Source organism: Nerophis ophidion, linkage group LG19 (assembly GCF_033978795.1).
Source record: "Nerophis ophidion isolate RoL-2023_Sa linkage group LG19, RoL_Noph_v1.0, whole genome shotgun sequence".
NCBI classification, from domain to species: Eukaryota; Metazoa; Chordata; class Actinopteri; order Syngnathiformes; family Syngnathidae; genus Nerophis; species Nerophis ophidion.
Genome location: NC_084629.1, coordinates 43,267,657 through 43,411,835, shown reverse-complemented (window position 1 = coordinate 43,411,835; position 144,179 = coordinate 43,267,657). Strand labels below are relative to the sequence as shown.

Genomic DNA, 144,179 nt, shown 5'->3' with positions numbered 1-144,179 from the left:
TGATTTTCTTACACATTTTTATTTAAAAAAAAAAGTGTTTTTCAACGTATTAAATTTTAGACGATTTCTTAGTTATTATTTCATGGCGGAAATCTTTCTTTTTGCCTGAGGCTGCTCAATGATCTCCGACGACGATAAATGACCAACGACAGAAGTGCGGCTATTCTGTTGGCAGCAGCATCTCGCTGACAGATGCACTTCTTTATAAACACAGTTTGGCGCGCAGGCGTCAGTTCGAAACAGTTCACGTATCGGTCACGTGACCCAAACAAAAACCTTTATGTAGTGAGACCTACATAGAGGTTTTTGTTTCATGTCTCTACAACATTCCTAACGGAAGTTTCAAGCAGTTTTGTCTGTTTTCTTCCTAGGAGCAGTTTGTCCGTGTTTTATTCCCAGGGCTAGAGCGCAATTTTGAGTTTGGGGATTAGGTTTTTTGATTAGATCGCAATTTTCGCCAGTCCTGGTGTGTGTGTCCAGTTTGGTGAGTTTTGAAGCATGTTAAGGGGGTCCAATTACAGCTCAAAGAGGCAAAGGTGAGTGTTTTTACAAAACTTTTGTTTTGAAGGGGGAATTGCAAAATTCCTGTTGATTTTTGCTGAAGGATGTCAGTGTATGAAATCTAGGTCTAAGTGAGACCCACATAGAGGTTTTTGTTTCATGTCTCTACGACATTCCTACTAGAAGTTACAGGCAGTTTTTTCTGTGTTTTCTTCCTAGGGGGCGCTAGAGCGCAGTTTTGGGGTTAGGTATCTTGATTAAATCGCAATTTTCGCCAGTCCTGACGTGTGTGTCAAATTGGTGAGTTTTGAAGCATGTTAAGAGGGTCCAATTACAGCTCAAAGAGGCAAAGGTGAGTGTTTTTACAAAACTTTTGTTTTGAAGGGGGAATTGCAAAATTCCTGTTGATTTTTGCTGAAGGATGTCAGTGTATGAAATCTAGGTCTAAGTGAGACCCACATAGAGGTTTTTGTTTCATGTCTCTACGACATTCCTACTAGAAGTTACAGGCAGTTTTTTCTGTGTTTTCTTCCTAGGGGGCGCTAGAGCGCAGTTTTGGGGTTAGGTATCTTGATTAAATCGCAATTTTCGCCAGTCCTGACGTGTGTGTCAAATTGGTGAGTTTTGAAGCATGTTAAGGGGGTCAAATCACAGCTCAAAGCTGCGGAATAATAATAAAGAATAAAACGCTAGAAATTCAATAGGGTCCTCTGTTCCAAAGGGACATTCGGTCCCTAATAACCAATTTGATTGTGCTGCATTTTCTATCATAAATGTGAAGTGGAAATGATGCTCTTTTTGGGAAAAGTAGTAATGATGTCAAAGAGGTCATTTCTAGTTCTTTCCTTTAATTCTACACTCATTTTAACCTCCTCTCTTTCTCCCAATGTTCCCTCCTGTTAGGGCTTCTGGCTGCAGAGGGAGTGCAGGTTGAGTCTTTCAGTGCCCCTGTGGACCCCTGTGGAGATATGTGGTTCTGTGTGGGCGTGTCCTCCCTGCTGCCGGACCTCCAGGCCTTGAAGTCTTTGGTTCAGGAAGCAGCTCAGCTCCGTGCTTGATGGCTTTACAATCTTGGATTCCTGTGTCTTACTGGTCCATCTTTGCCTTAGCAAGTACAACTAAGAGTTATTTTCAACCTACATTCCATTGTTAGGAAGATTTTTCATGGTTTGTCACTAAAACGGATGAAAAAGGTGTCCTTTTCCACAAACGTTTCTGCTGTTTTCTCAAAATATGCACAATGTCTCAAGACAGGTATGCAAATAAGGTTGAAGGCACCTTGCAAAATGTTTACTAAAATATGTTTTACAATCTGATCATACGTGCAATGATTGTGCTTGCAATTTGCAAACACACTGACAGCTGTTTTGATTGGTTGATACTTTTATTAGTAGATTGCACAGTACAGTACATATTCTGTACAATTGACCACTAAATGGTAACACCCCAATAAGTTTTTCAACTTGTTTAAGTCGGGGTCCACGTTAATCAATTCATGGTAAAATAACATTGTTAATAACATTTTGCATTCATCTTTTCTTTACTGTAACTCCATGAAGGAGACAAAATATTAGAAACTATTCTGGATGTGATGCAAACTGCAAAATACAATTGAAAGAAATAAGTAATTGTGCATCTATAATGTGCAAAAAAAGAGGCCCTGGGTACACTTTGGACACCTCACTTTATATACTATTTATTATTTATTATTTATTACAGTACAGGCCAACAGTTTGGACACACCTTCTCCTCATTCAATGCGTTCTCTTTATTTTCATGACTATTTACATTGTAGATTGTCACATCAAAACTAGGAATGAACACATGTGGAGTTATGTACTTAACAAGAAAAGGTGAAATAACTGAAAACATGTTTTATATTCTAGTTTCTTCAAAATAGCCACCCTTTGCTCTGATTACTGCTTTGCACACTCTTGGCATTCTCTCCTAGAGCTTCAAGCACACCTGTGAAGTGAAAACCATTTCAGGTGACTACCTCTTGAAGCCTTGCGTTTGACACATTAAGTATTTTATACATAAGTAGTAAAACCTTAAAGTTGCACCTGCCAGTGCAGGTGAGCCAGTATCAAACTTTCTTCTTCTGGTCAAAAGTCCTGCAGTATGACTTGGACAGCGTCTTCTCCCCGTCATCTTTGTTGTAGCGGTGTAGCGTGCAAGGACGGGAGTGGAAGAAGTGTCCAAAGATGGCACTAACTGTTTAAATGACATTCAGACTTTACTTCAATCAATAACGGAGCAGCATCTCCTCATCCGGAAACAACAACAAGGCCAGAAATGTGTCCTGTGACCAGATCTCTAATAACTAAAGTCACTACACCGGTATGTTTTAGTGCTTTCATGGTGAGTTTACTGACAGATATAAGTAAGAACTTTACACTACTTTATATTAGAAATGGCAACAGTGGAGGATGAATGTCACATAACAAGAAGATAGAGAAAAAGAAGAAGCCTATCGACTACGGCGTCAACACAGACTGCAAAGGCGAGGGGTGCTCATTTACAGGACTTATGCAGATCCCAAATACAGATCAGAAGGTAAGAAAAGTTCCTATTGCTTAATATTGGGAAACAAAACGGCAGATAATATATCTGCTAATGGGTGACATCTTGCGGTCCTTACACACACCTTAATAATATTTGCATCTCTGACTACGGTAGCTATAATTGGCTGACAATCCATCAGGGGGCGTGGCTTCAAAGTCGTACTAAAACATTTTGACGGATCTTTGAGTGCTGTGTGTAATGTCCTTCATTTTCAATGGAACATTTAAAGTTTTGACGTTGTTTACTGGCATCTTCTTATGTGTGACTGCCATCTACTGGTCACACTTATCATTTTAGCACTTACCACATAAAATTGCTTCAAGGTCGGTAAGCACAACCAGAATTAGGCGCACCGGGTCATAAGGTGCACTGTCGATTTTTGAGCAAATGAAAGGATTTATTTTTTTTGTCCTGTCCAGCTTCTCAGGCAAATCATATAGTTGATGTAGATGCCCGTATCGGCTGTTCAGATTTACTTTACAAAAGAGAAGTGTAGGATACTTCTCTTGTTGTCTTATTCGAATGTGACTTTATTAAATGTATTTATGTTATCATTTGGTGCAGCCGGGCCGGAGCAGGAGGGGATAGGAAGAGGAAAAAAAGGAAGACAGAGGGGGAAATTGTGGTGATAAGAGGGGGATTAGACAGAGAGACACATACAACAACAGCAAACACAACAATGACAACAACAACAATAGAACAACACCAGCACATACAATATGTACAAATATGATGGTAAAAGTGATAGCAAATAAGCAGTTAGTGAAATAAATAATATAGAAATGACAAAGAGCATTTTTACACCAAAACTGGAGTAATACAAATACCAAAAGAAAAAGCGCTATTGATCATGAACAAAACCAATAGTTTACCTCTATTGTCAACAATACTGTTGTTCAAATGCAACAATACGTATACGTCATGATAGCTAGAGAGATTTAAAAAAAAAAAGGAATAGTGAAAGATGGAGGGGAAGAGAGAGAGGCAACCTATATTAATCTTGTAGATTGTTATAGTAACAATGGGTTAAACTCTGTCAATATGCCTTGTGTTACCCAGTTTACCCTAGGGCAACAACGTTGATATATGTTTGATGAAACATGATTATGTGCATGAGTGTATGTATGTATATATGTACTTGTATATGAACAGAATGTGTGTATGTTTGTACAGTGAATGTATATGTACAGTATGTGTATATGTATGTTTGTACAGTGAATGTATATGTACAGTATGTGTATATGTATGTTTGTACAGTGAATGTCTATATACATGAATGTATGTGTATATGTATGTTTGTACAGTGAATGTATATGTACATGTATGTGTATATGTATGTTTGTACTGTGAATGTATATGTACAGTATGTGTATAAGTATGTTTGTACAGTGAATGTATATGTACATGTATGTATATATGTATGTTTGTACAGTGAATGTCTATATACATGAATGTATGTGTATATGTATGTTTGTACAGTGAATGTATATGTACATGTATGTGTATATGTATGTTTGTACTGTGAATGTATATGTACAGTATGTGTATAAGTATGTTTGTACAGTGAATGTATATGTACAGTATGTGTATATGTATGTTTGTACTGTGAATGTATATGTATGTGTATATGTATGTTTGTACAGTGAATCTATATGTACAGTATGTGTATATGTATGTTTGTACTGTGAATGTACATGTATGTGTATATGTATGTTTGTACAGTGAATGTATATGTACATGTATGTGTATATGTATGTTTGTACTGTGAATGTATATGGATGTGTATATGTATGTTTGTACAGTGAATCTATATGTACAGTATGTGTATATGTATGTTTGTACTGTGAATGTATATGTATGTGTATATGTATGTTTGTACAGTGAATGTATATGTACAGTATGTGTATATGTATGTTTGTACAGTGAATGTATATGTACAGTATGTGTATATGTATGTTTGTACAGTGAATGTCTATATACATGAATGTATGTGTATATGTATGTTTGTACAGTGAATGTATATGTACATGTATGTGTATATGTATGTTTGTACAGTGAATGTCTATATACATGAATGTATGTGTATATGTATGTTTGTACAGTGAAAGTATATGTACAGTATGTGTATATGTATGTTTGTACAGTGAATGGATATGTACAGTATGTGTATATGTATGTTTGTACAGTGAAAGTATATGTACAGTATGTGTATATGTATGTTTGTACAGTGAATGTATATGTACAGTATGTGTATATGTATGTTTGTACAGTGAATGTATATGTACAGTATGTGTATATGTATGTTTGTACAGTGAATGTCTATATACATGAATGTATGTGTATATGTATGTTTGTACAGTAAATGTATATATACAGTATATGTATGTTTGTTTGTACAGTAAATGTATATGTACAGTATGTGTATATGTATGTTTGTACAGTGAATGTATATGTACAGTATGTGTATATGTATGTTTGTACAGTGAAGGTATATGTACATGTATGTGTATATGTATGTTTGTACAGTGAATGTATATGTACATGTATGTGTATATGTATGTTTGTACAGTGAATGTATATGTACATGTATGTGTATATGTATGTTTGTACAGTGAATGTATTTGTACAGTATGTGTATATGTATGTTTGTACAGTGAAAGTATATGTACATGTATGTGTATATGTGTACCGTGAATGTGTGTGTAGATGGACGGACTTTGAGTACGGTATGTAGGTATGTACTGTATTTGTGTATGTATGTGGGAGCGTAGGTGCCTATGTATGTTTGTATGAATAGTGGTGTGTTTGTGTGTTTGTATGTAGAATATATTTGACTCCCAGTGAGCGTGGGAGCCAGAATACGTCCCCAGCGGCCCAGAGAGCCCAACCCATTGAAAGGATTTTATGTGCGCCTTATGGTCCAGAAAATGTGCCGTCCCTACAGTCTTGTGCACGGCCCATCTTCATCTCAGTTGGGATTAACAGTCAAGGCGTGGTCAGAGTGGAGTCAGGTTGAAAACGCCATAGCAACGACAGGAATGAGGGGGAAACACGGGTACGGGGGCACGGTGGAGGGTGGGCTATCTTTTCAGAGAGGCGTGCATGTGTGGTTTGTATTCCCCGAGAGTGAGAGCGATGTCTCACAACATGGTCACGGGGTGGTAGAGAGTTATTTTTAGGACCACAGCGCGGTTGCGGGGGGGGGGGATTCCTCTGCATGGATTAGCCGAGGACGTGCGGGTGGGGGATGGACACTGTTGCATGCCACTCCATCACCAAAATAGGCATCCTGTGTGTGAGGTCCCGTGTGGGCCGAATGGAGGCTGGCGTGCATTTCATTTTCATGGAGAAGAGCGAGCAGCAGTGACGGAGTGCGGAGGTCAGTCTGTGTGATTGTGCAGCAACCTTGTGGAAATAATAGATGAGAAGCAGCTGCTGGACGCTCCGTTGTCCTGCTGCACACATCATGAACGAGGTCTACACTTACCACTTCCGCCACGCAGCCCATCCCACTGAGCTGCTGGACGCCCTGAGGCATTCCTACCTCCACGGCCTGTTTGCCGACGTGGTCTTGCGGTGCGGCGACTCCGGCCAGGTCTTCCACTGCCACAAGGCTCTGCTCGCCGCCTGCAGCTCCTACTTCCAGGTCATGTTCACGGCCGACATGAGGGAGAGGTCCGACAGGGTCATCACGCTGAGCGGCGTGGACTGCGGCGAGCTGGCGGCTCTGGTGGACTACGTGTACACGGCTCAGGTGAGCATCACCGCCAAGAACGTGCAAAGTCTGCTGGAGGCTGCCGACCTGCTGCAGTTCCTGGCGGTCAAGCAGGCGTGCGAGAGCTTCCTGGTTCGCTTCCTGGATGTGGACAACTGCTTGGGTATGCACGCCTTTGCCCAGCTCCACCTGTGTCCCCAGCTGGAGCGTGAGGCCAGGAGGTTGATGCTGAGCAGGTTCCCAGAGCTCATCCATCAGGAGGAGTTCCTTGAGCTGGAGCCCAAAAGAATCCGAACCGTGGTGGCTACTCAGAAGCTGGCTGCGCTGAAGGATGAAGTGTTGATAGCCGCCGTGGCCAAGTGGGTGACGCACGACTTGGAGAAGCGTCTTCAGCATGCCCTGGACCTGCTCCAGTCCATCCATCTGGGCCTGGATGAGGCCGAGTTCAAGGCCGGCTTAAAGGTGCAAAGGCAGTGCTTGGTGGGGAGCGATGAAGGCTTCAAATCCATGGTCATGAAGGCTTCACGACCAAAGGAGCTATGCACCAGTGGGAGAAACCCATCAAGGCTGTACATCATTGGAGGATACTACTGGCACCCTCTCTGCGAAGTTCACATCTGGGACCCCGCAAGGGACTCGTGGCTGCGGGGTAAAGACATGCCGGATCATGCGAGAGAGAGCTACAGCGTGTCCTTGCTGGGGGCGGACGTCTTCGTGACAGGAGGCTACAGGACCAACACGGTAGAAGCCCTGGACACGGTTTTCATTTACAACTGTGACTGCGATGAGTGGAGAGAAGGCTGCCCCATGATCACAGCTCGCTACTACCACTGCTCTGTGGCTCTGCACGGCTGCATTTACGCCTTGGGAGGCTACAGGGCGGGAGCTTCCGAGCAGGAGACGGAATGGTATGATCCACTCAAGGAGAAATGGTTCCCCGCTGCAAGAATGATCCAAGGTATGCAAAGGAGAGCTTCGGTTTTTGTTGTGGATGTGATCCTCGATATGTGGATTATGGCGGCAGGAAGTTTGCAGCGTGCAGCTGTCGCTTGCATGTGTCCCTCAAGCTCAATGCAGGCTTCATTGTTTGGCAACAACAGCTGATTTTCAAGAGGGGAACTGGAGTGTGACCAAAGACCTTTTGCATCCTGCCGCCTGTCAAGTAAAGATGGGTTTGGTGTTTTGCTTGTTGACTCCTTCCCGCAACAAGTTCCAGATTTCCTTGGTGGGGGAATTTCCTCAAAGTAGTAACACTTTATTTCATAATTTACATGAAGGTTGTGTGGTTAAATACAAACCCTGTTTCCATATGAGTTGGGAAATTGTGTTAGATGTAAATATAAACAGAATACAATGATTTGCAAATCCTTTTCAAGCCATATTCAGTTGAATATGCTACAAAGACAACATATTTGATGTTCAAACTCATAAACTTTATTCTTTTTTTCAAATAACTCACTTAGAATTTCATGGCTGCAACACGTGCCAAAGTAGTTGGGAAAGGGCATGTTCACCATTGTGTTATATCACCTTTTCTTTTAAAAACACTCAATAAACGTTTGGGAACTGAGGAAACTAATTGTTGAAGCTTTGAAAGTGGAATTCTTTCCCATTCTTGTTTTATGTAGAGCTTCAGTCCTTCAACAGTCCGGGGTCTCCGCTGTCCTATTTTACGCTTCACCAAACATTTTCCATGGGAGACATGTCTGGACTGCAGGCGGGCCAGGAAAGTACCCGCAGTCTATTTTTACAAAGCCACGCTGTTGTAACATGTGCTGAATGTGGCTTAGCATTGTCTTGCAAAAATAAGCAGGGGTGTCCATGAAAAAGACGGCGCTTAAATGGCAGCATATGTTGTTCCAAAAGCTGTATGTACCTTTCAGCATTAATGGTGCCTTCACAGATGTGTAAGTTACCCATGCCTTGGGCACTAATGCACCCCCATACCATCACACATGCTGGCTTTTACACTTTGCGTGGATAACAGTCTGGATGGTTCATTTCCCCTTTGGTCCGGATGACACGATGTTGAATATTTCCAAAAACAATTTGAAATGTGGACTCGTCAGACCACAGAACACTTTTCCACTTTGCATCAGTCCATCTTAGATGATCTCGGGCCCAGAGAAGCCGGCGGTGTTTCTGGATGTTGTTGCTAAATGGCTTTGGCTTTGCATAGTAGAGCTTTAACTTGCACTTACAGATGTAGCGACCAACTGTATTTAGTGACAGTGGTTTTCTGAAGTCTTCCTGAGCCCATGTGGTGATATCCTTTAGAGATTGATGTCGGTTTTTGATACAGTGCCGTCTAGAGGGATGGAAGGTCACGGTCATTCAATGTTGGTTTCCGGCCATGCCGCTTACGTGGAGTGATTTCTGCAGATTTTCGGAACCTTTTGATGATATTATGGAGCGTAGATGTTGAAATCCCTAAATTTCTTGCAATTGCACTTTGAGAAAGGTTGTTCTTAAACTGTTTGACTATTTGCTCACGCAGTTGTGGACAAAGGGGTGTACCTCGCCCCATCCTTTCTTGTGATTTTTTGGGAAGCTGTTTTTATAGCCAATCATGGCACCCACCTGTTCCCAATTAGCCTGCACACCTGTGGGATGTTCCAAATAAGTGTTTGATGAGCATTCCTCAACTTTATCAGTATTTATGGCCACCTTTCCCAACTTCTTTGTCACGTGTCGCTGGCATCAAATTCTAAAGTTAATGATTATTTGCAAAAAAAAAAAAATGTTTATGAGTTTGAACATCAAATATGTTGTCTTTGTAGCATATTCAACTGAATATGGCTTGAAAAGGATTTGCGAATCATTGTATTCTGTTTATATTTACATCTAACACAATTTCCCAACTCATATGGAAACGGGGTTTGTAGTATAGGTTAATAAGAATGGATTATATATGTATTATGTATTATATATGTATGGGACGGCGTGGCGCAGTGGGGAGAGTGGCCGTGCGCAACCCGAGCGTCCCTGGTTCAATTCCCACCTAGTACCAACCTCGTCACGTCCGTTGTGTCCTGAGCAAGACACTTCACCCTTGCTCCTGATGGGTGCTGGTTGGCGCCTTGCATGGCAGCTCCCTCCATCAGTGTGTGAATGTGTGTGTGAATGGGTAAATGTGGAAGTAGTGTCAAAGTGCTTTGAGTACCTTGAAGGTAGAAAAGCGCTATACAAGTACAACCCATTTATTTATCATTTATTATTGAATAAAACAAACAGAATTGATTGTGATCCTGTGCAGGGTCCCCAAACTTTATGACTCAGAAGGCCACTTTGGGATAAAAGAATTTGGCCGGGGGCATACATATATATATATATATATATATATATGTATATGTATATATATATATATATATATATACACACATACATATATATATATATTTATATATACACACATACATATATATATATATTTATATATAGTAGAGGTTTTTGTGGTTTATCCGTTAGACTGGTGCTCAATACAGGGTGCAAAAGTCTTGTAGGGATGATACAGCCTCTGTGTTTTTTCCTTACCTAATGTATACAGTATACATATATATGCATACTGTATATATGAATGTATGCATATTATAAATATATATAAATATATATATATATATGTAGAGTATATATTATATGTGTATACTGTAATGCTGGCTGAGGCTGAACCAATCAGTGGTCACGGTACTGAACAGCGTGATCTAGCGGCCCATGGGACTAAAATATTATTATTTTAATTTATTTAGCCATGTTTTTGTTTGGAAATGTTTAATCAGGACCAATTTGGATGTGGTGGAGCCGTTTAACTTAACTTTAACATTTGAAGCTTGACATGGCGAGAGGACGACGCCACACTTTTCTTACCTTTTGTAGGTGACCACTTGCTCTCTTTTCTTCCTTTTAAAGGTGTAGGAAATGCCAGCGCTTGTGTGGTAGGAGATAAGATCTATGTAACTGGAGGCCACTATGGCTTTAGAGGGAGCTGCACGTATGAGAAAATCCAAGTCTACATGCCAGATGTCAATGACTGGAGCATCATGGCCGTCAGCCCTCATCCAGGTAACACTTTTAGACAGCAGTACACATGCACCACCTGTTTGCTAATCTACTCTCCTCTTTTTTTTTACAGAATATGGACTTTGTTCTGTGTCTCTGGGTAAGAAACTATTCTTGGTGGGTGGGCAGACGAGGATTGGCGACTGCTTCGACACAGAGAAGGAGGAGTGGAGCTCCATGTCGGTGATGAAGGAGAGGAGGATGGAGTGCGGGGCTGCCATCATCAATTCTTGCATCTATGTGACGGGAGGATATTCCTACTCTAAAGGGACCTACCTGCAGAGCATGGAGAGATACGACCCACAGATGGACACTTGGGAAATCGTCGGGGATCTTCCGGGACCTTCTAGATCCCACGGATGTGTCTGTGTTTACACTTTGTAATGTCCTCATCAATTCTTGTCACTTCCATTACTTACAGTCTCCCTTCTGATGTTTGAGCCTTCATATTGCACCACACATTTGCAATGTCTGGACTACAGGCAGGCCAGTCTAGTACCCGCACTCTTTTACTATGAAGCCACGCTGTTGTAACACCTGGCTTGGCATTGTCTTGCTGAAATAAGCAGGGGCGTCCATGAAAACAACAGATGTCGCTCCAAAAGCTGTATGTACCTTTCAGCATTAATGGTGCCTTCACAGATGTGTAAGTTACCCATGCCTTGGGCACTTATACACCCCCATACCATCACACATGCTGACTACAACACTTTCACCCTACAACAATCACTAATACACCCCCATACCATCACACATGCTGACTACAACACTTTCACCCTACAACAATCACTAATACACCCCCATACCATCACACATGCTGACTACCACACTTTCACCCTACAACAATCACTAATACACCCCCATACCATCACACTGTCTTGGTTTAACTCTTATCTTACTGACAGGTCTCCCATAACAATGTGACCTCGGACTATGTTAAGGTAACGTGTGGAGTTCCCCAGGGTTCGGTCCTTGGCCCTGTACTCTTCAGCATCTACATGCTGCCGCTAGGTGACATCATACGCAAATACGGTGTTAGCTTTCACTGTTATGCTGATGACACCCAACTCTACATGCCCCTAAAGCTGACCAACACGCCGGATTGTAGTCAGCTGGAGGCGTGTCTTAATGAAATTAAACAATGGATGTCTGCTAACTTTTTGCAACTCAACACCAAAAAAACGGAAATGATGATTATCGGTCCTGCTAGACACCGACCTCTATTTAATAATACAACTTTAACATTTGACAAGCAAACAATTAAACAAGGCGACACGGTAAAGAATCTGGGTATTATCTTCCACCCAACTCTCTCCTTTGAGTCACACATTAAAAGCGTTACTAAAACGGCCTTCTTTCATCTCCGTAATATCGCTAAAATTCGCTCCATTTTGTCCACTAAAGTCGCTGAGATCATTATCCATGCGTTTGTTACGTCTCGCCTCGACTACTGTAACGTATTATTTTCGGGTCTCCCCATGTCTAGCATTAAAAGATTACAGTTGGTACAAAATGCGGCTGCTAGACTTTTGACAAGAACAAGAAAGTTTGATCACATTACGCCTATACTGTATATACCTTTATATACATATATACATACATATATACCTATACTGTATATACCTTTATATACATATATACATACATATATACCTATACTGTATATACCTTTATATACATATATACATACATATATACCTATACTGTATATACCTTTATATACATATACATACATATATACCTATACTGTATATACCTTTATATACATATATACATACATATATACCTGTACTGGCTCACCTGCACTGGCTTCCTGTGCACTTAAGATGTGACTTTAAGGTTTTACTACTTACGTATAAAATACTACACGGTCTAGCTCCATCTTATCTTGCCGATTGTATTGTACCATATGTCCCGGCAAGAAATCTGCGTTCAAAAGACTCCGGCTTATTAGTGATTCCCAAAGCCCAAAAAAAGTCTGCGGGCTATAGAGCGTTTTCATTTCGGGCTCCAGTACTCTGGAATGCCCTCCCGGTAACAGTTCGAGATGCTACCTCAGTAGAAGCATTTAAGTCTCATCTTAAAACTCATTTGTATACTCCAGCCTTTAAATAGACTCCCTTTTTAGACCAGTTGATCTGCCGTTTCTTTTCTTTTTCTCCTATGTCCCACTCTCCGTTGTGGAGGGGGTCCGGTCCGATCCGGCGGCCATGTACTGCTTGCCTGTGTATCGGCTGGGGACATCTCTGCGCTGCTGATCCGCCTCCACTTGGGATGGTTTCCTGCTGGCTCCGCTGTGAACGGGACTCTCGCTGCTGTGTTGGATCCGCTTTGGACTGGACTCTCGCGACTGTGTTGGATCCGCTTTGGATTGAACTTTCACAGTATCATGTTAGACCCGCTCGACATCCATTGCTTTCCTCCTCTGCAAGGTTCTCATAGTCATCATTGTCACCGACGTCCCACTGGGTGTGAGTTTTCCTACCGAGGATGTCGTGGTGGTTTGTGCAGCCCTTTGAGACACTAGTGATTTAGGGCTATATAAGTAAACATTGATTGATTGATTGACATGCTGACTACAACACTTTGCGCCTCCAACAATGCTTCTTTTCCTTATTGATCCGGAGGATACGACGTCCACAGTTTCTAGAAACAATTTGAAATGTGGACTCCTCAATAATCCAACAAATGACACATGCTTGTTAGGAGCTAAGTACCAGACTAGGTTTAGGACCTGAGAACCCTCTGTTGTCTCAAAGTAGACAAACAATTACCTCTAAGCTGGGCTCGCGGGGCTGAAATTGAATCCCACCTGTCAGTGGCAGACATTTTTGCAATAGATTCATGAAGAGCTGAGCTCTCTTCATTTAGAAGATCTTTGACTGTTTTGTATTCAATCCAAAGTGTTCCTGTCACACAGAGAATCTTTGACTGACAATGTTGTCTTTAGTATACACGGGAAGAGCTCTCCTGTCATGTAGACAAATAGCCAAAAGCAGTGAAAATGTCAGGTTGTGTAAATGCTAAATAAAAAGAGAATACAACAAATCCTTTTCAACTTATATTCAATTGAATAGACAGCAAAGACAAGATATTTCATCTTCACACTGACAGACTTTGTATTTTTTTGCAAATAATCATGAACTTAGAATTTAATGGCAGCAACACATTGCAAAAAGGGGGAGAGGGGCATTTTTACCAGTGTGTTACATGGCCTTTCCTTTTAACAACACTGCGTGTGTGTGTGTGTGTGTGTGTGTGTGATGGTTACATAATAACGTAATATAAATAAAGGGGGCGGCGGATATATAAATATGTAAATTGTTGAATGATAAGGCGCTTAATATGATATTTTTACTCCAAACGTATTCTTCGCCACGTCATGCTCTGTTAGAGATGAAACTATAAATACCCATGAATCTGCGGGGCTCTCCCTTAGAGATAGGGTGAGAAGCTCTGTCATCCGGGAGGAACTCAAAGTAAAGCCGCTGCTCCTCCACATGGAGAGGAGCCAGATGAGGTGGTTCGGGCATCTGGTCAGGATGCCACCTGTACGCCTCCCTAGGGAGGTGTTTAGGGCACGTCCAACCGGTAGGAGGCCACGGGGAAGACCCAGGACACGTTGGGAAGACTATGTCTCCCGGCTGGCCTGGGAACGCCTCGGGATCCCCCGGGAAGAGCTGGACCAAGTGGTTGGAGAGAGGGAAGTCTGGGCTTCCCTGCTTAGGCTGCTGCCCCCGCAACACGACCTCGGATAAGTGGAAGAAGATGGATGGATGGATAGATGCCCATGAATTGATTAACGTGGACCCCGACTTAAACAAGTTGAAAAACTTATTGGGGTGTTACCATTTAGTGGTCAATTGTAGGGAATATGTACTGTACTGTGCAATCTACTAATAAAAGTATCAATCAATCAATCAAATATAGGCTCATACAAGTTCAGTAAATAATTAAAATTTGGAAGACAGCATCATTTTTTACTCTGCTTTTTGCTTGTTCAAGGTAGAGAATGTTTTAACGTAGAGTTGTAATTCTTTTTAAAGGCACAAAAAACATATGGTGTATGAGTTGTGGGTTCATTGTTTATTTATAAATTTCAACAATTACAAACAGTAAGTCAAACAACAATATAAAACATTATAAAACATTATGAAAACAGTACAAAACAGCGCCAGGGGGTTGTAAGTTCAAAATAATAAAAATAGAATACAAATATATATATATATATATATATATATATATATATAACAAAATGCAAAGCCGTAGGCGTATTCAGATTCATCAAACAACTTAAATTGTGGGTTCATTGTATCATCTCCCACGCTGCTGTGTGTGACGTCACGTGTGATGACGCCATCAAACACGGTGACAGCAATGGGGCGGCAGCGACATCTAGCGGCTTTTTGAAGTAACTACACGTGGTTAAAATTGCTGCCAACTTGATGTGTTTTGACCCTTCTGGCTCCCCGTAGTCCGCCCTCCCACATGGTCAGTCCGGCGTCGCAGTCAAGTCTTTCTCTTTCAACACTTCAAGTTGTTGCTGCTGTAAGTAAAGTCTAAGCCTTTGACTTCAAACTATGTAAACATGTCTTTTAATGATGCTCTGCTGGAATGATTTATGGACTAATAAAAGCACGTTGTGTCTGTTTAGGGAGCATGCTGTCCTCGCGCTAATGTCACCCACTTAACAAATAATACTGCGACTAAAAGTAATACATCTGCTTAAATACTTGCACAAATGGACGTCATGTTGTTAATAAAGATATAATGAGTCAACTTAAGGGCAGCTAATTGTGTTTGCGTGTGCAACTGCGACATGTTAGCATGCTAGCTAACATGTTAACACGCCAAAGACTACTCAGTCCGGTTAAACGACCTTCTTATAGATGGACTTAACATGTTTTATTTGACGCCTGTGCTTTTTTAATGTTAACACGCATTCGTATCTTTTCATGCTTTTGTTTCTTCATAATAGAACTATTTGATTCCTGTACAGGAGGTTTGCACATGACGTCACTTCCGTTTTTATCCGCTGCTTAACTCACGTGGTGGTCAAGCAGCGAGAGTCTAGCATTAGAAGCATAGACATGACAAGTGGGCGCAGCATTGGATGCTGTGATGCGAGAAATTGGGCCGCCATCTTGAAGTGGTGATGAGCAGCCTAAACAAGTGGTTCTCAAATGGGGGCACTTGAAGGTATGCCAAGGGGTACGTGAGATTTTTTAAAAATAGCAACAATTCAAAAATACTCTGTAAATATATTTATTGAATAATACTTCAACAAACTATGAATGTAAGTTCATAAACTGTGAAAAGAAATGCAACAATGCGATATTCATTTTTGTGGACATGTTCCATAAACATTGATGTTAAAGATTTATTTTTTTGTAAAGAAATGTTGAGAGTGAAGTTGATGAATCCAGATGGATCTCTATTACAATCCCCAAAGAGGGCACTTTAAGTTGATTACTTCTATGTGTAGAAATCTTTATTTATAATTGAATCACTTGTTTATTTTTCAACAAGTTTTTAGTCATTTTTAAATCTTTTTTTCCGAATAGTTCAAGAATATTTTATTATACAATTTGATGAATCAGAAACTGACGACATAGTGCTGTATTATACTTTGTATCTCTTTTTTTCAACTAAAAATGTTTTGCTCTGATTAGGGGGTACTTGAATTAAAAAAATGTTTACAGGGGGTACATCACTGAAAAAAGGTTGAGAACCACTGCCCTAAACTGACAGTTGACGCGAAGAAAACAAAGTTGTGTTCAGCGTTTTCCTGTTGAGGATAGGAATCGGTGGATTACTTTTCACAAACAAGATTTAACATTAACGTACGATTGGTTTTATTTCGTTAAAAGAATATCACCACAGAAAAGGAGCAAAGATCTTCAATAGTACTGAAATCGTAGCCGTTAGCAAACAAGAGTATTACCATAATAAACTTGTCAATGAAATCAATCACATATAAAAATGTCACACTCAAATAGTCAGATGGACAGTGGCTATACATTATTATACAAGTCTAAACTTAGTCTAGCTTCAAGTAACAATATTCAAATCCTAACATTGTTGCGTAAGACAGAATTTGTTTTTTTTCTGAATCCAGTCAAACAGATAGGTGGTTTTAGCTGATATAAAGACTTTCAGGTGTTTATATGTGTTTATGTTTAAGTATTTGGCAGACGATTTTATCTTAAGCGACATGCATAAAAAATACGTATAAAACAATCAGTGTAAACATGATCATTTAAGGGAAGAATGTAATATAAAATATCAATACAAAGTGTCAAGACAGAATAAACTGCTGCTGCAGCAAAAGAGATACAGTCTATAAGATATATAGATATCTAATGTATTCATACATTATGTAGGATATATGCATGTATGTATAACCTAATCATATTGTTTCTTCAATTTAGAAATAGCTGACCATTTTTTCCCCCCCTTCTTTGGGATTATATTCCCAGTTTTGATCTCGGATGTCTGGTCACTTGTAGCATATAAGAATATTCTATTACTGTTAAGCAAACTATGAATAATAACACGTGTCCTTTATCATAGCTACACGTATGACAAAAAAACGGGTGAAAATGAGTGTTATTCAGTGAGGTAAGATGAATTAAATGCGCTGACAGTTCATTGCTCCCGACAAATGAATTGCACTTAGTGGAGTGGATCACCACTCCAAGATGGCGGCCCGCGTCTCGTCAGCGCCAGTAGGCAGTAGCTCTTCATGCTGTGTCTACTTATAAGATGTCTATGATTAAAACAAGTGACTGTAAAGTTTGAGCAGAAAATGCTGTGTTGCTGTTCTGTTCTTGGGTGTTACAGTCGTTTAAATAGTGAGATAGGAAATAGCTTTCAGAGTCCCGAAAAAAGTGGCTTGCAAAAGTAACAAAGTCAGGAAAAATGAAAGTCCGTCGAAAGACATTGCTCTTTAAAAATATCGCTTTCATCCTCTAGTGGAATACAATCAGACCGCTTGTGTCTGCAGTGATCACTTTGTAAAATGTTTGAACTTTTTTTTTGAGAAACTTTCTGTGATGCAATCAACTTAAATTAATAGTGTTTGACAGCAGAACTAAACACAAAAAAATGACAATATATCACATTAGTTTTTTGTTATCACTCTGGCGGTATTCTTGTCTTGCTTTGTATATTGTACAGTGTTTTGTATATTGTACAGGATTGCTTATTTTTATTTGATAGAAGACTGTTTATTTTTAATTCTTAGTTTAATCTTTATTACCTCTTGTGTAATTTATTTTTATCCCATATTTGGTCTCATTATCACACTTTAAATTGTAGTCCTTAACCTTGTTATATGAGAATATAATGACAATAAAGTCCATTCTTTTCTATTGTATTCTATTCTATTGTAGTTGCTATATCAATCAATCAATCAATCGATCAATGTTTACTTATATAGCCCTAAATCACTAGTGTCTCAAAGGGCTGCACATGCCTAAATATAACTACAAAGACCTAGTTGTGCACAACTAACGTCATGTTATTGTAACCGGTGTTCTTTTCCGCCGCGTTGTGTGTAGCATTTAATAAACTACCGACACCAGGGGTTGCTGCTCAGCTGCACTTTACTCCTGGCAATGCATCTGACCATACAGGGAATACAAATGTAGTCAATATTTTTCTGCCAATTGTCGAGCCCCTCTCATGTTATCGTGGAAAAAGGGAAGTTACGTACGATAACACAGTGAAATAAAAACAGACCTGACGATACAGGAAATGCAAATGTAGTCAATATTTTTCTGCCAATTGTCGAGCCCCAACACAAATACAATAATACAGAACAACAAATAGTGAACTTCAGTTCTTAATGAGACAATAAATACACTTTTCAGTTGTGGCGTGAACGCCTACCTCTCACGTTGATGTCATGGACAAAAGGGAAGTAGAAAGGCGTGTCCAACACATATAAAGAGGCATATGTTACAACAATTATTGCAGTAGGAGGAACACGATGAGACAATGGTTCTACACATTGACAAAACATCAAACAACCTTAAGGTGTTTTCATGTAACTTACACATTTTGTGTAATTATAACAATAATGCAACATTATGTAAAACATTATATTTACTTGACATAGTTGACCTTGTTACATTAAGTCCTAGTTATAAATATTGTGATTGTTCCAATTCAACTTATTTTGTTGTGCATTTTTATAAGAGAAACTAAAAGTTTTGTTGTGCAGGAAAGTGCTTTATTCAACACGGCTGACCACATTATAGCGTCTTTGGTGATATTCGTTAGCATCAAGAAAATATCCTTAATACTATTAATAAACTTGATGAATGAAACTCTCATATGCTCAACAGTTTATACTGAATCTTAATATTGCTTGCAATCATTGCTGAACAACAGGGATAATTATAGCTAAAACATGAGACAGAATATGAACTTCACATCACAATCTCAGGACGTTCAATCGATCACAACTTGACTGTTTGGTTGGTCTTGGAAGACGTTTTGCCGCTCATCCGAGTAAGTTTCATCAGTCTGTGCTCATAGACTTAGATTGGTCAGAGCTAGGGCTGGGCGATATTGGCTTTTATTAATATAGCGATATTTTTATGCCATATTGCGATATACGATATTTTGCCTTAGCCTTGAATGAACACTTGATGCATATAATCACAGCAGTATGATGATTCTATGTGTCTACATCAAAACATTCTTCTTCATACTGCGTTAATATATGCTACTTTTAAACTTTCATGCAGAGAGGGAAATCACAACTGAAAGTGTATTTATGAAACAGTTATTAAGCAGTAGCACAAACCATGTCATTTCAAAACAGAAAGTGCAAGATTGTCAGAGACATTTTAAAACAAGCTGAGTGCACTTTTGTGCATGATGTCACTAAGATGACATATCAAAACAACACTAAATTAAAGTGCACTTTTTGTACAGAACACCACTACAATAGTTTAAAACAAATAAAGTGCACTATTGTGCATGATGTCACACAAGACATTTCAATAAGTGTCAAATAAAAATGAGCTGCATAATAGGAAATCAAATACTTCACTATGTGGTAGGTTCCTGTGGACGTTATCTCCTTAATGTTGTTGACTATTTTTTCATACAGTGTTGATGTGGAAATGGTTGCTTTGGCATTTTGTTGGTGTGGCACCAAACGGAGATGTTGACATGCGGAGTTTCAAGCACTCATCTTTCTCTAGCGGGCGACTTTTCAAATGATGCTACAAAATAACGGTAATGCTACTTTTTGTAGCAACGCTTTTGCCCCACATTTGAAAAATTACGGTTGTCTGTTCAACATCTTGCTGCTTGAAGCCAAACCACCGCCAGACGATGGACCCCCTGCGGTTTTTCTTGGGAATGAATTCTTCTTCCTTCATTTTTTACCAGATTCGCACCATCTTTCTCTCGTACTACCACTCGCACCACACCGCTCGCATCACAGCTAATGTTACCCATGCTGCTACCTCCATGCTCCGCGAGGGCGTATACGTTTGTGACGTATGTAAGAAGGTGCGCTTATTTAAGTCTCTGTGAGAAAGAGAGACAAGAAAGAGTGAGAAGAGCCTGTAGTGTAATGCCAGCAGCTAAAAGTAACTTGGTGAGAACGTATACTCCAATATCACCATATAGTCATTTTCTATGTAGCACATAGACAAGCCCGCGATATAACCAGTATATCGATATAACACCCAGCCCTAGCCAAAACCCAAACTATGTATACTTCAAAAAACCAGGAAGGTGTGCCTGGGCATGGAGGGTTTTGCCCTATCGTAGTGAGAAAAACTGTTGTAATGCAAACGACCAATCCTAACTGGCTTTGACGGTTTGTTTTTCTGCAAATGAGCAGTTGTGATCGATTGAACAGACAGAGATGACAGTGACCTGGTTGAATGACAACCTTCATAGACATGCTTCACACCATTCAAATAACTGCAGACATTAGTTGGAGATGAGACTAATATTTGTAGCAGGAAATCAACTGCAAACAAACGTCCCGATCACAGCAGCACGGCACTCATTATGTCAATCAAATACGTTACTCACCGATGCACGCATATGTCCAACTTTGTCTTTTACGGATTAATGCTTAATTTGTAGACCACCAGATGCAAAGACATAATGTGCTTCAAATCTTTAGTTTTTCAAATACTGTGTGTGTCAAATGAAGTGAGGTAGCAGTAACCTGTTGGTAATGATAAATTGTTCAAATAGTTGTAAAAGTATTTTTCTTAAGAGTGTGAAAATCCAACCCATCCAATTTTAAATATTTTTTCAGGATCACTTTTATATTTGCCTCTAAACCTTACAAAATAAGCCTGAATGTGCACAGATTCAGGTTAATATAGAGTAGCCTAATGGGGCTTAGACTGAAACCTGCATGTGCCTCTAGGTCACGTGAGTACATGGTTATCCAAATGTCTCAGCATACCGCCCTTGAGAAATTAATACACTTGCTCATATGTTTTGTAAGCCTTGCCCTCCAATTATGACATTTATGTTTACTGTGTTTTTGTCCACAGAACAGTCATGTCTGAAAGTCAAGAGATGTCCCCTGTTGAGATGAAAGTGGCACGTCAAGTGGAGGTTTGTATTCAACTGGCATCAAGTTGTGTTCTTATTAAAGTGCCAGTAGAGTGAAAAACAAGTTGCCTCTATATTGGAGCTATTATCATATATATATATCTAATTTGACACCAAAAGACTTCCAAAGTTTGCAACTAAATAGATATGATCAAAATAGTATAAATCTCACAAAGATTCTCAAGCCCCTTGGAGTGATAATGAGGAAGCCAGTCGCGTGATCACATGACATTGGGCTAGGAACCACAGAACCCTTCCCCATCAACAACAATGCTAATCAAGCAGACTTTGTGAGAGCCAATAAGAATTACTTTAGGAAAAATGATCATCCAGGACCTTGTATTTTTGGGCTCAAACACAAAGAGGATGAGCACTAAGTTGTGGGTGCAGTTTCATTGTGACACTATAGCATCCACAGCATTGCTAGTTGCTAAACATACAAACTTACCATAAAATTAAAATAAAACACTTTTTGTGATATTTCCACTCTAGCTGGGATGCCGACTGACGCTCACATCATTCCGTTTAGATGAAGAATCGATCACAATCCTCACGAAGGGTTAAAAAATGAGTTTCTGCAGGAAGCAGTGCTTGGTTTGTATTTGGCCATCTTGGTGGACAGAAAAGTGGACCGGCCTGTCAGTCCATGGCCACATTTTTTCTACTACCGAGTGAGAGATGCATGAATTATAATCTAGAATGGATTGCATCTGAGATAAGCTCCAGCAACCGCCGCCGCCACCACGAAAGGGACAAGCGGTAGGAAATGGATGGATGGATGGAATTGACTTTTAGTAAGTTTGAGAAGCAGCTGTCAGCTTAGTGTGTCAACAATAGCATTAGCTCGCTGCTATCAATGTGCCGTATAGTTTCTTTGTATAAAGAATATCACTCAGATTTGCTTCATTTCCAGGTCATGACATGTAAAGTCCGAGTATTGTCAGCGCTTTCTGGATGTTTGTACAAGAAGTGCAATGGAGGGCCCTCCATCTGTTGACTCAATTGTTAGCTATTTATTTACGATCGCGAATGCATAAAAAGCCAAGCATGTGTTCTTGTCTTATATAAGCACATCTCTTTCCAATGTATGCGTATTTCCAGTATGACTGATCTGATAACATTGTCCAAGTGCAGAAGCGTCATGACTGGGATGTCAATATCCGAAAATAGCCGGAGCGGAATATTGAAAATGGCTAACTGAATAAGTGGCATTTTGGGATGTTTAGATGGTATTTTCACATCATTTGCGGATTGTAAATACAATTGGATTTTATGGAATTGATACAATGAAAGACAAATAAGCAAGTCAACTTATTTTTTTCACTCTAAATATTCTGTCATCAATAACAACGTTCTTCTTACCGCTGTATTGTTTTCTCTAGTACTACTTTGGGGATCACAATCTTCTACGAGATCGCTTCCTCAAAGAACAGCTGCAGCTGGATGATGGTTGGGTCACTTTAGAGACCATGCTCAAATTCAACAGGTTTGTTGCTCACTTAAGGACCATTTTGAGGCAAATGATATAAAGAACAAACTAGAAGTTCTGATTCATGACAAAAACCAAATCCAATAGTAATTTCAGTTAAATAAAGGCTAATTTAATTGCAGCTCTGACCTTATGATATAATAATGTATAATAATAATAGTATTGATAGTCCTGGCTTCTTATTGATTGATTGAAACATTTATTAGTAGATTGCACAGTACAGTACATATTCCCTACAATTGACCACTAAAGGGTAACACCCCAATAAGTTTTTCAACTTGTTTAAGTCGGGGTCCACGTTAAATAAAATAAATAAATAAATGGGTTGTACTTGTATAGCGCTTTTCTACCTTCAAGGTACTCAAAGCGCTTTGACACTACTTCCACATTTACCCATTCACACACACATTCACCAGGGACCCTCGGGTTGCACACGGCCACTGCGCCACGCGTTCATCAATTCATGGTAAAAATATATACTATCAGCATAATACAGTCTCACAGATTAATCATCATGTGAGTCCCACGGGGTGTGAGTTTTCTTTGCCCTTATGTGGGCTCCACCCAGGATGTCGTTGTGGTTTGTGTTGTGGTTTGTGCAGCCCTTTGAGACACTAGTGATTTAGGGCTATATAAATAATCATAGATTGATTGATTGATAGTATATACATTGAATTATTTACAATCCGGGGGGTGAGATGAGGAGCTTTGGTTGATATCAGTACTTCAGTCATCAACAATTGCATCAACAGAGAAATGGACATTGAAACAGTGTAGGTGTGACTTAGTAGGATATGTACAGCCAGCAGAGAACATAGTGAGTTCACATAGCATAAGAACAAGTATATACATTAGAAGTACATTTGAGTTGTTTATAATCCGGGGAGATGGGATGTGAATGGAGGAGGGTATTAGTAAAGGATTGAAGTTGCCTGGAGGTGTTGTTTTAGAGCGCTTTTGAAGGAATATAGAGATGCACTTACTTTTACACCTGTTGGGAGTGCATTCCACATTGATGTGGCATAGAAAGAGAATGAGTTAAGACCTTTGTTAGATCGGAATCTGGGTTTAACGTGGTTTGTGGAGCTCCCCCTGGTGTTGTGGTTATGGCGGTCATTTACGTTAAGGAAGTAGTTCGACATGTACTTCGGTATCAAGGAGGTGTAGCGGATTTTATAGACCAGGCTCAGTGCAAGTTGTTTTACTCTGTCCTGCACCCTGAGCCAGCCCACTTTGGAGAAGTGGGTTGGAGTGAGGTGTGATCTGGGGTGGAGGTCTAGAAGTAACCGGACAATTAGTGGACTAATCAGATAATGAGGCGTACATATTTAATGGGTTTAATTTTTCCATCGACTTCTAAATGCATCTTAAGTTATTTTAGGCATGTGCTTACCAACTAGGATGATGACTTTTTACCATGAATTGATTAACGTGGACTCCGACTTAAACAAGTTAAAAAACTTATTGGGGTGTTACCATTTAGTGGCCAATTGTAGGGAATATGTACTGTACTGTGCAATCTACTAATAAAAGTTTCAATCAATCAAAGAAAAACAATTATTATTCATAAATATTTATTGATATTGTCAGTGTGCTGCTCATTCAGCTGTTATAATAAGTCAAATGACTACTAAAATGTTGTCCATTTAAAAGGAATGGAAAGGCAAAGTGATCAAAGAAAACTATTAACCTTGTTTATATATAAAAAAAAGTTCAAATAGCAGCAATAAAAACAAAAAAAACAACACAAAACCTAACTTCCTCAAAAAGAAAAGCATTCAGTGATGTTTAAAAAGCTGCAAACTGGTATATTGACTAATAAATGGGTTGTACTAGTATAGCGCTTTTCTACCTTCAAGGTACTCAAAGCGCTTTGACACTACTTCCACATTCACCCATTCACACACACATTCACACACTGATGGAGGGAGCTGCCATGCAAGGCGCTAACCCGCACCCATCAGGAGCAAGGGTGAAGTGTCTTGCTCAGGACACAACGGACGTGACGAGGTTGGTACTAGGTGGGATTGAACCAGCGTCCCTCGGGTTGCGCACGGCCACTCTCCCACTGCGCCACGCCGTCCCTAATGAGGAACTCCTGACAGTTTTAGCACTAATAGACTCTTAATGTGTACAATGACATATTTGATTAATTCCTCAAATGTTGGCTATTTAATAGATTGTATGTTTAATCTTATGATACCTCTGCATTGGTGTATCTCTGGGGGGTTTGTGCTTGTTACAGTGTCTTTATTTACGGCATTGCAAATGGATGCTGCTTTAAACTGTCATTGAACTGATGTAGACTAAGTTCAACTGGCTGATTTTGGCTAAAATGATAGTTATTTTTCACACGACTAGCAAGGTAAACGTACTTAGTGTTCGCATCCTTCCTACCTAATGTCCGACGTCACGTCTCCGCTTTAAATAATAATGGATTAGATTTATATCGCGCTTTTCTATTACTAAATACTCAAAGCGCTCACAGAGAAGTGGGAAGCCATCATTCATTCACACGATGGTGGTGGTAAGCTACATCAGCAGCCCTGGGGTAGACTGACGGAAGCGTGGCTGCCAGTTTGCACCTACGGCCCCTCCGACCACCACCTGTCATTCATTCATCATTCATTCGCCAGTGTGAGCGGCACCAGGGGCAAGGGTGAAGTGTCCTGCCCAAGGACACAACGGCAGCGACTTTGATGTCCATAGGTGGGGAGCGAACCTGCAACCCTCAGGTTTCTGGCACGGCCGCTCCTCACACTTGACATGTTATCACTGGCAATGTTTGTGAGTCACCCACTTCCGGTAAGAAAATCTGGAGTGATGACATCACAACCATTGGCTCGGCTGCATTTGGGCGGAAGGCGGGGTACACCCTGGACAAGTCACCACCTCATCAGAGGGCCAACACAGACAGACAAGATTGTGGACAAATGTTGTTGTCAACAATGTGGACTCGTTGCTGCAGCCCTTTCTTGGATGCATCGGGTCATAGCTTGTAAATGGTGAGGTCTACAGCGCTCGACTTTAACCGCAGCATTTGCCGTAATGCCCGAAAAATTGACCAACATTTGTGGCAAGAACATGCTGTGACCGGCCTTGACTTTTTACTAGTTAATGGACGAGGGATGTAACAGTATGATTATTTGCGATAATTACTGACAGTTAGTAATACCGTCAAATTTTTTTAATTACCGAAAAACGGTCATTAGTTGATAGGTGTGAGACTCATACTGTATTTATCATTTTATATCGTTTTACCCTATTTTATTTTTTTATCTTCGAAGGGTTAAGGGTCTGTTGACTGTAACATTGCAATTAAAGGCTGTCCTTTTTGAGGTTTGGCGGTAAATAAAAGGAAGCAACAGCAGTATTGCATTCCTGAGTCATGTTGTAATTTCATTCCTTTCTTCAGTGTAAAAAGAATATTTGTAGCACAGTTTAAACATGCTGGTGAATATAAAGTGAAGTACATGCATACAAATGTGATACTACAAGAAGAGAGGTTCATTAGATTGTGGGTCAGTTGGTAGAGCGGTCGTGCCAGCGACTTGAGGGTTCCAGGTTCAATCCCCGCTTATGCCATCCTAGTCACTGCCGTTGTGCCCTTGATCAAGACACTTTACCCAGCAGCTCCCAGTTTAAAAGTTGCTTGAAGATGTAGATAATGGGTTTCACTAACTAAAGCTCTTTGAGTCTCTAGAGAAAAGTGCTATACAAACACATATCATTCACTTCACTTTAGACTGGCCTATGCAACTCGGCTAAATGGGACATTAAAAAGTAGTAATGGGCCATCTATAATTGATCATGGTTTTATACCCAAATGGACTCATCAAATTCTTCAATATCCCTTCCCAGGCTAAAATCTATTACCTCGGATGCCGATGTCATCATTTCCGCGCTCAAGAAATCTACCACTGGCCTCTTGGAAATCAGCGAGGACAAGACCAAAATAAGGAGGTCCCAAGAAAAACCTTTACCTGAGCTGACCGATGAGTACAAAGATACTGTCAAACACAAATCAGTGTACATTGTAAGTTCATCAATTGTTGACTTGTCTGTTTTTTGGGAAAGTAATTTCCCTCCAACTTATGCTGGAAATAGATACTTTGTTTGTGTTGCTCCCACATTCCATAACATGAATTGTCAACAGGTGGAAATGTTGGCTTTATATACTCAGGGTTTCTACTGAATGTAGCGTGCCGCCACAACATTCTTATTACCGCCACACCTTGCAAATAAGTCAAATATAAAAACGAATTAAAGTGATGTATCGTATTTTTCGGAGTATAAGTCGCACCTGCCGAAAATGCATAATAAAGAAGGAAAAAAACATATAAGTCGCACTGGAGTATGATTCGCATTTTTGGGGGAAATTTATTTGATAAAACCCAACACCAAGAATATACATTTGAAAGGCAATTTAAACTAAATAAAGAATAGTGAAGAACAGACTGAATAAGTGTAGGTTATATGAGGCATAAATAAGCAAATGCTATGTTAACCTAACATATTATGGTAAGAGTCATTCAAATAACTAGAACATATAGAACATGCTATACCTTTACCAAACTATCTCTCACTCCTAATCCATAAATCCCATGAAATCTTATACGTCTAGTCTCTTACGTGAGCTAAATAATATTTGATATTTTACGGTAATGTGTTAATTTCACACACAAGTCGCTCCTGAGTATAAGTTCCACCCCCGGCCAAACTATGAAAAAAAATGCGACTTATAGTCCGAAATATACGGTAATAAATTGTAGCACCCAGAAAAAAAATCACACAACAATCCGACGCTATATATAACCTTTAATTACCAACCTCATGGACAATACTTCCAACAGGATTTACCTCCCATGAAAACAATTTTGTCTTATTGAGTCTTGGCTTCCCCCGACACATTGATTGATTGATTGATTGATACTTTTATTAGTAGATTGCACAGTACAGTACATATTCCGTACAATTGACCACTAAATGGTAACACCCGAATAAGTTTTTCAACTTGTTTAAGTCGGGGTCCACGTTAATCAATTCATGGTAACACACACTTCCTCATTCTCTGCCAATCACCTTTAAGGCATGGACGGTGTGTTTGAGACTATGGGAAAAACTGACATCCACACATACAATCCACACACACAGTAACATTAGCTGGTTATTACAGTATGACTTGATATATCTATGCATTTATATAAATCCTATTTGCGCACTGTTGACAAGTGATGTACTGAAAACTTGTCCACTGAAAAAAGACTGATCACCAAAAATGGCGCTACTGAAAGTGGATGTAATGAAAACGCACGCCGCTGTTTGGAGCGTTGTCAGCATGTCTGTGATGTGGACATGTTTTTATTTATATTGGAGATGTACCCGTGTGGACAGTCATCGTCAAAATGTACAAATATTAAGAGGACAGTGGCGGCTTTTAAAAAGAAAAAAGTCCAACTGGAGCAACCGTGCTAATTAGCAAGTGTGACATCATGCTCGCTTCAGCTTCTTTGGACAGGGACATGGAGAGCGGGTTCTCTAAACACGAGTACATTCTAAGACACCACCAGAAGAAGATGCTAGATTTTTTGCTAGTTTTTCATTTTAAAAATATGTCATTAAAAGTCTGTAAACACTTGAAAAAATCTCAACAAAGTACCTTGTACAAAAAGCAGCAACAATTGAAATTTAAACTACAAGCAGCGATGGACGGGACCGCTTTGGCTGCTTCCCCCGCGACCCAAGCCCAGATAAGCGGTAGAAGATGGATGGATGGATTATTACACAGAGAAAAAGTTGTATAAACATGTGTTATACATCAGTCTCATAGTAATAACAGTTGTAAAGTGGCTTGGGCATTTTATAAGGACGCCTTGGTGCCGCCATTTTGAGACTCTAATGCATGGTGAATGTAACGCAGTTGTTGTTTTGAAGTGGGAATAGCAAACTTCCTGTTGATTTTAGTTGGGGGCGGTCAGTGTATGAAATATAGGTCTCAGTGAGACCTATATTGAGGTTTTTGTGTCATGTGTGTTTGACAGTCCTACAGTTTTGTCTGAGCAGAAAGACGCCATTTTATGACAACAGCAGCAGCGCAATGGTTCTTTGCGGGCTCATAAAATCCAAACCAGGGTAGTAATTAATACTCTTTCTTTAACTTTTAATCAGAAGGGTTCAATCTCTCTTCTGTGCTTATTTGAAGCCGAAACGACAAATGGCCTCAGAGGAGATAATGTTTGAAAAAATGCGACATTTTTTAGCCAACTTTTGTATCGAAGTGGGAATAGCAAACTTCCTGTTGATTTGTGCTGAAGGATGTCAGTGTATGAAATCTAGGCCTAAGTGAGACCTACATAGAGGTTTTTGTTTCATGTCGCTACCACATTCCTACTGGAAGTTACAGGCAGTTTTATCTGTGTTTTCTTCCTAGGGGGCGCTAGAGCATAATTTTTAGTTCTGGGGTTAGGTTTTTTGATTAAATTGTAATTTTTGCCAGTCCTGATGTGTGTGTCCAATTTGGTGAGTTTTGAAGCATGTTAAGGGGGTCAAATCACAGCTCAAAGCTGCGGAAACGCTAGAAATTCAATAGGGTCCTCTGTCCCAAAGGGACTTTTGGTCCCTAAATATGGCTAGAAGATAAAAAAATATATGTTTTAAATGTATGTGTACATTTTTTTTTTAAAGAAAATCCTATCATCGTAGCAAATTATGCAAACTATTGTTGACGTCATTGTGAATGATATACATTACTAATGATATGCATAGTGACCACGCCCCCTCTGCCACAGGTGTCTTGGCAGTTTAGGGGAAACCCTGCTTCTGTACGAGCAGTCTGGGTGTACCTTTCTCCCAATGTCAACTGGGATGGATTCCAACTCACAATCATTGATCTCTCTTCTTCAGAAAGGTTTTCCCTTGGCAACGACCCTTGATGAGATTCAGGAGTGGTTGAATGGAAAAGGCAACATAGAAAACGTCCAAATGAGGAGAGACATGGAGAGGCAGTTCAAGGTAGTAAAGCATTTACCAATACATGCAGGATCTGCTCCCATCACTTCAAAATCTTATTTTGCCAGGGATCAGTGTTCATCTGTTTTGATTCCGAAGAGTCCTCCAAGAAGTTCCTTGAACGCACGGATATAAAATCCTTCAAAGATAACGAGATGCTGGTGTTATCAAGGTAGGTTTTACTGGCATCTTCCATCCTAGGGACTGTTTTGTTGAAACACCATCACTCCACTCAGTGACCCTTGTGTGACCCCACAGCTGACCTCTAGTGACACATGCCCTCAGTGCATGTGTCAAACGAAAAATTCCAAAGTCATTTTTTACCATGATGTAAATTCAAGTGATCGGTTTCAGACAACAAAATATTAACAATAAACTAATTTTTTTAAATGTTTTAGTTTTCCATAGAGAAAACTATTAAATGTATAAATGACTATTTACCGTATTTCCTTGAATAGCCGCCAGGTATATAGTATGCACCTGACTAGAATTACTGCTGGGTCAAAATCGTTTCGCAAAATATTATTTTTATTAGCGCATGTCTAGAATTTCTGCCGGGTCAAAGTCGTTTCGCAAAATAATTAGCATATGCCTGGAATTTCCGCCGGGTCAAACTCGTCACGTCACGAGTGACACTTCACCTGTCATCATTTTCAAAATGGAGGAGGCTGATTTCAATCATTTGAAATCGCATAAAGGGAAGAAGATTAAGAGCTATTCAGTAGGATTTAAGGTCCAAGCTATTGAATATGCTAAAAAGAACAGTAAGCAGCTATGTTTTATTAATATACCGTAGCTGCGTGTGTCAAATATGAGTCATTAAATGACTCCCGCCTCCTGGTGGTAGAGGGCGCTAGTGATCCTTCTTCCGACTACTCGGCTGCAGAAGAAGTGACAACAAGCAGCAAGAGTGAGCAGCCATCGTTTAGTTTTTCCTCTCGCTTGCACTTTTAACATGGAGGATTACATATGTAAAATAAAACAGTTTTCTAAACTGGACTTTCAATCGAAGCAGGAGGTAATAAAGGAAGATCTCCATCGAGACAGAGAAACTTTTAAAACTGAAGAAAGATAAGGAAGACTTCTATAAACAAGTAATCGATGCTTTTGATCAGAAGGAGCTGCACATGGACTTTATTTATAAGTAAAGGTAAGACCATAATAACGTTTTTTTTATTTAATGTGCTTTTCATGATGGTATCCTTACATCACACTCAAATTTATAAGTGCAGGCCTAAATTTACCGCATGCCTTTGGTAAGCGCCGGAGTGAGAAGAGGTTTTAAATGAATTAGCCCCCCGGTGGCAATTCAAGGAAATACGGGGCTTTGTTATGGCCAATGTTTGGATGTATGACCACCAAAACAGCATACGAAAACCAGAGCAAGATTTTGATGAATGTTTTATTCAAATCCTAAATCAAAGCAACACAGGCCACTGTGCTGACTGTGAGATGAATCAAATGTAAACTGATTACAGTAAAAAGACATGCTGTTTTATTTCATTTTTGAGTAGCATTGAACATATTTGAAAATACTTCATTCTGTCACTACTTGCTATGGAGAAATTAGGATTTTTCTGTGTGTATTTTATAGGGGTGTAACGCTACACAAACATTTTGGTTCGGTACGTACCTCGGTTCAGAGGTCACGGTTCGGTTCATTTTCGGTACAGTAAGAAAACAACAAAATATACATTTTTTGGTCACTTATTTACCAAATTTGCGAAATCTTCCACCAAAAATATTTTTCTTCGTGGAACATTTGATGTGAAGTAATGGGAACCTCGGATAGGTCAATAATTCATAATAACATTGATTTTGATTCAATATTATGTTTTGAGCAATGACAAGTTTGAAAGAAAAAAAACAGCTTTGTTTTATTAGTCAACATTGCAACTTTTTCTAAATTACATTTAGCCTTTAAGGTTTTTTATTTCACTTCTGTTTATGTTTTTGTTTATTTAAATAGTATTTTTAGAATGTGCCGTGGGCCTTTAAAATATTAGCTGTGGGCCGCAAATGGCCTCCGGGGAACACTTTTGACACCCCTGCTATAGATAATAAAAAATGAAATCTGATAAATCTATGGGTAAAAAGCAGAGCCTGGCGACGCATGCACGTTTATCATAACTCTCTCGCTTTCTCTGTCTCTGCCCCTCCCTCACCAATGCTGCCGGTGCACAAATTGTCTTGTTTTTAACCCCTTCTTAACCCTGAACCTACATTGAAAATACACACAACCCTAACTTGAAATGCCGGACATTTGAGGCATTTAAGAAACTCCACCCGGACAGCCCTGCAAAAGAGGACATATCCGGTGAAAAGAGGAGTTATGGTCAGTCTATCCTAGCCCGGTCGCTGCTAGCATGCTGTGTTGTTGTTTTTTTATTGATAGTTCAGTACATATTCCGTACAATTGACCACTAAATGGTAACACCCCAATAAGATTTTCAACTTGTATAAGTCGGGGTCCACGTTAATCAATTCATGTTGCCTTTGTGTGCATTGTTTACACAACGTGCGGTACGCTACTTAATATGTAGCCTGTGGAACTCGTTTGGTACACCACCAAATCGAAACCCCGTATCAAAACGGTTCAATACACAAATAAACATACCATTACACCCCTAGTATTTTATAGTCACCCACTTGAAAAACATAACAAGGACATCCACGTAAACATGCAATCTTGTTTTTGCATGTTTTGTTACACTATTAAGGGTTTTGAGGCCGTAGGTATGGGTGAAGGAAGAACATGAAGTACAGGCACCTTCTCATTTCAATGTGTTTTCTTTATGTTCATGACTATTTACATTGTAGATTGTCACATCCAAACTATGACACCTGTGAAGTGCAAACCATTTCAGGTGACTACCTCTTGAAGCTCATGGAGAGAATGCCAAGAGTGTGCAAAGCAGTAATCAGAGCAAAGGGTGGCTATTTTGAAGAAACTAGAATATAAAACATGTTTTTTGTGAAGTACATAACTCCACATGTGTTCATTCCTAGTTTTGATGTGACAATCTACAACAGGGGTCGGGAACCTTTTTGGCTGAGAGAGCCAAGAAGCCAAATATTTTAAAATCTATTTCCGTAAGAGCCATATTTTTTTTATTTAACACTGAACACAACAAAACGTGTGCATTTTTAAGAAAGACCAACATTTGTAGAGTATAATAGGTCTCTTATTCTTTGTAATAACATTGTTATTCTGAAGCTAACTATGGTGGGGGCGTGGCCTGCGGGCCTGCAGCGAAGCAGGGTGTTGCCAGGACAGGCCTCGAATTCAGCGACAGGTGCGTAGATGGCCCACCTGGGCCTTTTTATCTGATCCTCTGTCGCTCTGTTATAAGCAGCAGCCAGGAGGAGACGGGCTTGGGGCTAGAAACCAGAGCGCGAGTGAGGACGAAAGAGAAAAATACAATTGCTGGAAAGCAACTGAGAGACTTATTGAAAAATAAAACAATATTGTAACCCTGAAACTGGCTCTCATGTCAGTGCTTGGTGGTCTGAAGAACCCCCAGGAGGGCAAGCCCCACACTAATCAATAATAAATAAATGACTTCTTACCAACTTCTTGAACATAAAAATGCATGACAATATTTTATATTCTGAACGTTATTTTTAACACTGTGATTACAGGTGGAATTATTCATTATTTATCATGTTAGGCAATATCAGCTTAGATTTATCCGAGAGCCAGATGCAGTCATCAAAAGAGCCACATCTGGCTCTAGAGCCATAGGTTCCCTACCCCTGCTCTACAATGTAAATAGTCATGAAAATAAAGAAATGAGGTGTGTCCAAACTTTTTACCTAACTGGAAAACTATGTTACCTAAATGGATGTTGATGCATTGATAAGAGGGATTATGGCACGCATAAAAAAAACATCTAAGGGACGGCGTGGCGCAGTGGGAGAGTGGCCGTGTGCAACCCGAGGGTCACTGGTTCAAATCCCACCTAGTACCAACCTCGTCACGTCCGTTGTGTCCTGAGCAAGACACTTCACCCTTGCTCCTGATGGGTGCTGGTTGGCGCCTTGCATGGCAGCTCCCTCCATCAGTGTGTGAATGTGTGTGTGAATGTGGAAGTAGTGTCAAAGCGGTTTGAGTACCTTGAAGGTAGAAAAGCGCTATACAAGTACAACCCATTTATCATTTATCTTTGTTTTCAGAGGAGACTACCATGCAAAGAAAGCAGAGGAAAGAAAACAACACAAAGCTGAAACAAAAGCAAAAGTAAAACAGTGAGTACAAAAATAACACATCCACAGAAAATCTTCCAATTTTGAACCAAATTACAAACCATTTCATTACTCGTCACGTCCGTTGTGTCCTGAGCAAGACACTTCACCCTTGCTCCTGATGGGTGCTGGTTGGCGCCTTGCATGGCAGCTCCCTCCATCAGTGTGTGTGAATGGGTAAATGTGGAAGTAGTGTCAAAGTGCTTTGAGTACCTTGAAGGTAGAAAAGCGCTATACAAGTACAACCCATTTATTTATTTATCATTTGTTAAATCTCCTTTAGGGATAAAGAGCAGCATCAGAAAAATGTGGAGGAGAAGGATATGGTATGATGCCGACTAAGCATTATTGATAGGGTGACTACTTCATGCTAAGGGTTTATTTTACAGAGCGTGCTCTTGGAAGAACATTCGGGTTCCTTATTAAAGTTCTCTGGAGAGCTACAAGATGTTTCCAGAGAGGACTTTCATGAACTGTTCTCAGGGCACGGACGAATCAAATGGGTGGATTTTACACGAGGGGCCAAAGAGGTAAATAACTACAGAGCTGCTTTTTCTCCAGCTTCATACTTGAAGAAGAGTTTTTGTTCATCAGACTTGTTTTGGCTTCTACCAAGGGCACCCTTCTATTTGACAAAAATGCAAAGGAAGCATTTGAGAAAGCCAAAGAGGCGAATGACGGGGCGCTGAAAGTCAAGGACAACGTAGTCACATGGCAGCTGCTTGAAGGAGAGGAGGAGAAGGAGGTCCTGAAGAAGATTGTTGAGGCACAACAAGATTCTTTCAACCGAAGCAGAGGAAAAGGTAAACGCCTTTTCTCAAAGAAGCTTGATCAGTACTTTGAAGCTCATCTTTTCTCCCTCAAAAGGAGGCCGAGGAAAATTTGGCGGCCGAGGAAGAGGATTTCGAAAGGGAAAAGGTGGCAGAGATCAAGGCAGAAGTCAGGGGTACCAGGGCAAGAAGACCAAATTTGACAGCGACGATGAAGATGGTAAACATGACTCGTGTGTTTAGATATTAAATACAACTGTGCTAAGTTGCTGCCTTCCTCCCAGCCCCCGCCCCCGCCCCGGTGCCCCCCAAGAGAGAACTTGAAGATGCTGATGGTCCTGCAGCAAAAGTGGCCAAAACTGAAAATGGATCTTAGTAACAAACAAGAAGACAGCAGTCAATATTTCTTTTGGACAAAACATTTATTCTATACAAAGGCAAACAAAAGTCCATTCCGATAAAACACTTCAGGCTTTGGAGAACCGAAGGAAGTCCACCTGGATGTCAACCTAGAGAAGAGATGTCACTCTAGACCGCTTCTTAAGTCCTTTCAAACTCTTGCCATAAGCACCTAAGTTTCTCTTAAGACCATCTTTCTGCTTTTTGATGGTCATTTAATTTCTATCAGACATTTTAGTTGTGTGGCAAACCAGATTCAGTTTGTCTATATTTTCCTGTAGAATCTCTACATTAAATATTAGATATTTTTTACGTTTTAAGTGTGATTTGCAAATAAATCATGGCCAACAAATGAACAGTTTGAATGTGTCTGTTGGAGCAGCTGGACATAAACTCACCGATTTCTTTTTGTGGAATTTATAAGATGCTGGCAGGTCGTATCTCAGTTCTGTGCAGACAAAAAAGGGAAGTCACTCAACAGTTGTCTTCTCTTAGTAGTTTTTTTTTTTTTTTTAAATACCTGCAATCACTTCCATCTTCATTCCCCACTCATTTGCCTTCTTTTGTATGTGCTGGAATTGGAGTCACAATAGAAAGTAAATAGTCAGATTTTTGCTGCTCTCCAATAAATGTCCTGCAAAGCAACTAGAATAAGTCAACATTCATAATACCAAAAACAAGGAAAAAGTGAAGTGAAGGGAATTATATTTATATAGCGCTTTTCTCTAGTGACTCAAAGCGCTTTACATAGTGAAACCCAATATCCATCCATCATCTTCCGCTTATCCGAGGTCGGGTCGCGGGGGCAGCAGCCTAAGCAGGGAAGCCCAGACTTCCCTATCTCCAGCCACTTCGTCTAGCTCTTCCCGGGGGATCCCGAGGCGTTCCCAGGCCAGCCGGGAGACATACTCTTCCCAACATGTCCTGGGTCTTCCCCGTGGCCTCCTACCAGCTGGACGTGCCCTAAACACCTCCCTAGGGAGGCGTTCGGGTGGCATCCTGACCAGATGCCCGAACCACCTCATCTGGCTCCTCTCCATGTGAAGGAGCAGCGGCTTTACTTTGAGTTCCTCCCGGATGGCAGAGCTTCTCACCCTATCTCTAAGGGAGAGACCTGGAAACTCATTTGGGCCGCTTGTACCCGTGATCTTATCCTTTCGGTCATGACCCAAAGCTCATGACCATAGGTGAGGATGGGAACGTAGATCGACCGGTAAATTGAGAGCTTTGCCTTCCGGCTCAGCTCCTTCTTCACCACAACGGATCGATACAACGTCCGCATTACTGAAGACGCCGCACCGATCCGCCTGTCGATCTCACGATCCACTCTTCCCCCACTCGTGAACAAGACTCCTAGGTACTTGAACCCAATATCTAAGTTACATTTAAACCAGTGAACGGGTCATGATGGGCCAAATTAAAAAAACATCACATTAAATCAAACCCACACACGCAATCATTTAGTAAGCCATTTAGCGCCATATGGACTCACCGTTATCATTAGCAGAAAAGACAAAATGCACAAGACGCGGCCCCACATCCTAAGCCGATCAACCGGGATATCGAAAAAGGAGACAAACACAAAGAATGGAAATCCACCACCACTAACGGACCACAAAAAGGCAGCGGCGTGGGACAAATACTGCGCTCAATGACTTTTACAGTAGACGCCTGTGTAAATATTTCATGTTTCAATGTGTACACCTGCGGCTTATAGACTTGTCTGGGAACAAAAATATTCGTCCAAAAATAATTATTACAATGTTATCAATTTTGCACAAATAAAATGTGCTAGTTTTCTCATTTTGGGCAATATTTTTTTTTAGCTCAGTTATTACAGTAAACACAGTTATTACAGTAAACACACATCAATCAATCAATCAATCAATGTTTATTTATATAGCCCCAAATCACAAATGTCTCAAAGGACTGCACAAATCATTACGACTACAACATCCTCGGAAGAACCCACAAAAGGGCAAGGAAAACTCACACCCAGTGGGCAGGGAGAATTCACATTCAGTGGGACGCCAGCGACAATGCTGACTATGAGAAACCTTGGAGAGGACCTCAGATGTGGGCAACCCCCCCCCTCTAGGGGACCGAAAGCAATGGATGTCGAGCGGGTCCAACATGATACTGCGAAAGTTCAATCCACAGTGGCTCCAAGACAGCAGCGAGAGTCCCGTCCACAGGAAACCATCTCGAGCGGATCAGCAGCGTAGAGATGTCCCCAACCGATACAGGCGAGCGGTCCATCCTGGGTCCCGACGAGCGGTCCATCCTGGGTCTCGACTCTGGACAGCCAGTACTTCATCCATGGTCATCGGACCGGACCCCCTCCACAAAGATCCTGTTTCTGTTCCGTCCGACAACATGTTCACGTTACTCCAAGACTGGAGAGTCACTACGGGCTGCGTGTGGAAGCTACGCTAACAAGCAGAGCAAACTTAGCGCCCTTGGAAGCGGAAGGAGGCACAAGTCCTCCTCCCAGGTTAAACCGCAGCTCCGCATCACTCGTGCCTGTTGGAGAGATGTCAGTCCGGTTTCCCCGAGGGAAATGATGATGCCCTGCTTCACACTCGTGCAACCCCAGACCATGATGCTGCCACCATGCTGGACGGAGTGGTGATGGTCCCTCAATGAACTGTACCAGCAGCACTCATGCAGCTCCAGACCAGGACGCCAGCATTAGTGATGAAGACAAATGTGGCCATGGACCGACAGCTTGGTCGAGATGGCGAAAACCCTTTTCAACCCTTGGCGAGGATTGCGTTTGAATCTTCATCTAAACGGGATTATGTGAGCGTCCCGTCTGTCGGCATCCCAGACAGAGTGGAACTATTACAGGACGGCGTGGAGCAGTGGAAGAGTGGCCGTGCGCAACCCGAGGGTCCCTGGTTCAAATCCCACCTAGTACCAACCTCGTCACGTCCGTTGTGTCCTGAGCAAGACACTTCACCCTTGCTCCTGATGGGTGCTGGTTGGCGCCTTGCATGGCAGCTCCCTCCATCAGTGTGTGAATGTGTGTGTGAATGGGTAAATGTGGAAGTAGTGTCAAAGCGCTTTGAGTACCTTGAAGGTAGAAAAGCGCTATACAAGTACAACCCATTTATTTATTCATCTAGATGTTAAAAAAGCCATGGGGGCAGCATAAATGGCCTTTCCCGTTATGCTTTGTTGTCTAGAATTAGGGTTGATTTTTCATTCTCAGTAAAAAACGGGTCATTTTTTGCACTTCCATTAATATTGATGGTGGCCCTCCATTACGGGAATAATGGTTTGGAAATGTGGACAAATCATGCAGAATCCTTAACTTTCTGAGTTGCATTCAGACAACTGTGGTGATATTTAGGATTGAAGGATTTTTGTGAAAAAGTATGTGATTGCTGTTGCCGAGTACGTCTTATTGCTGATCGTGTTTCAATAGTGTGGGGACGCTCCTCTAAGTCGGTGCTTGTCAAACTGTTTTCACCTTGTACAACCTCAGAAAACACTCGGCTATCCAAGTACCACCATAATGATCAACACAAAAACAGTAGTGTAGTAGTCCCAAGTATTCATTAAACACAAGGAAGAAGTTTAAATGTAGCATATTTAATTGCTTGGGCCAGTGTAACATTACACGTAAAGCACAAACAATGATACTCCATTTACAGAACATGTTTACAAACAATGATAATGTACAGAACATATTTACAGACTTCTTATGCGTACCACAGTTTAAAAATCACTGCTCAAAGTTGCATATCTTAGTAACTTAAGTATCATTGTAATACAAGGCTGAACATTTGACACTAAGTCACTGGTGTCAAACTCCAGGCTCCAGGGCCACAACTGATCTGCCGCGGAGACCTGAAACATTTGTGTCCGTGAAGTACCTTTTATATACACTTTTTTATTTTTCCAAATAAATGTAATGCAATTAATTGCAGACCTTTTCAACTTTAATATTATCCAACTTTGCAACAATTATCATACTTTCTAAACATTTTTTTTCCAAAATACAAATAAATACTTGATTGACTTATGATTTCAAAGCAAGTTATCAATTAAATTGTACTTAATAAATATATATATATACACAAACCCCGTTTCCATATGAGTTGGGAAATTGTGTTAGATGTAAATATAAACAGAATACAATGATTTGCAAATCCTTTTCAACCCATATTCAGTTGAATATGCTAAAAAAAAAAAACATATTTGATGTTCAAACTGATACACATTTTTTTGTGCAAATAATCATTAACTTTAGAATTCGATGCCAGCAACACGTGACAAAGAAGTTGGGAAAGGTGGCAATAAATACTGATAAAGTTGAGGAATGCTCATCAAACACTTATTTGGAACATCCCACAGGTGTGCAGGCTAATTGGGAACAGGTGGGTGCCATGATTGGGTATAAAAGCAGCTTCCCAAAAAATGCTCAGTCTTTGACAAGAAAGGATGGGGCGAGGTACACCCCTTTGTCCACAACTGCGTGAGCAAATAGTCAAACAGTTTAAGAACAACCTTTCTCAAAGTGCAATTGCAAGAAATGTAGGGATTTCAACATCTACGCTCCATAATATCATCAAAAGGTTCAAAGAATCTGGAGAAATCACTCCACGTAAGCGGCATGGCCGGAAACCAACATTGAATGACCGTGACCTTCCATCCCTCTGTATCTAAAACCGACATCAATCTCTAAAGGATATCACCACATGGGCTCAGGAACACTTCATAAAACCACTGTCACGAAATACAGTTGGTCGCTACATCTGTAAGTGCAAGTTAAAGCTCTACTATGCCAAGCGAAAGCCATTTATCAACAACATCCAGAAACGCCGCCGGCTTCTCTGGGCCCAAGATCCTCTAAGATGGACTGATGCAAAGTGAAAAAGTATTCTGTGGTCCGACGAGTCCACATTTAAAATAGTTTTTGGAAATATTCAACAAAGGGGAAGCGAACTATCCAGACTGTTATCAACGCAAAGTGTAATTGCCAGCATGTGTGATGGTATGGGGGTGCATTAGTGCCCAAGGCATGGGTAACTTACACATCTGTGAAGGCACCATTAATGCTGAAAGGTACATACAGGTTTTGGAACAACATATGCTGCCATTTAAGCGCCGTCTTTTTCATGGACGCCCCTGCTTATTTCAGCAAGACAATGCTAAGCCACATTCAGCACGTGTTACAACAGCGTGGCTTCGTAGTAAAAGAGTGCGGGTACTTTCCTGGCCCGCCTGCAGTCCAGACCTGTCTCCCATGGAAAATGTGTGGCGCATTATGAAGCGTAAAATATGACAGCGGAGACCCCGGACTGTTGAAGGACTGAAGCTCTACATAAAACAAGAATGGGAAAGAATTCCACTTTCAAAGCTTCAACAATTAGTTTCCTCAGTTCCCAAACGTTTATTGAGTGTTGTTAAAAGAAAAGGTGATGTAACACAGTGGTGAACATGCCCTTTCCCAACTACTTTGGCACGTGTTGCAGCCATGAAATTCTAAGTTAATTATTATTTTGAGTTTATGAGTTTGAACATCAAATATGTTGTCTTTGTAGCATATTCAACTGAATATGGCTTGAAAAGGATTTGCAAATCATTGTATTCTGTTTATGTTTACATCTAACACAATTTCCCAACTCATATGGAAACGGGGTTTGTTTATATATATTTATGAAAATTTACGGTGGCTTTAAGAGCATATAACTGTAAAACTACTACTTTTTTTGAGCTGCTAGTTTTTTACTGTACAGTCTGTGGTTGTTGGTAATGGTGTCTTACTGTAAATGGAATTAAAGTAAAAAAGTGGCAGATCAGTTGCCAAAATAAATAAAAAATGCAGTACTGTTTTGCATTATGTTGTAAAATAACCCCCACTAATTTACAGTGGAAAAAAACCTTTCTGTATTACTTTGTTAAAAAAAACAAAACTGTATAATTTACAGTAAAATTCTGGTGACTCCATTTTTTACTGTAAAATCTACAGATATTTTTTATACAGTGTATGAAAAAAAAAAAGTAATATCCTATTAGTTGTTACAAGCGGCCAGTTTGACATCCCTGCACTAAGAGGAAAGGAAAAGGATATAATAAGGAACTAATTTAAATATTGTGTTAATATCACCATAAATACATCCAAACATTTATGGTTAATAAAAAAAATAAAAACCTTACATGCTGACATGTTTCTGTGTTCTTACCTGACGTGTAGATGTTTTATGTAGTGAATACACAGCCGTCGTTGCCATGGTTACAGCCGCTCTTAAGAACTTCATGTCCACACCTGAATAAGACAACACAATGCCACGTCAGCACATGTTAGATTTGGCTGACCCGAGGATCTTTAGCGCCGCCCTAGTGGCTCCCTGGACCTCTTTCAGAGATGTGTGAAACAGGAAAAAGATGAAGAAAAATGTTTCAATGTATTTTCTGTGGAACAAGCATGAGACAAACCTTCCTAATTGTTAGAAATTAAACATGCTTCACTGATGAGAGGATTTGCCAAAGCGCCGTTTTGTCCTACTAATTTCAGCGATCCTTGAATTCATCGTAGTTTGTTTACGTGTACAACTTTCTCCGACGCTGCCACAGAAAGACGTGTTTTATGCCACTCCTCTGTCTCGTTTTGTTCACCAAATGTTTTATGCTGTGCGTGAATGCAGAAAGGTGAGCTTGTTGACGGATATTTAATCAAAGAATGCAAGCTAATCAATGCTAACATGCTATTTAGGCTAGCCGTGTGTGGATATTGCATCATTATGCCTCGTTTGTAGCTATATTTGAAATCATTTCATTTCCTTTCCTTATCTCTTCTGTGTATTTAATTCATATTTGCATGACTCAAGACACATCTGTATGTAATGTTGGCTGCAATTCTCATAGTTGTTTGTGTGCCATGTTGTTCCAGACCACAGCAAACATTACCCAACTTGCAAAGATTGTAGTAAATCCATTAGAAGAAGAGAGCCTGCAATTTCCTTTAACTTGGACACACACATGTCACCATTTTATGCCAGAAGTTACCTCACCCTCTGAGATGCCTCTGTTTTGCATTTCCAATGTTGTATAAATGTGTAGAATACTGTCAAGGAAGATTTGCGTCAGCCCGTGACACATTGTCATTTTGATAGTAGGCTAATATAGATACTTGCATCATGTGTTGCCTTCATTATAGGGGTGTAACGGTACATGTATTCGTATTGAACCGTTTCGGTACGAGGGTTTCTGTTTGGTTCGGAGGTGTATCGAACGAGTTTCCACAGGGACATATTAAGTAGCGTACCGCACGTTGTGTAAACAATGCACACCGAGGCACAACACACAGCATGCTAGCAGCGACCGGGCTAGGATAGACTGACCATACCTCCTCTTTTCACCGGATATGTCCTCTTTTGCAGGGCTGTCCGGGTGGAGTTTCTTAAATGCCTCAAATGTCCTGCATTTTAAGTTAGGGTTGCATGTATTTTCAATGTAGGTTCAGGGTTAAGAAGGGGTTAAAAACAAAACAAATTGTGCACGCAGCAACATTGGTGAGGGAGGGGCAGAGACAGAGAAAGCGAGAGAGTTATTTTAGATGCGCATTTGTCGCCAGGCTCTGCTTTGTTTAAAAGGCCCACAGCACATTCTAAAAATACTATTAAAATAAACAAAAGTGAAATAAAAATGCTTAAAGGCTAAATGTAATTTAGAAAAAGTTTCAATGTTGACTAATAAAACGAAGCTGTTTTTTTTTCTTTCCAACTGTCATTGCTCAAAACATAATATTGAATCAAAATCAATGTTATTATGAATTATTGACCTATGCAAGGTTCCCATTACTTCACATCAAATATTCCACTAAGACAAATATTTTTGGTGGAATATTTTGCACATTTGGTAAATAAATAACCAAAAAATTATTTATATTTATATTATATTATATTATATTATATTTATATTTATATTTTTATTTTTAGGGCTTCACGGTGGCAGAGGGGTTAGTGCGTCTGCCTCACAATACGAAGTTCCTGCAGTCCTGGGTTCAAATCCAGGCTCGGGATCTTCCTGTGTGGAGTTTGCATGTTCTCCCCGTGACTGCGTGGGTTCCCTCCGGGTACTCCGGCTTCCTCCCACTTCCAAAGACATGCACCTGGGGATAGGTTGATTGGCAACACTAAAATTGGCCCTAGTGTGTGAATGTTGTCTGTCTATCTGTGTTGGCCCTGCGATGAGGTGGCGACTTGTCCAGGGTGTACCCCGCCTTCCGCCCGATTGTAGCTGAGATAGGCGCCAGCGCCCCCCGCGACCCCAAAAGGGAATAAGCGGTAGAAAATGGATGGATGGATGGATGGATAACCAAAAAATTTATATTTTGTTGTTTTCTTACAGTACCGAAAATGAACCAAACCGTGACCTCTAAACTGGGGTATGTACCGAAACTAAATGTTTGTGTAGCGTCATTATAACACTTATACAGGGCTTTTGTTTGTTGGAGGCTCCAAACAGATTTTTTTTGGTATTTTTGGTCCCATGTGGCTCTTTCACCTGCTGTGGCCTCGTGGTTAGAGTTTCCGCCCTGAGATGGGTAGGTTGTGAGTTCAAACCCCGGCCGAGTCATACCAAAGACTATAAAAATGGGAGCCATTACCTCCCTGCTTGACACTCAGCATCAAGGCTTGGAATTGGGGGTTAAATCACCAAAAATGATTCTCGGGCGTGGCCACCGCTGCTGCTCACTGCTCCCCTCACCTTGGGGATGTACTCACCATGAGTCTGGCCACACATATTAACCATAAATGTTTGGATGTATTTATGGTGATATTAACACAATATTTAAATTAGTTCCTTATTATATCCTTTTCCTTTCCTCTTAGTGCAGGGATGTCAAACTGGCCGCTTGTAACAACTAATAGGATATTACTTTTTTTTTTCATACGCTGTATAAAAAATATCTGTAGATTTTACAGTAAAAAAGTGAGTCACCAGAATTTTACTGTAAATTATACAGTTTTGTTTTTTTTAACAAAGTAATACAGAAAGGTTTTTTTTCACTGTAAATTAGTGGGGGTTATTTTACAACATAATGCAAAACAGTACTGCATTTTTTATTTATTTTGGCAACTGATCTGCCACTTTTTTACTTTAATTCCATTTACAGTAAGACACCATTACCAACAACCACAGACTGAACAGTAAAAAACTAGCAGCTCAAAAAAAAGTAGTAGTTTTACAGTTATATGCTCTTAAAGCCACCGTAAATTTTCATAAATATATATAAACAAACCCCGTTTCCATATGAGTTGGGAAATTGTGTTAGATGTAAACATAAACAGAATGCAATGATTTGCAAATCCTTTTCAAGCCATATTCAGTTGAATATGCTACAAAGACAACATATTTGATGGGTCAAATGCAGAGAATAATTTCACCACAACTAGTGTGTGTGTGACAATCATTGCTACTTTAGCTTTAACTTTCAACATGTAAGGTTGCCGACCGCTGGACTAGTCTGTCTACTATTTAATGGCAACTGCAAAGTAGATGAAAAAGTCATAAGCGTAAAGCATGTGTGATGTACTCACCCTGGTTGTGTTTAGTTCCAAAAGGTGGGTTCATGATGACAGTGTCAAAGGTGTTGTTGTAGTCCTCTGCCCTCACCGCACACAGGTCACACTGGACCAGATCCACATTGGAAACCTCAAATTCCTCCGCGTTTCTTCTGAACGTGTCCAGCGCGTGGTGGTCAACGTCGAAGCCAACACAGAGTCTTTAGAAGACACGTGGGGTTGAAATCATGGAGAAATAGAGTAGAACGTGTGGAGTCTCACCCTGCTTCAAGCATCACTGCTCCTATGCTGAGAACTCCGCAGCCACATCCCAGATCTGCTACCAGTTTACCTTGGATGTCATCAAAAGTGTTGTGTATCGTGTACAGCATGCATGCTGGGGGAAGAAAGTCTTGTGTAAAGCAGACCTGAGCAAATGAAGGTCCGGGGGCCAGAGCTTTTCAATCTGGCCCGCTGGACATTCCCAAATAATTGTATTAGATGTTGAAGATGTAAAGTGTAGCTGCCATTATGATGTGCACTCATCTTTTCTAATCACCCCAAGTCTTCAACTATACTAAGTCCAAACGTGCTTGGAATCTGCATCATATACTACTTACTAGGGGTGGGGGGAAAAAATTGATTCGAATATGAATCGAATCGTTTACGTTGTGCGAATCAGAATCAATTCTCATTTTTCCCAAAAAATCGATTTTTTTTTTTTAATCAATCCAACAAAGCACTGCACAACAATACCATAACAATGCAATCCAATTCCAAAAGCAAAGCTGAGCCAGCAACACTCAGAACTGCAATAAACAGAGCAATTGAGAGGAGACACAAACACCACACAGAACAAACCAAAAGTATGAATATTATCAACAACAGCATCAATATTAGTTATCATTTCAGCATAGCAGTGATTAAAAATCCCTCATTGACATTATCATTAGACATTTATACAAATAATAAAAAAGAACAATAGTGTCACAGTGGCTTACACTTGCATGGCATCTCATAAGCTGGACAACACACTGTGTCCAATGTTTGCACAAAGATAAAATAAGTCATATTTTTGGTTCGTTTTATAGTTGAAACAAATTTACATTATTGCAATTAGTTGATAAAACATTGTCCTTTACAATTATAAATATATATATATTTTTAAATCTACTACTCTGTTAGCATGTCAGCAGGCTGGGGTAGATCCTGCTGAAATCTATGTATTGAATGAATACACAATCCTTTTGAATCGGAAAAATATCGTTTTTGATTCGAGAATGTACACTTAACGCACACAAACACACATTTACACACACATGTACACTTAACGCACACAAACACACATTTACACACACATGTACACTTAACGCACACAAACACACATTTACACACACATGTACACTTAACGCACACAAACACACATTTACACACACATGTACACTTAACACACACAAACACACATTTACACACACATGTACACTTAACGCACACAAACACACATTTACACACACATGTACACTTAACACACACAAACACACATTTACACACAAATGTACACTTAATGCACACAAACACACATTTACACACACATGTACACTTAACACACATTTACACACACATGTACACTTAACGCACACAAACACACATTTACACACACATGAACACTTAACACACACAAACACACATTTACACACACATGTACACTTAACGCACACAAACACACATTTACACACACATGTACACTCAACGCACACAAACACACATTTACACACACATGTACACTTAACGCACACAAACACACATTTACACACACATGTACACTTAACGCACACAAACACACATTTACACACACATGTACACTTAACGCACACAAACACACATTTACACACACATGTACACTTAACGCACACAAACACACATTTACACACACATGTACACTTAACGCACACAAACACACATTTACACACACATGTACACTTAACGCACACAAACACACATTTACACACACATGTACACTTAACGCACACAAACACACATTTACACACACATGTACACTTAACGCACACAAACACACATTTACACACACATGTACACTTAACACACACAAACACACATTTACACACACATGTACACTTAACGCACACAAACACACATTTACACACACATGTACACTTAACACACACAAACACACATTTACACACAAATGTACACTTAATGCACACAAACACACATTTACACACACATGTACACTTAACACACATTTACACACACATGTACACTTAACGCACACAAACACACATTTACACACACATGAACACTTAACACACACAAACACACATTTACACACACATGTACACTTAACGCACACAAACACACATTTACACACACATGTACACTTAACGCACACAAACACACATTTACACACACATGTACACTCAACGCACACAAACACACATTTACACACACATGTACACTTAACGCACACAAACACACATTTACACACACATGTACACTTAACGCACACAAACACACATTTACACACACATGTACACTTAACGCACACAAACACACATTTACACACACATGTACACTTAACGCACACAAACACACATTTACACACACATGTACACTTAACGCACACAAACACACATTTACACACACATGTACACTTAACGCACACAAACACACATTTACACACACATGTACACTTAACGCACACAAACACACATTTACACACACATGTACACTTAACGCACACAAACACACATTTACACACACATGTACACTTAACGCACACAAACACACATTTACACACACATGTACACTTAATGCACACAAACACACATTTACACACACATGTACACTTAACGCACACAAACACACATTTACACACACATGTACACTTAACGCACACAAACACACATTTACACACACATGTACACTTAACGCACACAAACACACATTTACACACACATGTACACTTAACGCACACAAACACACATTTACACACACATGTACACTTAACGCACACAAACACACATTTACACACACATGTACACTTAACGCACACAAACACACATTTACACACACATGTACACTTAATGCACACAAACACACATTTACACACACATGTACACTTAACGCACACAAACACACATTTACACACACATGTACACTTAATGCACACAAACACACATTTACACACACATGTACACTTAACGCACACAAACACACATTTACACACACATGTACACTTAACGCACACAAACACACATTTACACACACATGTACACTTAATGCACACAAACACACATTTACACACACATGTACACTTAACGCACACAAACACACATTTACACACACATGTACACTTAACGCACACAAACACACATTTACACACACATGTACACTTAACGCACACAAACACACATTTACACACACATGTACACTTAACGCACACAAACACACATTTACACACACATGTACACTTAACGCACACAAACACACATTTACACACACATGTACACTTAATGCACACAAACACACATTTACACACACATGTACAATTAACGCACACAAACACACATTTACACACACATGTACACTTAACGCACACAAACACACATTTACACACACATGTACACTTAACGCACACAAACACACATTTACACACACATGTACACTTAACGCACACAAACACACATTTACACACACATGTACACTTAACGCACACAAACACACATTTACACACACATGTACACTTAATGCACACAAACACACATTTACACACACATGTACAATTAACGCACACAAACACACATTTACACACACATGTACACTTAACGCACACAAACACACATTTACACACACATGTACACTTAACGCACACAAACACACATTTACACACACATGTACACTTAACGCACACAAACACACATTTACACACACATGTACACTGCAAAGCAATGATTTCCGGGCGCGGCACCATTGCTGCTCACTGCTCCTCTCACCTCCAAGGTGGTGAACAAGGGGATGGGTCAAATGCAGAGGACACATTTCACCACACCTAGTGTGTGTGTGTGTGTGTGTGTGTGTGTGTGTGTGTGTGTGGTCACGTCGTAGGCAGGTAAAGTGACGTCACGTCTTAAGGCCGGTAAAGTGACGTCATGTCGTAAGGCAGGTAAAGTGAGGTCACGTCATAAGGCAGGTGAAGTGACGTCACGTCGTAAGGCAGGTAAAGTGACGTCACGTCGTAAGGCAGGTAAAGTGACGTCACGTCGTGTACTCACCAGCAATATGGGCGCTAGTTGGGTATTGTTCTAGAAGGATTTTGGGCTCTTCAAATGTATCCACTTGCTGAAGGCAACTTTCTAACTCTTTAAGTTTCATGATGTATCGCTAAGGAGCTCTCAAGTTGTCCATAAAAGGCCCAAAGAGGGAACTCTGGTTACCTTTTCTGTGGTGGTGGGGCACCTCCGCAATGGTGCGTCAATCAAAACAGTCCGCATGGGAACCAACTCCTCCGAACAACGGTTCTGCTCCAGCACATTTTTTTAGCTGAATACATTTTTTGAAATAGTTTGATATGATAATGTAAACTATTAATAATACATTATGGTGTTAAAAAGTTAACAAAAACATATAGAAAATAATAATGACAACTGTAAAAAAAAAAAAAAAAAAAATCGACTACTATTATGTGGTGTGAACTTGCAATATTTGGGGGGTTTATTTTTATTAAAACCAAATCGTTTAAGGCAGGGGTGTCCAAAGTGCGGCCCACGGGCCATTTGTGGCTTGTAGGTAATCGTTTACCGGCCCACCACTCTTTCTGCAAAAATTGCAAAATTTATAGTATTGCAAAAATAAAATAAAAAACATTAAAAAAAAGTTTAATGAGGTGAAATCTAATGAGAAAAAGTGGCAATGTTGACACAAAGCTGCCATGCAGGCAGTTTTTTTCCCCTTTTTGTCTATATTTTCTTTTTTTTCCATTGCTCAAAAAAAATGGACAACAAAATCTATATAATAATGAATTATTACTTGAAAATTATCACTTTAAAATGTTTTATGTGGAAAAAATATTGCATATGTTGTGTGGTTGCCATATAAAAACAAAAACGTTTTGACAAAAGAGCATAAAACAAACAAACAAAATAATAGTTCAAACTTAAAATCGACAGATATAAGTGAAATGTTAAAAGTAAAAAAAATAATAATGATAAAAATGCATCACTTCATGAGTGGGGAACCTTTCGGATCTCAAATATATTTAGTGGGATTTTATTTAACTTTTCACTGTGATTACTCAACAATATTAAATGATTAAAATCAGTGGTGTCCTGCATTATTGATCTTTGAGGACTTTAATTGCTAAATAAAGGAACTCTCCTGAAGGAATCAAAAAAGTACTATCTATCCATCCATCTATCTATCTATCTATCTATCTATCTATCTATCTATCTATCTATCTATCTATCTATCTATCTATCTATCTTAAATACTGCATATTTCAGTTTTACTATAAAAAACAAAGTTGTCTTTGACAGAAAAGGCAAAAAAACGTATTTGTTTTACTTTATATCAACCTCAAGTTGATATAGAGATTTACTGTAAGCATTAAATAAAATAATAATAATAATTTGACTTATTTTTAACATTTTAGTGACTTAGACCCTCTATGCTCCCCAGGAGTCCTAAGGATTGAAAAAAAAAAAATCCATATATTTTGTTATGGTTTGAAAATGAAAAATATCAAAATGGCCCCCGCATGCTTAAATGTGTGTGGCCCTCTGTGGAAAAAGTTTGGACACCCCTGGATTAAGGGTTTCAAGGATTTTTTAAAATTTATTTTAGGGTTTCTAATATCTAATTTGAAATTGTTCAGTTATCTGTTTTTTAGACGGAGCATTATGCAGGGTGATTAAAAAAAAAGTGCCAAAATCATAACTTATTTATTCAGTTCTAAAGCATTGTAATTGACCAAAAGACAGATCCTTATATACCTAATTATGTGTGACCTTTCTGTGTTTTTCTATGTTAAAGACAAAGTTGATGTTTCACCGTTGCAACCAAATATCGATAACATGAAATATCGAAAAACCTTATAATTAAATAAATGATAAATGGGTTGTACTTGTATAGTGCTTTTCTACCTTCAAGGTACTCAAAGCGCTTTGACACTACTTCCACATTCACACACTGAGGGAGGGAGCTGCCATGCAAGGCGCTAACCAGCACCCATCAGGAGCAAGGGTGAAGTGTCTTGCTCAGGACACAACGGACGTGACGAGGTTGGTACTAGGTGGGGATTGAACCAGGGACCCTCGGGTTGTGCACGCTATCCCTTTAACACATGTGTTCAAGATAGATTCTCTATTGTTTTTTATTTTTGAAATCTCAAGTGATCATTTTTGCGTATTCTTTTTAAAACACCCCATATTTAAACAGTATACAACATAGACTATTGTTTTATGTATGAAAACACGCTTCATTATTAAAGTTTGATTTCATACGACCCCAAAGGGAATAAGCGATATAAAAAGGATGGATGGAAATATTGCCCCTGTTTTATAAATCATTTATTTTACAAGCCTGGTGTTTATAGGTTGGCCCCCAAAAAAGGTTGTCTGTTGCCTAGAAGCAGGAAAACAAACACAACTCGTACATATTTTTAGACCAGTTGATCTGCCGTTTCTCTTCTTTTTCTTCTATGTCCCACTCTCCTTTGTGGAGGGAGTCCGGTCCGATCCGGTGGCCATGTACTGCTCGCCTGTGTATCGGCTGGGGACATCTCTGCGCTGCTGATCAGCCTCCGCTTGGGATGGTTTCCTGCTGGCTCCGCTGTGAACGGGACTCTCGCTGCTGTGTTGGATCCGCTTTGGACTGGACTCTCGCGACTGTGTTGGATCCATTATGGATTGATCTTTCACAGTATCATGTTCTCATATGTTCTCATAGTCATCAGTATCATCAGTATCACAGTATCCCGTTCTCATAGTCATTATTGTCACCGATGTCCCACTGGGTGTGAGTTTTCCTGGCCCGAGGATGTCGTAGTGGTTTGTGCAGCCCTTTGAGACACTAGTGATTTAGGGCTATATAAGTAAACATTGATTGATTGATTGATATATGCGACAAGAAATACACTTGATCAAGTAAAGTCCTTAATGGTATAATTATATAAGCAATATTCATTTGACGTATGACCACGTTCTTATTTGAATGAAGTTGGGCGTTAACACTTTGGACGACGTTTATATCTCGTGAATGAAATGAATAATGAATGAGGGAAAAACTGAAATTTTTGTTTAGGTCCGGCCCTCACTGACTTGGGACCATTGCAACATGATGTGCATCCCAAGGTCACCAGCCTTGGCGTCACTGTAGACAGTGATTTTAAACTTGACAAACAACTCAATGGCATTTTAAAATTGTGTTTTTTTAGCAAAGGTAAAACCTTTTTTTTTATCTTTCACCCTTTTTGAACAAGTGGTGCATGCTTTTATTTGAAGTGGCCTGGACTACTGCAATGCACTTTATGCTGGCATTAGCCAAAAAGCTCTCTCCCGGTTGCAGTTAGTCCAGAACGCGGCAGCAGGACTTTTAACAGGGGCCAGGAAACGCCAGCATATAACCCCGGTTCTTGAGACTTTCTATCGGTTCATTCTAGAATTGATTTTAAAATCTTGCTGTTTGCTTTTAAAGCTTTACATGTACTGGCACCTCAGTATATCTCAGACCTCATCCAAATGTACACTCCTGAGTGCGCTCTGAGGTCCGAGAGCCAGCTCCAGCTGGTGGTGCCCAAGACCAGACTTAAAACCGGGGGAGACAGGGAGTCTTCTCTGTGGTCGGCCCTATCCACAGTTGGAACATGAAGGGGCATTGTTCCAGAGCTTTTGAACTCTGGAACACTCTGGTTCTCCATGTTCCAACTGCTCCCGCAGTGGAGTGTTTTAAGTCTTGTCTACAGACCCACTTTTATTATCTGGCTTTTAACACTACGTGAGTTGTGTGGTCCTCTGTGTTTTGAAATTTACATTTTTATTTAGTGTTTTAATTGGTTTTACCCTTTAAACTCGTTTTTAAATCTCAAATGGATTATACTCGTATAGCTCTGTTCTACCTTCAAGGTGTTTTCCACATTCACCCCTTTGAGACACTTGTGATTTAGGGCTATATAAATAAACATTGATTGATTGATTCATGGAGCTGCTATGCAAAGCCCTAACCATGACCCAGCAAGTGTGAAGTGTCTTGCCCAAGGACACAACGGACATGACGAGGATAGTGGAAGCTGGGATCGAACCTGGAACCCTCAAGTTGCTGGCACGGCCGTTATACCAGCCAAGCCAAACTGTCCCAAAAAGCAACACATAAGCAAGTTTCAAGGACAATAACAGTTTATCAACTTGTGACTCATAAGTAGAGATGATGTTTGAAAACCGGTTCTCCTTTTTGAGAACCGGTTCCCGTTATTGAAGCTACTATACTGTATTATTACGACCATAGGGCGCACCGTATTAAAAGGCACCGTGTCAGTTACGGGTGCTATTTCTGCATTTAACGCATACATAATCATTTATTTTCAAATGTTTTTATATTGTTTTTTTGTTTGTTTTTATTCGGTCATTGGTGGAGCTAAGGAAAATATTTGAATATTATTTTTAATATTGTTGTGCAGCACTTTGGAAACATTGTTGTTGTTTAAATGTGATATAGCAGGGGTCTTCAACCCGCGGCTCTGGAGCCCCCTGCGGCTTTTTCATGCCTCCGCCGTGCCTCCCTTTGGCTTTGAAACCGAATGTCAACAAACAATGGTTACTTGATCTATTTTATTTCATTTTATTTAGTTCATTTGAATTTAACAGTTGTTAATTTGTACGATCTTGTCGTAGGAAAATAAAACACATTAATTTGCTGTTTTTATTGATGACAAGGTAGTTGTTTTCAAGTTTTTGTCAAATGAATATGCCAATGTTGTAATGATTGATTGATTGATTGAGACTTTTATTAGTATGTATACATATTCTGTACAATTGACCACTAAATGGTAACACCCCAATAAGTTTTTCAACTGGTTTAAGTCGGGGTCCAAGTAAATCAATTCATGGTAGGTATTAGGGCTGGGTGTCCCATGATTCGATTCAATATCGATTCTTGGGGACACGATTCGATTCAAAATCGATTTTTTTTTTCAATTCAACACGGTTCTCGATTCAAAAACGATTTTTTTCCTGATTTAAAAGGATTCTCTATTCAATACATAGGATTTCAGTAGGATCTACCCCAGTCTGCTGACATGCTAGCAGAGTAGTAGGTTTTTGTAAAAAGCTTTTATAACTATAAAGGAAAAGGTTTTATCAACTGTTTGCAATAATGTAAATTTGTTTTAACCATTAAATGAACCAAAAATATGACTTATTTTATCTTTGTGAAAACATTGGACACAGTGTGTTGTCCAGCGTATGAGATGCCATGCAAGTGTAAGCCACTGTGACACTATTGTTCTTTTTTATTATTTTTATAAATGTCTAATGATAATGTCAGTGAGGGATTTTTAATCACTGCTATGCTGAAATTATAACTAATATTGATACTGTTGTTGATAATATTCATTTTTGTTTCACTACTTTTGGTTTGTTCTGTGTGGTGTTTGTGTCTCTCAATTGCTCTGTTTATTGCAGTTCTGAGTGTTGCTGGCTCAGGTTTGGTTTTGGAATTGGATTGCATTGATATGGTATTGCTGTGCATTGTTTGGTTGGATTGATAAAAAAATAAAATAAAAATATATTAAAAAAATAGTCCAAAAATAGTCCAAGTCCGAGTCCATGGTTCTCGCCCGGAAAAGGGTGGAGTGCCATCTCCGGGTTGGGGAGGAGACCCTGCCCCAAGTGGAGGAGTTCAAGTACCTAGGAGTCTTGTTCACGAGTGAGGGAAGAGTGGATCGTGAGATCGACAGGCGGATCGGTGCGGCGTCTTCAGTAATGCGGACGTTGTACCGGTCCGTTGTGGTGAAGAAGGAGCTGAGCCGGAAGGCAAAGCTCTCAATTTACCGGTCGATCTACGTTCCCATCCTCACCTATGGTCATGAGCTTTGGGTCATGACCGAAAGGATAAGATCACGGGTACAAGCGGCCCAAATGAGTTTCCTCCGCCGTGTGGCGGGGCTCTCCCTTAGAGATAGGGTGAGAAGCTCTGCTATCCGGGAGGAACTCAAAGTAAAGCCGCTGCTCCTCCACATCGAGAGGAGCCAGATGAGGTGGTTCGGGCATCTGGTCAGGATGCCACCCGAACGCCTCCCTAGGGAGGTGTTTAGGGCACGTCCAACCGGTAGGAGGCCACGGGGAAGACCCAGGACACGTTGGGAAGACTATGTCTCCCGGCTGGCCTGGGAACGCCTCGGGATCCCCCGGGAAGAGCTAGACGAAGTGGCTGGGGAGAGGGAAGTCTGGGTTTCCCTGCTTAGGCTGTTGCCCCCGCGACCCGACCTCGGATAAGCGGAAGATGATGGATGGATGGATATATTAAAAAAAAAAAAAAAATCGATAAAAAAAAAAAAAAAGAGAATCGATTCTGAATCGCACAATGTGTGAATCGCAATTCAAATTCGAATGGATTTTTCCCACACCCCTAATATGTATGCCTTCAGTATATTGGAATGAGTTGATTTTTGTTTTTTTTATTCATTAACAAGGGAAGGAACATGTATTTTGTTTCTAATGTTCAAAATAATGTGATGATTTGCTTAATTACACCCAGAAATAAATTCAATAAGTGTTTGATTATAAGTCCTATAACAGTGGTCCCCAACCTTTTTGTAGCTGCGGACCGGTCAACGCTTGATAGTTTGTCCCGATAATTTTTTATTTTTTTTTTAATTTATTTTTGTTATGAAAAAGGGAGTTTTTTTTGGGTTGGTGTTTTGTGTTTTTTATGTTGATTTAATTGAAAAAAATGTATTTTAATTTTTTTATTTTTAGAATGAATAAAAAATTATTCGGCGGCCCGGTGGTAGGGGACCACCGCCCCATAGCACACGTGTAAGGAAACTAAAAGTGGTGTTGTCGTCATGTTAGGAATGTAAGAAGAGTTCGTGACTCTAGGTGGCTTTTATTCGGAGGAAATGAGCTCCGATGTCTCTTTGTACGCTGAAGGTTGGCGACCCCTGTCAGATGTCAGCTGTCCTCTTACAGTGGATCGGATTGGAGGATGGCTAACAACGGGAAGTACCGCGAGAAAGTGCGAGAAGATGTGCACAAGACAACAAAAATACATCCGTGAACAAACCAGCCAACGATGGCGGCGTCGCTGCTCCGCCGGGACAAGAAAGCGCTGGCCGCCCAGCTCAAGGCGGATTTAAGCCGGACTGACAACAGCTCCGGCCTGCGCCAGCTTCAGGAGCTGCTGGATGGCGAACTGAATCCCGAGAAGCCGGCGACGGACACCGAGGCTGTGGACTGGTGCAAATGTCTCATCACCGGGGGAGAATGTTTCCAGGACTTCTGCAAGACGGTCCGCTCCTACGACCACAACACCCTCTGCGGCCTGGTGTGGACCGCCAACTTTGTGGCCTATCGCTGCCGGACCTGTGGCATCTCACCCTGCATGTCCCTGTGCGCGGACTGCTTCAACCACGGAGACCACACGGGCCACGACTTCAACATGTTCCGCAGCCAGGCTGGCGGGGCCTGCGACTGCGGGGACAGTAATGTCATGAAGGAGACCGGGTAAGTTAACTACACTAACTAACTATGTTCATTATACTAACTATACTAGCCTGCGACTGCGGGGACAGTAATGTCATGAAGGAGACCGGGTAAGTTAACTACACTAACTAACTATGTTCATTATACTAACTATACTAGCCTGCGACTGCGGGGACAGTAATGTCATGAAGGAGACCGGGTAAGTTAACTATACTAACTAACTATGTTCATTATACTAACTATACTAGCCTGCGACTGCGGAGACAGTAATGTCATGAGGGAGACCGGGTAAGTTAGCACCTAACTACGTTAACTATACTAACTATACTAGCCTGCGACTGCGGAGACAGTAATGTCATGAGGGAGACCGGGTAAGTTAACACCTAACTATGCTCATTATACTAACTATACTAGCCTGCGACTGCGGGGACAGTAATGTCATGAGGGAGACCGGGTAAGTTAACACCTAACTATGCTCATTATACTAACTATACTAGCCTGCGACTGCGGGGACAGTAATGTCATGAGGAAGACCGGGTAAGGTAGCACCTAACTATGTTAATTATACTAACTATACTAGCCTGCGACTGCGGGGACAGTAATGTCATGAGGGAGACCGGGTAAGTTAACTATACTAACTAACTATGTTCATTATACTAACTATACTAGCCTGCGACTGCGGGGACAGTAATGTCATGAGAGAGACCGGGTAAGTTAGCACCTAACTAAGTTAACTATACTAACTATACTAGCCTGCGACTGCGGGGACAGTAATGTCATGAGGGAGACCGGGTAAGTTGGCACCTAACTATGTTAACTATACTAACTATACTAGCCTGCGACTGCGGAGACAGTAATGTCATGAGGGAGACCGGGTAAGTTAACACCTAACTATGCTCATTATACTAACTATACTAGCCTGCGACTGCGGGGACAGTAATGTCATGAGGAAGACCGGGTAAGTTAACACCTAACTATGCTCATTATACTAACTATACTAGCGTGCGACTGCGGGGACAGTAATGTCATGAGGGAGACCGGGTAAGTTAACACCTAACTACGTTAACTATACTAACTATACTAGCCTGCGACTGCGGAGACAGTAATGTCATGAGGGAGACCGGGTAAGTTAACACCTAACTATGCTCATTATACTAACTATACTAGCCTGCGACTGCGGGGACAGTAATGTCATGAGGAAGACCGGGTAAGTTAACACCTAACTATGCTCATTATACTAACTATACTAGCGTGCGACTGCGGGGACAGTAATGTCATGAGGGAGACCGGGTAAGTTAACACCTAACTACGTTAACTATACTAACTATACTAGCCTGCGACTGCGGAGACAGTAATGTCATGAGGGAGACCGGGTAAGTTAACACCTAACTATGCTCATTATACTAACTATACTAGCCTGCGACTGCGGGGACAGTAATGTCATGAGGGAGACCGGGTAAGTTAACACCTAACTATGCTCATTATACTAACTATACTAGCCTGCGACTGCGGGGACAGTAATGTCATGAGGAAGACCGGGTAAGGTAGCACCTAACTATGTTAATTATACTAACTATACTAGCCTGCGACTGCGGGGACAGTAATGTCATGAGGGAGACCGGGTAAGTTAACTATACTAACTAACTATGTTCATTATACTAACTATACTAGCCTGCGACTGCGGAGACAGTAATGTCATGAGGGAGACCGGGTAAGTTAGCACCTAACTACGTTAACTATACTAACTATACTAGCCTGCGACTGCGGAGACAGTAATGTCATGAGGGAGACCGGGTAAGTTAACACCTAACTATGCTCATTATACTAACTATACTAGCCTGCGACTGCGGGGACAGTAATGTCATGAGGGAGACCGGGTAAGTTAACACCTAACTATGCTCATTATACTAACTATACTAGCCTGCGACTGCGGGGACAGTAATGTCATGAGGAAGACCGGGTAAGGTAGCACCTAACTATGTTAATTATACTAACTATACTAGCCTGCGACTGCGGGGACAGTAATGTCATGAGGGAGACCGGGTAAGTTAACTATACTAACTAACTATGTTCATTATACTAACTATACTAGCCTGCGACTGCGGGGACAGTAATGTCATGAGAGAGACCGGGTAAGTTAGCACCTAACTAAGTTAACTATACTAACTATACTAGCCTGCGACTGCGGGGACAGTAATGTCATGAGGGAGACCGGGTAAGTTGGCACCTAACTATGTTAACTATACTAACTATACTAGCCTGCGACTGCGGAGACAGTAATGTCATGAGGGAGACCGGGTAAGTTAACACCTAACTATGCTCATTATACTAACTATACTAGCCTGCGACTGCGGGGACAGTAATGTCATGAGGAAGACCGGGTAAGTTAACACCTAACTATGCTCATTATACTAACTATACTAGCGTGCGACTGCGGGGACAGTAATGTCATGAGGGAGACCGGGTAAGTTAACACCTAACTACGTTAACTATACTAACTATACTAGCCTGCGACTGCGGAGACAGTAATGTCATGAGGGAGACCGGGTAAGTTAACACCTAACTATGCTCATTATACTAACTATACTAGCCTGCGACTGCGGGGACAGTAATGTCATGAGGGAGACCGGGTAAGTTAACACCTAACTATGCTCATTATACTAACTATACTAGCCTGCGACTGCGGGGACAGTAATGTCATGAGGAAGACCGGGTAAGGTAGCACCTAACTATGTTAATTATACTAACTATACTAGCCTGCGACTGCGGGGACAGTAATGTCATGAGGGAGACCGGGTAAGTTAACTATACTAACTAACTATGTTCATTATACTAACTATACTAGCCTGCGACTGCGGGGACAGTAATGTCATGAGAGAGACCGGGTAAGTTAGCACCTAACTAAGTTAACTATACTAACTATACTAGCCTGCGACTGCGGGGACAGTAATGTCATGAGGGAGACCGGGTAAGTTGGCACCTAACTATGTTAACTATACTAACTATACTAGCCTGCGACTGCGGAGACAGTAATGTCATGAGGGAGACCGGGTAAGTTAACACCTAACTATGCTCATTATACTAACTATACTAGCCTGCGACTGCGGGGACAGTAATGTCATGAGGAAGACCGGGTAAGTTAACACCTAACTATGCTCATTATACTAACTATACTAGCGTGCGACTGCGGGGACAGTAATGTCATGAGGGAGACCGGGTAAGTTAACACCTAACTATGCTCATTATACTAACTATACTAGCCTGCGACTGCGGGGACAGTAATGTCATGAGGAAGACCGGGTAAGTTAGCACCTAACTATGTTAATTATACTAACTATACTAGCCTGCGACTGCAGGGACAGTAACGTCATGAGGGAGACCGGGTAAGTTAACTATACTAACTAACTATGTTAATTATACTAACTATGCTAGCCTGCTACTGCGGGGACAGTAATGTCATGAGGGAGACCGGGTAAGTTAGCACCTAACTATGTTAATTATACTAACTATACTAGCCTGCGACTGCGGTGACAGTAATGTCATGAGGGAGACCGGGTAAGTTAGCACCTGACAATGTTCATTATACTAACTATACTAGCCTGCAACTGCGGGGACAGTAATGTCATGAGGGAGACCGGGTAAGTTAGCACCTAACTATGTTAATTATACTAACTATACTAGCCTGCGACTGCGGGGACAGTAATGTCATGAGGGAGACCGGGTAAGTTAACTATACTAACTATGTTAACTATACTAGCCTGTGACTGCGGGGACAGTAATGTCATGAGGGACAGCGGGTAAGTTAACTATACTAACTATGTTAACTATACTAGCCTGCGACTGCGGGGACAGTAATGTCATGAGGGACAGCGGGTAAGTTAACTATACTAACTATGTTAACTATACTAACTATACTAGCCTGTGACTGCAGAGACAGTAATGTCAATGAGGGACAGCGGGTAAGTTAGCACCTAACTATGTGATCTCTACTAGCTATACTAGCCTGTGACTGCAGAGACAGTAATGTCAATGAGGGACAGCGGGTAAGTTAGCACCTAACTATGTTAATTATACTAACTATACTAGCCTGCGACTGCGGGGACAGTAATGTCATGAGGGAGACCGGGTAAGTTAACTATACTAACTATGTTAACTATACTAGCCTGTGACTGCGGGGACAGTAATGTCATGAGGGACAGCGGGTAAGTTAACTATACTAACTATGTTAACTATACTAGCCTGCGACTGCGGGGACAGTAATGTCATGAGGGACAGCGGGTAAGTTAACTATACTAACTATGTTAACTATACTAACTATACTAGCCTGTGACTGCAGAGACAGTAATGTCAATGAGGGACAGCGGGTAAGTTAGCACCTAACTATGTGATCTCTACTACCTATACTAGCCTGTGACTGCAGAGACAGTAATGTCAATGAGGGACAGCGGGTAAGTTAGCACCTAACTATGTCATCTCTACTAGCCTGCGACTGTGGGGACAGTAATGTCATGAGGAAGACTGGGTAAGTTAGCACCTAACTATGTTAACTATACTAGCCTGTGACTGCAGAGACAGTAATGTCAATGAGGGACAGCGGGTAAGTAAGCACCTAACTATGTTATCTCTACTAGCCTGCGACTGTGGGGACAGTAATGTCATGAGGAAGACTGGGTAAGTTAGCACCTAACTATGTTAACTATACTAGCTATACTAGCCTGTGACTGCAGAGACAGTAATGTCAATGAGGGACAGCGGGTAAGTTAGCACCTAACTATGTTATCTCTACTAGCCTGCGACTGTGGGGACAGTAATGTCATGAGGAAGACTGGGTAAGTTAGCACCTAACTAGGTTAACTATACTAACTATACTAGCCTGCGACTGTGGGGACAGTAATGTCATGAGGGAGACCGGGTAAGTTAACAGTTAAATATACTAACTATGTTAACTATACTAGCCTAAGACTGCGGAGACAGTAATGTCATTAGGGACAGCGGGTAAGTTAGCACCTAACTATACTAACTATGTTAAGTATACTAACCTGCGACTGCGGAGACAGTAATGTCATGCGGAACACCGGGTAAGTGAGCACCCAACTATACTAACTATGTTAACTATACTAGCCTGCAACTGTGGAGACAGTAATGTCATGCGAGAGACCGGGTAAGTTAGCACCTAACTATACTAATTATATTAACCTGCGACTGTGGAGACAGTAATGTTATGAGGGACAGCGAGTAAGATAACTGCTAACTATACTAACTATGTTAACTCTACTAGCCCGGGGACAGGAAGGTCATGCGGGAGACCGGGTAAGTGAGCTGCTAACTATACTAACTATGTTAACTATACTAGCCTGCGACTGTGGAGACAGTAATGTCATGCGAGACACTGGGTAAGTTAGCACCTTAGCCATGCTAACTCTGCTAGCCCGGAGACAGTAATGCGATGCGAGAGACCAGGTAAGTTAGCACCTTAGCCATGCTAACCATGCTAACTATGCTAGCCCGGAGAAAGTAATGTCATGCGGGAGACCGGGTAAGTTAGCAGCTTAGCCATGCTAACTATGCTAGCCCAGAGACAGTAATGTCATGCGAGAGACCGGATAAGTTAGCACCTAACTATGCTAACCATGCTAGCCCGGAGACGGTAATTTCATGCGGGACACCGGGTAAGTTAGTGCCTCACCATGCTAACTATGCTAGCCCGGAGACAGTAATGTCATGCGGGAGACCGGGTAAGTTAGCAGCTTAGCCATGCTAACTATGCTAGCCCAGAGACAGTAATGTCATGCGAGAGACCGGGTAAGTTAGCACCTAACTATGCTAACCATGCTAGCCCGGAGACGGTAATTTCATGCGGGACACCGGGTAAGTTAGTGCCTCACCATGCTAACTATGCTAGCCCGGAGACAGTAATGTCATGCGAGACACCGGGTAAGTTAGCAACCTAAGAGGCTAACTATGCTATCACAAGACAGGTCCAGTTTAGAAGGGGTAGCTATACAAACATCGCAACCAAAGGCGTCATTTTTTGTCATTATGTCTAAAATATGATCTGAAATATTTATCTTCTAACAACAGTTTAGGATTGCCTCTCTTGTCATGTATGATGAATTAATTAACGTGGACCCCGACTTAAAGGCCTACTGAACTGAGATTTTCTTATTTAAACGGGGATAGCAGGTCCATTCTATGTGTCATATTTGATCATTTCGCGATATTGCCATATTTTTGCTGAAAGGATTTAGTAGAGAACATCCACGATAAAGTTCACAACTTTTGGTCGCTAATAAAAAAGCCTTGCCTGTACCGGAAGTAGCAGACGATGTGCGCGTGACGTCACGGGTTGTAGGGCTCCTCACATCCCCACATTGTTTATAATCATAGCCACCAGCAGCAAGTGCTATTCGGACCGAGAAAGCGACGGGTTCCCCATTAATTTGAGCGAGGACGAAAGATTCGTGGATGAGGAAAGTTAGAGTGAAGCACAAAAAAAAGAAAAGGCGAAGGCTCCAGGCAACGGCAGTTTGAGCGATTCAGATGTCATTGAACACATTTACTACGATAATTCTGGAAAATCCCTTATCAGTTTATTGTGTTAATAGTATTTTAGTGAGATTTTAAAGTCATACCTGATAGTCGGAGGGCTGTGGTGAACGCCAGTGTCTCTCAGAGAAGCCAATGGAGGAGCCAAGATCACAGCTGCCTTTTTGAGCTGCAGGAGGAGGTCGCATAATCCACTTAAGTCTCCGGTAAGAGCCGACTTAATATCACAATTTTCCCATCCAAAAACTTGCTGGTTCACGTAGAGAAAAATGTTCGCTTGACCGCTCTGTGTTAAAGCTTCATAACAAACAAAGGAACACCGTCTGTGTTTCGGTGCTAAAGGCAGCTGCTTTCCACCAACAGCATTCTTCTTTATAGTCTCCATTATTAATTGAACAAACTGCAAAAGATTCAGCAACACAGATGTCCAAATTACTGTGTAATTATGCGATGAAAAGAGACAACTTTTAGCCGTAAGTGGTGCCGGGCTAACATGTCCGCTACAACCCGAGACGTCACGCGTACGCATCATCACACGTGTCATCATTCCGTGACGTATTCAACAGGAAACTCCGCGGGAAATTTAAAAATGCAATTTAGTAAACTAAAGCGGCCGTATTGGCATGTGTTGCAATGTTAATATTTCATCATTGATATATAAACTATCAGACTGCGTGGTCGCTAGCAGTGGCTTTCAGTAGGTCTTAAAACACGTTGAAAAACTTATTGGGGTGTTACCATTTAGTGGTCAGTTGTACAGAATATGTACTGTACTGTGTAATCTACTAATACGAGTTTCAATCAATTAATCAATCAATGGTTAGCACGTACTTAGCAGCTACGCTCAACATTAGCCATCAGGTAACAACAACAATAATCGGAGGTTTGGCTTAAACTGTTGAATGCTACTGTTAATTATTCAAAAGTGGCGGTTGCTTATCCGCTACTTCTACCACATTGTGCTAAACGTCGGATGCGCTCACAATAGTCATAGAGTACTCATGCATGTTCTCTCGTAAAAACTGATGCAATGCACCTGCTCTGTTTTCTCTCATTAAGCTCTATCGAGCACAATAACAACTAATGGTAACAATCAGCACCTCCAAGTCCGAGTCCATGGTTCTCGCCCGGAAAAGGGTGGAATGCCATCTCCGGGTTGGGGAGGAGACACTGCCCCAAGTGGAGGACTTCAAGTACCTAGGAGTCTTGTTCACGAGTGGGGGAAGAGTGGATCGTGAGATCGACAGGCGGATCGGTGCGGCGTCTTCAGTAATGCGGACGTTGTACCGATCCGTTGTGGTGAAGAAGGAGCTGAGCCGGAAGGCAAAGTTCTCAATTTACCGGTCGATCTACGTTCCCATCCTCACCTATGGTCATGAGATTTGGGTCATGACTGAAAAGATAAGATCACGGGTACAAGCGGCCCAAATGAGTTTCCTCCGCCGGGTGGTGGGTCTCTCCCTTAGAGATAGGGTGAGAAGCTCTGCCATCCGGGAGGAACTCAAAATAAAGCCGCTGCTCCTCCACATGGAGAGGAGCCAGATGAGGTGGTTCGGGCATCTGGTCAGGATGCAACCCGAACGCCTCCCTAGGGAGGTGTTTAGGGCACGTCCAACCGGTAAGAGGCCACTGGGAAGACCCAGGACACGTTGGGAAGACTATGTCTCCTGGCTGGCCTGGGAATGCCTCGGGATCCCCCGGGAAGAGCTAGACGAAGTGGCTGGGGAGAGGGAAGTCTGGGTTTCCCTGCTTAGGCTGTTGCCCCCGCGACCCGACCTCGGATAAGCAGAAGAAGATGGATGGATGGATGGTAACAATCTTAATTGGTTTGAGTCCTTGGCATGTCCAACATAACTGAAGGCAAAGTCAATATGCACCAAATACAGCACTTCAATCACAGGACACGACTGTTATGTTATCTTCCAAAATTAATTTTGTGGCTCCTCTGCGGTGTTTATTGTCTGAGCAGTATTAAAGAATGAGGTGTTTGTAATATTTCCCTCTGTGCAGTTTTAAGCCACTGCAACACTTCAGGCTGCTGTGTTCTACGTTGTGGTCTATATTCTTCAAACCCCATCTTATGAACAGGTTTTGCAGACGACATCGGTTGAGAACGGGAGAGAACATTCCGTCAATACCCCAAGATCTTCTCTTGATGTCGGAGTTGGTTCTTCCTCGCTTCATTCTCAGTGTCATACAGTATCTGAGGGATGGATACACAGAACCAGGTGAAAAGAACTTTTGTCCTTCCACCTACTGGACATAACGGAAGTTAACCAATGACCTAAGCTAAGCAACATCGTATCTTATTACATGTCAAATGTAGAAATAGATATGTTGCACAAGCTGCATACCGGCTGTTATTGCTCTGTTTACGCCAGGTGTTGTGCTAAGAATCATGACTTGAATTTGTTATCTCGCTGCACCAGACAGCTCAGCTGAGCGAGATCTACAAAAAGTACTACAGCAGCTGGAGCCTCAAATCTCCTTCCTGGAGGAGCTCACTAAAATGGGCGGAGCAATGCGGACTGTATTGACAAAGATCTTGACCAATCAGCAAGCGTTCAAGGAGCTGAGCATGGGTAACGTTGTTCATTTGAGTCTTTACTATGGAAAAATCAATAATAGTTAAAAACAGTGGTTGTGACTTTGATTCTGATTTATTACATTGCTGCAGGCCAAGAGGAGAATTTGTTTGCTAAAAACAACTATGACAAGTATTTGTCAGCATTGAAGAATTCTGGTCTGGTGTCCATGGAGGAAAAAGCCCAAAGTGCTGCCAGCGACACTCCCGTCGGTGCCGAAGGAGGCGCCGAAGTCTTACTGGGTGAGATCGTCTTCCTACTTACAGTACAGGCCAACAGTTTGGACACACCTCCTCCTCATTCAATGCGTTTTCTTTATTTTCATGACTATTTACATTGTAGATTGTCACATCAAAACTATGAATGAACACATGTGCAGTTATGTACTTAACAAAAAAAGGTGAAATAACTGAAAACATGTTTTATAATCTAGTTTCTTCAAAATAGCCACCGGTTGTTTTGATTACTGCTTTGCACACTCTTGGCATTCTCTCTTAGAGCTTCAAGCACACCTGTGAAGTGAAAACCATTTCACGTGACTACCTTTTGAAGCATGCCAAGAGTGTGCGAAAAAGTAAAGAGTGGCTATTTTGAAGAAACTAGAATAAAAAAAAAACATGTTTTCAGATATTTCACCTTTTTTTGTAAAGTACATAACTCCACATGTGTTCATTCATAGTTGTGATGTGACAATCTACAATGTGAATATTCATGAAAATGAGAAGGTGTGTACTGTATATTACTGTAGTGTAGTTGGTACCCTTCTTATTATTCTCTATCTTCTACTGCTGAATGTTCAAAGAAAATGTTAGATTTTTGTTTTTTAAAATATGTGTTAACTGTGGTTGAATATAGAAATATAAACACATTTGCATGTCCAATGGTGGTGAAGGACTGCACTGACTACATTTTTGTTGCACAAATAATCTTCATGAACATGCTGTCGCCCTTTCACTTTCACTTTTGGTCAATAATTTACTTTAGCTTTCGGCTTCAGAGTTGCTCACATTATTTTGGTGAGAAAAAAATGATAGTTAAACACTGTCGCACCAAATAATCTTTCCACGCGTGGTCTTAAGAGGAACCTATGATTAATGGCCTTTATTTTTTTATTTTCAAATAAATGTTACAATGATGGATACTCATGTTAAACAATGCCAAGGTCAAATCATGAGGTTCATGCATTTTGGTGAGTGCTTGCACACAGTTTTGGATGCCTTTGTTTGTGGGGTTAGGTAGGATAAAGCAGTGTTTTTCAACCACTGTGCCGCGGCACACTAGTGTACCATGAGATATTGTCTGGTGTGCCGTGGGAGATTATGTAGTTTCACCTAATTGTCTTAAAAATATTTTTTGCAAACCAGTAATTATAATCTGCAAATGTGCCGTTGTTGAGTGTCTTTATTGTCTAGAGCAGTGGTTCTCAAATGGGGGTACGCATACTCCTGGGGGTACTTGAGGGTATGCCAAGGGGTATGTGAGATTAAAAAAAAAAAATATTCTAAAAAATAGTAACAATTCAAAAATCCTTTATGTATGTATATTTATTGAATAATACTTTAACAAAATATGAATGTAAGTTAATAAAACGTGAAAAGAAATGCAACAATGCAATATTCAGTGTTGACAGATAGATTTTTTGTGGACATGTTCCATAAATATTGATGTTAAAGATTTATTTTTTTATAAAGAAATGTTTGGAATTAAGTTTATGAATCCAGAAAAATCTGTATTACAATCCCCAAAGAGGGCACTTTAAGTTGATGATTACTTCTATGTGTACAAATATTTATTTAGAATTGAATCACTTGTTAATTTTTCAGCAAGTTTTTAGTTATTTTTATATCTTTTTTTCCAAATAGTTCAAGAAAGACCACTACAAATGAGCAATATTTTGCACTGTTATACAATTTAATAAATCAGAAACGGATGACATAGTGCTGTATTTTACTTATCTCTTTTTTTCAACCCAAAATGCTTTGCTCTGATTACGGGGTACTTGAATTAAAAAAAATGGCCACAGGGGGTACATTACTGAAAAAAGGTTGAGAACCACTGGTCTACAGCTCAGCATATCAGTAGGTGTCAGCAGGTAGCTAATTGCTTTGTTGATGTCAGAAAAATGGTTTGTCGTAATCACAATATGCGGGAGGCAGCGTGCTGGTGAAAAGGTGTACAATGATTAAACCAAAAATAAACAAAAGGCAAGTGTCACTAAGAAAAGGTATTGAAGCTCAGGAATGGCTATGCTTAATGAAGCTAAAACTGAACTGGCTGCAAAGTAAACAAAACATAATGCTGGATGACTGCAAAGACTTTCAGCGGGTGGAGCAGACGGCATCCACAAAGTACATCCGTACATGACAATCAACAACAAAACAGGAGCGCAAGACAAGAACTAAAATACGACACACAGGAAAACAATGAAAAAGTCCAAATAAGTCAGGGGGTGATGTGACTGGTGGTGACAGTACACCTACTTTGAGACAAGACCTATATTGATGCATGCTTGGTTATGCTTTGAATTTATATCCAACAATTGCGAGAACGTCTTTTTACTGTCAATATCAGCTGCTGAGTTTCATTTTTTTATGTTGTCTGCTGGTGGTGTGCCTTTGCATGTTTTCAATGAAAAACTGTGCCTTGGCTCAGAAAAGGATGAAATATTAACAGCAGCATTCTTTTAATGTAAAGTCTGAATCAATCGGTGTGCAGGTGTACCTAATGTTGTGACAGGGTAAAGGTGCAGTAAAGGCCAAAAGTTTGGACACACTTCATGTCAATGCGTTTTCTTTATTTTTATGACTATTTACAATGTAGATTGTCACATCAAAACTAGGACACCTGTGGAGTGAAAACCATTTCAGGTGACTACCTCTTGAAGCTCGTGGAGAGAATGCCAAGAGTGTGTGAAGTAGTAATCAGAATAAAGGGTGGCTATTTTGATGAAACTAGAATATAAAACATGTTTTCACCTTTTTTTGGTAAGTACATAACTCCACACGTGTTCAGTCTCATAGTTTTGTTGTGACAATCTACAATGTAAATAGTCATGAAAATAAAGAAAACACATTGAATGAGGAGAAGGCGTGTCCAAACTGTTGGCCTGTACTGTGTATTATTGTTTGTGATTTTTATTTTTGACTGTGTCTGTAAGAAAAATAGTGGTGACGACTTCAAGATGTATTACAACGGTGTATATTTTCAAAATAAATGTTGGGTGGGGCGTGGTTTCACTTGCAATTTGGAAGCACCACGAGAATGGAACATATTACAGACAGACTTAAACAAACAATCATAAATGTGCCTGTGGAGCAGAATTTACGCAACATGTACACCATGTACTATCAAGTACAGATGATCTAGAACAGTGGTTCTCAACCTTTTTTCAGTGATGTACCCCCTGTGAACATTTTTTAATTCAAGTACCCCCTAATCAGAGCAAAGCATTTTTGGTTAAAAAAAAAGTGATAAAGAAGTAAAATACAGCACTAAGTCATCAGTTTCCGATTTGTTAAATTGTATAACAGTGCAAAATATTGCTCATTTGTAGTGGTCTTTCTTGAACTATTTGGAAAAAAAAGATATCAAAATAACTAAAAGCTTGTTGAAACTTAAACAAGTGATTCAATTATAGATAAATATTTCTCCACATAGAAGTAATCATCAACTTAAAGTGCCCTCTTTGGGGATTGTAATAGAGATCCATCTGGATTCATCAACTTCATTCTAAACATTTCTTCACAAAAAAGGAAATCTTTAACATCAATATTTATGGAACATGTCCACAAAAAATCTAGCTGTCAACACTGAATATTGCATTGTTGTATTTCTTTTCACACTTTATGAACTTACATTCATATTTTGTTGAAGCATTATTCAATAAATATATTTATAATGGATTTTTGAATTGTTGCTATTTTTAAAATATTAAAAAAAAATCTCCCGTACCCCTTGGCATACCTTCAAGTACCCCCAGGGGTACGCGTACCCCCATTTGAGAACCACTGCTCTAGAACACAAGGAAGTGTTTTGAATGTAAATTAAAATCTTTATAGGTCCCCTTTAAAACCTTAAACATTGTTTCCCCAACTGTGTTAGTGAACAGTCCTACTGTTTACCCTCCTAATGATGGCGTATGCATCTGTCGGTCTGTTTCCACAGGATCCGCAGCACCAGGAAGCCCACATGAGTCGATAAAAGAGGTTTGTACCAAACCTGGAACCAATTCTAGCCATTTACAAACCTTATTTGTAATATCCTGGACAGCATCCTCTGCAGTAGACATTTGTGTTTTCCCCAAAATAGACGTTTTCAGGAGGATATTACAGCGCAACCTCTAATGTCCAAACACAATCGAGTCCGGAATGCTGGTTGGAAGTAAAAAATAATTGATTCTTGGAACAAGTTGTTGCCAGCATAAAAAATTAAACCTTTTTTTTTTTTTTACGGGCAGAGTTTTAAGTAAACTTCCTAATTGTCATATGCAAGTGTACAATAAGTAAAGCAATTATTATAACCTGTAAACCATATCAATAATGTTATTAATATTGAAACAAATTATTGTTAAGTGTGAAAACCTTAAGTTTGACAACAATCGACGACACGCATGATAAAGCTGGGCCGTCATTTACCTCAAGTAACTTTTAATGTACTGTATACTCTTCTCATGTTCTTCTTCACCTGACATTTTGTGTTGAGGCTTGTCCTTGGGAAATGTTGTAAAATGTCCAAGCAAAAGCAAAACACTAAATCCCTCAATGTTCGCTGATCTCAGGGTTTGTAAGATTTGTGATAGTCTCGTATCTTGAGCTGACATCTTGTGAGATGTGTATGATGATCATTTTCGTCTTCTGTAAATTTAGAGGTATAGTTTTCTCCAACAAGTGTGAATGAATTCCAATTTGTTATCTAAATTGACTTTCTGACCGTTAGCCGATGCTGTCCAGCACTTAATTTCTGATTCCGAAATTAACCAGTAAGAATACTTACAAACTTGGAAACAATTGCTGCCTATAAGAGCGTGGCCGAGTTAAATGAGGTCATCACTCGTGTAACCGATATTATACATTAATTTGGCAAAACCAAACAATAAATACTTTATCGGATATGAGCTGATCCTGTTTTTAATGCCGATATCATGGGACAGCCCTACAAATAATGCATTTGTGGTATCTGTCTTTTCCATGTAAGCTGATATGCTTTTAGTGACTTTTGCAGAGGAAGTTTGATGTGTTTTGTGATATTCGTAGGAGGACCAAGATGCTGGACAGTCTGTTGGACAGAGAAAGAGGGTTAAGTTGAGCAGCAGTACAAAAGGTAATGAAGGAAGTGCGTTGTTTCCTGAACTTCTTTTTAATTGAGTTTTTTCCCTCCCGTTAGACCTATGTATTATAGAGTCATTGAAGCATAAATGCTTTTTGGAGGAGTTCCTGTTTTGGACAATAAAATATGAGTTTCCTCAGAAGATGGTCACCTTCTTACTAAACATGTTGCCGGATCAAGATTATAAGGTATTATTTTCTAGCAATGATCAGCGCACCTTTTTTCATTCTGATAGCTTTTTAACTTAGTTTTTTTCTGCTTTTTTCCCAGATCACATTTACAAAAACATTTGTTCAGCATTATGCGTTCATCATGAAAACCCTGATGAAAAGTCACGAGTCGGACACCATGTCTAACCGCATCGTACATATCAGCGTGCAGTTGTTCAGCAACGAGGAGCTGGCTCGTCACGTCACTGAGGAGTGTCAGCTGCTGGACATCATGGTCACTGTCCTCCTCTACATGATGGAGAGTTGCCTTATTAAAAGTGAACTTCAGGGTAAGTGTGTATTCCAGTTCTGATTGCTAACGATGCAGATTTTTTGGGCTCTTTTGGCGACTTGACCGGTTTATCCATTTCCCCTTTTTTAGATGAAGAAAACAGTCGCCATGTCGTGGTGAACTGCAGCGAGGCTCTGTTGAAGAACAACACTTATTGGCCATTAGTTAGCGATTTTATCAACATCTTGTCGCACCAAAGTGTCGCAAAAAAGTTCTTGGAAGACCATTCGTTGTTGATGCTGTGGATGAGCTTTGTGTCTTTTTTCCAAGGTAAGTCATTATTGAGGTAGGAACACTTTAAAGCTTTTGCTGGAAGATCGCTCTTCTTCATCATGCCTGACGCCTTGCCCTTGTCATAAAGCTTGCCAGAAGACAAGCCTATTGTTCTCCAAACCCATCGCTCATTTGTAGGGACCTTTTTCCCCTAAAGAATAACCTCAGTGTGGTAGTGCAACCAAAGACAGATGGATGTTCTATGTAGTATACTAATTATCCTTAACCACACTCATTAGTCATGCTGTAATAGAACAAGTTGGAAGCACACAATTGTTGAGTTGGCTCATGGCTTCTGTAATTATTGACCTCTCTTGCTCCATATACAAAACCCAAAACCAGTGAAGTTGGCACGTTGTGTAATTCCTGAACAAAAAGAGAATACAATGATTTGCAAATCCTTTTCAACTTATATTCAATTGAATGGACTGCAAAGACAAGATATTTCATGTTCACACTGAGAAACTTCATTTTTTGGGGCAAATAATTTAATCAATCAATCAATCAATCAATGTTTATTTATATAGCCCCAAATCACAAATGTCTCAAAGGACTGCACAAATCATTACGACTACAACATCCTCGGAAGAACCCACAAAAGGGCAAGGAAAACTCACACCCAGTGGGCAGGGAGAATTCACATCCAGTGGGACGCCAGTGACAATGCTGACTATGAGAAACCTTGGAGAGGACCTCAGATGTGGGCAACCCCCCCCCCCCCTCTAGGGGACCGAAAGCAATGGATGTCGAGCGGGTCTAACATGATACTGTGAAAGTTCAATCCATAGTGGCTCCAAGACAGCAGCGAGAGTCCCGTCCACAGGAAACCATCTCAAGCGGATCAGCAGCGTAGAGATGTCCCCAACCGATACAGGCGAGCGGTCCATCCTGGGTCCCGACGAGCGGTCCATCCTGGGTCTCGACTCTGGACAGTCAGTACTTCATCCATGGTCATCGGACCGGACCCCCTCCACAAGGGAGGGGGGGACATAGGAGAAAGAAAAGAAGCGGCAGATGAACTGGTCTAAAAAGGAGGTCTATTTAAAGGCTAGAGTATACAGATGAGTTTTAAGATGAGACTTAAATGGCAGCAACACTGCAAAAAAGTTGTCACGGGTATTTTTACCAGTTTGTTACATGGCCTTTCCTTTTAACAACACTCAGTAAATGTTTGGGAACTGAGGAGACCAACTTTTGAAGCTTTTCAGGTGGAATTATTTCCCATTCTTGCTTGATGCATTTGTTGACAAAGTGGCGACCCTCGCCCCATCCTTTTTTGTGAACGAATGAGCATTTCATGGAAGCTGCTTTTATAGCCAATCATGGCACCCACCTGTTCCCAATTAGCCTGTTCACCTGTGGGATGTTCCAAATAAGTCTTTGATGAGCATTCCTCAACTTTCTCACTGTTTTTTGCCACCTGGGCCAGCTTTTTTTAACATGTTGCAGGCATCAAACTCCAAATGAGCTAATATTTGCAAAAAAAAAATAAGTTTGAAATATTTGGTCTTTGCGGTATATTCAATTGAATATAAGTTTAAAAGGATTAGCAAATCATTGTATTGTCTTTTTATTTACCATTGACACAACATGCCAACTTCACTGCTTTTGGGGTTTGTAGTGTGTATTCGTGTATATTACAGCTACCTCTGTTATTTACGTGCCTTTTTGTATTAATTTGCACACACACAAAGATATACAATGTAAAGAAAATCCCCTGTGTGGAGAAGGTTAATAAGATCCTAAGGTCTTGTTAAGCCACCTCCCCCAAGATGTCGCAATTATCACAACAGCAAGAATAGAGAAGTCAAATGCAATACATATCATTTACAATAAACATACTCATCATAGCTCACCCGAGACAAACATAGCCTTAAATTGTTTTTGAAACTTATTAAGTGAAGTTGTGGATTGATGGAACATACATTGATTGGTAGACATAAAAGTCACAATAGGGTCTTGTTGAGTAAGTATATCAAAATATGTTAAAAAAAAAAAAAGGAAAATTGTCAAATCCGTAAAAAAATATACATAAGATTAGATTTACAATATATGTTCACACTAAATATTGTCAAAATTGTCTTTATTAAAAAAAAAAAAGAAGAGGAGCAGATGAAGACAATGTATTGGAAAAATTCAGTATTCTCAACAATTCCTTTTGAATTAATATTTTGGAAAGATGTGATTGACAAGTAGCATCCCAAATACTATTGCAATACATTATAAGTGGATATAGTAAACATTAATATAATGTCAACACACAAGAATGATTAATACAAAGCAAGCCTTTCCCAAAATACCTATTGATTTTGTCATTTTGCCACTGACAGGTTCAATCAATATGTTGTTCCCGAGGAAAATTTCCATCAACAATATCTCCTTAACAATTGGTTTGTGGCACCAGGCTGATTTCGATGTCCTTAATTAATAATTTCACATCTTCTTTATCATCGCTTTTGTTTTTGGTACTAAAAATCCTTATGTTAGTTGTTTTAATAATAAGTGACAATTTAATCATTCTGAAATATTAGACAGTTCTTAATTTCTTCATCTTCACAGAACAATTTCCCTTGTGGATCATTAAAATTTGCCTTAGTCTAATTGCTTTTTGTCAAGCAATCAAGATAAGAGTGTGATTCTAAAAGACCAATATCATCAGCAAACATACAAGGCAGTACATTCTCACAATTCTTTTTAAATATTGATCAGAAATCAGAGGTCCCTAAATGGACCCCAGAGGAACCCCAGAAACTAATTTAGCACTGTTAGAATTGTGATTATTAATTGAAACATTGTTCTCTTTCATGAAGATAGCTATGTTTGCAACAGTTTAGTCTAAACTGTTAGTAGTCATGTGTGTTACTGATTGTGGGTGAACTGCCAGCAGTGCAGCCTTTGTCACGGAATTAGAATAGTGGGTTTATGCTGCTTACTTGCCATGTGCAGTCATTACACTATAAATAACACTCCCCCTTGCTCAGTGGGTTTGAGTATCCTCTTTCTGAGGTGCACAGTCTTGCTCCACATGCAAACACTGCTCTTAGAATGAAATGCCCCCTTTTTGAATCAAATGCATTCGTGACATGTTTATATGAGGTCGTTCGAAGCATGTTCCCGCTTGGTCTAAACTTTGATTTCCTGCTGTGATAGGAATGAACCTGAATAAGCGGGAGTTGAATGAACATGTGGAATTTGAATCTCAGACATACTATGCAGCTTTTGCAGCTGAGCTTGAGGCCTGCGCACAACCAATGTGGGGTCTTTTAACTCATTGCAAAGTCAAAGTAAGTCATGCTCGTAAACCTGTACCTACTTTGTAGACATACTGTACAGTATATGGGCTTTGAATCCGTTGAAATGTCCCCTCACAGGAGACCCAGGAGTATACTAAAACTGTGGTCCGCTACTGTTTGGAGACTCTTCAGATCTGGTTTGATGCCATCAGCTTCAATGATGAGGTAAAGTAAGAACATACTGTACACACAAACAAGCATATCCATGGCTTTTGTTTGTCTCCTAGCCTTCGCCAAATCAAGTGACATTTCACTTGCCGCTACACCGCTACTATGCCATGTTCCTCAGTAAGGTCAGTCTCGCTGTTGAAATGTAATTGCACCATACAACACTACAATAAAAGATGGTTGATTTGAACCATTCCTAGGCTGTGAAGTGCCAAGGTTTGGACCTGGACAGCCTCCTGCCTGACCAAGAGATGCTGATGAAGATCATGGTGCATCCACTGCAAATTCAGGTACGGAGGCTTCAACAAGAAGCTGATAGTAAAAAAAAAAATTAAAAAAGTTTTACTTTCATTTTAATTATGAAGCACGTTTGCTTTTAGGCATGTCTGTCGGAAATCCACAGCAACATGTGGGTCAGAAATGGGCTGCAGATAAAAGGGCAAGCTATGACCTATGTGCAGTCACACTTTTGCAACTCCATGATTGACCCTGACATCTATCTACTCCAGGTCAGGACTGCTCACTGTCTGTAAATCTGCTTCTTGTTATAAAAGTATCCCCCTCCCTTTTTTTAATTTATATTTTTTAAAGGTTTGCGCATCAAGACTTGATCCCGACTACTTCATCTCAAGTGTTTTTGAGAGGTGCGGACCAATTAATGCACTTGCTGTTGCTGTGTTAAGTAAGGCTTTTGAACAAATCTATTCTATTTGTTTACACAGGTTCAAAGTTGTTGATCTTTTGACCATGGCGTCTCAGCATCAGAATGCCGTGTTAGACGCTGAACAGGAAAGACCAATGCTAGAAGGTGCTCTGACCTTCTTAGTCATACTGACAAGCCTTCGCATTCATTTAGGTAAGTGGTACAGCACAGAGTATGTCATAGTGCTGACACTGGCAGTGTCACTCGGGGTGAATAATGACCTTGTAACGGCTGCTGATTAAAGGAAATGCTATGCTTTTTTGTTCATCAGAACATTGGTGTTTTATTTGAGGCAGGTATTAGGCAGGGTTATCAGCAAGTGTTAAAGTGACTCAAAAGAAGCTCAATAGCGTCCATTTATCCCATATCTAATCTTGTCCTTGTTCCTAGAGGGTCCATTTGGGGACATGTTTCCCTCTTTGTGGCTCCCTCCTTGACCTATAGCTACATATTTTGTTAGGCTGATGACATATTAAGATACTACATATAATTACTTGGTTGTAAACTGCACTGTTCAAAACTAAAAGCTACAAATTATTTGTACAAACAAAGCACAGATAATCCTAACATCTGGGCCCCACTTCTCTATACGCAGATAATGTGCTGTGTGGAGCCCCACAATTTGTGGGGGGACCCCATTTTTTATGAAGGGACCTATGTAAAATGTCAAAGAATGAATGACACGGCGCATCATATGAAATTTGATTGCGCTCCAAATATTGCTGCTTTACTTGACTTTTTTTGGGCTATTTCAAAGGATTTTGAAAAATTGCGCATTTTCAAACATAAACAAAAAATATCAAATACTATTGGCCACAGATTGGCTCAGCCTCAGGCAGCATTACTATATCAGATTAAAATAGTATACATATGACAAAATGGTGCTATTTCATGTCTAGAGGGCTCTCATAATATTAATGAATGTATTTATGAGCTTGTTAACAGTTTTTTTATGCTCTAGCTAAGAACATTTATGATTTGTAATTAGGGATGAGCAATATAGACCATCAGGGATATAGGTAGGTAGATAGATAGATAGTACTTTATTGATTCCTTCAGGAGAGTTCCCTCAGGAAAATTTAAAGCATATATATATATATCCCGGTATATTTGTGCTTAAGTGTTTTATCGCTGGATAACCAGTGTTGAAAATACTGCGATTATTTTTTGTTGTAAGTAGTAAAGTAATTTGTTGCTTGTTCTTATAAAATAGTTAGCCGTTACTATGTCGAAGCAGTTTTTGTTAATTATGCTGAGGGCATGTGCGCGGGCATAGATGGAGCGTTTACTCACACACTCTAAAGACCCAAAGCGCTTTACATAGTGAAACCCATTACCTACACCTTTTAAGTTGCATTTAACCAGTGTGGGTGGCACTGGGAGCAGGTGTATAAAGGGTCTTGCCCAAGGACGCAACGGCAGTGACTAAGAAGGCCGGCCGAGGCTTCAATCGAACCTGAAACCCTCAAGGTTGCTGGCACAGGCGCTCTACCACGGAGTGGCGTGGCTCGGGTGATAGAGCAGACCAGCCAGCAACTTGAACAACATAAACAGATAAGTGATAAAGTCGCTACAAGGAGAGAAAACTGTAATCCCTCACCCATAGCCAAATGCAGTCGGTGACCAAAGCATTGCATCACTCGGGAGTCGAGAAGTCTGCATTGTAGCAGCTATATTCTTTGGAAAAGTTTGTTGTCGTGCGTCGAAGAAGTCTACATAAACACACAAGGGGCAGAGTTGAGCCTAAGAGAATGCCCTCTGCTGTGCCCGTCAGGTGCAGAGAGAAGCAAACGGACGTGACAGTCACATCAAAACATACCTGTATGGCGGTATTGTCTGAAATATATATCCCTCTCTAAAATATACCGGTATTAACTATAGTACCTGTATACTGGCTCGCCCTATTTAAAATGATTTTTTTCTACTTTACGGAAATTAATTTATCGCGGCCATATCTGGAAGCAACTAACCGCGATAAATGAGGGATGACTGCAATGACAAATTCGACCAGTCACTGACACTGATCCCTGTGGCAAGCTGCAATAGTGCAGATCTTGTAAGAGGTGCTACTGGGTTCCAATTATGGTTGGAATTAAGCCCTTGAGGTTTCTTTGATTGTGTTTAATTATGTCAAATGTATATTTTTGCACCAAAATTTAAAATACTTAAAAAGTATGGAAAAATGTAACGGAGGAGCTGCCTCCAAATACAATTCTGCTTAGGGTCCCAATTTAGCTAAGGGGATTTCTGAATAACGTAGTCAAATAGAACACATTATGTCAATTATGCTATGTATATTTAGTTTCTTTTTTATGAGTCTGACACAAAACCCTTTAACAAAAACTGCTCACATTCTGCTTCTCACTCCTGGCATCAGGCATGACAGATGATGAGATCCTTCGGGCTGAAATGGTCTCGCAGCTGTGTATGAATGATCGCACTCACAGCTCGCTGTTAGACCTTGTATCCTTTCAATAAATCCAAGCGCCTATATACTTTTCCATCCATCACAGACATGTTCCTTAAGCATGTTTCCACAGATTCCCGAGAATCCCAACCCAAAGAGTGGCATTGTACCAGGGAGCTGCAGTTTTGAGGAGATGCTCTCTGCGGTTGCAGATTTCAAAGCTCCTGTGTTTGAGCCAGGAGGCTCCATGCAGCAGGGCATGTACACTCCCAAAGGTACGACTCACTGCCCTTTTAATCATACAGTTGATTTTCTGACCTGCTTCTAGGACATTCACCTTTAATTCTCCAATGGCCACCCAGAGTCATTTCAAATCTGGGTACAACACCAATGTGAAGACAAAGTCCTAACTATTCTTCAACATCATTTTCCTAGCATTCAGTACTCTATTCTAATGCATTACCAGTTGTATGATAATATACTAATGATCTTACTATGATAGTATATACAATAATTTAAATGATGCAATTGCAACTAATCTTTACAGCCTTGTGTTTTCTACTTTGTAAACTAAAATATTTATTAACCCTCATCTGGCCACATGGGGGCAGCCTTACACCACCACAAACAGATTAAGTAGGCTAAAATTCAATGTCACGTTGAAGCAGCTCTTACAAAGCAAATGTCCTTCCTTGTCTCAACTAGCCGAGGTGTGGGAGAAGGAGTTTGATCCCATCATGGTTGTTCTCAGGACGGTCTATCGGCGTGATGTGCAGTCAGCAATGGACAGATATTCAGCATTGTAAGTTGTACTTGTCCCCCAACCAAATGCTATATTTTGTATTTGTCAATGCATGTTTATCCCTAAAACCAGCACAGTCTTTATTGGGCGCATTCACACAAAGTATTCTCCAAAACAAACCTGTGTCACACTATTAATATTAAGTGTTGTCAGGTCACCTCTCTCCTGCTCATGAAGGCACCTGATAAGAAAGGTCAGGTCTATAGGTGCTAGAGTTGTTTCCAATTAAATAGCTGTCGAGAAAAATCAATATTTCAGTCTAAATTGTAATAGAATTGAGGAAATCTCCCTTGTTTGCTTCTGGGCTCCTGAGACGAATGTGGGAGTTGGAGGTGAAAGCGAATCATTGGGGTTCACCTTCTTCATGATTATTGGAATGAATGACAATACCATTACTGTGGAAAGGTAACTCAAGTAGTGCCTGGTGTTGGAAATGATGTGGCGGAAGATAACCTTTGTATGATGATAGCATTTTGGGTGTAGATGTAGCTGAACGTACTGATGGATCGTCGGTAGTTACATGTTCTTTCAAGGATTTCACACACTAGTCACTAGTCCAATACTATTTTTTAAATGTGCCACATAGAACAGCAAGGTGGTGCTGCTGATTTATAAAACAGTCAGAGAACTCTTTTTTTTCTGAAACAAAAAACTCCCGTCACTACAGTTTACAATTTGTGCGTTAATCTTTTAGAAATCGTACAGACAACTACTGAACCTATTACAACAACAGCAATAAAATTAAAAAGTATGGATATTCTTATATGTAACTACTTGAAAAGTGTTAAATCTTTGCAGTCACGCTGCAGGTACTTTTAGAAGATAGCAAGATGTTACAGGTTATCAACTGTATGTGTCATATGTAATTATATTTACATACAACTGGCTAATATCCACAATATATCAATGCCTGTATGCATGTCTCACACATTCATAATCAATCTTATGTTGCATAGAAGATTACGTGACATTCTGGCTGTGTCAGTAACTGTGTCCATTGTGCTGTATTTTTTCCTTTTGGGATTTGTGTCACCTAGTTTAAAGCAGTCTGGCCTTCACCCTGGTAATCCATGGCCTCCTTACAAAGCGAGGACGGCCCTGCATCCATGCTACAAAGGTCTGATCAAACTGTTGCACTGCAAGACCCTGCACATTGTGATTTTCACTCTCCTCTACAAGGTGAGCCTTTCAACAGTGAGCCTCTCTTTGCCCCAATTGGTGCTTTGGAGCAATGTGTAGCTGTTATTCGGTGTTAATCTAATGCAAAGTACATTGTCATGATGAAAATGGTTACAAATGATGTTACACAGGATTTAAAAGCAAATAGCATAGCTGATGTGTATTAATTTAACGGGGACAGCCACAGCCATTATTGGGTTATCAACATTGATGGGTTATTTAGTGTTGATAAGAATTTTGTGTGATTAGCTTAACATCTAAATTGATATATATTTTATAATTTAATTTGCTTTGTAGATATGGATGGATCATCAGAATATGTCTGAACATGTGCTGTGCATGGTGCTGTACCTAATCGAGCTGGGCTTGGACAACCAGGTTCAAGACAGCAAAGAAGACGAGGTAAGATATGAGCATTATTGTTAATTGATCAGCTATGTAAAATAAATAACTGCCTTAGGTAATATACTAAGAATATAGGACTTTTACTTTTTGAACTAAACTACTAAAATTAATTAAGAGATATTCTTATTTCTAATCTATTTAGATGTACCTTTTATATATTGTTGCTTTATTCACAATTACCCCGAGATAGGTAATATAATATGAGATATTCAACTAAATTGTTTGAGAGGCCGTATTTCCAGGAAGCTCGAGACCCGACTTCTCCCTTCACTATTGGTCTTTATTTTTTATATTCCGCAGAACCAGCATCCTCAACAGTAGACATTTGATTTTGGTTTATTTATTTTGTCAGAGTTACAGGAGCACTCTGCTGTTTTTAACGCCCTTCTGTAAAAAGCTAGTCAAAGATCTTCTCTATAACAGCGCTCTAGTGGTCTTGAGAATATGCTGAAAAGCGTGAGTCTTCAACAAGTTTTTTTGCACTAAGCTTGCGGGTTAACAGCCTGAATGATAAAAAAAAGAGGACCCAAACTAGAACCTTGAGGAACACTACTAATATTACTAAATAAGTTGAATGACTACTGAACTGCATCTGAAGTGAACAAGCTGTAGCAACATCTTAGTTACATATATCACAATAGGAAAAATATGTGTTACTGAAAAAGGAGATGACTTATAGGGTTGCTTTGAGGAAAGCTTCAGGTTTGGACCCCAGTGTTCTATGTTTGCTAGCAAGGTTAAAATGTTAATGCAAGGCTCTGCCAATGTCTTTCAAGTGGTCCAAGTTTTTCTATACCAGAGGAGCACTCTATTGAGTTTTGGAAATTGCAGAAAAAAAATTGTAAATGCTAAAAAGGAGAGTACTTGGAATTGGGCCTTGAGGAATTCGTCAGTTATGTAAATCAAAAGTTTGGACCCAGTGTGATTCACGTGGACCCCGACTTAAATAAGTTAAAACACTTATTGGGGTGTTACCATTTAGTGGTCAATTGTACGGAATATGTACTGTACTGTGCAATCTACTAATAAAAGTTTCAATCAATCAATCAATCAATCTATATACAACAGGAGCACTCAAATGTTTTTTTTTAGGAATTTGCTACAAAAATGTTTGTCTCCCAAGTTTTGAACTGAACTGGTGTCATTCCCAGGCCAGATTAACTGTCGGCTCATTAACCCATGAGCCGACAGTTAATTAGCCCTGGTGTAAAGTGTAAGGAGCCAGGATCGGCTGTGACCCTGATCAGGATAACAAATCGAAGAATGGCTAAAAAGTTCTTAATCAGTATTTACTTTTATATGTAGCTTTTAGCTACAACCCACGAGTAGTCGGAGAAAAATGTGGTCTAGGTCCAAAGAAGAAGAACATGACATCAGCTTTGGGTCGTTAATTCACAGCCATGCAGATTCCACCATTGGCAATTATTCTGCTTAACCAACATTCAGAGTCAATAACTAGCGGTGAATTTATCATGGACATGTAATTAAAGGTCAAACTCAAATGCACAGGCCAACTGTGCCAAAATAAAGTAAGTATTTGTCTGTTTTTGTCAACTTTCAACATTTAATTATTTTTATTTTCAAAATGGCCTCAACCACAAACTTTCACCCCTTTTAGGCATCAACTAATTAGGCTTGAATTAATGCTGCCACTTACTTGGTTTTTACCAATCTATCAGACCTAAATTGAATTAAAACATTGCCACATGGTCAACAAATTTTGTTAACAATCAACTATCAATTTTAGCTATCCTAATCATACCTGTTGTACCTTGAAACCACGTCATACTTTGTAGAGCCACACACTGTAATCCCATGCTTTTAATCACACCTGTTGTACCTTGAAACCACGTCATACTTTGTAGAGCCACACACTGTAATCCCATGCTTTTAATCATACCTGTTGTACCTTGAAATCACGTCATACTTTGTAGAGCCACACACTGTAATCCCATGCTTTTAATCACACCTGTTGTACCTTGAAACCACGTCATACTTTGTAGAGCCACACACTGTAATCCCATGCTTTTAATCACACCTGTTGTACCTTGAAACCACGTCATACTTTGTAGAGCCACACACTGTAATCCCATGCTTTTAATCATACCTGTTGTACCTTGAAACCACGTCATACTTTGTAGAGCCACACACTGTAATCCCATGCTTTTAATCACACCTGTTGTACCTTGAAACCACGTCATACTTTGTAGAGCCACACACTGTAATCCCATGCTTTTAATCATACCTGTTGTACCTTGAAACCACGTCATATTTTGTAGAGCCACACACTGTAATCCCATGCTTTTAATCACACCTGTTGTACCTTGAAACCACGTCATACTTTGTAGAGCCACACACTGTAATCCCATGCTTTTAGGAGCCATGCATCGAGGAGCACTGTCATGACAGTTGGTTTCCTGGTACAAACCTTCTCTCCAATCTGCACCATGTCATCAACTTTGTGAGAGTGAGAGTTCCTGAGACAGCGCCCGAAGTGAAGCGAGAGGCACCGCCCAGCACCAGCTCGGAAGCTTCGTCCTATGGCCAGGTAAGAGGTTGACGTCACCTTGGCCTTTTTACGTTTTGCTTTCTGAAACCGCAGTGTCACTGCCATCAGCCCCAAGGCAGGTTGACCTCTCTCTATCACCGTCATTGTTCATCGTGTGATCCTCACTTCACAGAACTCCAGGCGACTTTCAGCCAATTGGAGAGAGGTATCTGTTTGTACCCCTTTGCACGTTTAAAGGAGGTTCGCCTTCTGTGCCCTGGTTTGTGTATGACGCCACGCTTCAGCAGTTCCCCTCCCTCTCAACTGCTGAAACTAATTATGTGTGTAATGCCGGTTTGGGTAAACGCTTTTTAACTGCATGTCAGTGTGATTGATGTTGCTGCGTCTGGAGAATATGATGTATGTTTATTTAACAGTGCAGCTCAGGTCCTTTTTGTCAGGTCAGGTTATGGCAATCCTTCAGATAGGTTGCACGCTTCAAGATGATTTCCTGGGAAATGGTTGTGTCTGAGGCGCTATCAGCAAGGGCGATAATGAGACGTTGGCTGAATTTTTATAATAGACATTTAATTTGACTTTTATGTCTGTTGTACCTATTTGACTATGGTAATGAAGCATCCTTACAATCCATCAAAGTCTGGGAGTTTAATATTGTTGTGGTTGGTTGGTGGGGATTTAGCAAAACACCCAGTTGCAGGTGGAATAAAAGTGGTTTACTCTTCATATATATTTTGCACTTTAAGAGTCACATTTCTTATTTACTGTACACCTGCACAATGTGATCCAATAGGAAAGATGTCCTATGAAAGTTTCAGTATCAATTTAATACACATTTTACAGAGACGGCTTTCTTAAATTTGAGCTAACTTGAAAGGGTCATATTATGATTCTTTTTTCTACATTTACAGCACTTCTTTGTGTTGCGTGTGTGTATATACATATAACATATACTGGTGGTTCATTAGCACCTTGGAACAGGGGTTATTGCTGGCGACTCACAATAACAAGGTCTTTCTGTTTGCATGTTCTCCCCATGACTGCGTGGGTTCCCTTTGGGTACTCCGGCTTCCTCCCACCTCCAAAGACATGCACCTGGGGATAGGCCCCTCCCACCTCCAAAGACATGCACCTGGGGATAGGTTGATTGGCAACACTAAATGGTCCCTAATGTTTGAATGAGAGTGTGAATGTTTTCTATCTGTGTTGGCCCTGTGATGAGGTGGCGACTTGTCCAGGGTGTACCCCGCCTTCCACCCGAATGCAGCTTGTATAGCCTCTACCCATTTTTGAACATTTTTCATAGATTTAGTTTTACAGACCATCTTCAAGCCGCTTTCTGACTTTTTCTTCAGGATAGGCCGTTATTGCGGCCGGTCTTTTTATGTGCCAAAGTTCTCCTCCAGGCCACGCCCCCTCCGACTGTGTCTCCACCAAATAGATGGATAGATAGTACTTTAATGATTCCTTCAGGAGCGTTTCCTCGGGAAAATTAAAATCAGCCATCAGCCATGTTGTAGTTTTTACAGTGCATCCAGGAAAGTAATCACTGCGCTTCAATTATTCCACATGTTATGTTACAGCTTTATTCCTAAATGGAATAAATTAATTTCTGTCCTCAACATTCTACAGACAATTGCTTGTATTCCGACAAGTGATTTCTTTCCGGAAGTGAAAACCAGTGGTGGTCAACCAATCTGAGATGGCTGTTGTACAGCAAGCAGCACGCACACTATCTGAGCACACAAGCAGCCTAGATATTCCTGCAAAAAGCAGACATAAGCAAAATATCCAACTATGCAATTGTATAGCTCCCTATACTTTATACAAATAAAAGCTTTGTTGATTGATAAAAGATTATTAATCGTTGGAGTTGCTCCAGACATCATTCTAGATAACAAAACTGAATAAACTTGGAAAAGCATGGCGGTCTACAACTTCCCTGTGTGTGGCTGGGTCAAGGAATGTGGTATCAAGACTCTCCCAGATAAATATCAATCCAATCCAATCCACTTTATTTATATAGCACATTTAAACAACAAATATGCGCTGTTTTTGTTGCATTTCATGATTTAACTTCATGTCTACTGTCATGTTTGTTTGCTGTTGCACGCGACGTTTACGAGGACGCCTATTTTTCCCCAACCTGATCAAAATATTACTATAGATGTCAACATTGTGTATGTGCTGAAAGCTTCTTTTATGATCGTTGTCTCTGGTAAAAGCTTAACTCTTTAAGGTTTTGCTCACATTTGAATTATTTTATTTAGACTTTCCCTGTTGGTGCTTTACAGAACACTTGTAGCAAAAATGTGTCTTAATACAAATAATATCAAGGTACTTAAATGGAAAACACTAAACAGTTAAAAGTATATCAATCAATCAATCAATCTTTATTTATATAGCCCTAAATCAGAAGTGTCTCAAAGGGCTGCACAAACCACCACGACATCCTCGGTAGGGCCCACCTAAGAGCAAGGAAAAACTCACCCCAGTAGGATGTCGGTGACAGTGACTATGAGAAACCTTGGAGAGGACCCCCCCCCTCCTGTCGAGCGGATCTAAGGATATCAAACCAACCTTTAACCTAGTGGTCATCGCAAACGTGTGCATTCTTCGGCTCTGCTCCCTTGTATTTCTCTCATAAAATCAGGCACTCTGCCGCCATTCTGGATGACCTCTGAAGAAACGTTTATCTTCTTATTTTCTTCAAGAAAGACTAAATGGCGCCTAGTACCCATTGAGAACCGATGCGTATTATATGAGCCGTTCAGGACATCATTTTGAATCCAATCAATACCCCTTAGAGAAAATGTGATGTTTTTTTTGTTTTTTTTTATTTTTGCAAATGTAATAAAAATAAAAAATAAATCATATGAACATAAGTTTTCACAGCGTTTGCTAAATATTTTCTTGATGCGCCTTTGACAGCAATTACAGCTTTACACTTTAACGACTGTTGTTGGCTTTGACATTTAGGATTGCTGTTTTGCATCGGAACAGTTGTTTTTCTCACTGGTTTTTGGAGTATAAATATTTGGAGGTTTAGCACCAGCCGCTGGACGAGATCTGACCAATCTAAGTCTACGAGCACGAACTGACTTAAAGTGAATTATATTTAGTGAAGTGAATTATATTTATATAGCGCTTTTCTCTAGTGACTCAAAGCGCTTTACATAGTTTCAACCCAATATCTAAGTTACATTTAAACCATTGTGGGTGGCACTGGGAGCACGTGGGTAAAGTGTCTTGCCCAAGGACACAACGGCAGTGACTAGGATGGCGGAAGCGGGAATCGAACCTGCAACCCGCAAGTTGCTGGCACGGCCACTCTACCAACCGAGCTATACCGCCCCACAATGAGTGGCGAAACGTCTTCTAAGACAAACCAAACAGTCCAGTTGCGATCGATTGAATTTCCTGAGATGACAATGACCTGGATGAACGAGAACATTCATAGACAAGCCTCTAGTATTTTTGAATACGATGCCACAAGCTTGGCACACAAATCATTGGGCAGTTTTGCCCATTACTCTTTGCAGCACCTCTCAAGCTCTATCAGGTTGGTTGAGAAGCATTATTTTCATCCAAGATGTCTCTCTTATATTCCTGCATTTAACTTTCCCTCTATCCTAAATGTAGTCTCCCAGTCAATGGTGTTGAAAAACATCCCCACAGCATGATGCTGCCACCACTATGCTTCACTGTATTGGCTTGGTGCCTGGTTTCCTCCAAACATGATACCAGAATCTCTTATCTTTGTCTCATCAGACCAGATCATTGTGTTTTTCATGGTTTGAGAGTCTTTCAGGTGCATTTGGAAACATTTTGGTAAAAAATGATTTCCGTCTGGCCACTGTACAACACCAGCCTGATTGGTGGATTGCTGTAGAGATGGCCGTCGTTCTGAAAGGTTCTCCTCTCTCCACAGAGAAATGCTGTCTCTCTTGACAGAGTGATCTTCGGGTTCTTGGTCCCCTCTCTTACTAGATCAGTGCTTATCATAAAAATGTTCTGTTACGCCCCCCTTAGGAAGAAGAAAATATTTTGCTCTCCATCGTTACTATAAATAGTTTAATTTGTCTATAAAATTCTTATAACTATACCTCTGCATAACATTGAAAGCTTATTAACGTTAAAGTAAACAACACACCAGTCTTTCCTCATCTCCAATTGTGCTATAGTGAAGCCAAGTGCTACATACGCTTCATCATTTTCTGGTAAGGCAAAAAAAAGCATGTTCCTCGAGGTCACACGCACCCCCGGCTTCACTCCGGTTCTGTTTGAGAAGGACTGCACTGGACTGAGATGATGTACGGACACATCTTGGATAACAAACAACGCTTCCTATCTAACCTGACTGAGCTTGAGAGCAAACACAAAGAGGAATGGGCATGGAGGAAATTCCGAAACAGCCTTAAAATAGATCTGCCAAGCTTGTGGCATATTCAAAAACACTTGACTGCTTAATTGCTGCCAAAGTGCATCAACAAAGTATTGAGCAAAGGCTGTGAATACTTTTGTACATGTCCTTTTTTATTTTTTGATACATTTTAAAAATTGTATTGAAAAACCTTTTCTTTTTGTGATTGTGGGGTGTTGTCTGTAGAATTTTAAGAAAATAATGAATCTAATCTATTTTGGAACAAAGCTGTGACATAACAAAATGTGGGGAAAAATCAATTTTCCTCCGCTTATTTTCTTTGTGGTCGTGGGGGGTGCTGGAGCCTATCTCAGCTGCATTCGGGCAGAAGGCGGGGTACACCCTGGACAAGTCATCACCTCATCGCAGGGCCAACACAGATAGACAGACAACATTCACACTCATATTCACACACTAGGGAGCATTTAGTGTTGCCAATCAACCTATCCCCAGGTGCATGTCTTTGGAAGTGGGAGGGGCCTATCCCCAGGTGCATGTCTTTGGAGGCGGGAGGAAGCCAGAGTACCCGGAGGGAACCCACGCAGTCACGGGGAGAACATGCAAACTCCACACAGAAAGATCCCGAACCTTCCGGGTGCACTATACAGTTCTTATATATCTGCAATTAATGTTGTGGTCAGTTTGTTTTAAAGAAGTGGAGGATAAGTGATTTTTTTTCTCTGTCATTTCAGAACCTGCGTGAAGCCCAGGTATTTAGCCTCGTAGCAGAGCGCAGGAGGAAGTTCCAGGAGATAATCAACCGCAGCAGCTCGGAGGCCAACCAGGTTGTCAGGCCCAAGAGCTCCTCGACCCGCTGGGTGCCGCCAGGTACACCCCCGCAGCTGGTGACGGAGATCCTGGAGATAAGAGAAAGCATGCTGTCCCTCCTCATAAAGCTGCACCAGAAGCTGTCGTCCAAGCAGAACTCTCTGTCAGCGTCCTGGCTAGACAACATGGACATGAGCCATCACGCTCACGGGGACGGTATCACGGCCATCGAGCGTATCCTCACAAAGGCGGCCACGCGCAGCTGCCAAATCAAGCGTAGCATCCAGGACATTTGCGGAAAGGTGTCTCCTCCTGTGCCACCAAAGAAGAACAGTCCTACAGACAAGAAAGCCATGGATAAAGAAGAAAGGTCAGTTCCTTTATTTTCCCAAATGGATTTGCATTGTCAGCCTTAGACTTAGACTTCCTTTTTATCCTCATTCAAATTTGAACTTTACAGCACAGATAAGAACGAAATTTCGTTACGTAAGCTCATGGTAGTGCAGGATTAAAAAAAGCAATAAGGTGCATATATGATTAAATAAATGTATATAAATAATATATAAATATATATAGAATAAATAAATATACATATAAATATATATCAATAAATAAATAGATTACTGTACGGATAAATATATTGCACTTTTTCACATGCGTCCACGTTTTTGGATGTATGTTCTATTGTCTTTTTTATTCCGGCGAGTTAATCCATTTCAAAGAGAGTTGAGGGGATAATTTAATTATGATGCGTTCAAGAGTCTTACGGCCTGAGGGAAGAAGCTGTTACAGAACCTGGAGGTTCTGCTTCGGAGGCTGCGGAACCTCTTTTTAGAGTCCAGCAGTGAAAACAGTCCTTGGTGGGGGTGGGAGGAGTCTTTGCAGATTTTCTGAGCCCTGGTCAGGCAGCGGCTTTTTGCGATCTCCTGGATAGGAGGAAGAGGAATACTGATGATCTTTTGCGCCATCCTCACCAGTCATGTGGTTTATTGAAGACTGACATTATCCGGCTTTAATTGGATCAACCTAAAAGGGGTTTGGATAACACAAATGAAAACCTGATATTCGGTTTACAGCACATTGAAATAATATTTTAATGTATGATCCTTATGTACTTTGATCCAGCTCTGTGGAGCTACTAATTCATGATCATTTAGCATTTTGAAATATGTTCATTATTGTTTGACAGCTTTCCAAACAAATGACTTGTGTCAAAAATGCAAGACACACAAAATCTCCAAGCAAGATTGTCCTGTTAGTCAGCCATCTCATTTTTGACATTCATCAAATGTGGTTCTATTAGGGGTGCAACGTACCCAAAAAAAACAAACCGGTTCGGATCGTATCACAATTTTTAGTCACGGATCGGATAATTTTGAAGGGCAGCAAAAAAAGAGAAGACGAGACAAATAAAACGTTGTGCACCATTTATTCTGTAAAACCCTTTTGTCCATTAAACGTTAACAAAATGTCAAATTAGGACATTTTAATCATATGAAAACAACCTAATGTGCAATATAAGACGTACTACCCTTTTATTTTAAACATGAACCATGAATAAAAAAACTTCTTCAGACTGCAAGTAGGTGAAAGGAAACCACCTTCCATCTTCTACTCAGTGACTACATTTCAATGCACTGAATTAGTCAGATTTCTCAAATAATTTGGGGTCAAAATAAACATTCTACAACCCATGGAAACACCTTAATCTGACTGTTTGGTTTTTGAAAAGTTGGATGAACACACCTACAGCATGCGATTGAAAAGCAGTTCTCTCGAGTGGGTGCGTGCTGCCGGAGGGGACCCTTCGTATCGCTCCTGCGCCAGTTTCAATTTGTGGGACATAACCCAAAAGCGGTTCCGTTTCAATTAAAACATAGGCAACATTTGGAATGAAAGGAAACTTTATTTTTGTCACAATTTAATGGAACTAAACATTTTGAAATGCATTGATGGGATAAAAAAAAGCAACATAGCTTTATTTACAAATGTAGCTAAGGAAATGAAGAATTCACACTCCCAAACAAATACAAGTGAGATGTAAAAGAATGAAGCAGATATATTACGACATCAAAGCAAGACATCAATCCGGGTAAAAAGGAAGTAAGCGGCCCCAAGTTTATGTGAGTCCCACGGCGTATGACCCAATAGTCGCGTTAGAAAGAGTGCATTGACATTGGGACTTCACATGTTTGTGTGGAAATACAAAAAACAAACTAAGCTGAACAAAAATATAAATGCAACACTTTTGTTTTTGCTCCCATTTTTCATGAGTTGAACTCAAAGATTTAAAACTTTTACTATATACATAAAAGACCTATTCTTCTCAAGTATTCACAAATCTGTCAAAATCTGTGTCAGTGAGCCTTTCTTTTTTGCCAAAATAATCCATCGCACATCACAGGTGTGGCATATCAAGATACTGATTAAACAGCATGATTAATGCACAGGTGTGCCTTAGGCTGCTCACAATAAAAGGCCACTCTGAAATGTGCAGGTTTTTGTGAGAAACCATCTCAGGGAAGCTTATCTGCATGCTCGTGGTCTTCTTTGGGGTCTCCACCTGACTGCAGTTCATCTCTGTAACCCATTTTAGTGGGTAAATGCTCATTGGATGGCGTCTGGCACATTGGAGAGGTGTTCTCTTGATGGATAAATCCCGGCTTTCCCTGTTCAGGGCAGATGGTGGACAGCGTGTGGTGTCGTGTGGGAGAGCGATTTGCTGATGTCAACGTTGTAAATGGAGTGGTGGGGTTGGGGTTATGGTGTGGGTATGGGCAGGTGTATGTTATGGACAACGAACGCTGTGCATTTTATTGACGGCATTTTGAATGGACAGACAAGATCCTGAGGCCCATTGTTGTGCAATTCACCCGAGACCATCACCTGATGTTGCAGCATGGTAATGCACAACCCCATGTTGCTAAGATCTGTACACAATTCCTAGAAGCTGAAAACATTCCAGTTCTTGCATGGCCAGCATACTCACCGGACATGTCACACATTTAGCATGTTTGGGATGCTGTGGATAGGCGTATACAACCACGTCTTCCACTTCCTGCCATTATCTAGCAACTTGGCACAGCCATTGAAGAGGAGTGGACCAACATTCCACAGGCCACAATCAACAACCTGATCAACTCTATGCAAAGCAGATGTGTTGCACTGCGTGAGGCAAATGGTGGTCACACTAGATACTGACCCGACTGCTTTTCTCATCCCCTCAGACCACCAATAAAGCAAAACTGCACATTTCAGAGTGGCCTTTTATCGTGGGCAGCCCAAGGCACACCTGTGCAATAATCATGCTGTTTATTCAGCACCTTGAGGTGAGGGGAGATGCGATGCTCACTAACACAGACTTAGACAGATTTGTGAACAATATTCGAGAGGAATGGGCTTCACGGTGGCAGAGGGGTTAGTGCGTCTGCCTCACAATACGAAGGTCCTGCAGTCCTGGGTTCAAATCCAGGCTCGGGATCTTTCTGTGTGGAGTTTGCATGTTCTCCCCGTGAATGCGTGGGTTCCCTCCGGGTACTCCGGCTTCCTCCCACTTCCAAAGACATGCACCTGGGGATAGGTTGATTGGCAACACTAAAATTGGCCCTAGTGTGTGAATGTGAGTGTGAATGTTGTCTGTCTATCTGTGTTGGCCCTGCGATGAGGTGGCGACTTGTCCAGGGTGTACCCCGCCTTCCGCCCGATTGTAGCTGAGATAGGCGCCAGCGCCCCCCGCGACCCCGAAAGGGAATAAGCGGTAGAAAATGGATGGATGGATGGATGGATTCGAGAGGAATAGGTCTGTTGTGTAGATAGTAAAAGTTTTAGACCTTTGAGTTCAACTCATGAAAAATGGGAGCAAAAAAAAAAGTATTTATATTTTTGTTCATGATTGAGAAATCAGAATAATTTAGTGAATGGCAAAGTTGTCACTAGTCAGTGATTCCCTGCTACGATGCTAAATGTACTGCAAGTGCCAAGCATCCTTCTCTGTGGGCCTAATCCTGCCTTTTACTGTTGAAACAGGAATATTATTATTGGGTCTCTCTAACGTACACTCAGCCACTGTCAGTACTTGTGCCAGGTGTGTCTCTTTGTGCTTGTCTTTAAGTTACCAATCTGACTTGTTGACTTCCCTTATCCGCCTTGTTTCAACATGCCAGAGGCTGTTCAGCTAGGAGACCTGCTGGGGATGTTGCTATACGGCAGTGGCGATTGCTCTAAGATTGCAAGACAGCTTCCTCTAAAATATCTCCCCAAAATGTGATCAAATACGTACTTTTGTGTTTACATTTTATTGACCAAATATGCGCGAGTATGCATTCAACTTTTGTTTGGAATCAGCTATTTTTGTGGCAGCTGACTCTACTTTTCTAACTCTTTCGGAGCGTAGTGTGGATGGTTTCACTGCAGCGAAACTAGACAGTCATTGGATAAAAGCTCGGATTTGTATGCACACGGATGCAGAGCGTCTCTGAAAATGTATTTGATTGACAGCAAAATGAGCGAATCAGCGATTTTGAAATATAAAACACTGCCAGAGCAATTTTCATTCCGTTGTTCCTGTTAATATGGAGGATTCTTTTCCTTCACGTTTTCTCTGTAAAATCTAGCATCTTTTATCTGTTGTTGGTAACTGTACTTCATGTGTAGAGAGTAGTTGAATATTAGCTTCACCTACTTGAATAACCAGCCTTCACCTCTGGTTTAGGCCAGTGTTACAACGTACAATAATAATAATTATTAAGAGAGTGAAACAAAATGAAAGAGAAATGTCAGTATTTATTACTGATAACACAGAATTGTTTTTAAATGCAAGTACACTTTGTTTGCCTTTAAAAAAATACATTTATGCATCATCGACTGGTAATTTATTATTATTATTATTATTATTAAGCAAATTATATGATGACATATACACTGCCACAGGTATATTGGCTAGCTGGGGGAAACCCTAAATTCATCCACTGTTTTTTCCTTATCCTCCTCATAAAGACTTTGTACGATCATCTCACTGAAGTGGGTGTGCAATGGAATTTCATAACATGATTGAAACACATTGAACATATATTTAAACCTGTTGTTTTGCAAAAAATGGCATCTTGTTTTTAACAATAAACACGCCAATAGCTTTTCTAGTAGCTTTAGCCCGGTCGAAAAATCTGCTTAAATGCTGCGGTGATTAGTGGTTGTTAAGCAGCCTTTACCTTAGGCTTCTGTCACTGACACAGCAGGGTGATGTTGCTTCTAATGCGTGGCTAACTGGCAATACTTGAAGTATTCCCACTCTCATATGGCTTTCTCGTGCCACAGTGCCTACATAACTAACTGTTTTGTCCATCAACCTATGCACATCCATCATCTCAGTATTTCCTGGGAAAACCAACTTTAAATGATATCGGTTTCTGGACTACCACTGCTTGATTAGTGGGAGTGGTTCAAACACGTGGCCTTCATGTGAACACGCACAACTTTTTTCCGTCAACCAACATGTGGAGGACATGTGAATGGAACTGAGGCATCCGTATGGATCGCTGATGGACCATGATCCGTTGCACCACTAGCTGCTTACATGGCATATCAATCAATCAATCAATCAATGTTTATTTATATAGCCCCAAATCACAAATGTCTCAAAGGACTGCACAAATCATTACGACTACAACATCCTCGGAAGAACCCACAAAAGGGCAAGGAAAACTCACACCCAGTGGGCAGGGAGAATTCACATCCAGTGGGACGCCAGTGACAATGCTGACTATGAGAAACCTTGGAGAGGACCTCAGATGTGGGCAACCCCCCCCCCTCTAGGGGACCGAAAGCAATGGATGTCGAGCGGGTCTAACATGATACTGTGAAAGTTCAATCCATAGTGGCTCCAAGACAGCAGCGAGAGTCCCGTCCACAGGAAACCATCTCAAGCGGATCAGCAGCGTAGAGATGTCTTCAACCGATACAGGCGAGCGGTCCATCCTGGGTCCCGACGAGCGGTCCATCCTGGGTCTCGACTCTGGACAGTCAGTACTTCATCCATGGTCATCGGACCGGACCCCCTCCACAAGGGAGGGGGGGACATAGGAGAAAGAAAAGAAGCGGCAGATCAACTGGTCTAAAAAGGAGGTCTATTTAAAGGCCAGAGTATACAGATGAGTTTTAAGATGAGACTTAAATGCTTCTACTGAGGTAGCATCTCGAACTGTTACCGGGAGGGCATTCCAGAGTACTGGAGCCCGAATGGAAAACGCTCTATAGCCCACAGACTTTTTTTGAGCTCTTTTGAGCTCTTTTGAATATTTTCATGAGATTTGCTCTATTGGATGGATTTATTTTAAGGGTTTTTTAAATCTCCGTTTCACCTATCACCACTCGTATGATCTGTCTCCCATTTCACTCCCATAATGATGAAAAATAGGCTATCACCATTGGGAATTGCTTGGGGGCAGGTTTGGCTTCACTCCAGAGACAAAGTAAAATATATACTCACTCCACTTCACATGGCCTACGGTTGTTTCCATGACAACCATCAAGTAAGATGCCTCATCTCATTGCTCAGGTTTGATTCCCTGAGGCCATCAGTGAAAATTATTTAGCTGTCGGTGTTTGTTTATGCCCTCAAATTAGTGGTTTTATTCACAGGCCGTCTGTGAGTGTGCAGTGTGAAGCTCAATCCATCATATTTGTTTGATTATTTAGCAGCCTTTTGAACTTTAAAATCAGTTTCCTCAAAGTGGCAAATTAATGCACGAGAAACATGCTCTTTTACTGCTTAGGAACGCAAAAGAAAACACGTGTGCTTCTTAGCACATGGCAGCATATCAACTGAAGTGTATTTGTTGTATTTTTCAGACGCCAGAGGGCCAGAGAGAGGCAACAGAAGCTGCTTGCTGAATTTGCCTCCAGACAGAAGAGTTTCATGGAAACAGCCATGGATGTTGGTAAGGAAATGTCACTTTACGGCCCGCCTTATGCTAATTGGCAGATAGTTAGTTGCCTCTACTTTAATCATAATATTGAGCAGGAAATACGTTTGCTGTTAAAACCTTCATGCTGAAGTGAAGTATGCACAAGTGCCAATTCTTATTCAAGTTATCCTTGTGGTGCAAACTGATAATAATATGCTTATACTGCGCGCATGAATGTGTTGGTTTGTTTAAGGAAACTCCTCTAATTCTGAACCGCTGCGGTACAACTCAGTGTGGCGCAGTTGTTAAACAGTTGCTTTGACTTGAAGTTTCCCACAAAGCTTTGTGTTAGAGATGCGCGCTTTGCGGTCTCATCCGCAGAGTCCGCGGGTAAACCGCGGGTCGGGCGGGTGACATGACGAAAAAATAGATTTTAATTAGATTCGGGCGGGTGGCGGTTGAACCATCTGGAGACATTTGATATACATGGTTCTGGGATCGGTATCCTTTGCCATTCAAAGAGCCATTTAAGACCCGTGTCATAAAGTGAAGAAGTCAATAGGAGACGCTGTTATTCTCTTGAATGACTGCCGGCAGTCACCCGGATATTACATATTAGTGCGTGCTATGTAGCCATTAGCTTTGTCGCCTTCTACATCGTACACGATCTGCTTGTCAGTCCAGCATCATGTTGTGTGTGGTTTCCGCGGCAACACGCACACGACTGCAAGGCATACTGGGTGACACAGAGTACACTAATGGTTGTGATATAAACAATTTTAACACTCTTAGTAATATGCGCCACGCTGTGAAGCCACACCAATTAAGAACGACAAACACATTTCGGGAGAACATCCTCACAGTAACACAACATAAACGCAACACAACAAATACCCATAATCCTTTGTATTCATGACACTTCCTGACTATTTTATACACCATTTTAAATAGCTCTGTGAGTGGTAAAGGTGGCCAACCACTGATGTAATTCAGCGGGCGGTTGGCGGGAGGGTACTGTCCCGTTATACTGTTGCTTTGGGTGGACGGCGGGTGGATGACGATTTTGGTGATGCGGATGATATAATTGCCTATCCGCGCATCTCTACTTTGTGTGCTCTGCAAAACAAATACTTTATCTTTATATTTGTATGTACAAAATGTAAACTAGATTGTTTGTTTAATAAACATAGATAGATAGATAGATAGCACTTTATTGATTCCTTCATGAAAATTTAAATACAACCTTAAAAAGCGGTCTTAAAAATGGTCAATGGTACACACTAAATCATTGACCATTTCTAAGAATGTTTCTAATAATAATACAACTTTGAGGCCATATCAGTGTTTCCCCACAGCACAGCAATGAGTTAGTGGCGGTGGGGGCGTGGTGTCAAAGTGATGTAAAAAAAAAAAAAAAAAAAAGGCTAAAGAAAATGTATGTGCATTTAAAAACTAATTTGTGTTATTAATTATTAATATCATCATATATTTTTCTTGTTACATTTTATCGTTTTGCTGTATTTTTCAATTGCCGTATTGCTTATGCTTATGTGCTCATTTTAATACAGTGTTCCCTTGTTCTACGCTGGGTTGCTACGTTCCAAAAAATACCCGCTTTAAGTGAAATTTGTGTTGTAGAAGTTGAATTTTTCGTTCATTATATATTTTTTTCGTTTATGTGTTTTGGTTCATTATATATTTTTTTCATTTATACTGTTTTTTTTCATTTACAGCAGTGGTGTCGAACTCAAATACAGATTGGGCCAAAATTTTAAACTGAACAAAGCCGCGGGCCAAGGTTCAACAAATTAACCTTTTAAAAGGGACCCGGACAACTTTTGCATTGAATATTAAACAAGCAATGCTTACATAACTTTAAAGTGACATGCAAAATCCAGTTTCAAATATTAATAATAATAATAATAATAAAATATCAATAATTATTGCTCAGTTTGCTACACTGATTTGCTTTAACACTGAATATGGAACAAACAACGCTTATATAACTTAATAGTGCAAAATAAACATTCAAAAAACAAACAAAATAAACATTAAAGTCATATTGAATACAATTTTAATAAAAAATTAAATGTCTCTTTTCTATTTGCAGCTTTCTGAGGTAAAAATCAACATTAACTTTTTCCACAGGCTAATAAATTTGAAAATAAATGTGGGGGCGGGAGGGTTGTTGGTAGGGGGGGTTTATATTGTTGCGTCCCAGAAGAGTTATTGCTGCAAGGGGTTCTGGGTATTTGTTCTGTTGTGTTTATGTTGTGTTACGGTGCGGATGTTCTGCCGAAATGTGTTTGTCATTCTTTTTTGGTGTGGGTTCACAGTGTGGTGCATATTTTTAACAGTGTTAAAGTTGTTTATACAGCCACCCTCAGTGTGACCTGTATGGCTGTTGACCAAGTATGCCTTGAATTCACATTCCTGTGTGTAGAAGCCGCATATATTATGTGACTGGGCCGGCATGCTGTTTGTATGGAGGAAAAGTGGAAGTGATGACAGGTTGTAGAGGGCGCTAAAGGCAGTGCCTTTAAGGCACGCCCCCAATATTGTTGTCCGGGTGGAAATTGGGAGAATGTTTTTCGGGAGGGACAGTAAAATTCGGGAGGGTTGGCAAGTATGAGTATTAGCGGTTAATGCTGTATAATACCGGCGGGCCAGCTCTAATTAGGGTCCTGGCCCATGGCAAAGGACTCCACAGGAGCCCTTTGCCATGGGCCAAGGACCCTATTGAAACTGCTGTGTTTTATTATTATTCCGCACCTACGCGCTGTAATTTGACCCCCTTAACATGCTTCAAAACTCACCAAATTTGACACACACGTCGGTATAGCAAACCTTCCCAACATATTAAGCAACCAATCCCCCAAAATGAAAACTGCGCTCTAGTGCCCCCTAGGAAAAAATTACAGACAAAACTGCATGTAACTTCTGTTAGGAATGTCATAGCGACATGAAACAAAAACTCCTATGTAGGTCTGACTTGGACCCAATTTTCATTCACTCACTTCTTTCAGCAAAAATCTACAGGAAGTTGGCAAAAACCCCTTCAAAATAAAATGTTCGCCAAAAATGCAATTTTTGCCTCTTTGCGCTGTAATTTGACCCCCTTAAAATGCTTCAAAATTCACCAAACTTGGCACACACATCTGGACTGGCAAAAATTGCGATCCAATGAAAAAAACAAACACCAAAATCGAAAAAATGCGCTCTAGCGCAATTTTTTAATAAAACACAGAAAAAACTGCTCCTAGGAAGAAAACATAAACAAAATTGCTTGTAACTTCCAGTAGGAATGCCGCAAAGACATAAAACAAAAACTTCCATGTAGATCTCACTTAGAACTACATTTTAATAATTGACAGCCTGCAGAAAAAATCAACAGGAAGTTGGCAATTACCCCTTCAAAATAAAAGTTTTGTGAAAACCCGTCACCTTTTTTCAAACGAAAACTCCTCTGAGTGCGTTTGTCGTTTCGGCTTCAAACTCGCACAGGAGAGAGTTTGGACCCTTCTGATTAAAAGTATAGATCAGAGTTTTGATTACTGGTCCGGTTTTGATTTTACGTGCCTTCAAAGAACACCCGCGCAAATTTTCCTAAAAAATGTCATTTTTGCCTCTTTCATCTGTAATTTAACCCCTTTACAATGCTTCAAAACTCACCAAACTTGGCACACTCATCAGGACTGCCAAAAATTGCGAGCTAATAAAAAAACAAAAAACCCAAAACTCTAAATTGTGCCCTAGCGCCCCCTAAGAATACAACACAGACATACTGCTCCTAGGAAGAAAACACAGACAAAACTGCTTGTAACTTCCGGTAGGAATGTCAAAGAGACATGAAACAAAAAACACTATTTAGGTCTCACTTAGACCTACATTTTAATAATTAACATACTTTAGCAAAAATCAACAGGAAGTTTGATATTTTCACTTCAATACAACAACTGCATTATTTTCACAATGCATTAGATTCTCAAAATAGTGCCACCAAGGCGTCTTATCCGGCCGTGGGTCTCGGGGGCAGCAGCCAAAGGCGGACCCGACCAACGCTGCTTGCAGCTTTAATTGTTATTGTTATTATTATTATTATTATCAGTATTATTATCATGATTATTCTTTGTGACATATTATTGACTGGACCATATTATACCGAGCAGCCATGACAGACTAAATTTAAGCTTCTGTAGTCGTCATCACAATTTTCCACCTTAGGAAAAAGTGGTACTCTCTTGTGATGGCACCGCATCAAGATACTAAAAAAGCAAAGTTGTGCAGTTAATAAATAGCTGTCTTTAGGAGTATTTTGTACATCCTTCATTGTAGATAGTTAGTCATTTATCTTATGTACAAGAAACTCCACACCACACCACTGAAGACAACACTCAATAAACAAGCCCTGACTCGAGACACGTCCAATCAATTGCATAAAAACAAGACTTGTACACTCAAGATGTAGGTAAGTGCAAACTGCAGAACACAATTTATGCTGCCTTGTCATTTCACCTTTGGTGTGTGTGTGTGTGCCTGCGGCCAAAGCTGCCTTAGTGACCTTTAGTTAAGTGCACATTTCCCATAAGAGTCATAAATCAACACAGCCTGACATTTCTGTTCAATATGTGCTGGTAAATACAGTTTAAACTCATTTCTAAACTGAATGTTCAATCACGGTTTACATGAGTTCACTTGAAAATATACAAAGGATTAATTGCATATAAATGGTGTCCTGTGAAAGACATCTGCACTTACACTACATTGGCATCCAATAAAAGATAATACCTCCTATTAAATGTTGCGGTGATGCCTATAATAAAGTGGCCTGACATGGATTGCATTTAGTCGTAAATAAAGTCATCCCTCACTGGGAAAATACAGTTACAAATGCACTTTCTTCTGTGCCAGAATCTCCAGAAACGGAGGCAGCCATGGACCTTGGAGCCTCGGAGATGATGGAGTCGGAAGTTCTTTATGACTGCGTGATCTGTGGACAGAGTGGACCCTCCACTGAGGACAGGCCCACTGGTCTAGTTGTTCTCCTCCAGGCCTCCTCGGGTACTCTTCCTTCTTTTCTCTAAATCTTGTGGAACAACGCTTGTGTTTTGGTACCATGTTAAATTTTGTTATTAAGGCCTATACTATATTGTGATATGACCTTACTGCCTATACTAAAAAAGCATATATGGATGGTATTTGCAATATATGATACACCAGAGCTGGGCAAATATTTGGACCAATGTGTATGGGTGTATAGATGATATATATATATACACATTTAGCTGTAAAATTCTGCTGTACGGTATGTGTTTTTGAGTCCCTTTTTTTTCCAGAAACACTAATACCAAAAGTCACAATGTCGGATAGAGTTCTTAAAATGTTATATGAGAGTCATACCAAAGACTATAAAAATGGGAGCCATTACCTCCCTGCTTGGCACTCAGCATCAAGGCTTGGAATTTGGGGTTAAATCACCAAAATGATTCCTGAGCACGGCCACCGCTGCTGCTCACTGCTCCCCTCACCTCCCTGGGGTTTGAAGCAAGGGGATGGCTCAAATTCAGAGAGTAATTTCACCACACCTAGTGTGCGTGTGACTATCAGTGGTACTTTAACTTTAACTTAATGACAGACCACTTAAAACAGAGTGGAATTTTACACTTTTTTACTGAATGGGACACCCAAAATGTGCATTGAAATGAAGGAAGTGGGATTTACAATATTAACTGTTAACAATAAAACCCCGAACATTAACAACATATGAACATCTCTTACTTCTCAGACCAGCTCCTCCAATTAAGCAAAACACAACAAAAATGTAACACACAGCAAAATATGAATGCAAAGTGTAATAAACACTGACATTATGATATATTATCACATACAAATGTGCTTCTGCATCTGTTCCTCACACGTGTTTGGGGCTGGCTGCTCTGTAAACAAGCCCCGCCCACTCTGCTTTGTACCTGGTCTGAGCTGCTGTGACCTATATTACCCCAATAACTCCTACAACACTCAAAAGTGCAGATTTCAACTATTGAATTACTTTTTTTCATAGTTCAAGACTTATGGTCTTTTAAAAACAGCACTGCGCACCATAATGGCAAATACACTTTTGATTTGAACAATTTCCCTTGTGGATCAATAAAGTTTGTTTAAGTCTAAGTTAAAGGTCTACAAAAATGATATGGAACGTCCGGCGGGCCAGATATAAAAATCTCAATGTTGCCCGCGGGCCCTATTTTGCCAAGGTCTGCTATATTCTACCATGAATTGATTCACGTGGACCCCGACTTAAACAAGTTGAAAAACTTATTGGGGTGTTACCATTTAGTGGTCAATTGTAGGGAATATGTACTGTACTGTGCAATCTACTAATAAAAGTATCAATCAATCAATCAAAACATTCATAGACACTGAAAGCTTCTTTTCAATGTTTGTCTTTTCCTAATGAATTCCTGTGTCACATATTCATCAGCATCCCTCTATTCACTAACCATGCTTGTCTTCCAGTGCTTGGACATCGCTGCAAGAGCGAAGAGGCTAAAAAGCTCCCAACCTGTGACGAAGAGCACATTTACTCTGCTGACACTTGCGCGGTGGCTCACGATGTCCGGCTCACCCTTTTGCAACGCTTCTTCAAGGATGTAGGTGTCTCAGAAAAAAACACCATAATATGGATTTTGTTTATAAAAGTATATTTACAGGAGCATGCATTATGTTATAGGGCAGGCTTGTGAACATTCCCAATTAGGAGTTTTGCTTTAATTCATTGCGTCGAACTCATTTTCATTGTTGACTACATCGCACCTCATTATATTATTACACAATTGACCCTTTCATTAGATTATCGTATTGTATGCCAACAAACTGATGTAAATATTTTTTATAATCAGAAGTCAAGAAAAATAACTAACCTGCAAGGCTACAGTACATTAATTAAGCCAGGGGTGTCCAAACTTTTTCCACTGAGGGCCACACACTGAAAAATCAGAACAAGCAGGGGCCATTTTCATAATTTTTGTTTTAAAAACCTATACAGTATATGTATAAAAAAAATATACAGTTAGGCCTCCACTCACTTATGATCCCGGGGACCCCAAAGGGTTTTGGTCAAAACAAATATTAAAAATGTGTCATTATTCAGTAATGTAATTTTTATTATTATGCAAGCTTTAAATCTGTAGATCAACATTAGGAAAAAAAATGGAAAAAACACAAAATATGAAATATTATCACCCATTAACTTTTTTAGGTGGAATATTTGAGATGATATAAAAATTGGAGCCTTAATTTTGGATTTTTATTCATTATTATTTTTTGAGCAAAGACACTTAAAAACAAATCACACTAAATAATTTGAGATCCAAAAGTGTCCTACTTATTAAAGTGTTTTTTACTGTTAACTTTCAGCACAATAATCTCGAGATCAACTTCAGATATATCCGTCAATTTTAAGTGTTATTGTTGTTTATGTTTTTTTTTTTTTTTTTTTTTTTTGGGCCCTTTAAAAAACAGCTCAGTTTTTCATATGGCAAAACACAAAATATGCAACATTTTCCCCAAAAAATATCTCAAAGTGGGATATTTAATGTGACGTAATCGAAGCCTGGAATAGGTCAATAATTCAAAATGACATTGATTTTGGTTCATTATTATTTTTTAAAGAAAGAAACAGCTTTGTGTTATAAGAGTAAGCATTGCAACAATTTCTTGTTACATTTCACCTGTTTGCTCTTTTATACCACTTTTTATGTTTTTGATTTTTTTCAATGTATTCTTAAAATGTGCCGTGGGGCTGTTTAAAAATGACCTGCGGGCCGCACTTTGGACACCCCTGAATTAAGCAGATAGTAATGTTGAGCTATTGCAGAATTAATTTCAAAAATGTTTTAAATGTCAATAATAAAGGCTCGGAATAGCATTTGTATCAAATTATAAAGTTAAAAGTTAAATTTTTCTGCCAAAATCTAAACTCATTTAGCAAAAATGCTGAAATGCCTGATTGAAACATTCCTAGGTTTTTGGAGGTCACATACAATTATGTGGCTTTTTAAATTATTTAGATTTGAATTGAACGAACCCACATAATGTTAAACTAGAATGACAGAAAGTAGAATTAAAATAAAATTGAAATTCAGAAGCATCCCTGTATCCAAGTAACAGGAATCATCTGTCAAGTTCATCAAAGGTTTTGGCTTCAATACTAAACATACTAAAACACAAACATTAAACAAATTCCTCCCATCTTAAGTAAATGACTTGGAGAAATCTTTCTGCCATTTTCCATAATTCAAAAAATTATAATACATCAAATGAAATTATGATTTTTTTTTTTAACCACAGTAGACTAAGCAGAAAAGGTTGAGGGTTCAAAGCTGCCTATTGATGTGATCTTTCTCCTGTCGATGCTGCAGAGCTCCTGTCTGCAGTCGGTGTCAATAGGTTGGGACGGGGGTGTCTACATGCAGACTTGCGGACACACTCTGCATATAGATTGCCACAAGTCATACATGGAGTCTCTGAGGGTAAAGTGAAAATGATTGTCCTAATAATGAGTTGATGTGTTTGATTGGCAAGCTGATTGATGGAAACACAATCAATAATTGTTGACTTGTAATTTTGATCATTATTCAACTGAGGAGAGGGCAGCTAAGCAAGCCATTGAAAAGGTTGAATGAATGTTTGCGAGAAAGATAGCAGAGATAACACTTGTCATTCTTTTCATTTGTTTAAAAAGCAACACTGTACAAACTTGTTTTTCCTTCTTCAGAATGACCAGGTTCTACAGGGTTTCTCTGTTGACAAGGGCGAGTTCACCTGCCCTCTGTGTCGACAGTTTGCCAACAGCGTCCTTCCCTGTCGACCCGGCCGCGGCTCCGAGGCCGGCACCTGGCACACTCCCACAAACAAGAAGACCAGTGTGCTTATAAAGGAAGTGAGAGATCTTCAGGAGAACCTTGGCCTTTTCCCTGTAAGTATTGTGGATGGCTGACTCAAACTGTTCCATCATGCCAGATGATGTCCAGGATTCTAATCATTTTCTTTCTTAGACGGAGTCCAACTTGAGTAAAGAGATGGAGCTGGTCATTGAAGACATCAAGAACACGACCCAGAAGAAGTACATGGATTACGGCAAGAACCCGGGCTCTCCTGATGGTGACTTCCTTTTCCTGTATTCGGTGGCAAGGTAAGAATCAATTTGCTGTGCGACACTCACTAAATGCACAAAACTATTGAAAAAGTTCTTCCTTTACGTCTATGACAAGTAAAAGATATAGGGGATGTTTATTTCAAACATGTACACAGTTTTTATATGATGCATCACACGTCATTCAATCTATTGGGGCAGTGTGGCTCAGAAGGTAGAGCGACCAACCAGAAACTTTAGGGTTCCTGGTTCGAATCCAGCTTCCGCCATCTAAGTTATGTCCTTGGACGAGACACTTCACACACCTTGCTCCCAGTGCCTGCCACACTGGTTTAAATGTAGATCATGTGTTTCTCCATGTCAACGCTTTAAACACTAACTAGAGAAAAGTAATTATATCAATATAATTTGTGGCTCGTTTGGTAGAGAGGCTGTGCCAGCAACTTGAGGGTTTTATCCCCGCTTCCGCCATCCTCGTCGCTGCCATTGTGTCCTTGGCCAAGATACTTTACCCACCTGCTCCCAGAGCCACTTAAAGTGCTTTAAATGTAGCTTAGATCAGTGAAGGTATGCCAAGGGGTACATGAGATTTTTTTTTTAATCTTATAAAAATAGCAACAATTCATAAATCCTTTATGAATATATTTATTGAAACATGAATGTAAGTTCATAAACTGTGAAAAGAAATGCAACAATGCAATATTCAGTGTTGACAGCTGGATTTTTTTTGTGGACATGTTCCATAAATATTGATGTTAAACATTTCTTTTCTTGTGAAGAAATGTTTAGAAGTAAGTTGATGAATCCAGATGGATCTCTATTACAATCCCCAAGGAGGGCACTTTAAGTTGATGATTACTTCTATGTGTAGACTTCTTTATTTATAATTGAATCACTTGTTTATTTTTCAACACTTTTTTTCAGTTATTTTTTAATGTTTTTTTCCCAATTAGTTGAAGAAAGACCACTACAAATGAGCAATAGTTTGCCCTGTTATACTATTTATTAAATCAGAAAGTGATGACATAGTGCTGTATTTTACTTCTTTATCTCTTTCTTTTAACCAAAAATGCTTTGCTCTGATTAGGGGGTACTTGAATTAAAGAAAGGTTCACAGGGGTTACATCACTGAAAAAAGGCTGAGAACCACTGACTTAGATTATGTTTTTACTGTGTAAAGCACTTTGAGTCTCTAAATACAAGCGCTATATAAATATATTTTACTTCACTTCACTAATAATCTGTGAAGACTGCTTGTGGGAATTCATGTCTATTAGACAGACTACTTTTTAATGATGTCCTCTGTTTACGTTAATGTGTCTACTCTGCATACGGCTGAGTGATAAAACAATAACAATAACATTTTGCAAACCAACTTTTCTTCGATTGTAATGAGAGACAATTTTGTATTAATTTGTCCCCATTCTCAAAGACATTGGACTAGCCTGCTAAAGACCAGTGCAGCAAGATCAACACTAAGAAAGTGAAAAAGAGCTCTCACTCTGTCATGAGACCTGGTCTGGTGAGGTGTGTGATGTTAGCGGCTTTAATTACTGGGGATAGGAGGAAATATAGCCATCAAAACCTGTAAAATGCTCACAATTAACTTTGAGACATGTCAGAAGTTAGTTTATAGTTTGAATAAGTATGAATGTTGTCTTGTTTTAACGTTTTTATTTGTTAAGTGTAACATCCATCCATCCATCCATTTTCTACCACCTGTCCCTTTTTGGGGTCGTGCATCTGTCTAATTCAGATATGCCGTCACTTCTGGATGTGTTTTGCCCAATAAATGTAATCTTTGCATCTGTATAGTGACATATTACAAAACCCCAAACACAGTGAAGTCAGGTTGTGTAAATGCTAAATAAAAAGAGAATACAACAAATCCTTTTCAACTTGTATTCAATTGAATAGACTGCAAAGACACATTTTTTCATGTTCACACTGAGAAACTTGTTTTTTTTTTGTAAATAATCATGAACTTAGAATTTAATGGCAGCAACACATTGCAAAACATTTTCAAAGGAGCATTTTTACCAGTGTGTTACATGGCCTTTCCTTTGAACAACACTCAGTGCAGGTTTGGGAACTGTGGAGACACATTTTTGAAGTGGAATTCTTTCCCACTCTTGCTTGATGTACAGCTTAAGTTGTTCAACAGTCTCCTGCCTCAAATTTTAGCCTTCACACATTTTCAATGTCTGGACTACAGGGAGGCCAGTCTAGTACCCGCACTCTTTTACATTGGCTTGGCATTGTCTTGCTGAAATAAGCAGGGGCGTCCATGATAACATTGCTTGGATGGCAGCATATGTTGCTCCAAAAGCTGTATGTACCTTTCAGCATTAATGGTGCCTTCACAGATGTGTAAGTTACCCATGCCTGGGTCACTAATACACCCCCATACCATCACACATGTTGCCTTTTACACTTTGCACCAAGGACTGGATGGTTCTTTTCCTCTTTGTTCCGAAGGACACAACATTCACAGTTTCCAAAAACAATATGAAATGTGGACCACAGAACACTTACACTTTGCATCAGTCATCATCTGCATCTGAGCGCGGGCTCAGCGAAGCGTTTCTGGATGTTGTTGATAAATGGCTTTGGCTTTGCATAGTAGAGTTTTAACTTGCACTTACAGATGTAGCGACCAACCGTAGTTACTGACAGTGGTTTTATGAAGTGTTCCTGAGCCCATGTGGTGATATTCTTTACACACTGTCGCTTTTTGATGCAGCACCGCCTGAGGGATCGAAGGTCACAGGCATTCAATGTTGGTTTTCAGCCATGCCGCTTACGTGCAGTGATTTCTCCAGATTCTCGAAACCTTTTGATGATATTACGGAGTGTAGATGGTGAAATCCCTAAATTCTTTGCAATAGCTGGTTTCAGAAATGTTGTTCTTCAAGAATTTGCTCAGGCATTTGTTGACAAAGTGGTGACCCTCGCCCCTTCCTTGTTTGTGAATGAGTGAGCATTGCACGGAAGCTGCTTTTATAGCCAATCATGGCACCCACCTGTTCCCAATGAGCCTGTTCCCTTGTGGGATGTTCCAAATAAGTCTTTGATGAGCATTCCTCAACTTTCTCACTCTTTTTTGCCACTTGTGCCAGCTTTTTTGAAACATGTTGCAGGCATGAAAATCCAAATGAGCTATTACTTGCAAAAAATAACAGTTTTCCAGTTCCACTAATTAATGTCTTGTCTTTGCAGTCTATTCAATTGAATATAAGTTGAAAAGGATTTGTTGTATTCTCTTTTTATTTAGCATTTACACAATGTGACAACTTCACTGCTTTTGGCTTTTGTAAATAACTTCCTGTTCTGTGGTTAGATAAGGCTTAAAACATGAGATAATGTTGCACATTTTATAATGCAAATGGTTGTTCCTGTGTCTAACACAGCGTTGGTGTATGTGTGTACCGAGCAGCCTTCCACTTAGAATAGAATAGCGTTTTATAGTCATTATTGCAGTGAACAGGTTCAAGGAACAACAAAATTGGAGCAGATCCCCTAAGGTGCACATACAATATGGTAATATAAATAGTAAAAAAAGGTACAAATGAGAGATGTATCTATATATATATATATATGTATATATCCACACAGATGCATACATATGAATATATACATACACATACATATAACATTATGGCACATTATACACCGAAAAAAATAAAAATAAATTAAAAACATGACACATGAGGACATGATGGACATATTGTGCTCACTCGGTGCCTGTTTAATACTACTATGGCTCTTGGGTAAAAGCTGTTTTTTAGTCTATTTGTGCTCGCTTTTAGCACCCTGTGGCATCTGCCCGAGGGTGGCAGTTCCAGGTGGCTGTGCCCGGGGTGGAATGAGTCTTTCAGGATGCTCTGTGCTTTCCTGAGACAGCGAGAGCTGTACAGGTCAGCCAGGGAGGGGAGGTGGCGTCCGATGATCTTCTGGGCGGTCTTTATGACCCTCTGGAGCGCCGTGCAGCTGCTGAAGCACACGCAGATGCAGTAGGTCAGGATGCTCTCAATGGAGCACCGGTAGGACACCAGCAGTTCCTGAGAGAGGTGCTTGTTCCTGAGTATTCTCAGGAAGTGCAGTCTCTGGTGTGCCTTTTTGATGGTAGCCGTGGTGTTGGTGCTCCAGGATAGGTCGTCGGGCAGGTGGACTCCCAGGAAGCGGAAGTCGGAGACCCTCTCCACGCAGTCACCGCTGATGATCAGGGGCAGGATGTCTGTTTTTATTCCTCCTGAAGTCTATGACCAGCTCCTTGGTCTTGGAGGTCTTCAGGGCCAGGTTGTTGACTGTTGTTGGCACTTGTGTACATTTCACTTAAACCAGTGGTTCCCCAAGTACCACCTCAGAAAAACCTTGGCTCTCCATCTACCACTATAATGACAACATCAAAACACACTAACCTAATATTCATTCAAACAAAGCTGAGGTTTTATTAAACATATATAATTAATGTTGTTGACCACACAGTTTTAACAGTATTACTTTGAATATAGGAAATATAGTTACTAGTCACTTAAGGTGATTCTTTAGCGTACCACTCGTGGTACACGTACTACAGTTTGAGAATAACTGATTCAAACAATGGCTTTAATGATAAATGGGTTGTATTTGTATAGCGCTTTTCTACCCTTTTTTAAAGAGCCCAAAGCGCTTTGACAGTATTTTCACATTTGCCCATTAACACACACTGATGGTGGGAGCTGCCATGCAAGGCGCTCACCAGGGCCCATCAGGAGCAAGGGTGAAGTGTCTTGCCCAAAGACACAACGGACGTGACTAGGATGGTAGAAGGTGGGGATTGAACCAGTAACCCTCAGATTGCTGGCACAGCCACTCTACCAACTTCGCCACGCCGTCCCCTGTTTTTACTATTAATAGTAATAACATGCATATAGCCATTGAGTGAATAAATGACATTTGTGTGTAAATATTATACCGTAAGATACTGTACGTTATCTGAAACGGTTGTATCAAGTTATACAGCTCTGTCATGTTCAAACCCTGACAAAAAAATATTACATTCAATCAAAAATACGCTTCTGATGTCTTCACATTTCACTTATTAGCAATGTAACATTTAAACATGATAAAAATAGTGATTTTGTTTGTGGAAAAAATATGATATCATATCGCCCAGCTATCTGTATGTCTGCACGGTAACGCCTTTGATACAGAAGTGACATTCAATAAAACCTGCCTTTGATAAACTTGATAATAATAATAATGATAATTAATACAAGAGGCCTATCAAAAGTTCTTCTTTTACAAATATAATTGTTAGGTTTGAATTCCACTGTGAGCGATTCATGGATTTACTTAAATACAAGGTGTACCTCATTTTGTGGCTGAGTACACATGGATTAGTTTTAGGGATGCACCGAAATAAAAATTTGTGGCAGAAGCCGAATAAAATTTAAACGCTTGGCCGAATACCGAATAATGAATGCAGTTTTTCACAATTTTTTTAATATTGCATAAATAGCCTAGAATAAATATTTAGACATGTTTTTCAAAGAAAGTAATTTTTTATTGAATATTGACATTTTTTTAATATTCCAGGAGTCTTTGCTTTTCAAAAAAAGCACAATTTTTCATTTATATTAGGCCTTCAAACAAAAAATGCATTCCAAAAAAAAATCAAAGTGCATTAAAGTGGATAAACCCACAACAAATGAATTATTGTCCTTTTGGCAAAAGTCTGCTTAGCCACAGTAGATATGCTAATAATGTAAACAGAAGGCTTAAGTAAATCTCAATTAAGTGTGTGCTTGTAACCTCATACACTTATACAGGTAGCCTACACAACAGGCTAATAATGTAAACAGAAGGCTCAAGTAAATCTCAATAAGTGTGTGCTTGTAACCTCATACACTTATACAGGTACACAACATATCCCAACGTCACTGCACGTTGGTTGATTGCGTCACCGCGTCAAAAACTTGCGTCACACGCCACTATTCGGCCTTGTTTTTAACTCATTCCACCGAAGGCCGAATGTGGCTTTTTTTTGCCATATCCGGCCGAATATATTCGGTTACCGATTAATCGGTGCATCCCTAATTAGTTTTCTTTCTTCACAAAGCTGTTGGGTTTGGTTAATGGTGATTATTTTTTTTTTAATTTAAACTTTTCTGCAAATGTTGTATGAACACTAGTAGCATTATTAAGCATCTCACTTAGCGGTGTCTGTCATTTGTACTGTTTCACTTTCCAAATGGGTAATTGTGGCACTGGTGAGCATATTGTTTTCTTTCAACCCCTCCTCTTATTTGAGAAAGTTAGTATTTATGTCCGCCTTCCCACCATCTGCTAACTCGTCACTTCCGATTGACCTTGGGCTCCCTGTCTGGTCTCTGTTCTATTCCCCCAAAAATTCTCTGCTTTTTTTTAAGTGTAATCTTTTGCTCACCCAATGCCATGGTCCTCTCAGCCCTTCACCCTGAATACAATTCCTTAAGTGTGCGTATGGGTGCCTGTTGGCTCTCTGAAGTTCAATGAATAGCGCAAATTGCCTAAGAAGTGGAAAATTCCTCTGTCACAGGGGTGCTCTTATCAGCAAAGCCAGATGGAGCTTGGTTGTAGCTGTATTATCTATGTGAAATTGCTTCCCCCCACCCCCACCACCCTCTCAGGGAACCCAAGGATTTGCCCTCATTGAAAAGAAATGGCTAGTGGAAACAGACGTGTACAGATCACTTTTATTTTAGTAGTGCCTATCGATTGTCAGCATCTATGTACTGTTAAAGGTTTGGTTAAGTGCTTCCCTCTTTGCTTATTGGTGGAGTACCAATTGGCTTTTATTGTACATTTGGCAGGAAAAATTAACAATGAGCATTTTTGGGGGAAGTACTGCAAAAAACAAAATGCAAAGTGATGTCCTACTTCCTACATTGTTTCCTCATGGTCATCTGTTTGGCTGAATGATCCAAAACTGTCTGTTGTTTATGTCTTGCAAGTGGGTTCTTATTGCAGGTGACGAGAACATCCAAGCACTCTGAGAAATGTAATGGAAAGAAACCATAAAGATTGTTTCTACTAGTATATTCTCTTTCTCTCTCTCTTTTCAGGACCAACCTGGAATTGGAACTTGTGCACCGGGGAGGAAACCTTTGTTGTGGGGGGGCCAGTGCAGCTGCCAAGCGCTCATGTCTTAGTAAGTATTTATGCATACCCTCTGTCTCTTCATGTGTCTAAACAAATAGTCTGCGTCCGTCTCTTTCAAATGAATATGATATCAGTACATGTAAAGGTCATTTAAAACAAAATGAAAACCTACAACAAACACAATAGAATGAGAATAATGCTGGCAAATATGGTTGTGCGTCAATCCTTTGTATCAAATTGTCAGATGGCGAGATCCTACTCATCAGTCTGTGTCACTCCAGAGCCATAAAAAGACAAAAGAAAACAAAAGGACCATTAACAATAGCAGTCAAGGATAGATGCTATCTTAACTGATGGCCCAGGTGTCATGGCCGACAAGGTCATATACTGCAACTGGGAGGGGTAGAGGTGGTCTTGGCTTACAAGCTTGAATCTTTGTATCGTTACAAGCATACACAGTAACGGCTTAGATCTACACATTCAATCAATAGGTAATATTCCTGCAGATGAGTGACTGCCTCCCGTGCTATTTTTAGTGTGGAAATGAACCTGTCAAAGTTGAGGCTGCTGCAGAGAAATGGGCTGTCACCGCTGAGTGGCTGCAAGGAGATTTTACACTCAAGCCTTGACATTTTTCTCAGCTACATTAACCATGTAGTCATGCACACATGTACTCAGTACTAGTCTTCAGTCTTCTTGATTTGAGGGAAACTGACTGGTGTACTCTAATTGTAACTATGAATTGTATCTGAAACACACAGGATGTGTGCAAATATCTGCATTACTCCCAGGGTCAGGAATGTAGCCCAGTCATCATCTGCAGAAATGTCATTTCAACAATTTTAGTCTCAGCGGTGCCATAACATGTGTATTGTATTTTGCCCAGCAGCTAGCCTTGGTGCTGAATGTGACTCAGTATTCAGTGTTTTTACTAAGCCCGACTGGGAACATGCTGTTTAGTGTGTCTATTGATGCTAATGAGCTATTTTTATCCTGTCTCTGACAAAGTATGTGGCTATAAAAAGCTATAGTGCACATCTGCTTGTCATATATGTGGTTTGTGCAGCCCTTTGAGACACTAGTGATTTAGGGCTATATAAGTAAACATTGATTGATTGATTGATATATGTGCTTTAACTTTGCACTTGTTCAATATAAAACATGGCAGACAACAATGTATATAATATTTGGGGTGGGGTCGACACAAACCTTTCTAGCCAGAACTAGACTTTACTTACTAAACTTAATGCGCATTCACTTTTTTTATTTTATACTTTTGGAGTTTCCAGTGGCTCTGTTTGCTTAAAAGTGGCCCTTGGTGAGGCATTGTATTACATCGTTTTCTTCCAGTGATCTGTTTCCGTCTGGATGTGACTTGTTAATTTGTCAAAAAACAAAACCCCAAAACATTACCGCCTAGACAGAGCCTTATTCTGTCCTTGGGCAAGAAATCTCCTGCTGCTCCTGACGATCTCAATGAATAAAGTAACATTATAAAAACTCTTTAAAATACACATTTATTCACATAAAGCTTACATGTTGTTTTAATCCGGTTTAGGCTTTTTATTAAAAATGGCTAATTTTGTCAGTTCACTTGCCCTGCCATAGATCTTTGCTGTTATGCATATTGTAGTGGCTGTAGTTTAATTAGTATGATTGATTTATTCCAACAAAACACAATAGTGCTATACATATGTAAAATATTCCTGCCAAGAAAAGTGTGCAAGATCTGCATTGGAATTAACGGTGTACTTCTTTGGCTGTTCCTGAATCTACCTGTGGAGGGCAGTGTTGCTCCAACCACTGAACATTCCTCTTTCTTTTTCTTATAAAAAAAACCTTAGTGTTACTGGAAGTACTGTTATTGGTTTCAGTGTTCATATTTGTTAACATTAGGGTTGATTTTGATCATGGTGGTAAAGATATTCAGATATTGGAAAAATCGGTTTTAGACCTGATATATTGCTGTATATAGATTTTATAAATATAGTTGTCTGTTTATCGTGGCTAATTGGTTCCAGACCATACTGTATTGAACAAATATCAATTTTTAATTGAATATTTTCATTGTTGGAGCAAAAAAACTGTTCATGACATTCTAAATATGTTTTTTTTTAACATTATCTGAGCCCTTTAAACATGAAATAAGACCCACAGAGTCACCTATGGTAGCCTTGAATGTGATCTACTGCACTCACCGGTAAGCTGAAGGTTCCCTCAAAGCATCGTTTCTATAGCCATCTTCCGGCTCCTACAACATGGCCACGATGTGGAACTACTTAATCACAGCCTGGATAATCCCTTTTGACAGTTGTAACTTGTGGGGAAGATTAGTCGCCGTGTTGCTGTTACTGTCACGCTTAACACGGAAACAAAATTCCCGCTTGGTGAATATCTTTATCAATTGCAACAACATAATAATAGAAAAAAAAGACAAATACTACACACTTTCTCCTCATTTAATGTGTTTTCTTTATTTTCATGACTATTTACATTGTAGATTGTCACATCAAGACTATGAATGAACGCACTTAACAAAAAGAAGGTGAAATAACTGAAAACATGTTTAATATATCAAAAGAGCCACCCTTTGTTCTGTTTACTGCTTTGAACACTCTTGGGATTCTCTCTTCGAGATTCCAGCACACCTGTAAAGTGAAAACCATTTTAGGGCACTACCTCTTGAAGCTCATGGAGAGAATGCCAAGAGTGTGCAAAGCAAGTAAGGGTGGCTATTTTGAAGAAACTAGAATATAAAACATCATTTCAGTTATTCCACCATTTTTTGTTAAGTACATAACTCCACATGTGTTCATTCCTAGTTTGATGTGACAATCTACAATGTAAATAGTCATGAAAATGAAAAAAACACATTGAATGAGAAGGTGTGTCCTAGCGTTTGGCATTTACTGTTTATAAGAGTCAATTGAGGCCAAAAAATGCTTAGAAAGTCAGCCACGTCGTGAAGTATTTGAAGCACGACGTGACTAGTCCTGCAGTTACAGGTTTGCCTATCACATATGTTGCTTTGGGATACTATTCTGGTGGTAGTCAAACCACCAAGGTTGCAGCTATTTAAAGTACAGCTTGCTTATCAGATAATTTAGTAAAACAACATTTTCCTCCTCTCCTTCAGACCAGTTGTTCCACGTGTTGGCCATGCACATGCGTCTGTACAGCATTGACTCAGCCTACAACCCATGGACCAAGCTGACTCAACTTACACAGAACAAAGAGGCAGAGTGAGTGGCATTCTTCTTTTTTTCTAAAGCCCCCAACAAACATCACAACCTCCTGTTGCTCCCTCACATCATCGACAAAGCAATCAAAGGACCTTTCTTAAAACACCAGCCCTCCTGCTACCGTGACACATTTTTCCGCCACACAAAGAAGAGCTAAATTCAGAAAAGGAACCATGCGCTGTTTCCATAGCTACCGGTAATTGCTACATCTGGCAAATTACCGGGCACTCCACAGAGAGCAAAATGGCTGTCTAATTCACTGGACCGAGAACAACTGTGCTGAACATCCACTAGCAGCGCAGCACTTTAGCCCCCACTTGTCCATTGCTTTGCTCTCTTTTCTGTTTTCAGTCACCGAGTGCATGATCATGGTCTAAAGACATGTTGCTGCTCTAAACAATAAAGAGCTCCTCCTTCCTTGTGCTTTTACGCTTGTTACGCTAAAAGTGCTCACAGGCTTTCAGTATTCTCACAGGAGCCGTTTGGTGTTTAAAAATAGCATGTTGATGTTTGGGGAGCAGTGTCGTTGACACCCTGAGGCAGTCAAGATGAACCAGTCTATCTAAATCAGTGGTTCTTAATCTTGTTGGAAGTACAGAACCCCACCGGTTTTATTTGCGCGTTCACCGAACCCTTCTTTAGTGAAAAGTGAATATATTTATATAGCGCTTTTCTCTAGTGAGTCAAAGCGCTTTACATAGTGAAACCCAATATCTAAGTTACATTTTCAAACCAGTGTGGGTGGCAGGTGGCTAAAGTGTCTTGCCCAAGGACACAACGGCAGTGGGGCTCGAACCTGGAACTCTCAAGTTGCTGGCACGGCCACTCTACCAACCGAGCTATATATAAAATATAAAATATATTTATTTATATATATAAAATAAATAAAATGTTTTGGGATTTTTTCAAATTCAAGACAGAGATATGTTTTTGGTAACACTTTAGTATGGGGAAAATATTCCAAGTAACAAAGACTTAATTTAGAGTTATTTGGAGACTAGGGGAACATATTGTATGTAATAAAGACTTAATTTAGAGTTATTCGGTTAGAGGGTTAAAGGTTATAAAAATGCCATGCCGAATAAGGCATTAATAAGCACTTAATAATGACTAGTTAAGAGCCAATATGTTACTAATTTGCATGTTAATGAGCAACTAATTAATGGTGAATATGTTCCCCATACAAAGGTGTAACCATGTTTTTTTTTTACTGGTGCACAAAATGAAGCGTGCATGAACATCACCTTCTTCAAACAACAAAACCAACAGTGCATCAACTCATAATAAATTACACATATGCAAATCAGTCAGCCGTTGCCGTATCCGTAATACGCCGATAGGGAGAAGTTTGTATTTACACGATGAGTCGGGTGTGTTTTGACCTCCACCTAACCCTTGAGCCCGACTCACCGAACCCCCAGGGTTGGATCGAACCCAGGTTAAGAACCACTGATTTAAGTAAAACCCAGATATATGTTTTACATGCACTAAATGCATTTCAACTATTTTTATAGCTCAACAGAAGAGGAATATATTTTTTACTGCCCATGCTGTGCACTGTGGTCCTGGCAGAGTGGAGTGCTCCATCCATAAAGGTTTTCCGTCAGTGCACTGTGGAATTAACCGCTGAGTGCTTTAGTAATGGAGGGTATTATTCCTTAAGTGCAGTCCCTCTCATTCAAAACCTCTGAGGCCTCTGGAGAGAGCACAGTTTAATTGTCAACAGAAGAAGAAGACATTTCATTTAAAATGTCTCATAACAATGCTTTAACTAGGGATGCATTAAGTAAACATGATGTATTCATGGTTTTGTTAGGAAGAAACATAGACCTCAGCTTTATGAAAACAATCTGACATATATGAAGATGTAGGACTTTGTTTATTTAAAAACTCTTTCACTTGTTTTGCAGTGGTTTTGACGAGGAAAGTCCTGAGGTACCCATGTTGTTTAGAGATGTCCCTACCTTGCTGATTATCTTTGTGCTGACCATGCCTCAGCCTTTGCGAAAAGGTACAGTTCCTGCGTCATCACTCTGCAACACACATCTCAGTGGTTAGGAAGACATTTCACATACACTAGGGCCGTCTAACTGGAGGATCTGGAATGACACCGTACCGGCCCCGGAGTTCAGTGTAAAACTTGGGAGACAAACATTTTTGCTGCAAATTCCTAAAAACCCTAGGGTGCTCCTGTTGTAAAGAAGAACTTGGACTACTGTAAACAGATCTTTGCATTTACATTTTAAACTGGCTAGCAAACAGAACACCGGGGTCCTAACTTGGAATTTACAGAACTGAGGCGCTCCACATGGCACCCCTTACGTCCCCTTCTTTTTTAGCAGTTAAATTTTTTTTCAAAATATGTTTTGCTATATATTTATTTATTTAAGATGCAGTCAGTAATCATTTGTTTAACTTCATTCGTTATACTAGTAGTGTTCCTCGAGCTTTCATTTTAGTACCTATCTTTTTTGTCATTTGGGTTATTTAACTGGTGGCCCGCAAGTTCAGTTCAAAAACTTGTGAAGGACTCTCTTTTTTTGCAGCAAATTCTTTAAAACACTAGAGGGCTGTCTTATAGATGATATTGGACTAACGTTTTTGCAGAAAGTCCTTAAAAACACCAGAACCTTAGTTAATATCCTTATATTTACATTGTAACCTTGCTATCAAACATAAGACTTGGGATTTACATAACTGAGGCGTTCCTCAAGGCACCCCTTTAAACCCTCTCCTATTTAGCAATTAACATTTTTCCGTAATGTGTTTTATATAACTATGGTATTGCTGCAGCTTGTTTCCAGATGCATCCATTCATCCATTTTCCACCGCTTGTCCCTATCAGAGTGGCGGGGGGTTCTGGAGCCCATTTGTTCAACTGAATTACTTATGCCAGTGGTGTTCCTGGCCTGCAAGTTTAGTTCAAAAACTTGTGAAAAACTCACATTTTTGCAACAGATTCTTAAAAGCACGAGAGTGCCGTCATAGAGATGGTATATGACTAACTTTTTTGCAGAAAGTCCTTAAAAACACCAGAGTCCTAGTTAATATCCCTGACATATAAATACCTGCCAGATGTTTTTGTTCTGTCCCAGACTGTACGAGCAACTCTGATGTACTTGTACCAGTCATTTCATTGTTGTTTTCTCCCTTACCTGCATATTCTAACAACTTTAAAGGCCTACTGAAATGAGATGTTCTTATTCAAACGGGGATAGCAGGTCCATTCTATGTGTCATACTTAAACATTTTGCGATATTGCCATATTTTTGCTGAAACGATTTAGTAGAGAACATCGACGATAAAGTTCACAACTTTTGGTCGCTAATAAAAAAGCCTTGCCTGTACCGGAAGTAGCAGACGATGACGTCACAAGGGTGAGGGTTCCTCACGTCCTCACATTGTTTATAATGGGAGCCTCCAGCAGCAAGAGCTATTTGGACCGAGAAAACGACAATGTCCCTATTGTTTTGAGCGAGGATGAAGGATTCGTGGATGATGATATTGATAGCAAAGGACTAGAAAAATAAAGTTAAAAAAATAAAAAGGCGATTACATTGGGACAGATTCAGATGTTTTTAGACACATTTACTAGGATAATTCTGGGAAATCCCTTATCTTTCTATTGTGTTGCTAGTGTTTTTAGTGAGTTTAAATAGTACCTGATAGTCGGAGGAGTGTGTCCACGGGTGTCTTGACGCCAGTGTCTGAGGGAAGTCGACGGCAGCTGCATGGACGGCGCAAGCTCAGCTGATCTCCGGTAAGAGGCGACTTTTTACCAGAATTTTCTCACCGAAACCTGCCGGTTGACATTTGGTCGGGAACATTGTTCGCTTGACCGCTCTGATTCATCGTAAAGCTTCACTTCCGGGAATTTTAAACAAGGAAACACCATGTGTTTGTGTGGCTAAAGGCTAAAGCTTCCCACCTCCATCTTTCTACTTTGACTTCTCCATTATTAATTGAACAAATTGCAAAAGATTCAGCAACACAGATGTCCAGAATACTGTGTAATTGCGCGATAAAAAGAGACAACTTTTAGCCGCAAATGGTGCGGCGCTAATATGTCCCCTCCAACCAATAACGTCACAAACACGCGTCATCATTCCGCGACGTTTTCAACAAAAAACTCCGTGGGAAATTTTAAATTGTGATTTAGTAAACTAAACGGGCCGTATTGGCATGTGTTGCAATGTTAATATTTCATCATTGATATATAAACTATCAGACTGCGTGGTCGCTAGTAGTGGCTTTCAGTAGGCCTTTAATTTTGCATTTGTTTTCAGACTATACATAAAATAAAAACTTAATTTGTCAGAGTAATAGTGAATTCTAACAGTTGTCTATTAGATCTTATTTATTTAAACTCTTGCGAGGAGCAGTCTGAGGTGTAACAGGACTTTTTTTGTCTTTCTTTGCTAGAAGATATGCACTCACTCTGAACTACATTACCTACACCTTTATGTGCACAGTCTATAAGGCAAGCATGTAACTACAATCTGACATTTTAAACAAGTGCAAGGTTAACATCGAATCTGGTCCTCCTTTGATCTGTGATAAAGCAATGTGATTAGTGTGCTCCTGTGCAGGCCAGAAGACAGATACTTGTACAGCCTACATTTCTGTTCTCTAACTCCTTGGTGTGTCCTTCTTCAGCTCGATGCAGTATCTCCTTCATGGACCACCTAAAGAGCTCTCTGACAGGCTGCAGTCATGTTTAATGACTCATTTCATTACCGCCTCAGTTTGATTGACCGTTTTCAAGGACGAGCAGAAATTCGAGTTGAATTAGAAAGTTTTATTTTTCCTTTCTTCATTTTAAATAGCAGATAGGTATGCCATTTGCCATTCTCATAATCCAATAACTATTGATCCATGATGACTGAACAGACACAACTCATGTTATTGTGACTTTCGTTTTACTTAATAATAATAATAATAATATATTTTATTTGTAAAAAAGCACTTTACGTTGAGCAAACAACCTCAAAGTGCCACAGTGTAAAAAAAATAGTAATACTAATAAAGATAATAAAAATAAAAGAAATATAAAACTAGAAACAGCCCAATAGCTAAAACCAGCATGTATATCTATAAAACGTCTTTTTTAAAGAGAAGAGTTTTTAAGCCTTTTTTAAAAGCATCCACAGTCTGAGGTGCCCTCAGGTGGTCAGGTAGAGTGTTCCACAGACTGGAAGCAGCGGAGCAGGAAGCCCGGTCTCCCATAGTTCACAGCTTTGTCCGTGGAGGTTGGAGGAGGATAGTCTGTTTGGAGCGGAGGTGTCATGTGAAGGATTTGGGGGTGAGCAGTGCTTTGAGGTAGACAGGGACATTTCCGTGGAGGCACTTGTGAGTCAGTAGGGAGTTTTTGAATGAAATCTCGAGTTGAACAGGAAGGGATTTGAGAGTTGGTGTGATGTGGTATTTCCGCACTCATCAGGATCCTCGCAGCACTATTCTGTATGTACTGCAGCTTCTGGATCTTCTTGCTGGGGATCCCGACAAGAAGTGCGTTGCAGTAGTCGAGCCTTGTATATAGATTAAACCACAATGGCCTTAGTTAAAAGGGAAAACAATACATGGATGCACAGCCACCTTTGTAGAATCCTAAAGTGCTATTTCACCTTCATCTTGAGTATCATGTGACTGTTTGGCCATGTCTTTCACCTGTAGAGCACTTTACCTGTCTGGTGAAGATGCTGTACAACCTGCAGTTCATCCAGGCTCTGGCTGCCCTCTCAACCAAGATGAGCCCAGAAGAAAGGCAGGCCTGGAACACATCTGGGGCAATCAAAAAGGTAAAAGGGTGTTTTCTACAAATCAAGATTTGAACACAATCTAAGATTTTGTCCAGAAATGGGCTTGTGTCCTGCTCTCCATGCAGACTCAGTCCTGCCTCCCTGTATCCATCTTACAATCTCCATTAATCATTTATTTATGACCTGGTATTGAGACAAATTAAGCCATTTACCATTTTCATTTATGTTCTCTCCACAGGCGACAGTATCGATCTTTATTATCTGGAAAAACGTGACTGCTGTAGTGTTGCATTAATTGACTATTTGTCTTCACCCAATTAAATCTGAATTAGTGAGCGGCTTGCTTGAATGTCAAACGACAAATAGGTGAACCCCTCCCCTAGAGTAGGTTGCTTCCATCTATAATAAGCATGTGAAATCTACCCAGTAAACAATCATAAATGATGATGCAGACATTAACACACATCTTTTATGACTTTCATTGATTATAATGCAGTTTTAAGAAGGATGAAACTCTTGGTGTTCCCTACATTTTTGACAAAGGAGAGCAGATGCGATAAGACTGTTGTGTTATATTCTTTTATTTTCAGTGGGATAAATGCTTGTAGATCTTGCTTTGTTCAACCCCGCCGCCCAGCAAGCTGATTTTATATGGGAAGACACGTTTTGCACTGTTGTGTAGAATTATTAATTTATTACTTGTTTGTAGCAGATTAGCGTTTATATTTTACCTACTTACTGACACACACACTTCCTGGACACTGCATTGGGTACACCTACAAATGATAAAGCCCAGTCTTCCTAATGAATAACTAAACAATGTAGTTTAATTGTAGTGAGGTTCATTATAGTGAAAGACGCAGTGCACTTTTACACCACTGTGTAAATGGACATGAATACAATTGGATGTTGTTAGATTGAGCAAGTATAGTTCCAAAGTGCTTGTTCTAGCGGGTGTAAGAATGCTAGGACCACTTGAGTAGTATTTTCTTGGGGATTGCGCCTCATTACATCTGAAAACCTTTAAGGCTATCATGCATGCTCTGTCAAGGTCTCTGAGAACATGATCACCTTTCTATTTGAGATGTAATACATTCAGGAGACAGTGCCCGATAACATCCACTACATTATTATTAGGCTGACATTACTTTTAACTTGGACTTTTTCTTGAGAAGATATTTTCCCCGCTGTCCTTTTCATTTAATCCGTCTTTGGGAAAGTGATCTCCTTCTAAGATTTTGATGGCTCCTTTTTAGTTGATTTAGTTTAGGAATATCGATTTATTTATTTCACGCAGTAAAGACTGCTCAGTGTGTTGATAAGCTCACAGACATTGTCAGCGTAATTGAAACAGTCTTGTGATTCGAAAGCATTGAACAAATAATACATAAATAAGGCTTTTTAAAATGCACCCCGACAATTTACTTTTGCTGTTTTATATTCAAGAATCTTTCATAGTTGATTAACAAGTTAGACATAAAAATTATGGTTTGTATATACGCTGTCATTTATTATTTAAGAATTCAGACACATTGAGAAAAGGTCCTTGTTGGAAGGCTATTGTGGCTGCACAAATATGACATTTTTAGTTCCTGTAAAAGTAATTTCCATTGGTGTTTGTATTTTTAGGCTGCTGTAAATGCAGACATGTCTTCTGAAGCGCTGCTGAGTCACATTATCAGTGAGTTCTCCAACAGCAACAACGTCTATGCAGTGGACACGGAAAACACAATGGTGAGAGATTCCACTCTAATGGCTGCTACCTACATTTGTTTGGCTCCTCTTTATTTCCCCCAAACAATAAATCATTACTTCTGTAGCATGACAAGATATTATCCTGCTATAATCACTAAGCTGTCGGTTAGTTATTGATTGAGTGTCACTCTTCTTGGTCCTTGCAGCTGAGCTCCAGTGTGTGGTCTCCACAGTCCATGGAGTTTAACCTCCAGCAGTACTGCCTTCCCTTCCTCCGGCTCTCATGCCTTCTGCAGCATCATCTCTATGGAGACAACCTCACCGGCTGCTCGGTGCGTTTTTGTCGTCTGTGCCGCCCTGTGTATACCCTTCTAGTTGATCTGCCCAGATCAGTCAAGTTTCATCCTAATTCAATCTTAATTTGAAGCGTGGACAACCAGAACTGAGGTCAGGATTTGTTTTTTTTTAACCTGTGAGGACTGTTACAGCAGGGCTCAAAGTTTACCACGGCAACAGCATCGACCGCCCTCGTCATTTGCCGTCATGCCCTAAAAAATTGACCAACACGGGCGGCACAAACATGCCTTGACTTTTTACTTATTATTGGACGAGGGATGTAACAGTAAAATGTATAATGATCATTTGAGATAAAATTCCAGACGGTTGGTAATACCATATATTTTTTTAATTACCGAAAAACCGTCATTTATTAATGCCTTTTCGGCAACACAAAATCAGGCGTGTGCGCACCAGCGCTGGTTGGCTTTGTAACCATGGTAACCATGGCGGACCAACGACACAGACTTTGCTACGGAGTTTTCCTCTCAGAGTAAATGGAGCCAAGCGCCCAACACTGCTTTGCCTAACAATCAGTAATCACGATAACAACAATCTTAATTATTACTTTGGCCATAATTGGCAGCCCTAGATCTCATACATGAACACTATTTTTGTCTATACTTGGACAAAAAGCGCAGTAACGTCTTATGGTCATCAGGTGCCATCTTTCAACACTCGAGTAACACAACATAAACGCAACACAACAAATACCCAGAATCCTTTGCATCCATGACAATTCCTGACTATGTTATACAGCCCGCGAGCACCCCCCCCCCCGCGTGGTTGAGGTGGGCGGGGTTCGGTGCTCGCTCATTGTGTTGCGTTTATGTTGTGTTACTGTGAGGATTTTCTTCCGAAATGTGTTTGTCATTCTTCTTTTGTGTGGGTTCACAATGTGGCGCATATTAGTAGGAGTGTTAAAGTTGTTTATATCACAACCGTCAGTGTCCTCTGTGTTACCCAGTATACCTTGCAATCTTATACATGTGCCGATAGAAGCAGCGAAATGCATGTGTCCGGTCGGCACGCAAATAGCATCCCGTGAATGGCGGGCGCGATGACGTCCAAGAGGACGCAAATAGCATTCCGTGAATGGCGGGCGCGATGACGTTCAAGAGGACGTTAAGAGTAATATCATCACAGCACGCCCTTAATATTGTAGTCCGAGTGAAAATTGGAGAACGTTGACTCCGGGTGATGTCCGGGAGAGGCATTGAATTCCGGAATCTCCCCGCAACCATCTGGGGGGTCGGCGATTGTGCAGCTGAGCCGCATCAGAGCTGCCAAAGAGCCGCGGGTTGCCGACCCCTGATTTAAAGGTTAATAGAGGATTCCATAGAAACTGCTTCTGGTCATTTTGACCCCACTTGTGGAAGAGTGGGTGGTCATAAAAATGTTCTTACAGGGTTATTCTCTTTTAGTGGTAGCTGTGTTGTTGATCACCCTTTTTGCCAGTGAGTCAAAGTCTTGTATCAGTTTTGTTGTGGCGATACTAAAAAACTGATATTTGCTCAATTCTGTTCTAATATTTGGGGGGCCAGATTAAAAAGACCAACGGGCCATAGTTCGCCCATCCCTGTTCTAAAGCCTTTACCTGTTTGCCATGGTACAGCTGAGACACAGTATGTCTGCAGGCTCTCAATGGACGAGCAGTAGAAGGTAAGCAGCAGGTTGGAGCCCATGTTGTGCTTCCTGAGGACTCACTGTTTACGTAGAGACGGGGTGGGTCAGTCCACAGGGAGTTTTATGGTTTTCTATATATTAAGAGTTAGGTTGTTTGTTTGTTTAGAACACCAGGCTGCCGACATCAGAACTTCCTGTCTGTAAGCGACCTCGTCTCTAAACAGAGCAGCAGGTTGTGGATGGCCAGCTTGTCTAGTGCAAATGCTGCTCACTTAAATGTGGCCTGCCACGTGAGCCTTTTAAGTGACTATTGTTGGCGCGGCACCGACAGCAGTATGTTCTGCTCGTGGCAAACCACAGCATTCTTATAATGTTGTACTGGTGGGACAAAATCCTAATATACTGCTGACAAAGGCAGCTCACATGTGTCATTTCAGAGATGTTGGTGGAGCAGGCACTGCGTACACAAACAAAAAGCATGTTTCCATATTAAAGTGTGTGCCCTTCAATAATGAGTACATGCTGTGTTTGTCCCCAGGAGGAAGAAGAGTTCTCGTCCTTGGCCGTGTGCTTGGGACTGGTACACCACGCCTCTGCGCCATCAAACCCTGTGAACAGTGCCTCTTGTCTGGAGTGGGTGGTCAGCGCCTTTGAATTGGTCACACAGTGGTGTGCTGAGGTCAAAGGGCTCTCTCCGGCGCAGGCGGAGCTATCGCTGGTATGTGTGTAGCATACAAGTCAAGTCCAAAGAACACACAATTTGATTGTAGATGTTTACTCATATTTTTATTATATTTATTTAACTCATGCCTTTAACTTGTCATCTCTACTGTGGTAAACCTAGATGTTGTATATCATTAATCCTTTACATCTGGTGTACTCAATCATATTAGGCAGTGTTATTGGCTAAGTGCAGGTGCTTGATATGTGTAATCAAATACACTTGAGTTGTAATGTTGCACTTTCTTCCCCATCAAATAGCTGTCAAAATTCCAACTGCGGATTTTGTATACCGTGTCTTCCAGACTATACATCGATCAGTTTTTTTCCTACGGTTAAAACTCTGCGGCTTATAAACGATGCTGATCATTTTCAGATTTTTATTCACAAACGGTTATAATGTTTTGTATCCAACAAATATTGTTTCATAAAACTCAGACAGAGACAATGAAAAGGTGTGTTATTCTTTGGGCTACGACGCCATTTTTTGAAAGCTGCAGGTTAAACGTCTGCAGTATTTCCATTTAGTGCCTTGAACCGCATGTACAAGTGCTGTTTTTGTCTGCTAGTCATCCACAGCATTTCTACTTGTATTGTTTCTTCATTCATCACTCCAAGCAACGTTTTTAAGTTTTATAATATAACTAAAGCACTTCATACACACTCAACCGTCACATGTTTGATAATCATGTTTTCAATCAATCAATCAATCAATCAATGTTTATTTATATAGCCCCAAATCACAAATGTCTCAAAGGACTGCACAAATCATTACGACTACGACATCCTCGGAAGAACCCACAAAAGGGCAAGGAAAATCACACCCAGTGGGCAGGGAGAATTCACATCCAGTGGGACGCCAGTGACAATGCTGACTATGAGAAGCCTTGGAGAGGACCTCAGATGTGGGCAACCCCCCGCCCCTCTAGGGGACCGAAAGCAATGGATGTAGAGCGGGTCTAACATGATACTGTGAAAGTTCAATCCATAGTGGCTCCAACACAGCCGCGAGAGTTCAGTTCAAAGGAGGAGAAAAAGAAAAGAAGCAGAAGATCAACTGGTCTAAAAAGGAGGTCTATTTAAAGGCTAGAGTATACAAATGAGTTTTAAGGTGAGACTTAAATGCTTCTACTAAGGTAGCATCTCGAACTGTTACCGGGAGGGCATTCCAGAGTACTGGAATCACTAATAAGCCGGAGTCTTTTGAACGCAGATTTCTTGCCGGGACATATGGTACAATACAATCGGCAAGATAGGATGGAGCTAGACCATGTAGTATTTTATACCTAAGTAGTAAAACCTTAAAGTCATATCTTAAGTGCACAGGAAGCCAGTGCAGGTGAGCCAGTATAGGTATATATGTATGTATATATGTATATAAAGGTATATACAGTATAGGTATATATGTATGTATATATGTATATAAAGGTATATACAGTATAGGTATATATGTATGTATATATGTATATAAAGGTATATACAGTATAGGTATATATGTATGTATATATGTATATAAAGGTATATACAGTATAGGCGTAATGTGATCAAACTTTCTTGTTCTTGTCAAAAGTCTAGCAGCCGCATTTTGTACCAACTGTAATCTTTTAATGCTAGACATGGGGAGACCCCAAAATAATACGTTACAGTAATCGAGACGAGACGTAACAAACGCATGGATAATGATCTCGGCGTCTTTAGTGGACAAAATGGAGCGTCCATGCCTATTTGAACGTGTTGTTGTAAAGTAATTAGGCTAGCGTTGTTAGCATTAGCTAATATGCTAACACATATAAAAGTGTCTGTGTTAGTGTTATTAACTTACAATGGGATTGTTTTTGTATTGTTTCATTTTCACCAAATTCTCAGTCAATTCACTAAAAACTCACCGTGGAGTTATTCAGTGTGTCCATGACGGTGACTTCTGTTTTGTTTGATCAGCCGTTTTACTGCCGTGTTACAGGCAGCGGTTGAAAATAATTAATGTATGTGTAGCGGTCAAGTCCTATACTATGTCTTTGCACCTGGGGATAGGCCCCTCCCACCTGCAAAGACATACACCTGAGGATAGGCCCCTCCCACTTCCAAAGACATGCACCTGGGGATAGGCCCCCCCCACCTCCAAAGACATGCACCTTGGGATAGGCCCCCCCCACCTCCAAAGACATGCACCTGGGGATAGGCCCCTCCCACCTCCAAAGACATGCACCTTGGGATAGGCCCCTCCCACCTCCAAAGACATGCACCTTGGGATAGGCCCCTCCCACCTCCAAAGACATGCACCTGGGGATAGGTTGATTGGCAACACTAAATGGTCCCTAGTGTGTGAATGTTGCCTGTCTATCTGTGTTGGCCCTGCGATGAGGTGGCGACTTGTCCAGGATGTACCCCGCCTTCCGCCCCATTGTAGCGGAGATAGGCGCCAGCGCCCCCCGCAACCCCAAAAGGGAATAAGCGGTAGAAAATGGATGGATGAAATACTAAACCAAGTGCCAGAAATGCCAACATAAAAACAAAAATTTCTGTAGTTTACATTTAAAAATGTAAAAATGTAAATATCAACTTAAATATGCAATAAAAATTGTATGTGTTGAGATAATGGGGGGGGGCTTCACGGTGGCAGAGGGGTTAGTGCGTCTGCCTCACAATACAAAGATCCTGAGTAGTCTGGGGTTCAAATCCAGGCGCGGGATCTTTCTGTGTGGAGTTTGCATGTTCTCCCCGTGACTGCGTGGGTTCCCTCCGGGTACTCCGGCTTCCTCCCACTTCCAAAGACATGCACCTGGGGATAGGTTGATTGGCAACACTAAATGGTCCCTAGTGTGTGAATGTTGTCTGTCTATCTGTGTTGGCCCTGTGATGAGGTGGCGACTTGTCCAGGGTGTACCCTGCCTTCCGCCCGATTGTAGCTGAGATAGGCGCCAGCGCCCCCCGCGACCCCGAAAGGGAATAAGCGGTAGAAAATGGATGGATGGATGGAGATAATAGGGACGGGGCGTGTGTGTGTGTTGGTTTTCACGTGGCTTGAGTCAACATTCGCCGTTAGCTTGAAAAATGAATTGAGAACGGATGCCAATGGCATGAAACATATATATATATATATATATATATATATATATATATATATATATATATATATATATATATATATATATATATATATATATATATATATATATCCCCGCGACGGGAGGAGAATCACTCGCGGCATTTGGGTAAGCAGAGCAGAGAGTGAGAGCGTTGTCGTTCACTGAGTGATTCATGTCGTTAATCCGCGGTGAACGAATCGTTCACTCAGTCCCTCCCCCCGCCCCCACAATGAGTAGCTGGCTGCGTCATTCGCCGATGTCGAGGGTTCAGTGAGTCACAGAATGCGCCAGTTCCACTCATACCGGCATGGTCGCGGAACTGAGAAAGGAACCGAAGTTATTCGGTTCAGTATGTTCACTCAAAAGATTCATTTGTTGGAACGAATCATTCGCGAACGACACAACAATACCCAGGAACACCCCAGCCCCTCCTTAAGTAGACTGGCACTTGGCCTTGAGCCAACCCCTAAGTGACGTCATGAATGTGACGGACAGAAAGAGTACATGGCTCTGACAGTACGTAAATAAACATTCACAAAATATTTCTGTGTAAATAACTAATTATACAAAATCTATATGTGTGGTTTATAGTCTGGTATGGCTAATATATGCAAACATATTTGTTTCTTGTAAAATATATTGGATGCGTAGCCGCTTATATATTGGTGCGCTCTATACCCTGGAAAATACAGTATTGGTGGAAAAAGTCAAACATGTTTCCGTCTTGATTTGGATCCTGCTTGAATGAAATGGGTTCTGGGTAGAACTTGCATTTATGGCACAAGACGAGCCAGCTAAACGTTTCTTTGTCTTCACGTTGGTCCGGTGTAAAGACTTTGCTGGTCCAGGATCCGCAGTGGGCCGTGCCCCACCTCCTCCAGCTGCCTGACAACTACAACATCATCTTCCAGTACTACCACAGGAAGGCTTGCACCGCCTGCAAGAAGGTGCCGAAGGACCCCGCGCTCTGCCTTGTCTGTGGGACCTTTGTCTGTCTGAAGGGGGCTTGTTGCAAGCAGCAGGGTGTCTGTGAATGTGTTTTGGTAAGTAGCTGGAACTTTACTCGTCAGAAATGCCTTCACAAGTGACGACCTGACTTGTTCTTCTCGGCCATCGGCAGCACTCCCAACACTGTGGCGCAGCTACGGGCATCTTTCTACTGATCAACGCCTCAGTCATCATCATCATCCGCGGCCATCGTTTCTGTCTCTGGGGTTCTGTTTACCTTGATGCCCACGGAGAGGAAGACCGGGATTTACGGTACCACACACACAAACACGCTTTCCAATGAGTATAACATTTGATTACTGTACTTATTACATATTACGGAAGATTCCATATAAACTCATCCACCGCAATGTTGTGTTCGCGGGGCATTTAAAAGAATTAAGACTCGTTAAACAGATTTTGCAAAGATTAAGGCCTTAAATGCCATTAAAAAGCATTACATTCAAACGTTCGAGGCATTAAAGGAATTATACAATTGCAGGACTAGGCCGATGGTCTGTCTGTTTTCTTATCTTTGCCTGCGGCTTTCAAACTGGATGCAAGATGTCTCGTGAAGTCCGAAAGCGTAAAAAAATGCTGCCTCAATACGGCAAAATGAAACTGCTCTGGGGGCCCAAACTTTGCCATTCTTTGGTCACTTTTTTTTCCAAATTCCATTGTATGTTATACTCTTCTGACACCACCAGATGGCAATATAAGTGTCCACATATGTGGCCATAAGACCCCAATTCAGTAGTGTACACACTTTTGGAAATAAGAGCTAATAGGTGCTGTCCACGCATGTGGCCACTAATCCTTTAGAGGCGTTCAAAGAGATGACTATTAGGTAGGGCTGGGCAATATGGCCTTTTATTAATGCGTGGATATTTTTAGGCCATGTACGATACAGCATATATATCTGGATATTTTGCCTTAGCCTTGAATGAAGACTTGATGCATATAATGACAGCAATATGATGATTCTATGTGTCTACATTCAAACATTCTTCTTCATACTGCATTCATATATGCTACTTTTAAACTTTCATGCAGAGAGGGAAATCACAACTAAAAGTGTATTTATGAAACAATTATTAAACAGTGGCACAAACATTCATGTCATTTCCAAAACAGAAAGTGCAAGATTGTCAGAGACATTTTAAAAGAAGCTATGAGTGCACTTTTGTGCATGATGTCACTAAGATGACATATCAAAACACTATATTAAAGTGCACTTTTTGTACAGAACACCACTACAATAGTTTAAAACAAATAAAGTGCACTTTTGTGGATGATGTCACACAAGATATTTCAATAACTGTCAAATAAAAATGAGCCTCATAATAGGAAATCAAATAGTGTATTTCCTTCGCTATGTGGTAGGTTCCTGCAGACGTTGTCTCCTGTTTTTGACTATTTTTTGTGGATGTGGAAATGGAAGGCGCCAGGCTCAATCGAGTCAGCGCTGGTTGCTTTTGTGGGTGTGGCACCGGCCGAGATGTTGACATGTGGAGTTTCAAGCACTCCTTCATCTCTAGCAGGTGACTTTTCTAATGATGCTACAAATTAGTAGTGCTGTTACTTCTTGTAGCAACGCGTACTTGTCTGTTCAACATCTTCCTGCTTGAAGCCAAAACACCGCCAGACGATGGAAACCCTGGTGTTTTTCTTGAGTCAACTCTTCCTCCATTTGTTACCAGATTGGCACCTTCTTTCTCTCGTATTACCACTCGCACTGCTCTGCTAGCACCACCTGCCACAGCTAACTTTACCCATGCCGCTCCCTCTCTGCTCACGAGGGCGTGTGACGTTGCACGCGCGACAGTATGTCACGTATGTTAGAAGGTGCGCTTGTTTTATGTCTCTGTGAGAAGGAGAGACAGGAAAAGTGGGAAGAGCCTGGACTGTAATGCCCGCAGCTAAAAGCAACTGTGTGAGAACGTAACCTCCAATATCACCATATCGTCATTTTCTATATCGCACAGAGACAAACCCGCCATATATCCAGTATATTCCATATATCGCTCAGCCCTACTCGTAGGTATAATATATTAATCTGTTCATTCTTATTTAAGCCATACATTTATATGTATATGTGTGTGTGCATATGTGTATATATATATATATATATATATATATTAGGGCTGGGCAACGATTAAGAATTTTAATCGAAGTTAATCGCACTATTTCTCCGATTAATCGCGATTAACTGCATTGTATACGCAAAGCCCAATAATGAATTCAAAAGTAGTGCGTAGTGCACCTTTATTGGAATATTCTCCCACATGAACAAAAGCGCCAAAACATTTGTTGTGCAAACACAATTTAAATCAGTCCTTTTTAAACAGTAGCAGTTAAATAGCATATTTTATGAAAATCAACTCAAAAAATGTAAATACAAACATTTAAGCTTATTGCCACTGCCAGGGTATTTAAGTTATCCTGTTTGTTATGGAAAATAAATATAATCTACATACAAATCTCTGAGCCACAATCATAACATCTGAACAGGCAATTTCTGAGGTAACAGCAGAAACATTTTTTTTATCAGGGATCTTATGTTTAAAAAACCTATATTATAGGTAGTGGGCTGTTTTAGGGAATTTTTGTGTTTATTCTGCGTAGTGCACTTAAAATAATTATGACCATATCTAGGAATTGATATGATGGGAATTTTCCGATTGTTTGCTTGGTGCTTTGATAAACTGAAGGCATCATATACATGGTACTATATTGTGATGTTATGAGAACTACCCTACCCAGCATGCAACAGGAGTGAGGAGCATGCGCGGTAGCCCGGTATAGGTTGTGTCGCCATGACGGCATCTTGTATGTTGTGATATGCACGCTCTGAAAGCAAACGTTAAGAACTCAGCCAACACTCCTGGTCTGCATTATTCATAAATAGACAGACAACACATATACTCCGCTGCTTCACAGGCCGCTGGATGTAGCCGGCAAAGTATTCCCGTGCTAGCTAGCCGGTCTAGCAAGCACGCCTCATTCAGTCCAAAACGGCCCGATCTATCCACATTCAGAATTGTCTGGCGGTCGTAAGTGATCCCGGAGTGACCACGCTGTAAGCCAGCCAGGAAATTTGCAGAATTGTCCAGTATTTTTGCCAAATGTTCCATCTTTACCAAGAGCTCCTCGATGGCGAAGTACATCCGGGCGACGCCATCTTGTTAAGAAAAGGCGTTAACAAAATAAAAGCATGTAAACAACATACGCAAATGTGCGATAAAATAATTGTCGGCGTAAATAGATTGATGAGTTAACGCGTAATTAACGCATTAATTTGCCCACCCCTAATATATATATATATATACATATCCATCCATCCATCCATCCATTTTCTACCGCTTATTCCCTTTCGGGGTCGCGGGGGGCGCTGGCGCCTATCTCAGCTACAATCGGGCGGAAGGCGGGGTACACCCTGGACAAGTCGCCACCTCATCGCAGGGCCAACACAGATAGACAGACAACATTCACACTCACATTCACACACTAGGGCCAATTTAGTGTTGCCAATCAACCTATCCCCAGGTGCATGTCTTTGGAAGTGGGAGGAAGCCGGAGTACCCGGAGGGAACCCACGCAGTCACGGGGAGAACATGCAAACTCCACACAGAAAGATCCCGAGCCTGGATTTGAACCCAGGACTGCAGGACCTTCTTATTGTGAGGCAGACGCACTAACCCCTCTACCACCGTGAAGCCCTTATATATATATATATATATATATATATATATATATATATATATATATATATATATATATATATATATATATATATATATATATATATACATTTGCATGAATTTTTACATTAAAAAAAAACAGTGGTACCGGTTTTTCCATTGCATTTAATGAAATTCCATGGATTTTTTTATTTTATATGCTCTAAAAAAAACAACAACCTGTGGCTTTTACGGTAAAATTGTGTGCCATTTTTATGCAGTAAAGATTTAGTTTTGTGCAGCGTACATAAAAAAAGACATTGTAATCAAATGCATTACCAATCATACACATATATTATATATAGACATTTATATTCATAGCGTGTATGATTATAAATGTTAAAAGCGGCCCCCTGAATGCTCACCATAACTGCCATGAAAACCAGTTTGACACGCCCGGTTTAGACAACTTGTGTCCAGACTTTTTTCAGCGGTAAAAACCAGTGTTTGATATTAATAATAATAATAACTTGGATTTATATCGCGCTTTTCTAGACACTCACAGAGAAGTGGGACTCAACATTCATTCATATTGAGGTCCACAAACTTTATTTTCATGTCTCACTCTTGCCTTTCACCCTCTTTTTGTGTTCTCTGCAGCCGTGGCAAGCCTCTGTTCTTGTGTGCAGAGAGGTATCGAGTGTTGGAGCAGCAGTGGGTGTCACACACCTTTGATCACATCAATAAGCGCTGGGGGCCGCACTATAACGGACTCTAAACATCCTCCACTTTCAAGGTGCAACATTGAAGGCAAAGTGTGTGTGATTGTGTCCTTTGACAGAAAAACTCCACTGGCGCTGCCGTGGCCTCGCTTTGTGTCAGGTTTGGTGTTCAATCATCAGCCCGACACTTTAACACGTGTGTGCAGTTCACTATTTTATCATGTAGGTTGCAAACAGTTTGGACATGCCAGATTAAAACAAAAAAAGAGCACAATTTCCTAGAAATGTGCTTTGTTTTGGATTAGGCTTAATAAGGCTGTCATGGGTCTATATATGAATATATATGACACAATAATTATCCCTGCACTATTTACAATGAGGTTAATGCATATTATCCCTTTTAGTTGGTTTCAGCTGCAGCATCACATGACATCCACACACTCTACAAGTTTTTTGCAAAAGAGCAAAAATACTTTTTTTGGGGGGGGAGGTCGAGTTGCAATCCATCCTCAGGAAATGTTGTTGTTGTTGTTTTCCTGTCTAAATAACTTTTAGATATTTAAATACAAATAAATGCTGCTGCTCATTGTTAATGTAATTTTAACTTCTGTATAGGTTGTGCGCTGAAATTGAGCAAAACTCACTTTTAACGTTGAAGAACGTCTTTACACTCACTGAAGTTAAGAGTTCTGCCTAAGCTACCTTTTTTTTTCTTTGGATAGGCTTGCATGTGGTGAAAATGTATCTTTCAAGTCAAAGCAACGAAGGTGTGGAAATATATAGTTGATATCAATTTAAAAAAAGGAATGAACTGCATTACACAGCAGTCTAAAAGGAAAATGTCATGGCTTACAGCAGAATCCATCACTCCTTCTGTTCATTCCCTCAACAAACTTAACAGATATGAAGTATTTTCATGAAAAGGTAACTAAACATTATATTGAGGCTTCTCGGCTGAGGAATGATGACTACAGTTTTGATGACTACAGTCCAGGCTAAAAGTTAGGACACACCTCATTTCTTTATTTCCATGACTATTTACATTGTAGATTGTCACATCAAAACTAGGAATGAACACATGTGGAGTTATGTACTTCACAAAAAACATGTTTTATATTCTAGTTTTTACTCTGATTACTGCTTTGCACAGTCTTGGCATTCTCTCCATGAGCTTCAAGCACACCTGGGAAGTGAAAACCATTTCAGGTGACTACCTCTTAAATATAAAACATGTTTACGCATTTTTTTTGTGAAGTACATAACTCCACATGTGTTCATTCCTAGTTTTGATGTGACAATCTACAATGTAAATAGTCATGGAAATAAAGAAATGAGGTTTGGCTGCATGTCAAACACATTCCTCATCCGGCTGCCATTTCTAGTTTATTCCAAGGTTACATGACTTGAGTATTTGCTTCACAAAGTTCATGTTCACGCTATCTTTAACAAAGTGTCTTAGTTACTTTTTTTTTTTGGGGTGGAACAGCTTTTCTTTTTTCCGGAACAGAATATTCTTTCAGTCGTGCCTGCGAGATGTTGTGGTGGCTTTGGTTTAAGTTGACAATTGGGGTGAAAAAAGCTGGCTGAAATCATGCATGCTGCTCTCTTTTCTGTTTACTGACTTGCACCTCCTCATCAAGTTTGCAGTTCCCACTTTGTAAATGACCGCAAAGCAAATAATGAGTGTAAATTGTGATGGAAAGCTCTTGTGTGTTCTCCTGTGTGATTGAAGAGAGGATACAGTACATTACTGTTGGTGCAGAATCATACTTTCTGATTTTCACCAGAAAGTACGACTTGGACATTTAATGTAACATGTAAAATATGTGAATAAAATATAAGCACACCGCTTGATGTCATTTGTCTTTTGTTTTGTGACGTTGTTCACTTCTTGTACGGACGGCCAGGTTGACTTTTAGGCAGTCCAGTCTTCCGATAATGAGACACATATTTGTCTGAATGCTCCAAACATTCACACAAATATGCTTTTCTACTTCTTCTCCAGATTTTGCACGCTCTACCTTCCACATTTTTCACCCAATTCAAACCATTCCAACTTCAAACTGTTCAGCCTATTCGGGAATCGTGGGTTTTCCCTTGAAAAATTCACAGAATTCCCAGTTTTATGGGACATTTTTCCCCATTCAAAATGAATTGGACATTTTTCCAACTTTCGCCATTTCCACATTTTTCAAGCTTTTCAAAACATCACACCAATTTGGACATTAAAACTACCTTTTTTCCATCTTCAAAAAAATTCCAGGATTTTTCAGAATTCCTGGTTTTCCAAAGCCCTATTTCCACCCTTTTTTCTGGCGACTATACTCCAGCATTTTTCAACCGTTCCACCGTAAAAACATTCCTCTTAAGTAAGTCAAAAAAACTGTTTTTTTGTTTACTGGAAAAAGTCTCGGTTTTCCAACAATTCCAGGAAATGTGTGTGAACGACTCACACTGTCGTCGCTCGGGTTCCATGGACCACTCAGGAAGGACATTGCTTTGAGCAGATTTGACTCCTTTATTTCTTTCAAATAAAGCTTTTTCTTCAGGTCAGCTCGCTTTTCAGCTGCTCCTCTCCACTGCTCACTCACAGTCCGCTTTTCAGCCGCCGCCGTCGTCGTCCTTGTCTGCTCGTTGCTTCCGCTACTCGGTCGCTGCTGCGGGCTCTCCTCCTCCCCTTTCATACATCGTGAGGAGATAAGTTAGTTGTGTACTGGTGCGCGGTCCACACACCTGCACATAATTGCGGCGTCGCTCCCGGCACGCCCCGCCTCTCCGCTCGGCCGCATTCTCCGCCTCCTTGCCGTCCGTCGGACCGTCGGCTCCGCCTCTTCACAATCCGTAATAGCTTTTCTCAATTCAACATGTTAGTACTTCAACATTTCTCAACCGATATGAAAAATTTCAACACCGACCATTTCAACCCATTCAGAATATTCAAGTTTTTTTGTTTTTTTTTCAATTTCCCCAAAAAAATCCCGCTTTTGCGGAAATTCCCCAATTTTTGGGAAATTCCCACTTAACCAATGGAACATTTTTCAAAGTCCCACAAGTCCAACTTCAAACTGTTCGGCCTATTCGGGAATCACGGGTTTTCCCTTGACAAATTCCCAGAATTCCCGGTTTTCCGGGACATTTTTCCCCATTCAAAATGAATTGGCCATTTTTCAAACTTTTGCCATTTCCATATTTTGCAACCTCTTCAAACCATTCTGCCTTCAAAACATTCCACCATCCTGGACATTCAAACTACCTTTTTTCCATCTTCAAAAAAATTCCAGGATTTTTCAAAATTCCTGGTTTTCCAAAGCCGTATTTCCACCCTTTTTTCTGGCGACTATACTCCAGCATTTTTCAACCGTTCCACCGTCAAAACATTCTTCTTAAGTAGGACAAAAAAACAAGTTGTTTTTTGAACTGGAAAAAGTCCCGGTTTTCCCACAATTCCAGGATTCCCGTAATCCCTTTTCTCAATTCAACATGTTAATACTTCAACATTTCTCAACCGATTTGAAAAATGTCAACACCAACCATTTCAACCCATTCAGAAGATTCAAGTTTGTTTTGGTTTTTTTTCATTTTCAAAAAAAAAAAAAAAATCCTGCTTTTGCAGAAATTCCCCAATTTTTGGGAAATTCCCACTTAAACCAAATGGACATTTTTCAAAGTTCCACAAGTCCCCCATTTGTCATCCGATTCAAACCGTTCCAACTCCAAAATATTCAGCCTGTTCAAAACTGTGTGTTCTCCTTCCGCAATTTTAAACAATTCCTGGATTTCCAAGAATTCCCAGTTGGCTGCAGGGACATTTTCCCCATTCTAAATGAATTGTCCATTTAACAAAGTGTTAACAAAGTACAAAAATGAAGAACCATGATAAACATTCTGATTTTACTCACACATTCATTTTCAAAATAATCTGACTTATCTCATCGTATGGATTAAAATTCAAGCAATTATTTATTTATTTATCTATTTGTATTGTGATTACTTATTACTTATGGAGTATACATTGTGAATACATTGAGAACAGGAAGTGAACAAAAGTTTTAGCAACTGTTATGTAAAGAAAAGGGGTAGGATTAAATAAGCTCTGCTTCTTCCTCCTCCTTTTCGAACATGTTGGAAAGAGAAACTGGAAATTGTGATGTATCATGTTGTATGCTTGCATGTTCGAAATAAACTCAAACTCAAAAAAACTCAATTTTTTAAACTTCCACAATTCCCACATGTTTCCACCTATTCAAAACATTCCAACATCAACACATTCCACTCATCCAACTAACACTTTCCCAAGTTCCCAACCAACTTCCGTTTCTCCTGGAAATTAAACTCTTCAAAATTCAAACCATTCCAACTATTCTTACATTCATACCACATTCTGTCAGCATTTCACTTCAACTTCAGCATTGGAGCATTCACACATCATCTAGTCCTTTATCACCTATAAGTCCAAGCCTGGACAGCAACAAGTGCAGAGTGTTGCTAATCCACAAATTGTATCAAAGTTTCCCATCAGGTCTTGCATTTAATGAATGAACTGACAACAATTGTCCTACATGTCTTTGAACTTACTGCCAGTATGGATGTGGAGTAGGCCTTACATTTTATTCATTGTATTCTGAAAAAGTCACACATTAGATCATGGGTGAAAAACTGTAATTTCATTTGGCCTTTGAGGCAATATCAAATTAAGATTAGAGCTGGCGGCGATGCTTCTGTAACACTGCATTCACCGCTGATACTCGTACTTGCCAACCCTCACGATTTTCCCAGGAGACTCCCAAAGTTCACTGCCCCTCCCATAATAGATATATGTAGACTGCAATATGACTCAAGTAAACAACACCAACGTTGTATGTTCCATTGAAAATATAGAACATTACACACGGCGCTCAAAAATCTGTCAAAATATTTTAGTATGACTTTGGTAAGCTATGAAGCCACACCGCTTGATGGATGGTACTGTGCTTCAACATAGGAGTATTATTATGCTGTGTGTGTGTAAGGTAAGACATTATCTGCTGTTTTGTTTCGCAATATTATGCAAAAGAGACTTTTTTTTTTACATTTGGTGCCTGCTGATGTGTATTTGGGATCTACTTTTAAGTCCTGAAAATTTTTTCCATCCCCTTTGTAGTCGGTGCAGACGCCGAAGTTGATAAGCTTCTTCTTTTCTCTTTTCTCTATCTTCTTGTTATGTGACATTCACCCTCCACTGTTGCCATTTCTAATATAAAGTAGTGTAAAGTTCTTACTTATATCAATCAATCAATCAATCAATGTTTACTTATATAGCCCTAAATCACTAGTGTCTCAAAGGGCTGCACAAACCACCACGACATCCTCGGTAGGCCCACATAAGGGCAAGGAAAACTCACACCCAGTGGGACATTGGTGACAATGATGACTATGAGAACCTTAGAGAGGAGGAAAGCAATGGATGTCGAGCGGGTCTAACATGATACTGTGAAAGTTGAATCCACAATGGATCCAACACAGTCGCGAGAGTCCAGTCCAAAGCGGATCCAACACAGCAGCGAGAGTCCCGTTCACAGCGGAGCCAGCAGGAAACCATCCCAAGCGGAGGCGGATCAGCGTCGCAGAGATGTCCCCAGCCGATACACAGGCAAGCAGTACACGGCCACCGGATCGGACCGGACCCCCTCCACAAGGGAGAGTGGGACATAGAAGAAAAAGAAAAGAAACGGCAGATCAACTGGTCTAAAAAGGGAGTCTATTTAAAGGCTAGAGTAAACAAATGAGTTTTAAGGTGAGACTTAAATGCTTCTACTGAGGTGGCATCTCCAACTGTTACCGGGAGGGCATTCCAGAGTACTGGAGCCCGAACGGAAAACGCTCTATAGCCCGCAGACTTTTTTTGGGCTTTGGGAATCACTAATAAGCCGGAGTCATTTGAACGCAGATTTCTTGCCGGGACATATGGTACAATACAATCGGCAAGATAGGATGGAGCTAGACCGTGTAGTATTTTATACGTAAGTAGTAAAACCTTAAAGTCAAATCTTAAGTGCACAGGAAGCCAGTGCAGGTGAGCCAGTACAGGTATATATGTATGTATATATGTATATAAAGGTATATACAGTATAGGTATATATGTATGTATATATGTATATAAAGGTATATACAGTACAGGCGTAATGTGATCAAACTTTCTTGTTCTTGTCAAAAGTCTAGCAGCCGCATTTTGTACCAACTGTAATCTTTAATGCTAGACATGGGGAGACCCGAAAATAATACGTTACAGTAGTCGAGGCGAGACGTAACAAACGCATGGATAACGATCTCAGCGTCTTTAGTGGACAGAATGGAGCGAATTTTAGCGATATTACGGAGATGAAAGAAGGCCGTTTTAGTAACGCTTTTAATGTGTGCCTCAAAGGAGAGAGTTGGGTCGAAGATAATACCCAGATTCTTTACCGAGTCGCCTTGTTTAATTGTTTGGTTGTCAAATGTTAGAGTTGTATTATTAAATAGAGGTCGGTGTCTAGCAGGACCGATAATCAGCATTTCCGTTTTTTTGGCGTTGAGTTGCAAAAAGTTAGCGGACATCCATTGTTTGATTTCAAGTAAACATGTTGTCTGTTTTATTCCGTCAGTAAACTCACCATGAAAGCACTAAAACATACCGGTGTAGTGACTTTACATCATTCACCCAAGGAACTTTACTTATTAGAGAGTTCCGGTGGGACGGTTTTTTCACGGGACACATTTCGGGTGTTGTTGTTGTTGCACTCGTGAGCCACGGATGAGGAGATGCTGCTCTGTTATTGGTTGAAGTAAAGTCTGTCACTAAAGAGTTAGCGCTATCTTTTGACACTTCTTCCACTCCCGTCCTTGCACGCTACACCGCTACAACAAAGATGATGCTGTCCAAGTGGAGGCTCGTAAATAAGAGCGCCCACAAAATGGTGCATCCTGAAGAGACTGTCAGAAAGTGAAACATTATCTATGCAACATTTTGAGCAAAGAAGCAGCATTACATGTTATGTAGACCACAAGGAAGTATTTTACTTTTAGAAAATAATCATAATAATATGACTGCTTTAATGCACCTTATAATCCGGTGCCCTATTTATGTAAATAGACCTGACTAGACCCCGCTCATCGGCAGTGCGCCTTATAATCCGGTGCGCCCTATGGTCCAGAAAATACAGTATGTAGAATCCTAGTAATTGTGCGCCCTATGGTCCAGAAAATACAGTATGTAGAATCCTAGTAATTGTGTGCCCTATGGTCCAGAAAATACAGTATGTAGAATCCTAGTAATTGTGCGCCCTATGGTCCAGAAAATACAGTATGTAGATTTCTAGTAATTGTGTGCCCTATGGTCCAGAAAATACAGTATGTAGAATCCTAGTAATTGTGTGCCCTATGGTCCAGAAAATACAGTATGTAGAATCCTAGTAATTGTGTGCCCTATGGTCCAGAAAATACAGTATGTAGAATCCTAGTAATTGTGCGCCCTATGGTCCAGAAAATACAGTATGTAGAATCCTAGTAATTGTGCGCCCTATGGTCCAGAAAATACAGTATGTAGAATCCTAGTAATTGTGCGCCCTATGGTCCAGAAAATACAGTATGTAGAATCCTAGTAATTGTGCGCCCTATGGTCCAGAAAATACAGTATGTAGAATCCTAGTAATTGTGCGCCCTATGGTCCAGAAAATACAGTATGTAGAATCCTAGTAATTGTGTGCCCTATGGTCCAGAAAATACAGTATGTAGAATCTAGTAATTGTGCGCCCTATGGTCCAGAAAATACAGTATGTAGAATCCTAGTAATTGTGCGCCCTATGGTCCAGAAAATACAGTATGTAGAATCCTAGTAATTGTGTGCCCTATGGTCCAGAAAATACAGTATGTAGAATCCTAGTAATTGTGCGCCCTATGGTCCAGAAAATACAGTATGTAGAATCCTAGTAATTGTGCGCCCTATGGTCCAGAAAATACAGTATGTAGATTTCTAGTAATTGTGTGCCCTATGGTCCAGAAAATACAGTATGTAGAATCCTAGTAATTGTGCGCCCTATGGTCCAGAAAATACAGTATGTAGATTTCTAGTAATTGTGTGCCCTATGGTCCAGAAAATACAGTATGTAGAATCCTAGTAATTGTGCGCCCTATGGTCCAGAAAATACAGTATGTAGAATCCTAGTAATTGTGTGCCCTATGGTCCAGAAAATACAGTATGTAGAATCCTAGTAATTGTGCGCCCTATGGTCCAGAAAATACAGTATGTAGAATCCTAGTAATTGTGCGCCCTATGGTCCAGAAAATACAGTATGTAGAATCCTAGTAATTGTGCGCCCTATGGTCCAGAAAATACAGTATGTAGAATCCTAGTAATTGTGCGCCCTATGGTCCAGAAAATACAGTATGTAGAATCCTAGTAATTGTGTGCCCTATGGTCCAGAAAATACAGTATGTAGAATCCTAGTAATTGTGCGCCCTATGGTCCAGAAAATACAGTATGTAGAATCCTAGTAATTGTGCGCCCTATGGTCCAGAAAATACAGTATGTAGAATCCTAGTAATTGTGCGCCCTATGGTCCAGAAAATACAGTATGTAGAATCCTAGTAATTGTGTGCCCCTATGGTCCAGAAAATACAGTATGTAGAATCCTAGTAATTGTGCGCCCTATGGTCCAGAAAATACAGTATGTAGAATCCTAGTAATTGTGCGCCCTATGGTCCAGAAAATACAGTATGTAGAATCCTAGTAATTGTGTGCCCTATGGTCCAGAAAATACAGTATGTAGAATCCTAGTAATTGTGCGCCCTATGGTCCAGAAAATACAGTATGTAGAATCCTAGTAATTGTGCGCCCTATGGTCCAGAAAATACAGTATGTAGATTTCTAGTAATTGTGTGCCCCTATGGTCCAGAAAATACAGTATGTAGAATCCTAGTAATTGTGCGCCCTATGGTCCAGAAAATACAGTATGTAGATTTCTAGTAATTGTGTGCCCTATGGTCCAGAAAATACAGTATGTAGAATCCTAGTAATTGTGCGCCCTATGGTCCAGAAAATACAGTATGTAGAATCCTAGTAATTGTGTGCCCTATGGTCCAGAAAATACAGTATGTAGAATCCTAGTAATTGTGCGCCCTATGGTCCAGAAAATACAGTATGTAGAATCCTAGTAATTGTGCGCCCTATGGTCCAGAAAATACAGTATGTAGAATCCTAGTAATTGTGCGCCCTATGGTCCAGAAAATACAGTATGTAGAATCCTAGTAATTGTGCGCCCTATGGTCCAGAAAATACAGTATGTAGAATCCTAGTAATTGTGTGCCCTATGGTCCAGAAAATACAGTATGTAGAATCCTAGTATTGTGCGCCCTATGGTCCAGAAAATACAGTATGTAGAATCCTAGTAATTGTGCGCCCTATGGTCCAGAAAATACAGTATGTAGAATCCTAGTAATTGTGTGCCCTATGGTCCAGAAAATACAGTATGTAGAATCCTAGTAATTGTGTGCCCTATGGTCCAGAAAATACAGTATGTAGAATCCTAGTAATTGTGCGCCCTATGGTCCAGAAAATACAGTATGTAGAATCCTAGTAATTGTGCGCCCTATGGTCCAGAAAATACAGTATGTAGAATCCTAGTAATTGTGCGCCCTATGGTCCAGAAAATACAGTATGTAGAATCCTAGTAATTGTGTGCCCTATGGTCCAGAAAATACAGTATGTAGATTCCTAGTAATTGTGTGCCCTATGGTCCAGAAAATACAGTATGTAGAATCCTAGTAATTGTGCGCCCTATGGTCCAGAAAATACAGTATGTAGAATCCTAGTAATTGTGCGCCCTATGGTCCAGAAAATACAGTATGTAGAATCCTAGTAATTGTGCGCCCTATGGTCCAGAAAATACAGTATGTAGAATCCTAGTAATTGTGCGCCCTATGGTCCAGAAAATACAGTATGTAGAATCCTAGTAATTGTGTGCCCTATGGTCCAGAAAATACAGTATGTAGAATCCTAGTAATTGTGCGCCCTATGGTCCAGAAAATACAGTATGTAGAATCCTAGTAATTGTGCGCCCTATGGTCCAGAAAATACAGTATGTAGAATCCTAGTAATTGTGCGCCCTATGGTCCAGAAAATACAGTATGTAGAATCCTAGTAATTGTGCGCCCTATGGTCCAGAAAATACAGTATGTAGAATCCTAGTAATTGTGCGCCCTATGGTCCAGAAAATACAGTATGTAGAATCCTAGTAATTGTGTGCCCTATGGTCCAGAAAATACAGTATGTAGAATCCTAGTAATTGTGCGCCCTATGGTCCAGAAAATACAGTATGTAGAATCCTAGTAATTGTGTGCCCTATGGTCCAGAAAATACAGTATGTAGAATCCTAGTAATTGTGCGCCCTATGGTCCAGAAAATACAGTATGTAGAATCCTAGTAATTGTGGCCCTATGGTCCAGAAAATACAGTATGTAGAATCCTAGTAATTGTGTGCCCTATGGTCCAGAAAATACAGTATGTAGAATCCTAGTAATTGTGCGCCCTATGGTCCAGAAAATACAGTATGTAGAATCCTAGTAATTGTGTGCCCTATGGTCCAGAAAATACAGTATGTAGAATCCTAGTAATTGTGTGCCCTATGGTCCAGAAAATACAGTATGTAGAATCCTAGTAATTGTGC

General features: G+C 40.3%; 5 protein-coding genes across 9 annotated transcripts in view; 4 read left to right on the top strand and 1 right to left on the bottom strand.

Moving 5' to 3' along the window:
• The window catches only part of phgdh (phosphoglycerate dehydrogenase), a 42,723-nt gene extending 41,028 nt beyond the window's left edge, over positions 1–1,695 (top strand). The window contains 1 exon segment of the mRNA XM_061880069.1: positions 1,405–1,695. Coding sequence (XP_061736053.1) covers positions 1,405–1,559 — 155 coding nt within the window. The 3' untranslated portion in view covers positions 1,560–1,695.
• Positions 1,696–6,305: 4,610 nt separating this feature from the next.
• Positions 6,306–11,270, top strand: klhl23 (kelch-like family member 23). Of its 2 annotated transcripts, XM_061880065.1 has the most exons (4): positions 6,307–6,445; positions 6,570–7,739; positions 10,688–10,840; positions 10,911–11,270. In XM_061880065.1, the coding sequence occupies exons 1-4, from the start codon at positions 6,328–6,330 to the stop codon at positions 11,219–11,221; spliced, it is 1,752 nt and encodes a 583-aa protein (XP_061736049.1). In that variant the 5' UTR covers positions 6,307–6,327; the 3' UTR covers positions 11,222–11,270. The 2 variants fall into 2 exon arrangements, with proteins under 2 accessions (XP_061736050.1, XP_061736049.1); XM_061880066.1 differs by having other exon boundaries at positions 6,306–7,739.
• Positions 11,271–15,241: 3,971 nt separating this feature from the next.
• ssb (small RNA binding exonuclease protection factor La) lies at positions 15,242–35,706 on the top strand. 2 transcript variants are annotated; one of them, XM_061880063.1, is made up of 12 exons: positions 15,242–15,385; positions 21,379–21,442; positions 22,822–22,925; positions 26,790–26,964; positions 29,832–29,939; positions 30,005–30,108; positions 34,113–34,184; positions 34,465–34,507; positions 34,571–34,711; positions 34,798–34,984; positions 35,049–35,171; positions 35,236–35,706. In XM_061880063.1, exons 2-12 carry the CDS (start codon positions 21,386–21,388, stop codon positions 35,325–35,327), a joined length of 1,206 nt encoding a protein of 401 aa, XP_061736047.1. In that variant the 5' UTR covers positions 15,242–15,385; positions 21,379–21,385; the 3' UTR covers positions 35,328–35,706. The 2 variants fall into 2 exon arrangements, with proteins under 2 accessions (XP_061736047.1, XP_061736046.1); XM_061880062.1 differs by lacking the exon at positions 15,242–15,385 and having other exon boundaries at positions 35,242–35,706.
• mettl5 (methyltransferase 5, N6-adenosine) lies at positions 35,355–49,379 on the bottom strand. Its single transcript, XM_061880064.1, has 7 exons — positions 49,161–49,379; positions 45,151–45,265; positions 44,905–45,089; positions 41,545–41,627; positions 35,871–35,922; positions 35,749–35,798; positions 35,355–35,460 (listed from the first exon to the last, which is right to left on the bottom strand). Exons 1-7 carry the CDS (start codon positions 49,258–49,260, stop codon positions 35,419–35,421), a joined length of 627 nt encoding a protein of 208 aa, XP_061736048.1. The 5' UTR covers positions 49,261–49,379; the 3' UTR covers positions 35,355–35,418.
• Positions 49,380–56,108: 6,729 nt separating this feature from the next.
• On the top strand, positions 56,109–135,349 carry ubr3 (ubiquitin protein ligase E3 component n-recognin 3). 3 transcript variants are annotated; one of them, XM_061880058.1, is made up of 40 exons: positions 56,109–56,603; positions 65,217–65,356; positions 65,558–65,710; positions 65,806–65,955; positions 69,878–69,918; positions 70,966–71,032; positions 71,096–71,226; positions 71,309–71,537; positions 71,630–71,809; positions 74,963–75,096; positions 75,184–75,270; positions 75,333–75,398; positions 75,474–75,563; positions 75,654–75,782; positions 75,865–75,917; positions 75,996–76,129; positions 78,354–78,439; positions 78,517–78,658; positions 79,089–79,185; positions 80,223–80,364; positions 80,662–80,766; positions 83,147–83,317; positions 83,451–83,483; positions 88,391–88,836; positions 95,313–95,401; positions 100,280–100,429; positions 101,885–102,018; positions 103,789–103,899; positions 104,145–104,345; positions 104,425–104,561; positions 111,611–111,696; positions 114,784–114,889; positions 116,800–116,900; positions 120,563–120,687; positions 122,278–122,382; positions 122,550–122,675; positions 124,844–125,023; positions 128,945–129,154; positions 129,232–129,371; positions 133,439–135,349. In XM_061880058.1, the coding sequence occupies exons 1-40, from the start codon at positions 56,173–56,175 to the stop codon at positions 133,554–133,556; spliced, it is 5,556 nt and encodes a 1,851-aa protein (XP_061736042.1). In that variant the 5' UTR covers positions 56,109–56,172; the 3' UTR covers positions 133,557–135,349. The 3 variants fall into 3 exon arrangements, with proteins under 3 accessions (XP_061736042.1, XP_061736043.1, XP_061736045.1); XM_061880061.1 differs by lacking the exon at positions 56,109–56,603 and adding an exon at positions 56,747–56,781; XM_061880059.1 differs by lacking the exon at positions 83,451–83,483.
• The last annotated feature ends 8,830 nt before the right edge of the window (positions 135,350–144,179 follow it).

Bases quoted from the DNA above. Each gene is read 5' to 3' on its own strand.
- ubr3 (XM_061880058.1), top strand. From the start codon at position 56,173: ATGGCGGCGTCGCTGCTCCGCCGGGACAAGAAAGCGCTGGCCGCCCAG. The intron at 75,271-75,332 runs GTAAAGTAAGAA...TTTGTCTCCTAG, and splicing joins CCATCAGCTTCAATGATGAG to CCTTCGCCAAATCAAGTGAC. The intron at 120,688-122,277 runs GTAAAAGGGTGT...TTGTATTTTTAG, and splicing joins CATCTGGGGCAATCAAAAAG to GCTGCTGTAAATGCAGACAT.
- ssb (XM_061880063.1), top strand. From the start codon at position 21,386: ATGTCTGAAAGTCAAGAGATGTCCCCTGTTGAGATGAAAGTGGCACGT. The intron at 34,185-34,464 runs GTGAGTACAAAA...AATCTCCTTTAG, and splicing joins ACAAAAGCAAAAGTAAAACA to GGATAAAGAGCAGCATCAGA. The intron at 34,985-35,048 runs GTAAACGCCTTT...CTCCCTCAAAAG, and splicing joins CAACCGAAGCAGAGGAAAAG to GAGGCCGAGGAAAATTTGGC.
- klhl23 (XM_061880065.1), top strand. From the start codon at position 6,328: ATGCCACTCCATCACCAAAATAGGCATCCTGTGTGTGAGGTCCCGTGT. The intron at 7,740-10,687 runs GTATGCAAAGGA...TTCCTTTTAAAG, and splicing joins CGCTGCAAGAATGATCCAAG to GTGTAGGAAATGCCAGCGCT. The intron at 10,841-10,910 runs GTAACACTTTTA...TTTTTTTTACAG, and splicing joins GGCCGTCAGCCCTCATCCAG to AATATGGACTTTGTTCTGTG.
- mettl5 (XM_061880064.1), bottom strand. From the start codon at position 49,260: ATGAAACTTAAAGAGTTAGAAAGTTGCCTTCAGCAAGTGGATACATTT. The intron at 41,628-44,904 runs GTGAGTACATCA...TGTCTTATTCAG, and splicing joins TGGAACTAAACACAACCAGG to GTGTGGACATGAAGTTCTTA. The intron at 35,799-35,870 runs GTATTTAAAAAA...TTGTCTGCACAG, and splicing joins GAAGATGGAAGTGATTGCAG to AACTGAGATACGACCTGCCA.